This window comes from Xiphophorus couchianus, chromosome 13 (assembly GCF_001444195.1).
Source record: "Xiphophorus couchianus chromosome 13, X_couchianus-1.0, whole genome shotgun sequence".
NCBI classification, from domain to species: Eukaryota; Metazoa; Chordata; class Actinopteri; order Cyprinodontiformes; family Poeciliidae; genus Xiphophorus; species Xiphophorus couchianus.
This window is the reverse complement of record NC_040240.1, coordinates 14,955,109-15,099,287: the sequence shown is the minus strand read 5'-3', so window position 1 is coordinate 15,099,287 and position 144,179 is coordinate 14,955,109. Positions and strand designations below refer to the sequence as shown.

The 144,179-nt window shown below is 37.2% G+C and overlaps 6 protein-coding genes and 1 long non-coding RNA gene across 8 annotated transcripts; 3 read left to right on the top strand and 4 right to left on the bottom strand.

Moving 5' to 3' along the window:
• Positions 1 to 19,208: 19,208 nt before the first annotated feature.
• On the bottom strand, positions 19,209 to 31,346 carry LOC114156597 (TBC1 domain family member 20). Its single transcript, XM_028037121.1, has 10 exons — positions 31,114 to 31,346; positions 30,055 to 30,109; positions 29,615 to 29,745; positions 29,173 to 29,253; positions 27,854 to 28,040; positions 27,668 to 27,769; positions 26,402 to 26,543; positions 24,795 to 24,979; positions 23,423 to 23,532; positions 19,209 to 21,229 (listed from the first exon to the last, which is right to left on the bottom strand). The coding sequence occupies exons 1-10, from the start codon at positions 31,181 to 31,183 to the stop codon at positions 21,063 to 21,065; spliced, it is 1,230 nt and encodes a 409-aa protein (XP_027892922.1). The 5' UTR covers positions 31,184 to 31,346; the 3' UTR covers positions 19,209 to 21,062.
• Positions 31,347 to 33,133: 1,787 nt separating this feature from the next.
• On the top strand, positions 33,134 to 45,996 carry dgat1a (diacylglycerol O-acyltransferase 1a). The gene is made up of 17 exons (XM_028036913.1): positions 33,134 to 33,669; positions 36,700 to 36,787; positions 39,398 to 39,438; positions 40,465 to 40,550; positions 41,789 to 41,841; positions 42,104 to 42,209; positions 42,412 to 42,540; positions 42,833 to 42,907; positions 43,251 to 43,354; positions 43,442 to 43,480; positions 43,799 to 43,840; positions 44,004 to 44,048; positions 44,226 to 44,338; positions 45,131 to 45,196; positions 45,283 to 45,370; positions 45,702 to 45,764; positions 45,850 to 45,996. Exons 1-17 carry the CDS (start codon positions 33,383 to 33,385, stop codon positions 45,994 to 45,996), a joined length of 1,572 nt encoding a protein of 523 aa, XP_027892714.1. The 5' UTR covers positions 33,134 to 33,382.
• Positions 45,997 to 48,477: 2,481 nt separating this feature from the next.
• On the bottom strand, positions 48,478 to 51,780 carry cfap20 (cilia and flagella associated protein 20). Its single transcript, XM_028036914.1, has 6 exons — positions 51,450 to 51,780; positions 49,569 to 49,648; positions 49,206 to 49,317; positions 48,932 to 49,120; positions 48,733 to 48,846; positions 48,478 to 48,607 (listed from the first exon to the last, which is right to left on the bottom strand). The coding sequence occupies exons 1-6, from the start codon at positions 51,531 to 51,533 to the stop codon at positions 48,602 to 48,604; spliced, it is 585 nt and encodes a 194-aa protein (XP_027892715.1). The 5' UTR covers positions 51,534 to 51,780; the 3' UTR covers positions 48,478 to 48,601.
• A 4,843-nt stretch (positions 51,781 to 56,623) lies between these two features.
• LOC114155723 (G-protein coupled receptor 20) lies at positions 56,624 to 62,324 on the top strand. Its single transcript, XM_028035760.1, has 3 exons — positions 56,624 to 57,084; positions 57,219 to 57,351; positions 58,736 to 62,324. The coding sequence occupies exons 1-3, from the start codon at positions 56,843 to 56,845 to the stop codon at positions 59,318 to 59,320; spliced, it is 960 nt and encodes a 319-aa protein (XP_027891561.1). The 5' UTR covers positions 56,624 to 56,842; the 3' UTR covers positions 59,321 to 62,324.
• slc45a4a (solute carrier family 45 member 4a) lies at positions 61,823 to 115,584 on the bottom strand. The gene is made up of 16 exons (XM_028035759.1): positions 115,374 to 115,584; positions 113,623 to 113,706; positions 97,583 to 98,808; positions 76,804 to 76,992; positions 73,843 to 74,022; positions 73,573 to 73,763; positions 73,051 to 73,228; positions 72,497 to 72,958; positions 68,136 to 68,407; positions 67,875 to 68,036; positions 67,066 to 67,165; positions 66,898 to 66,978; positions 66,690 to 66,820; positions 66,219 to 66,287; positions 65,514 to 65,668; positions 61,823 to 65,108 (listed from the first exon to the last, which is right to left on the bottom strand). Exons 3-16 carry the CDS (start codon positions 97,887 to 97,889, stop codon positions 64,928 to 64,930), a joined length of 2,658 nt encoding a protein of 885 aa, XP_027891560.1. The 5' UTR covers positions 97,890 to 98,808; positions 113,623 to 113,706; positions 115,374 to 115,584; the 3' UTR covers positions 61,823 to 64,927.
• Positions 104,784 to 105,509, top strand: LOC114155724 (uncharacterized). The gene is made up of 3 exons (XR_003597810.1): positions 104,784 to 104,875; positions 104,958 to 105,014; positions 105,185 to 105,509. It is a non-coding gene; the product is annotated as an uncharacterized LOC114155724 (long non-coding RNA).
• A 3,071-nt stretch (positions 115,585 to 118,655) lies between the features above and the next one.
• On the bottom strand, positions 118,656 to 143,297 carry dennd3a (DENN/MADD domain containing 3a). Of its 2 annotated transcripts, XM_028036794.1 has the most exons (30): positions 143,092 to 143,295; positions 139,490 to 139,591; positions 139,191 to 139,337; positions 138,987 to 139,122; positions 138,665 to 138,780; positions 138,448 to 138,578; positions 138,145 to 138,256; positions 137,923 to 138,042; positions 137,728 to 137,826; positions 137,517 to 137,636; positions 137,066 to 137,181; positions 136,184 to 136,339; positions 136,001 to 136,097; positions 135,809 to 135,912; positions 134,266 to 134,450; positions 134,034 to 134,193; positions 133,386 to 133,542; positions 132,728 to 132,950; positions 131,211 to 131,290; positions 129,460 to 129,639; positions 129,209 to 129,379; positions 127,580 to 127,709; positions 127,240 to 127,347; positions 124,774 to 124,871; positions 122,922 to 123,076; positions 122,620 to 122,686; positions 122,436 to 122,508; positions 122,230 to 122,339; positions 121,978 to 122,115; positions 118,656 to 120,638 (listed from the first exon to the last, which is right to left on the bottom strand). In XM_028036794.1, the coding sequence occupies exons 2-30, from the start codon at positions 139,568 to 139,570 to the stop codon at positions 120,417 to 120,419; spliced, it is 3,792 nt and encodes a 1,263-aa protein (XP_027892595.1). In that variant the 5' UTR covers positions 139,571 to 139,591; positions 143,092 to 143,295; the 3' UTR covers positions 118,656 to 120,416. The 2 variants fall into 2 exon arrangements, with proteins under 2 accessions (XP_027892595.1, XP_027892596.1); XM_028036795.1 differs by lacking the exons at positions 118,656 to 120,638; positions 121,978 to 122,115; positions 122,230 to 122,339; positions 122,436 to 122,508; positions 122,620 to 122,686 and having other exon boundaries at positions 122,928 to 123,092; positions 143,092 to 143,297.
• Between the last annotated feature and the right edge of the window lie 882 nt (positions 143,298 to 144,179).

Genomic DNA, 144,179 nt, shown 5'->3' with positions numbered 1-144,179 from the left:
TTAGCAGAGGTGTGAAACGGAGAAAATCAGTCCGGGGAGGGAAGAGAAGAGGAATGAAGGCTGTGGAGAAAAAAAGGGAGATGGAGAGGGGGGATAAATGCACAAGATCTGGTAAAAGAGTGGGAGAGTGATATTAAACACGAGGGAGCTAGGCGAGCAAATTCACCTGCCCACTTCCTCTTTTTTCCAGCGTCTGCCTTCCCTCCCCTCCTTCTGTCTTCCTCTATCATGTTTCTTCCCTCGTCTCCTACTCCCCTAATTAGCTCCAAATCCTCTTACATCCTGCGCTCCGCTCATCTTCCTCCTCTTCATCACTGTCTCCCCCCACTCTGACCAAAAAAAAAAAAAAGAAGAGGGAAAAAAAAATCAGGTTGACCTTAATGAACAGATGAAGAGAGGAGGGAAGTGATGCATCGAGGGAGCCCAGGAAGTCTGGATCAGCACTTTTTGGATCAGTGTTTGTTTACTCAGGACTCCCCCATGTGAAGCTGTCAGAACAGTTTTTGCACTTTTGTCTTCTTCTTTTGAAGCAAAACCATTAGGTTTGCAGATCATTTTGAAGTTTTATCCCTCTCTAAATCTCTCTCTGCTTTGTTTAGACGGAGAACAGGAGGGGAGTCGTTACTGTTTGCAGTGAGCGGAGACAGCAGGGACCGGTGGAGTTGGGACTGAGATGACACAAACCAAAACATGAACAACAATTTGAATCATAAAGAAGACGTCTCAGTGTCCCTGTAAGCAGCCAAATATTGGTTCCTTTAGTAAGGATGCATAATTCTTTAGCGCAAAAGCATAATCTTACTCTGAAAAATTGGCAGCTTTTTATTTTTTGACTTCTTTGTCGTCCTCCTCATTGTGTGTGGTGGCAGGATCAATTTGGATCCTCATCCAGCCTTGTTTGTCAAAGTTTCAGCTTTTATAAACTTTTAAAATTATTGATTTGATTGGAAAAGTGGACAAGTTCAGCAGAGCTTAATCCAACATGTTCTCTTGTACCTCCAAATTTTAAAAAATGGGCTTATGTTTCAAGTCACACAGAAAATCATAGTTTATAAATTAAATATTTCTAAACACTCCGATCTACTTAAACAAAATTGTCAAAGAAAGAAAAGATTCAAATAAAGATACCAGTATTTGGGCTAAAAGTGATTTTACTGGTAAAATGTTGTCCAATGCTGGGATTTTTTTTTTTTTTTGTAAAGTCACAAAGTGATTACCATTGAGTCTCCTTTGGGATTTTTTGGTCTAGAATAGTATATTATCAGCTATACTAACCCAATCTGCAGCAAACATTTCAAAAACACAAACTCTTACCAACTACTTTTGGTCTAATTTCTAGAGCAAATATCTTATTACACTTGAATTAAGACAAACTGACTTGAAAGCAATTGTTCAGCAAGATAGTAGAGCTGGTTTTAAGTCAATAATTCCTTATTATTAATGAAAATGTACTTGTTATATTGCCAGATTATTTCACTTATAACAAGACATTTTCCCATGTTATAAGTTAATTTATCTCCCAACGGAACCACTTTTTCATCAATAATAAGAAATTGTTTATTTAAAACAAGCTTCTATATCTTGCTTCAGTTTTTAAGTTTGTCTTATTTCAAGTGTATTAAGATATTTGCAGTAGAAATTAAACCAAAATTACTTGGTAAAATTTTGTGTGTTTGCAGTGAATGTTTTAGTCTAAGATTATTCCTCTGTAGCAGCAAAGGAATTTCTTATGTAGTAATTTGCTAAAAATTTTCCTCATTCAAATATGTCTGTATTTTGTACTTTGGATTTTTGTTGTAATATTGAATAAATAAATTGAACCAGAGTTACCAATAATCCAACGCCCACAAACTTGTAGGTGCTGGTGTTGTTCTGACATACAAAAGAGACTTCCAGCCATTTTGTCTTTTATATTTAAGATCTAATCTCCAATGTGTTTGATTTTATGACAAGTAACAATAGTTCTTATGAAGACTTACATCTTCTGAGTGAAGTTTATTGGGTGTAAATGATTGCACCCTAACTCAATCCCTGACAGTCGACAACCCAACCCTTTCAGAAGTCCTTCACAGGTTATAACAGGTGCAACAAATGCAAGAACAATTGAATAATGACTATAAATGAATTAAACAAAGAAAGAACCATGCAAATGTTTCAAATGTTAACGCTTAACGAATGCACAACCTTGAAATGATCGTCTTTTATACATCCTGCAGTTTATTTAATAATATTATTTACTTCTTACATGTCCAATGTTGGAAAAATGATTATTTTTAGTGCTTAATATAGTTAATCATGCGGCATAGGTAAATGTTATATTCAATACTTTTATTTGAAAACAAGTTTTGTGTGAGCAATCGGGAGGGGGCTGAAGGAGCCGGAATCCAGACAAGCAGGCACCTCTCGTTGTCTGCTTAAGATTACACAAAAGCCATAAAATTAGCATTCCCATGGAAACAGCGCTGGAGTATGGGGGAAGAGACGTCAGAGTTTATCTGCGAAATCTCAACACAGGGACCCCTCCGCCCGAGATCGCCCGTACTTGGCACGGCCCAACGATGAGCAGTCCGCCCTTTTGGCGTGACAGAGACCAGACGGCCCTTCGAGCTGAGCTGTAAATTAGGAGAGTTCCCAAGTTTCTCTGAAGGCCGAACAGGTCTCTAATTGGTCGAACAACAGAACGCCTTCATTGCATATATTAAATAAAAGGAAACACCCACTCAGTATAAAATTTCGTGTAGCGCTAAAAAATACAGAGAGCTTCCATTTTTCAAACAAACTCTCTCCAAAGACGCGTCTTTGCCATTTTTTGTCTGTCTTTGTGTTTGTTCTGTTGATCTGTCTTCTCTGTCTATGTCTGTATGGGGAAATCAATGCATATCTCTGTACCTCTGCAGCTTTGTTAACTGATTCATGCGTTGCTTTGTATGGATTAAACTTTGTGATCTGTGACGTCAATGCGCTTTGTTGTGGTTTCACTTTCTAGCTGCTGCGCTGCTCGTTAAGAGGACCCGGGCCGTTTAAGGAAGAAGGAGCCAAACGTTTGTTCAAAGTTAATTAATACATTTTCTTCCTTTACACCAACCTGTCCAAAACCTTTTTTTTTTTTGATTCTGCAAATCATCCTCTCCTCTGAGTCATACTGTAAGGTGATTTCCCCTCCTAGTTCTGTACATTCTCCATCCTGAGTTAGTCTGCAGTGACCTTACCAAGGCCTGGCCAGGAAGATAAGCCCACACCTTCCTCTCCTGTCCAGCTTTCCCTCTTCCCTCCCTCGCTCATACCTCCTGTTCTTCTCCTCCCTCTGCAGGTTTTTTTTTTCCCTCTCAGCATTTTTGTGTTTAATTTTTCACTTTCTCATCTCATCCCTGTCATGCCTCTATCTCCTGTCACTTGTTCTCCGATGTTTTATCTCTTCACCACCTTCACTCTGTTTGTCTTTTTTTTACAAGTTAACATACAGTGAATCACAGAAAGTGAAAAAACATCCCCGGCGGCTGTTTTTCTTCCCTGGTTTTTGTACGTGTTTGTCCGTCTGAAGGGGGTTTTTGTGCTGACTGGTGAGGGTAAAAGATTCATGACCCAACAAAGTCTGTTAGGGCCACACACACACACACACACATATTCAGAGCCACATATACACATTCATACTCAGTTTTAACAGGTGAATCTGCACATTTTGCCTTCAGTCAAACCCAAATGTAAGAGGAGATTTCAACAAAAAAAAAACTAGAAGCAAAGAGAAACAAGAAACAAGGATGCGATTAGAGACACGAGGCAGAGGAAAGGAAGGTTGTTCACAGAGCAGAAAGGTCTTTGAGCCATTTTACACACCAGGGAATCTTTGGCTGTGATGATGCATCAGAAGAACTAAAGTAGAGGAAGCAGACCAGCAGAAAAAGACTCGGCTCACCTTTCAACTCAAGCCCCTGTAGTGTGCTTTCTTCTGGTTACATCTGGGACGTCCCGTGGTCACTGTTTCAACTGCTTCTGTTAGACAATTTTAGATCACACAGACTTTAAGGCAACGTTGAGGCCAGCAATAGTGGAGATAAACCAACACCAAGCATGAGGTGTTGCATTATCTTTCAAATTACAATGTTCAAGTTTGGTATTGTTTGTTCTGGATGGCGTCTTTTTTTTTTTTTTTCACCTAGAAAACTTTAAGTTGCCGCTCCATTATTTTACCTGAAGATTTTTTACCTGAAATTTCTCATATACATTTTTACCCGGCCATCTTTTCTGACACACCTTGCCAGCGTTTGGTTCTATTCATCTTTTGGATCAAATCTATACAGAATAGTTGCCACTAAGTCCAGTTTACGCTGCATGTATCCAGTGGTTTGTCAGAGGGAAGAAGATATTTGCCCTCATTAGTGATGATGAACAGGAAATAGTACAAGCGGCAGGTCATGGGGTTTATGCACTTTGCAACTTTTGCCGCCTGACTGGTAAAAAAGCAACTTGAGGATTCAGACTTGCTCAAATTAAAACTAATTTTGGTTTTTGTGTCATGATTCCTTCTTCCTGCACTCACAGAGGTGTCCTCACAGTACCTGCACCAGGTTAAAATCATTGTGCAGGACAGCAAACTGAGCATAGCGGAGGAAAAAAACTTCTTTCTACACTGCAGACAAAGAAACTTTCTGTGTGCTACAAGGAATGACCTTCATACACTTGTTGTTTTTTTTATTTTTCACAATCCAGCCATGTTTCTAGACGTCTGGAGGTCTTGGACATTATAGGATGGCTTTAATAAGGTGAGGAGGGAAACCCAACAAGAGTTAATTTGGCGTCCCTCAGAGTTCCAGAATAAGTCTTCTTCTGTTTATTCTATTACTGCAATATCAATATGAAATATGACTTATATTTATGTTGATGACACTTTGCTTTATCTATAAATGAGCCTGTTATAGAACCTTCTGGGATGTTTTAAAGATTTGAAAACTATCCTGTCTTATATTCAAGCGAAACAGAAAGTTATGTTTCACTTAAAATCAGGACTTGTCTTTAACTCACATACATCTACTGTCCAATTCACTTTGCACATGTTACTGGTGTCATGTTGGAGCACTTCCCCCCTTAGCAGGAACACAAATGAAATGTGCATTACTTGTGCACTCAACGACAAGAGTTTCTAACCACTGGACTGCAATAAATCAAAACAACCTTAAGAGATCTAAAAATCTAAACTGAATCCTAAACTCCTTTTTGTGACACCTGTTGAGTATTGTCTCTCTGTGACTTGTCATTCTGGGAAAATTATAGAAATATTGCACATCTGCATCATTACTTGTGTAACAGGATACTTCTGAAGCACCTATGAACGGCAGAAAAAGCTCATTTCAGGGTGAGAAACCAAAGCATTATTTTATCTAAACATATTCAGCTCCCACTCTGTCTCAGTGCTCCTACAGAATCAATAGTCATTACACTCAAAGTGAATTGATCTCTCAGCGCTGTTTGCCGATTCCTCGGACTAAACTAACACCAAATGAATTGCAGGCCCTCCGTATATGAGCAGATATTATCTGGTGAATGAATGTCAAAAGTGTGGCGGTTGGCGGTGGAAGTCAAAGAGGAGTGGAGGCAGCGTGTAATTTGGTCTGCTTCTTTTAAAAACAACACTTTGGTTTCTAAAGACCTATTTGGTTTACCTGATTAGACTCAAAACATGGAGCGTAAAGTGATTTACTCGGTTTTACTGGGGAGTAATGAAGGGATAAGTTGGGAGTAACAGAGGACTAAGGAAGGAAGGAGACAAAGATGAGGTACGAGTTAGTTTGAGAGCATCTATGTTTAATCTTCACTTAATCGTTGGAGGCACCATGAGTATTGAACAGAGTGACTGAAATTGTTTTCCAAAGTTGTTTTTGCCAGTTTATTCATGGCTTCTACTTGTTCGAGTCGAGCTAATTTGTCTGTGAACGTAACACACTTGGATGGGGCTCATAGATGACGGTATTTACTAAAGCTTGAACAGCTAGCTTAGAAACCGAAACCTCACCTCCCCGTCACGTGACGATCCAATTACCGACTTTGCCTTATCTCTCACCATGTGATTACTATCACTGTCATAAACAGCGGTTCCCCTTACACCGGAGCAGCCTTAGAAACGTACAAAGACGAGATGCTAACCAGTTTTTTCATAAATGCTATGCTACATGATGGTGCAGCACTACATCCGTGGTTACTGAGCCGTGTACCTTCTCCATAATGCAATAATTGATATCTTTCTAATCATATTTACTTATAAAGTATATGAATGTTAATCTTCTTTTCTTGTAAAATGTGTTCGCTGTAAATCCGCGATTACACGGTTGGAGGACCGACAGTCATTCGCTGCTATCCACCGTCGCCATCTTCCCTTATTGAAAGTTATACAATAAAATAAAAAGGTTGGTTTACATTATTGTGTGATGAATTTTTTTTTTTAAATCATGTATTTAAAAAAAACAAAATTATTGATCTATACCAATAAATAATACATCTGTGTTGTGGCTGAATTAATAAAGAATCAAATTAAAAGTCTCCTCTGAAGTTCAAACAGAGAGCAGTTTTTAACTTCACCTTAAATATTCAAATGTCTGATTTGTTGTACTATTCCGTCCAAGTTATTTCACTGCATTCCATTTTTTTGTTTGCATATAATCTCATATAATAGATAAGCTATGTAGGAGGAAAACAAATCTTTATAAATTCTCAGCTACTGTAAATCCATCCATTAGATGTGGGACTGGGAATTAACTACACACACGCATGTCTACAACAACAGCACATTTTGTCAGTGTTAATCTAAATCAGCCGTAAATAGAAACATTTAAATAGAAATTTAAGCTGAAAGTCAATTTATACTTTGAGAAGTTATGCTATGACATCAGATGCAAATTGGATTTTAAGTAAATGTCTTTTCCAAAGTTTGGACAGTTCAATCAAACATTCCCACACTTCAGACACTTATTTATAACTTAATCTGTGGTCATGGATATGGCTGTAAGACTTTGGATCTCTCTCACAGACACACTGACATGTCGGTGTAATAGTAACCTCTCTGCTCAGAAAAGAACAAGTTTTGATTTTGGTTACTGTCCTGCTGCTTGTGAAATAAACTGATTTTGTTTTTATTTTATGTCTCTTCGGGTGCTTTGATCTTTTATTACCAAACACATTTCTACCCTTTACAATTTATACCTTCTTGTTATTTGTAGAAAATTTTCTCTTTTTTTGGATTTTTAAAATATGACAGATTAGGAAGTCTGAGTGACCTCCTGCAATAAGACATTATCATTACAAAAATAAACATTTCCTTAGATTACAGAAAAATACTTCAAATCATTACCTGGCAAAGTGGGTACAAGATGTATTTTTGCTGAGAGATATAAACTGATATAAACAAAATGTCCCATGTTAGAAAGCCTCATTTTTAACCCAAAAACATTGCTTACAAATCAAAAACACAAAGGTACAAAATTAATTTTACAGAGGCAAAATGATCCGCATGAATTATTCTGTCCTGTTGTTTTGTTGACAGAGCGGACATGAAAACTTAAAGTGTCAATGCAACTTTGTACTGAATGTTACACTCAGAATAGAATAATTTTAACACAGTAATTCAGTAACATCAGTTTAAAGCACATATTTTTAAATCACAAAGGTCATTTTGTTTACAGCCGTCTCTGAAGTCAAAGAGAGTCAATTTGATGTGACTTTCTTTCCTTTCCCCGCCACTCCTGCATGTGTGTTTATCTGATCATTATAGTGAATATAATCACATTGTAAATGCTGCAAAAAACGAGGGGGGTCACAAGTTCATGACAAGAACACTTGGTTTTTATTCAAAGCTGTCGTTTCTCTTATGTCTTTTCCTGTTGCACCAGAAGCAAAAGAGTATGAAAGTCTGCCTTAGCAAAATCCCCTTAAAATGTGTTAGTTACACATTTCCATGGAGTTTCTTTCTAACCACACACAGACTCTGAGGAAGCATTGATCCACACACTATCAATGCCCAAACATCCAAAGTAAATTCAAGTTCAAGGAAAAGCAGTTCCAGAGGGAAAATCGTCTGGATTTTCTAGTTGAAATTCACCTCTAAATCCCAAGCCTTCTGCTTTTCTTTCTGGGATTGCCCTGTACTTATCGATGGGTATTTTAGTAAAGGTTCAAAAATGAGTAGAAAACAGGCCCAAGGTTTGAAAGACCTTCAGAAAACCAGTTTCAGTATAAAAAAAAATTACAATAAAGTCTGAGACCTTGGAAGTAAAATGTAAATGACATATACCTCAATACTGGCTTATTATTTTTAACTACTTCGAACACACAGCAGGTCATCCTGAGTTGGTCTACAGAAACATTTAGGCAGATAGGAGGTAAAAGAAGATGGTTTTCAGCTAAATCTGTTAGATTTCAGTGAACAACCAATCAGGAGCCAAGTTAACCCTCCACTGCTGTGCATCATGTCAAAGTTGAGTCAAGTAAGAAATGATTCTCAGTAGTGATGTGTCGGTCGCGAACGATCCTGAACTGAATAGGTGGAAATAAATGAGTGACATAAAACGGAGCAAGATTTGGACTCATTTTAATGCTACATCAAGCTCCAGGGCAGAGTGCAGACTGTGCAAAGTCAGCATTTCCTATCGTGCAGGCTCGACAAACAACAGGCACATCCGGACATCACACGCATCGGTATTGCTATAGCATTGTTATGCGGCATTTTTACTCATCATAAGTGCTTAACAATGTCAATAATGAAACAAAATATTATAAAATTAGGTTTAAGCTATTAATTAATTAATAATGTCAAAAATATATATGGGGAGCCGTTTGGGAGCCGAAAGAGCCGGCTCTCCACAGTAAGAAGACCCATTAGAGCCGCATCTCAAAAAGGAGCCGAAAATCCCATCACTAATTCTCAGCCGATTTCTTCATGTCTAAATGGCGATGGCTTTAATGCAGTCTTTCTCAAACTGTGGTCCGCGGGCGCCCCTTGTGGTTCGCGGGGTACTGCATGTAAACGACCGTTTATTTGCCGTGACGTCAGCTCGAAGTGCGACGCTACTGTTAGCTTACTTACTGTAGCCAAAGAATTGTGTTAAAAATAAAGGTGGAAAAGTGGCTTAAAATCGAGTCACTCAAAAGAAAAGCTGCAGATACCAGTGGAAACAAAACAACTCCAGGAATATTAAGTGATCAGAGGAAGTGAAGTCAGAGCTGCTGACGTGTCGTTCACTAGATTCCTCTGAACGGTTAGCGGTAGGAATCGTTCCAGTTAGTCAGAACTGTTCTTTGCTTTTATGATTTTGCTTAGTCAATTAATTAATGATGCTCTGCTTTCAGGTCAGCAGCTGTTGTTATTATTTAATATAAAAATATTAAATTAAATTAAATAAATGCAATTAATAGAAATTTGTTTGTTTTTTTAATATTTAATTATGCAGAACGGTATTTTTCCCCCCTGTTAACTCAAGTCTATTTTACTTCAATTGTGTTTCTAAATCACACAAAGCCCTAAATGTTATTAATGCACACAACAATCGCAGTAAAGAACAACTTTATTTTCTTTACATGGATTTGACATCATTGGAAAGCTTAGACTCCACACTTTCAGAATCTGTAAATAACTCAAAATGCTCAAGAAGATAGTTCTTCATATCGATAGTTCTTTGTCGTGGCACAGCCACATTTACCAAACAGCACCACTCTTCTCATTAGGATGATAGAAAACAACAATACGTGAGTTAAGAGACTAATATTTTCATTTCAGGTTGCATCATATATTAAGATGTGTCATCACGGGGGCAATTTCAGGTTAGGTGGCTGATGACAGTTTATTAAATGTGTTAAGTAGTCCTCAGCCTGAAAAACGTTGAGAAACACCGCTCCTATGTAATTGGACCGACCTTGCTTTTCCTCACACAAACCAACACACACATCAGCCTAACAGATATATTAAAATGTTATAGCAAACAGATCCCGTCAGGGCTCTGAGGATCATTTCTCAGCCCAACATTTAGAGCGGCAGCTTCTTGACATTTACCAACAAATATATTTCTCTCATACACACACACATGCTAACACACACTCTCTCCCTGTGCTTGGTAAACCCGCAACAGCACACACCGAACAAGTGTTGACATTTCCCAGCTCTAAACATTTTTCGGCCGAGCATTTTCAAACGAAGGACACAAGATGGATCCCTGAACATTAAGAGAGATTGATCCTTTCGCTGCCATAAAACTTTTTTTTTTCTTCACATCACACACACTCGACTTAGGCGGATCCGACTGAAGCATTAAATGCATTCGCTGTCTGTTGTTAGCCTCTTCTCTGCACTGCGTGTGTAAATTAGATTATGTGTCCTTGATATAATGGATGGGGACTGAGTAGGCACAGTCCTCTGAGAGCAAGTTTAAAAGATTTACAAGACATCACAACTTGGTTATGACACATCTTAAATTAGTCAGCAGAGGGAAGGGAAGAAACTTTTAACCTAGTGTGGAACTGTGAAATTACTTGGCTGCCATTAAATCCCATCAAACCAGCTGGAAAACAACTTTTGCACAGTAATTATTTTGAACCCTAAGGACGTGCTGTGCCCTTCACACTGTGTTAGTGAAGATCGCTTGTATTTTCACTGTACAATCCGTCATTAACCTTTAACGAATCATGCAAAGTTTTATACATTGTTTAGTTAGAGTGATATTTTTATGGAGTTTTTTTTTTTAATATTCTGTACATATTCTAGATATTTTTGACAGGGGACATATGGGTGGTTGAAAAGGTTTGTATGAGAATAAGATACAAAATATGATATAGTCATATATCATATTTTAGACTATGATATAGTTCTCAGTGGCACAGTGAAAATGTTTGGGGAACGGCACCAACTGGCTGCTAAGAACAGGGAGGCTTGCTTACATGATTTATGTGGATGTTCGCCGTTTTTTAAGCCTAAATCAAAATATGATTTCTAGGATTATGGTTGTTTGTAGGCGAGTTTATCGTGCAAATCATGCAAGAGCTGCCACTGATTCCAACTTTCAACAATTTAATTATGGTAAAGAAAATAACTGTATTCTACATATAAAGGTTTGATCAAAAATCTAGATGTATTCATCTTGGACATGAATGTCATTAATTTTTTACTTTTAACTAACCCAATTGCAAGTATTTTCAAAAATAATAACCAGGTTTATTCTGGGTTTTCTTCAATTCACACAAGACCAAATTAATACTTTTTGGGCTAGTTAACACGTATAACTCCATTAATATTCGATTAAGTGTACTTTTAACATTTTTACATCTAAAACACAATTTTTCTAGCTATTTAGAAGCTTCTGATTGGATATATGACCTCTGATTGGATATATGACCTCTTGTCTTGGTAGAGTTTGTGTTTTTAAGTTTGACCAAAATTTGCAGCTGCCACTTTGGAGAAGCCAAATAACTTTCTGGAAACAATTTTTTTAACGACACAAAGACTGAGAAAATGACGACAAAGATTCAGGAGTGAAACTAAGAAAATCAGGCTAAACATCAAGCAAGATTTTAGAGCTGTATGTTTCATTACAAAGCTGCCAAAAGTAACTAGTTCAGCTGAATCACTAAAAAAACAAATTACTATTACGGTATATTAAATCTGATAGTGAGTGCGTAACTTCTTATTTTTAAGATATAAAGTCAGACACTCCACCAGAACTTATTCTATAGCTACAACAAACTCACTAGGCAATACAATTTTCATATTTCTATAAACAATGGATGAGATTTAGTTCTGAAAATAAACTCCTTTGAGTTATTTTTTTTCATAAAACTACATTCTCTTTCTTGTCGGAGCGCTGACACTGTAGAGATGCCAGAAAGCATTCTTTAATATCAATAAAGCCACTGACGCTCTAAATCTCAAAGGTTCTGCATTCATGCTCCTTCACCTTTGTTTCACCGCTGCAAATAGAAACCAATAAATCGCATTATGAGCATCCAAGAGTTTTAGGTTGTACAGTTAAACTTACAGGGGGAGAAAAGACCCACTGACAAAGTTAGAGTTCCAAACAACACAAGCTACACCCTGAGGAATGAGGTTTTTCTGGAGAATCAGTTCAAATTGATATTTTAATACAGCTCTGAAAAAAAGAAATTAAGAGACCACTGCAAAATAACCAGTTTCTTTTTATTTTAATCTTTATAGGTGTACGTTTGAGTAAAATGCCCATTGTTCTTTCATTCTATGCTGACATTATGTCTCTGAAATTCCAAGCAAAAATGTTTTATTTATTTGGAGAGAATGAGTAATGGTCAAAATAATGAAAAAGATGCAGCGCTTTCAGGGCTCAAATAATGCAAAGAAAACAAGTTTATATTCATTTAGAAACAACAATACTAATGTTTTAACTCAGGAAGAGTTCAGAAATCAGTATTTGGTGGAATAACCTGAAGGTTTTTAATGGGGTTCAGTCCATTTTTTCTGGAGCTGTATGTTCACAACTAAGCATAAGTTACACAAAAAGGTTCTATAGCAATAGTCAACAAAATAAAATCAAGAAAGCAAAGTGTGAAGTTAATAAAAGTGAGTAAATTGAAAGGTGGGACAAGCCATTTAAAGAATATTATAAAACATGAAGAAAAAATAAAGTTGCCCTACAATTCTTTTTTCTTGAATGAATTATTTTATTCATGTTGTCTTTACATTTATTTATCTACTTATTTTACCTGCTCCATTTAATTAATTGGTTCTTCGTTTGCAGCGATGTCACACTTGTTTGTGAAGTGTGACATAAATAAAATTGTGACTGACATTGAAATACAATTTATATATCAACCCATCCGATGAAAACATTGATCATATTAATCTCAAAAGCGTATACACACACAACAGGTTTTTGTAATGGAAAAAAATAAGCCTGCAGTAAATAATTTTCAATGTTTTTCCATCATCAATGTAACATTAATGTTGCACATTATATTATGAAAAAACAACTGCAACAACCAGGTTTCTTGAGTATTCACCCCCTCAAACTAATACTTCAGGAAGCAGCATCTTCTGTGGTTGGAGTTTATCTGCACACAGTTTGCCTTGGGACAATTTGTCATTTGATTGTTTATGATCTGTTTATTGTTGTTTGCTATGTGGCAGCTACTCGAGCATTTTGTTTTCATAGTGTATTTAGATGTTACTGCGTTCCTATGGGCATTGGTTTATCATTAGTAATTAATATCCACCATGATAAAGTGTCTTTTAGTAATGAATCATTTGCTGCCTGCGGCCTGCATTAAAAACTAAGATAGCAGCACTTTGCCATTGATGTATGCTTAGGATGTATTTCTTACGTAGAATAGTAATGCCAAATTTGACTCCTGGATGAATTGCCTTTTAGATGAGTCTAAGTTTAAACCCCTGAGTGTTTCTACCTTTTAGAGCTCCTGGCCAGCTGTTTTATTGGTAACTATAAGTTATAGTTTTCTATTTTTGGAATGCATTTCAGCATTTAAAGTTAACAGGCTCTCCTGATAGGTGACTGCAAGTTCTCTGCGTCTAATCAAGGGTAAAAGCATTACGAAGAATCTTCTGAGTACTTCCTAATTACTCTGGTGTCCACGGAAACAGAGGTGAGGTCAGCAGAGTTTGGGACCAATGGGAAGCGAGGAGCCAAGAGAACGAGAGGTCACGGGTGACGAGCTCACGAGGTCAGTCTCGAGTGTCCGACCAGGCAAAAGGACACACACACACCAAACGTACACACTGATTAATGAGCGAGATGTATTAATAGAGCTGTATGGATCGGGCCTGGTTTGGCCTAATGAGGCCCGCGGGTTATCAGAGATGCACAGAAATATGATACTTTGTTCTGTGTAAGAGGGTTGAAACGGCAGTAAATCACACTTATTGCACATTTGACTTTATTTTCTTTATTTTTAGAACTTATCATATCAGTTTCATATTCCCAGTGTGCTACTTTGATGTTTCTATCTCAGAATATTAACAAAACTTACTTGATATTTATGTTTAAAATTATGTTAATTTTATTAACTATGACTACATTTTTCTGGTAAGTGTTCTCATCAACACAACGGCAAAACACAATAAGTAGCATAAGTGGTGTGAATTGTATTTAAATCATTAGATTTAGCTGTTGTTTTTTTTAAAGACCTGAATTCTGCTTATACTTTGTGTTATATTTGTGGCTATTACAAGCGACCAGTTGTGACAAACAAGTCAGGAAGTGCAAAACAAATCCAAAGTGTTTTTTTATTATTACTTTGAGAAACTGTAAGGTTAGTTTCCATTCATCTACAAATGATACATCTACTGACTCCTAGAAAAGTTGTGATTTAGGTGTTCAAGTTACTTTGTAAATTGCCAATATATTTTCAAAGACGATCATGAAGTGAGTGTCAAAATAAAGTTTAGCATTAATATCTTTAATTTGATTGATTTAGTTTTTCTTAACAGCTCTTGAGCATTTAAGCTTTAAGTACTTTAAATTAGATTATTATCAGGCAAGGGGGTAGGAACAAGTTTATCACTGGGGGGGACACATATCGAAAACCTGACAGATCCGTAAATAGCTTGAGCAGAAATGTCAAACAATGACTCCTTGTAATGCGTAATCTAATGCGTTACTACTTACAATCCAATAATCAGATTAAAGTTACGTATCCCCGTTACTGTGTGTTACTATATTGGTATTTTTTTTAGTAAACATATATTGTCGCTTTCTTCTTTTTCCTTGAGGAGTTACGTTTCATGTGCAGCACCAGCAACACAAACATAAACAATGGAGGGAAAAGAGAGATGCACATTTTCTAGCTGATGGATGAATTTTTCATTGAGTAATCAAGTTACTTTTAAAAGTCACTAAGCCATCCCTGGTAATAAATTAACTACACTATATATCATATGTGTGTAGGCAAATTTGATGGACGATAAATTGTTCCATAAGTTATTGCGATAAACGATAATATTGCTGTTTTGAGACCATTTTTAAGTAATACAAGGGTAATGGCAAAATAATAATGCAAGAACACAATCTGAAAGATCAGTATCATGCGATTAATTGATTTATTGATTACTGTAACAGGCCTGTATGTGTGTTTATCATCGCAAGCTCCAAAAACATTTTCTTCCATTTCATTTTGAACAAAATGGCTTCAGTCTTTCATCAAGCAAAATGACTTCCAGGAAGAACTCTCACTTTATCATTTGCCTCACAATTAGCAAGATAAATACTCTGGCAGCACACACAAGCTAGCTACCAGATTCTGATATATTTTATTGGTCAAAACACATTTGACTGTTGGTCAAAAATGCTAAAGTTGATAAAAGTTGACTGGCAATTGAACCGATTCTGCCTCTTTCTAAAGTAAAAAAGTAGCTGGTAAGATGGGACTCAGCGGTTTTAAACTCAATACAGTAGTTTGACCAACAAAGATAAAATCTAAAAAAATAAGCTTTATTCTTCTTGAATAACTCTCTACATCAGTTTGCCCTACAAATATAACTAAAAATGATGCTTTTCCCATCTAACGGACACGTTAGCTCCTCACTGATAACTTAGTCTCACTTTCCAGCTCTGCATTCAATAACTTTATTTTTCACTTTCCAGTCAAACATGAGCCATGGCTCTCTAAAGGTTCAAAAACAGGAACAGTTGCAAAAAAAAGCCTAAATGTTTTTTTCTCCTGTCATTTCAGCCACAAATTAAAATTAAAATATCTACTGCTGTGTGTTTCTGTCTCTCCCTCACTCTGACTCTCTGCAGCCTGATGTTCCTGCAGGGATTCATGGATTTACAACAGACACTACAGTAATGTACAGGATCAGAATGTGAGTTAACTAAATATAAAAAGTATGTTTTTATCATACAGAATTAGAATTTGAACGGCCGATTTTCAGATGGATACATTATTATACATCTCTACTCTATTTACTGCTCTAATCTCCATTTAGCATCGGTATTGTACATCCTTACAGTTCTGAGATTAAATTAAAATATCCACATCTGCTTTCCTCCCCACTCATCTCCACTTTAGCTCATTAGAAATCCTTGAAGAACTGAGCTTCTTTATATTAAACATTTCCACCAGATGTCTCATTCTCAGCTTGCTCTTATCTCTCCATTCCTAACCTCCTACCTGTCTGTGCTTTACCCCCTGATTGTCTCCCTGGGGGGTCGGATGGACAGACGTACACCATCGTCCCTGCTCCATCTGTGAAAACACGTTTCTGACCTGATTTTGACTAAATCCTTTCTTAAACAAAAAGATAATTGTACAGGAGAAAGTAGAAAAGAAGAAAATAGGCCAAAAAAATGTCAGATTTTGATTCTTATGCTCATAATTAAACAAAGAATCTGCATTTTTATATTCATTAGGCAGAAAACTATACAATATGGAATAATGAACTCCTTAAATCTAAACTGAAAACATACATGTTATTATCATTATTATTATTAACGAGCTTTGAAACTTTACTCCTTCTCCGTATTGGTAAAGAGAATAAGAAAGAAAGCTCACTAATTGCACTAAGTGGCTTCAGGTTCAGCTGGAGGTGACTTTTACTGAGGCTCCTTCACTACAAAGGCTTACCACAAAAACAAGGATCAGATCAGTCATATCTGAACCAGAGTCAGTGCGATTAAGAGCTCTACAACCTGCTGAAGGGCTCAAAAATTACTCCAGTTGTGATTTTGGCTCTGAAAAGCAGCTGCTGTGGTCATTAGCTAAAGCGGTGGCGGTCATGGAGGGAGTAGCTCACTTTGTGGTGCCACAACCTGAGTTAACAGCAACGTGCGTTTGTGCGGAGATGTTAAAAAGACATTAACTGCAATAATGCAACAGAAGAAAACTAAAATAAAACAATCGCAAACTTTTAGTATTGCATCGCCATCAGTTTGCACATCTAAAACCTCATCGGATAAAGAGCAGCTTTAAAGAAAAGTCTAGCTGCAGATTCTTAATTAGAGTTACAGTATGTCTGGACTTCAACTTGGCCATTATAAAAAAGCAGAAACATGCTTGATCTAAATGGTTGCCTCTGACTGTATGCTTAAGGTTGTTATCCTGCTGGAAAGTGATCCCAAACCCAATCTCCAGGCTTTTTCATGCCGACAGATTCTCTCATCTCTGCAGCTCCTCCAGAGTTACCACTGGCTTCTTGGATACTTCCGTTTTCCATAACCTGTTAGTTCATGTCTTGGTAGGTTTGCATTTGTGTCATACTTTATTTTCAGATGGTAGATCAAACAGTGCTCTTAAAAAGGGTGCATTTCAATGCAGAGTGCTTTAAGACATCCAAAAAGAAGAGCAAAAATAAAATTATACCACAAAACAAAATGCAAAAAAGATTAAAAACCTTTCTGAACAAATTTGCCTTCAATTGCTTTAAATGCCTGGTTTGGTGATGGTATGAAGATCAAAAGGAGGCATGGAGGCAGCCACTGCAAAATAAAAACAGCGTTTAAGCGTAGTTCCTGAAACATCCAATAAAAGTTTGTCTGCCACTCACAAAAACTCTTAAAAGTTCAAATACATAAGAAGGTGCAAGGCTGTTAAAAGCCTTAAAACAAACAATAAAAGTTTAAAATCAATTCTAAAACGAACAGGAAGGGCCGTGTAAGGAATATAACACGGGGATAAAGTGTGGAGGATAAAAGACGGGCGGTTGAATTTTGGACAAGGTGAAGGAGTCGATTTAGACTCGACTGGGAAACACCGACATAAAGAGCACACAAACGACTGGGATAATTATTTTCTAATAAGCGAAGTTTGGGATATTATACATCTGGTCAATGTCAATATTTTGGATTTTTAACCACAAATGTGTGCATTACCAAATTTGAATGTAAATTTCTAAAAACAATTCATATTCTTCTGTTAAATTCCTGAGGGAAAGATAATCTAAACATTTCTGGTGACGTTTTGTTGGCTCTGATTCTGTCCTTTATGGTCATTTTTACAGCAGAAAATAAACACTTAAAATTTTAGGTCTGATATGTCAAACACAACAGCTGTAAGTTGGCTGTTTTTATATTCTGGCGATCACAAAGGGCCACAGAGATGTGTTCGCACTGAGCTCGTCACTTTACTTCTCCACTCTTTCTATCTTCATGTTCAGCAGATGCATAATGGAAGAAATTTGATGCCTCTTGTTCAAAGATCCAATTAGACTAGATTTTTTTTTGTAACCAGCATAAGATCATAGACATAAATACCCACAAATCATTTTAGTGCAACAATTAAATTAAATGTTTCATGTGCCTTTAAATATGTATCAGGCCTCCGAGAGCAAAAGAGCTGCAGGAATTTCACTAAAAGCTCGACTACAGCTCTTTATGGCTCCACTTTCAGTTTACAACATGTTATTAAAACTGTATTTGGTTTTATGTTACTACAATGCCTCCTTAATGCGGAGAATGCTTCATTTATTTAATGATCATCACAAAATATAAGCTTAAAAACACACACTTTGAGTTAGTATGCATTGAGCCTTTACAGGGGCTTGGAGGACTGTGGCATTAAGGGAGATAAAAAAAAAATTATCTGAAAGAAATGGATAGAAGAAAACCCTGCAATTTAAATTTAAAAACTACAAATTTGCACCATCATAATTTCTGTTTATAAAAGCAGCGAGTGTTCAGAGGAAAGCCTGAAAACAGGCATTGGTCATCGTCCTTTTCCAACTGCTTTCCCTCAATCTGAACCTGACAGACAGCAAGGAAGGCAGGTGCTAATGTAAGTGTTGTTAGAGTTGATTTTGTTAAAGAAAGAAATGAACAAATAGGTGAGGAGACTGTTTTGAAGTATGCCAACAGCCAGAGGCAGGAATTAAATCCTCATTAGGCGCTGGCAGCATCACAGCTCTGTTCTTCAAGCTACATGCTGTTCATCGTCAACATGGTACAACTCCATCAGATCGTCAATCCTCCATCAGCTGAGGTGGGTTAGATTGTTATTTTAGGATATTGCAAGAATTAACTTTACAAACAGCAGTGTACATTTTCAGTCTTCCTTATGAAGTGCTGCTCGCACACTTTAAAATACCAGTAAATATGCTCTGCCTCCCCTCAGAACCAAGTTTTAGCTTTCAGATTTAACGGCCCCAGCACAAATATCTCACTACATCTCCGAAATCTCCTACAGTAAATAAAAGTGTTTATTCAGTTGCAACTATCTCGCTCCATGCAAGATGCCAAATTAAGACACACACAAGAAAGTTACCCAATTTCACACAAAACATATTTATTTTAAGTAACATCTTCAAACCCGAAAAATCGTGAGTACTAAAAGCCTTCACAAGTCAGTACCAGACTTGATATCACAGAGACATCCCAAAAAGAAAATTTATACGTGCAAAACTTATTATTTAACATGACCAAATATACATCAAAAAGAGGTAACTTATTGGAATATTTTCAATAAAATATATAAAAAAATATAGATTCCTTACAGCCAACAATGAGGGACTGAGTGAACTAAAAAGTTCGACTAAGAAAAGTTGCCTCAGAAGAAAAGAACAAACTAGCCTGTTAATTAATAAAGCTGACATTTTCTCTGTTCTCTCAGACACAAAGTTCAATTACCATCTGATAAACAAGAGTCCTAACTAGCTTTTGGCTCAGCAGAGATGTTGCAATAACACTTTATTGATTTACCGACTATTTCCAGCGATAAAAGCTGGGATTTTGAGTCTCCAGGTTGAATTTCTGAGGGTGGAAACCGGCTGTTGGTGTTCTTCTTTAATTTGGACGGTGCATGGGCGATTTAATAAGCTGCAAAGCAACAGAAATCAACAGGGCGGACCGCCCAATGAGCCATGAGAACATGTGACACATTTATAGATGTGGAGAGGGGTGAGTGTTACATTTACAGCAGCAGCAGCAACTTAGCTACAAGTACAAACCGATAAATATTTCAGAAGAAAAGTTACAGAAAAAGCAAGTGCTGGAAAACACCACAAAGCCCCTGACAGCTGGTCGGAGCTCAAGTGGAAATTTCACTTTCTGTGTTTGATAATAATACATATAAAGCAGTAATGATGCAATCTAGGAATTTTTTTTTTTTTCTTGCGTAAAAATCTTTAAAATCTATAAAATAAAGCACGTTGGGGGAATTCATGCACTGTTGCCGGCCGTTCAGGCTGGAGTTAGGCCCAAACCTGCTAAATATTTTAAGAACACAAAAAACTAGTGGTGTCTTCCCCTTACTCATTCTGCAGCAGTTGGTCTGTGGGAGGGGAAAAACAGCACCAAAATATTGGAAATTTCCTAAAATCTAAAAAAAAAACATTACAATGCACGTGAAAAAGCACGGGTGCCTGAAATCTGTGCCAACCGCGTCTAATGATCATGTTTTTGAGGGTAGGAGGAGGGGGGTGTAACAGCTTGTTTTTGTGTGTTGAGCTCCAGTGTAAATGTTACTCGCTGACACCTGCAGAAGAGCAATTATTACAAGGCTTACAGGCAGGAAAAAAAAAGAAGAAAAAATTCCAGCAGTAACCCTCCTCCTTCACTCATAACTAGAGGCTTTCAGCAGAAAACACCGCTCTTTAATAATTTGTGTTTGTGTGTCGTGGTGCTGGCTTTGGGCACTTTTGGCTTTTTGATATATAAAGCTGAGGATCCAGCAAGCGAAACGAGAGTCTTCACTGAAACAGATGTGACACGCTGAGTTCATCAATGAAATAATCCGCTTCAAAGCAAAAGATAAAAGTGAGGCATACAGAAGCAGCCTTTATCAGCAGGATGTCAGTGTCTTACATGCATTTTCAAACCCTTTTGCAGAACTACAGTATATGATTAGTTTGCATGTTTTTATGCCCACTTTTTCTTACTTAATGCCATTTCCTTCAGTCTATACTCTTGTTTCATGTCTCATCTCTGACTAAATGGATGTAAATTGACCAAAATGTTTGGGATTCTTCACAGAAAAGTGAAAATAACTTTTTTGGCACCAAAATACCTCCTTCTGTAGCAGATTTGATCTCCAAGTCGTCAACGTCAGTCTTTTCGAGGTATTACAGAAGCTTTTGGGTTTGATTAAGGGTTCCTGTCTTGTTCCCATTGGCCTCATCAGAATAGCTGAAGTATCAAGTCGGGTCCCCAGTCCATGGCGGTCTGAGCCACGGCGAACACGGCGGCCCCTAGCGTAGCGGACAGCCCCCACACTGCCATCTTCATCATCCTGTTCCCCTCCCTCCACAGCTGGCCTCGGGCTGCAGGCGCGGAAGCCTCCAGGCCTGGGTGTCAAAAGGTCAGGAGCACAGAACAAGGAGGACGGGGTCAGATGACGAAACATGCAGGGGTCAGGAGGGGTCACAATGTTCAAGGCCAAACCAAAGTAACAGTCCAGGCCACATTTATTGGTGGCCGTGAGTTAAAATCCCTGAAATTAATTCATCTTTTGTGACACCATCATAATCTCACACTGAAGCATTAATTTTATTTTAAAGAGTTTTTTGTTTTTTTGTTGTTATGTATCATGTGACTTTGTTCTTTTTTTATGTCTATGTGAACCACGATTCTGTTAAATATACAAATAAATCATACATGCAGTCAAGGGCCATACAAAAATCATTAAAGGGCCACAGATAGCCACAAAAACTGTTATGACGTTCTTACTCCTAAACGACAGAGACTATTTTTATGTGTTCTGCAGGGTGAGATTATGCTACTGCACAAAAAAAAAAGACTGTTTTACTGAAATCAAAGACCCATTTTTATCCAGAGTTCCAATAAAGGCGGAAAATAATTGTCTATTTTAATTATATGACTGGACTGACAACCATAAAAGAGGATCTTGAGGGTGAAAACAGCAGGAGCAGAGAGAACGGGAGAGAAATTTATTAGTAATTAGTAATAATAAAAAATAAAGCTTCATGTCCTGTGCTCACCCAAAGCCTAAAAACAAAATAAGCACATGAATCTGCAGTTATAATGTTCTTAAATATCATTGAATGACTGATAGCTCAAAAGGGAAACTGGTTCTATGTATGTATTAATTAAAGAATAGTATTTAATTTCCTTTTGTGATTAAAATTTACTTTTGTATTGAATTGAGTTGTATAATATAGTTTTTATTATGTTCACCAGCAGGAACACTTGGATGTATATAAAAGCTATTAATATAAAACAATAATTTTCACATTAAAAATTATGAATTTATTAATTTTGTCACACTAGTTTGGGCATAATGCAGTAAATATAAATAAAAAATTAACTAGTGAAATTTTTTATTTTTCCTACTCTTACTCTAAATGTATTTTTTTGGTTGTTGGATATATGAAATTAAGTTGTTTCCTTTCTATTTTTAAAATATTGTTTATATGCAGACAAATGTTCTATGTGAAACAAAGTTTTGCAATATGAACATAATGCAGAATTAGATTTGTGTCCAGACTTATTTATTTTCTTGTTTATCAAGAACATCTCAAATGTATTACTGATTATCAGTATTAATTTTATAAAACAAGCAAAGATAAATAATGATAATAATAATAAATAATAATAATTATAAATAAATAATAAATAATAATAATAATAATGCAGCTCAAAGACCTGGATAACCTCCATGGAGTTTTATTAAGCCTGTGTTTGTTTTAGCCTTTTGGTACAATTTTCTTTGCAGCTGCATTCCTAACACATATGATTTAGCAAGTTTACCACAAATCATAAAGTCCCATAAAAAATTAAGGTTTTTTTTCTGTCTTGGTGTCACATGTTTGTTTTCTTTAACTTGCTGTGCAACCAAAAAAGATGTTAAGTCTTGCATACTTTAAAGTATTAATATGTTTGATTGAACTGAGTCTGACTTTATCAGGGAGGGTTTGAATAACATTTCCTAAATCTTAAGGTTAAAAAGCACACATGTATTGTTCGCAATCGTGAGATCTACAAGTTGGTTTTCCCTGTTTTTCTGCCTTTTGATTATATTTTGATGAAACTGCAGGGAATTATATTCCTCAGGTTTATAATTAAAGCATTCAGCCTGAAGCTGAAGCCACATCATATTTCCGAGTCTGTGCAAATCACTGACAACATGTCAGATGCCGCTGTTCAGATCTTCACAGAACACAAGGGAGTAATGCATCTCTTTGTTCTGTTCTGGCATATTTAAATCTGCACTTGATTGGTCTGATGGGGGTGCTACAACATTTGTTTACATGTTATTGATTGTGCCAGAGGGGAAAGTGTTTACTGCTGCCTTGTTTTGAAGAATTATATCACTGAGGTGGGAAAACCCCCAAAGCTGGGAGCTCTGGAAGGATTTTCGTGGAGGATTTCATAGATAGTATTCATTTTTCTCAACCTTCAAAGCCTATGCAGCAACAATACATCTTTACCCTGTCTGCATAAAAAAAAATAAAAAAATTTTGAAATGTGAGTGCTCTCTTTGTGAAGAATAGTAATAAGATTATAGTAACTATTTTTACCATGTCTGGAGGTGGTGTAGCCCTGGGCCCTGGTGAGGCGCTGGAGAACAGAGTCTGGCCTCTGGTGGAGGGTGGAGAGATGAAATGCCTGGAAGCTGCTTATGGACAAGCTGATGCAAGAAAACAAGAGAGAAAGAGAGAGAGATGAATGGGAAGGGAGTGTTAGCCATCAATAAGGAAGAAAACTAAAGTCTAGTAACATGAGAAGATGGACTGATGGATAAAGAGATAGATTAAGACAAGCGAGCCAAAGAGGATGAGAGAGTTAGGGAGAATTGCTAACTCAGTGCTTCTTGGTTGTGGAAAGCTAATGTATGTTTTGAGCATTTGTATCTTTCAGCGTGTCTGTCAAGGTCTTGTGTCACTTCCCGCCCTAAACAATGACTTCAGGCGACACTGAAGGATGCTGACACGCAGAAACACGCTCAGAGCTGCACAGAGCGAGGGAGTGAGTGGCCCCGCCCGCATTAAAGGTTTCCCCTTAATAATAGAGAGAGAAAGGCGCTGTGTGGACCAACACCAGGAATTTGTGGCACATCTGGGTGGTGGAGTCAGAATGTGAGTAAGGAGCGCCCCCTTTTGGTTACTGAAAGAGCTGCACCGCACTTTCTACAGTAGAGTAAATTTTGCTGCTCTCCAAAATACGTTTTATATTTACACATAAACCGAAATACACAAATACAGTTTTAAACAGGAGAAACATTTTGATTGAAACATTTTATAATTCATTCAGATTGACAGCCTTATACTTCACCTTTTTAAGTCTAATGTAACAACAAGCATAAAGAGAACGTAAAAATAAAAACGCATATTTATCGGAGCATGCAATCCAAAGAAAGCATTTTCCTTACATTTATTAAAAGGTGAAATCTCAGAATTTACTCCGTTTGTGGCCTGTTTTTTTCTATTATATGTTGTGGAAATTATACAAGTTAATATTTATGGTCAAACCCATACTTGGAGATAAACAATAAACAATGATGATTTGAAGGAAATCTTAAATAACCCGGACAAAAAAATTGATGTATACAGTTCCAAGTTTAGTACAGCGGATGATATGCAAAAGCCAAATTGAGTTAAAGTAAAGTTAAAGAAGTTCGTTAGCATAAAACCTGAGTGGAACACAAATAATTGAAAGTAAATTAACGGATAGAAAACAAAACAGAACCTCCATACAGAGTAATTTCTAGGAGACTTTACTTCTGCGTGTTCCAGTTTAATTAAGCAGCTATTAAACGGTAGCACCCATAAACATGGATCTGACTGTTATTGTTTCTTCTAATAAATATCTTAATCACCAGGGCTAAAGATATGTGCTCTGAGCAGTGTTATCATATTAACGGCTTTAATTTAATTTCCGTCGTCGCCTCACCTCTTGCGAGACTGCAGTGCAGCCCGCTTGGCCAGCAGCGATGGAGGGAACTGTTTGAACAGGTCCTGCGCCTGGCAGATCAGGAGTTCATACGGGAGGTCCTGGGGGATGTGGGAGAGCAGGTGGTGCACCATAGCCATGTCGCACTCGGTTTGCTTCACCTCCTTCTCTCTGTGCAACACAATCTGAAGAAGAGAAATTGAAAACAAGACAAACGTTTAGAAGCATCTAAATTTAATTAGTTTTACTGTAAGTCCACGAGTTTTGGTCTTTTTTGCACTATAAGAGCACAGACAGAGTTTATCCTCTTCAAAAATACTTGTGTTGCATATTTTCCTTAAACTGTCCCTTTTTTGCAATCTGTGCAATTATTTTTCCTTAAAAATATTTTTACTTTAATTTAAATTCTGTGTTGGTGGGTTGATTTCTGCTTGTGAACATTTTTCTCAGGGTGCGTAACAAAAACCAAATTTAAGTTGTTTCATGTGGGAGAAAATATTAACTGCTTTTCATAAAGTACGAATAAATACATTTCTACTTTATGGTCTCACATACTTCAGGGTCCTTCCTCTATTTAGCTCAGAAACAAAGATGAGTAGAGACTGAAACATTCTCAACAGCAACCACTTCTACTCTGAAAAGTTTTTTAAAAAGTATGTTAACAGTAGCAAACTAGCTGTTATAAAAGTAGCTTAGACCAAAGAAGGAGTAAGTTTATACATCTTATTTTCTTAATTATTATGGATCATGTGTGATGAATTGAAAATAAGGCTCACCAGCTAGAAATACTAAAGAGAACAACAGTGATAACAAACAGGAAAGCAGAGTTACAGGTTTAACTAAGAAATGCTCTGGAGAAATCTTTTCTGGAAAATAACTCCTTCCTACTGGAATATTAGACAATATATATGCAGATAGAAAGTAAATCTGCTGTCACACTATTTTTTTTAGATTGCAGTGTATATTTGTGTACCGTACATGGGTCTAAATATGAGAAACAAAGCTCAGTTTCACATAAATAAAGTATGTGTCTTGTTTATGATGCATTCCCATATTCTATTTGCTACCGCATAAGGATAGTTATGTTTGTGTTAATGAATGCCTGACCTTCTAGGAATGAAAGTTTACCACCTGATACATTATTGTTACAAAATACTTCCAGTATTTATGCCCACTAGGATCATATTGGAGCAACTTTGCCCCATTTCAGACTTATTTCAATTCGAGCCTCACGTTGTGATCTGAACTCTTTAGAGGACGAATAAATACATTTCTACTTTATGGTCTCACATACTTCAGGGTCCTTCCTCTATTTAGCTCAGAAACAAAGATAAGTAGATACTGAAACATTCTCAACAGCAACCGTTTCTACTCTGAAAAGTTTTTTAAAAGTATTTTAAAAAACAAACTAACCTTTGCGTAAATTATCTAACACACCAACAGTCCTGCTTTTAACAGAGTGTACAGAGCCTCTATTGAGCAACAAGTTGGAAAAGTCTAAATGTCTGTGTTGTAAAAATAGTCACTTATACGTGATTTTTCTTTCATTTAAAATAAAAGTACCACACTGTCCTTGCAGAGGAGATTGCATGCGAAAGCCGTCTTACCGTAGCAGCAAGGTAGATGGGCATCAGAGGATGGGAGGCCAGGAAGAAGTCGTACAGCCTCAGCGTGTGTCTGAACTCTGACAGGACGTGGCCGTACCACGTGATGAGCCAGGAGAGAGCAAAGATGGTTCCGACCTCCGCTCTGAAACAGAGGCCACATAGAAGAGATGAAGACAAGCTGCTCAACAGCACAGGGAAAGAAAATATATTCATATTTTTTTATAACCAGATTTCACATGTGCTCCAAGCTTTTCTTAAATTTAAGCAAAGATTACTTTCAAAAATAAAGTGATCTTTATCACTTCTCTCAGTTGTAAAATGAAACCTGATTATTTTTGTTGTTTTTAGCTCAGTAACACATTTATAGTGATGATGTAAAAAGTTAAGTGTCAAAAAATACTTTTTGGATTAAAATTAAACATTGAAAGAGAATCCAAACACATTTTCAAATCTACAAAACGGTAGCTATCCATTCAAAAGTCCTGCAAAGACTTTTACTAATTGATACATTTTGGCAAATTTAGAAACTGAAGTTTTTCTAAATTTTCTGAAACCTAAATAAAATGAAGTAGTATATGTGGAAGGTTTTGGTCAATGAAATTGTAAGAATGAGGATGGACAAAAGGCAAGAAGCATGAGCAAAGAACAGCTGGAGAAATGAGATAAAATGGAGGAAAAACACATGAGAAGGCAGGAAGAAAGAAGAGGAAGAATGCACTAAAATCAGTGATCCAAACTTTGAAGTAATCTTTTTTTATTGTCTTGCCTTCTAGTCCAAAGCAATGCCTTCGTTATTTAGCTTTTTTAGTTCGGGTTTGTAAGATGTAAGGTAACTAGCAAATATATAGTCTTTCCAGATACACACAAGCATGCTGATTAAAATACTTCATAACACAAGTCACAAACATGCAAACATTTCTAAAACCTGATCCTGACAAACTTAATAAGCAATGTGCAATAGCTGGCTTTATTCTAATAAGCAATATTGACTGGTTTAATAAACCAAATTATCCAAATATCCTCAGTTTTGTTTATTTTGCATTTTACTATCTATTCAGGGTTTAAAATTAGTTTAATGATGCAAAGACCTCAGTGAGACAAACAGGCCATTAAAACCACAACATTTAACTGAAACTCTCCAAATGAGACCACGACTAATGCATCCTCAATTTTATTTAAAGACTAGCTCTCTGGTTATCTCTAGTGGCAAGTTATTCTAAAACGATCCCAGTTTTTAAGTGATTTACTCTGTCAGTTAATTCATACCTGATCATAAAGTCGTGTAGCTCTGCATCAACTTGTTCCAATATGGGCATAAGATAGTTTAAAATGTGTTTGGTGCTGTCCATGGTCGGATCCATGAAATCCCTACAGAAAGGAGAAAAATTTAAGTTTAATTTAAAAAAATAAAATAAAATCTTTATGTTGCAACGACTGTGAAAGAAGGCTAACCTGAGATGAAAATTGGACAAAGTGTCCAGCATGGCAATGGACATGCGCTCCCCAACCACCAGCAGCAGAGTCACAGCCACGTCATGGTAGCCCTGGTAATAGTGGAGCTGCGGGTTTCGCTTCAGCACCTCCAGGATGATGTCGATCAGCTGCTCCTGCAGAACGGCTCGCTCTGAGGCTGGCATACCTAAAACACCGCACAAGAATGAAGCATTCACTACATACAAACACCAACATTAAGAAAAAAAAAAAACAACCTTTTTTCTGTTTTCATTCAAGTTAAGCATATACCTGGAGACTAAACTGTAATCTTAACATCCAGAGATGATATTAATGCATACAATTCCTTTAATTATTCAAATTAAAGATGAATAAAAACCCAGAGGGAAACAAACAAATAAAAAACTCATTACTGATCAGAAAAACTAAATAAAAGCAGAGTTCCCCCAGTCTGTTATAAGCCTGGTAGGCAACCAAGCTTTACTTGTGCCCCCACCAGGCTTAGCATTGCTTATTTATTTAAGCTTTATTTTAATGTTTGAATTTTTTAAGACATCATAGTAGGTGTTGGATTGGAAGATATTAATCTTCCAATCTTCAAATAACATAATTATCAAGTGACATTTTTACATTTTCTGTCAATTTTAAACATTTTTTAACACAAAAACATGACAGGCCCTATCCGAGCGCCACAACCACCGGGCTTAGCAAGTTTTCTTTAAAAGTAACTCAAATGAGAAATGCATGACAGATTTATTAAATAGAATCCAACATAATTGTTCAAATTGTCTGGAAAAGCTACACGCCAGAAAAGCATTCCTCCACAGTAATGTGATTGATGAGGTCCAAAAGGTACTTTAAGTTCATCAAGTTATTCCACAAGCTGCTGAATCAAGAGGTGGATATTTCTGAACAGTTCTGCACATACTGCTTGAGCGTTTCAAAAAAGTTTGGAATTACCTTTTGTTATTATTGCCTTTAATGATAAATTTAGATTCAGAAAAAAAAATGAGCCGATTCTGAACCTGTATGCTTGTGATATTATCTTTTCCACACCATTTATTTTTTAGGTAAGATGTACACAAACTTTTAAAAATCAGTAAGTTTTTACTCAAAATGTCTCTGAGACGTGTTAATAGAAGACAATCTCTGTCCTCCAAGTCTTCCCATACAACACTTAAACTTTGCTAATTAATTATTTAACTTTATCAGATAACCCTCTGAGTTGCTCTAAGTACAAGGGTGAAGCCTGATAAATGTCACAGTGAATTACAGTCTGCTTCTTTTAGTGGAGGTAACACACACACACATAAAAGCACCTTTAGGAAATCGCTTCATGGACCTTCTGACATCCAGGACAACTTGATTGTAGTCCTTGTGGTTCTCCCTCACTTCTCGACCTGAAGCAGAAAGAAAGATTACATTAACAAAGAACTTTTTAATCTTTTTTTTTTTTTACAAATAGAAATCTGAAAGTCGCAGGTTGCATTTGTGTTCCATGCCACACTTAAGATTTTTAAAAAATACATAAAGCTTTCCTTACACTTTATAAATATGAAATACTTTATGTTGTTGCATCACATTAAATCCAAATAAGTTATTAGTTTTAACAAAACAAAATGTGAAAAAGTTCAATGCCTTTAAGCATGTTTCCAGAGTGCTGCAATGTCAATGATTGTCTATTTTGATTTATGTAGTGATTGTGGAAAAATAAATACAAATATTTGTCATTAAATCTGTTTTTTAGAAAGGTATACTAACCAGGTTTGGGTGGCAGGTTGTACACATTTATGTTCAGTAATTTAGGCCACACTTTTCTCCTTAGCTCATCGGTGAGTAAGCCTCCGTTACCGGCTGCAGCTCTCCTCAGCGCCTCAATGTCCACTGGATCTCTATCAGTTCAGAAGCAAAGAATTATGCAACTCTCTAAAACAAAGTAAGTTTGATTGTAATGAAACAGTGTGAAGCTTTTCTTATTCTTTGTCACATAAAGAAATCTAAAATTCCTAAAATTCAAAGTATTGTACCACATGTGGCTAAATTCTGTAGGATTTTTAAAGGGGGATACAATATGCTATTGCTTAAATAAATTAAGGGACTAGCCATCTTATAATAGTTTTTAATATCAAAACCAAATTACATAGATGATCAGATATTTATGCCTCATGTACATAAATTATATAAAGCAGAACAATTCCAACCTTATCAAAGCCTGATGAATGACGGTCAGCTTATGTTTTCTTCCACCATCCGATTCTGTAAGAAACAGGAAAAAGGTTTAGTGAGAAACCAGCAGAGATGTAATTAGAAAAGCATACATGAAAATAAATAAATAAAACAGCAAACACAGGGTTACAAAATGAAAATTATAAAGCCATATTCGAAAAGCCATTATGAACTTTGACGTTGGAGTTGATTTAAACAAAAACAAAAACAAAACCCTCTTTTGTCTAGGATTTGAATTCTGGGGATCCTCCTGACTAGTTTTATAACTTGGAACTGAATTATTTTTAGATAAACATAAAATGCAAATTAATAATGTTATTTTTTTCCCATTTTTAGCCCCATTTCATTTTTTTTCTCTTTTACAACAAATGGCAATGAACAAAATTCCAAAACCTGTTATGGTACTGTCTTTAACAGTCTACACATTTTGCTATTGTTCAAAAATATTCCTTAAAAAACTATTTATTCTCAGAAATATTAGCCCAAGTTCACCAAGAAATAGCACAAAAAGTGCTTAAAGGGTTTGTTTATAAAATGGCAAAAATAATACCCAACAAAACTATGATGATTTATGTCAGTGGCAAGTAAATTGCAGACAAAGAATCACAATGCCTCAGTTATGTAAGAGCTTTTGTCTGGAGTTCTTGACAATGACACAAATGACAGGTTTGGTTCTGTGAGTAAAATAACTGAAGATGGGAGCTGTAATTTTCCAGGGTTTCTCAGACAACCCAGGATGCCACGCAAGCAGCATTTAGAGTTGCTTTGCTTCTGATTAAATCTCTTGAAGAAACGACTGTAGGTGATTTGTTGCCAGCTAGGAGGAGAAACTCGTCAACTCCAGATCAGTATCCAGCCCCGACTCCCACGGGTTTTAATTATATTATGTAAAATTAGATTTAATTCGAGTATGAGACTTGTCAACTTTCCGATTTACCAAATAATGTTAAATGTTCTGGCAAGTTTTATTAGCAGAAGATTTAACGCCAAGTTTTTATCCATACAATAGCGCTAGCTATTTTTGTTTCACTAACCTCTTGTAACATATCCATTCTCATTGCCCCCAACTGCTCCGATTTGTTTCTTCCTCTTGTGTTTTCTCATCCCATTTAAGTACAAAATGCCGAAAGTCAACTAAAACAATCTACCATGAGGCAGAAAAGGCGAATAAAAACAGTGTCTAAACACAAAAATGAGACCGGCTGTGTTTATATGAACGAAACGGCTCTTGTCAACAGCCTTACTGGCTGATTCAACCTACTTCCGGTCTGCCACACTCTGATTGGACAAAATATTCACGTGACAAGGATATTATTGGCTGACTGCCAAAACGGAAGGTAATCTCACTTGATTGTAGTATTTGTAGTTCTACTGACTGTTCACCCGTTTGAAATACTGAAGGTGACATAGAAACTATCTAGGAACTATTTTATAGTGCTTTAAAGCACTTTGCTGTAAATGTAAATACATTTTATACACCTCAAAGGGAAATCTGGTACCCACAATCTTTCATTTTCTGATAAAATCTTCTATTAGTGAGGGGCACAAACAGTGAATGGATGAATTAGTAAATAAAGCAATAAATGTAATTATTTCCTCTAAGTTGAATATAAACTCATTCATTGATTCGTTTTGAAAATATGACTCTATGCAATTAAATCTTTTCCAAAACAATATAGCTATAATGTGAAAACAAACGAGTCTACAGGAACTCTCAAAGCATTAATGACAATGCCATAAAATCCTGCTAAGTGTACTTGGCTTTCAAGGCACCAGGCAGCTTTTTATGAGAAGCTATCATCAAGCTACACTGGCTTTGCTCATTTATAGTTATATGCTGTTGCAATCTGTTTTACTGTGAAACTAATCCAAAAATGTGGAAACTAATATCAGCTTTTTTGCAAAGGTGCAGCTGGGTTTTCTAGACATTATGTCACCTCAGAAGGGCAGAAATCAAGTTGAAATGTTCTGTAACCAGAGGACTTCACAGTTTATCTTTAGATAAACAATTTAAGTAAGGTTCAGGGGGGTAGACTAATAAGACAGATTGTTATTTGCATTGAGGCAGTGTTTATTTTCTGAGGGTCTCATGGTAAGTCAGGCCCAAGATTTGGATATGAACTCTCTGCCAGTTTGGACTCTAGTGCACTACAAGCTCAAATGGCTAAGAAACTGAAGTGTATTGTGTAAAAAAAAAAATAAACAGGCAAATTTATGGGGTTTGTAGTAATCAATATCATTAGTTCAATTTTTCAGTTCTAGAATTCAATTACGTGTTTTTCTGTCATGCAAACCAAATGGACACTGATGTTGACTGATGATGTTAAACAACAATACTTTGCATATTCTTTTTGAATTTTTTCTTCCAAGAACACACAAAAAACTTAAAGTGTGATAGAAAAAAATACAAACTCTACCACTTTTTCAGTGTGCAGCTTGTCAGAAAAAATATTATTGCTATTATTTCAATGCTTAAATGTATCAGCAATTTAAAGATTCAGCATATTGCTTCTGACTCTTCCCTTCCTCCCTGATGAACTGCATGTTTTCTATGCACATTTCAGTGAGGAAGACCATCCTCTTGTAACCTTAGTTTAGCTTGACTTTTAATCTAAGCTTCCGTTTTCAGGTTTAGCTTATACTAAGCTTTATGTTTAGTTTATGTTGTCTGTGCCTCTAAATAGCCATGGTCCTGAAGATTGTCATTTTATTTCACTGTATGACAATAAATAAATCTGAATCCGCAGTGTTTTTATACAGAAGATCATACAAATATAATTTTGCTTGGTGAAAAATAATTGTACTGTGAACTAAGTTAAAAGTGAGTTAGTGGCATAGACATTTTTAAGACAAAATTGTAATATTCCATTTAAAAAAACAAGCAAAAGAATAGGTTTAAGATTGAGAAAGCAGTCATGATTTGATAAAAGTACTACTAAGTATAACTAAAAGCTTGCTGGTTGTATTTATTGGTTGGGGGAGCGCAAATCTTTCATGTAGATAAGGAAATAACTTGCGAAAGAACGGCTTCAAATGCGGAAGTTGGTCAGCGCGTCAAACCAGAAAGGGGGATGTTTGCTTAATAAACGAAGGTCTGGCAACCGAAAAGAGTCAAATGCACCTTGAGCTTTAGTGGTAGCCTAATAAAGCGCTTTTTTCTTCTTCTACACTATCAGTGACATAGAGCTCCAAGGAGGGAAGTGTTCAGCTGCTGTTTGTTCTGCTGACAAAGAAAAGGAGCGACGACAGTAACGTATTAGCAATGTCTGGTCGATAGAAACTGCGTGACTGAATCCTGCAGAAATGAGCGACACGAAGGGGCCCGCAGCACGCAGGAGGAGGACTACCATCTCCGGCGGTGGAGGAGCTGGCAGCGTGAAACAAGCCAACGGCACCAAGGGGCATGATGCCGGGGGGAAACCTCCACAGTATCCCGCTGGAGTCAAAGCAGCGGCGCCGGAGGTTTCCAAGCAGCACGCCAGTCACAATGGGAATGTGGGCAGAGAAGAGTCGGGGAAAAGGCAGCAGCAGTCCGGTAGCAGTCCGAGGAAGCAAAGCAGCGCGGTGGAAGACATCAGCGGCCGACTCAGGTAATCCTGGGTCTTTTACAAAAACACCATCACGGTCCTACGGTAGGCGACGAAGTAAAACAATAATGTTTAGATCCGTTTTAATTCAATCTGTAAACGTGCTGTACATCATATTAGGTGTAAGTATGCACCTCTGCCTCCTTGGGGATTTGTAGTATTAAGCTAATTTGGGATACATCTCTGGGTGTTTGCAGCCGCCCAATTAATGATTGTTTCTTTTGTAATAAATAAATGCGGCCAATGGTTTCCAACACAGACCCAGTTACAGACCCATCAGACTAATGTTCCCACTCATTCTAGAAATCTAGACTGATATTTAACCTTCCCAGCTCTTCTCTTTTCTTTTTTTCTTGCATTTGACAACATTGCGTACATTTTTGCCACATATCAGAATATGTTGTTTTTATAAATGAAAATCTTGACGTTGTCATCCTTTTTTCATCTGTGTCATTTTCTGTAATTGCAGCCATTACAGCTCCAAGTTTTACAGGTTATGTTTCTACCTGCTTCTCAAGTCTAGGAACTGACATTTTTGCCCACTTTTCTTCACAAGACAGCTGAATCAGATTGAATGATGAGCATCTTGGAAGTACAATTAATTTGGTCTCACCACCACTTCTCAGCTGGACTTAGGCCTAGACATTGATTGGGTCATTCTAACATGCAAATATAATTTGATCTAAGCCACTCTATTGGCTTAGGACTAGGATTGTTGTCCTCCTGGGCTCAGGCATATCAAGAAAATGATATATTTTTTCCTGATATTGTGATGAAATCCCTGTTGAAATGCCCCCATTTCTCTTTGTGAGCTTTAACATCTCAACCCCTAACTGGAATGTGATCACCTGCCCCAGGGTTGCTCATGTTTAGCTTGACTCTGCTCTGTCCATGTTAATGAAAAGCATTCCCACAGAGTGATGCTTCCACCACCATGCTTAACAGTTGAAGTGGTATGTTTAAAGTAATCTGTAGAGTTGCCATCCCTCGGCACAAAGCAGCTTCTTCAAGACGTTTGCTGTATCGCATTGTCTACTTATAGGTTTTCTTCATTAAAAATGTCTTTCCTTTTGCCACTCATATTCGAGTAAATGTGGCCAAACACTTTTGAGATGCTTAGTTGCAAAAATAATTTAAAACCACGTGTCATTTTCACTGAGGTCATAGCTACCAATTCTAATATTCACTAAATTAAATGTCTTTTTCTGTGTACAACACACGACAAATAAAATATGTGCTTTAGTAGTTTTTAATCCAACATGAATTATGAAGAGGCACCAAAGCACTAATATTGATTTATTGTTTGCATGTTTGTCACTTATCTTATTAGAGATGTATCTAAAACTCTAAAATTGATTTTAAGACATGTTTGGACAAGTGAGACAGGACAAGAAATAACCACAACATGGCTAAATAACAATTATGCATTTTCTTTTTCTTTTGTTTTTTTTGCCAATCTCTTTTTAAAAAAGTAATTTTTTATGCTGCATTTAATAATTAAGTGTAAAAAATTTGAGCCTGACTAATAATTTGACCTCATACTAAACGATGTGAACATAAGCATTCTAGTAACACAGGAAACCTTGAAATTAGGTCATTGTCTCACTAGTAATGTGGTTTTAGTGTGTGTGTGAGAGAGAGTCATCATCCTGTGTCATGTGTTTTAATCTTGCTTTCAACCTTTTCACCTTTTCAGTGTGTGAAAGGTTGAACTGAGAAGGTGTGGGAAAAAAGGCACAGCGAGTTTTGTTACCGACTCCTTTCCTTTCAGATGTCTAGTCCTTCTTTCTTCACACCTTTTTTCATTCTTTCTCATGTATAACTGTGGGGAACAAAATCTGACTACTGATGAAAAGCCTAAATTTACTCAATTCTTTTCATGATTGCACCCTTTGACCTACATTTTCACAACTCCTTTACTGCCTGTTGCAGTGGTTGGAACAGATATTGGATTTCGGGATGTTACTCATTCAGGGAAAATTATTGCCTAATCAGGCGGGTACAACATGAATGACTTGCTAAGAGGACAGTAGAGCAGAATCTGTGTTTTTGAAGAAGTTCAAAACAAACATATGGTCTACCTGAGTAAATATTGCATAAAATAAAACACTGGAATACAAGAGTATTTGAAAAAATGCAGAAAATGTATAGAAGAATATGTTGGATACAACACAATGATTTCAATGTTAATTATGTTGAGTCACAAAGGCTACATTCACACTGCAGCCTGAAGTGACCCAGTTCTGATTTTTTTTTTTTTTCCTTTGGCAAAAAATATCGGAATTTTTTTTTGGACAAAATTATTATTATTATTTATCTATTTATTTTTACCGTGGCCGTTCACACTTCCAAATATAAGCGACTTGTATGTGATCTCCAGTGTGAACAGCAAAATGCCTGAAAGTGCCCCGCATGCGCAGTAGAGGGCGCAATAGCGTCACACATAAAGAGCGTGCTCAGTGTTTTGCCAACCGCCATAAAAGTTGTGATCAGTTTTTGCTGAAGTAAACATTGATGCCAACGGTGGAGCATAGCTTACGATTTTGAAGTTGTTGTCCGACTGGAGCCAGTATATTAACAACTTAGTCGTCATTACACTCCGCCATGGTTGTTGTTTTTCTTCCTGCTTGCGCGTATCAGGACGCAGAATAGTGACATTTGTTGAGTATCAATGACGTTCAGGTTGGATTAATGCAACCTGGACATTAGGTCACATTTGATTTGGACACATATCGGATATCCAAGTGACCTGGGTCGCATAAAAAAAAGAAAAAATCCGACCTATGTTGTTCAGACACAAAAAGATCAGATACAGGTCGCATTATGTCAAATCAATTCGGAATTGGATCACTTCGGGCTGCAGTGTGAACGCAGTCAAATTCTGGTGTCTTTCTATTAATCATAATGTTTCCTTTTCTATTTATTTATTGTTGATGAGTAACAAGAAGCTTTGACAGATAATGTAATCACTGGTTATTTAATCATTAAACAAATTCTTTACTCAAAATACTTTATTTCCATTTTGTTTTGCAGCTGCCATGTCCTGCAGGAATCTCTCCTGAGCTCAGCCAGCGGCTACAGCAACTACAGAGGAATCCTAAACTGGTGTGTTGTTATGCTGGTGAGTAAAACTGAGTGGGCATTCAAAGGTGTTTCTTTGTTAGTGATGTGTCCTTGCACCACATGTGGCAATTACAGATGCTGTTTCAAGCGGGTTTATAAACACCGATATTAAAACGAAACAGTGTGTCCAAGGAAAAATACAAGCTGTGTTTAGTGAAAATCAGTGACTATGAGAAAATGTACCGCTCTGACCAATTTGCACTACATGCCAGACAGCATGAAGATGAATTATAAGGAGTTGATGTCATTTCGGTGGCATGTTTGATTGCTTTATTAATGTCAAAGTTGAGTATTTTATCACTCCAAATATTGCACTTGCGTTTGATGCTATTCCAGACAAATTGGCAAGTGCCAGTGTTGTTCAGATGTCATAATTTCACATTTTCTCAACAGACAATGTATTGAGCAGTGGGTGCCGCTGCTGTTACAGTTCATTACGTTATTACATAAGCTCACGTTATGTAATAATAAGGTAATTATTATGCATTATTTTATAAATCCATAACTGTGTCATATTTATACAACTACATACTGAAAACCCCAGTCATGCACAGGGCAAGAGTAAATAATTATTATCCAACTTGTAGTTTTTGGGGTTTTTTAAGCAGATTGATGCTCCTAAATCTTTGGGTTACTAGTATCGCCCAGAGAGGACCACAAGCTGCTTCGAGCCAGTTGTTTCCAAAGTTTGTCTAAAAACCAACCCTAATTTGCACACTGTGACTAAAATAATAATATTTTGAATGTTTATATCTCTGACAACCATGTTTTATGCTGTTTGCTGTCACCACCTGGCTTACCTTACTCATTTTAGAGAGTCTTTGTACAGAGACATACAAGTCAAACTACAGAGGGTTTAACTTGTATGTCTTGTGACTGAGTGTATGTTATTTGTTGGCTAATTTGCTTTTTACTACCATTGGCTATATTCCAATATAGTTGCACCTCTGTCGTCTGCAGAGGTGCAAGTTTCCACAGAGGAAAGATTTGACGTTGTGTATGTTTATCCTTGCCGTCCTTGAGTATAAACATTGGAGAATACCAGAAATTTATGCTTGTCGTTCTGTTGTATTTCTCTGTGATGGCTGGGGAATAATGGAGAATCATTGTGAGAACGCATAGGTTTTTATTTATGAATTGGGACTAAGCCCTGATAAAATGAAAGAAGTGATCAACAGAAAAACCAGGTCAGACCAAAGTAAAACTTCTCTTTTTTTTCTCCTGATCAGACTAAATCTTTGATAATTCAGCCTTTAGAAGCTGAATTGTTTCTCCAAATCATATTTGTATGTCAGTAGGATAAAGTTAATCTAACTCTAGTATCTCCTTCTATTTTTATCCTACCTGCCACTAAAATTCCTACCTGCTTTGTCTCATCATCTAAAGGCACTGAAATATACTTTCTCTCATCAAAATGTGTTGGATTTCTAGTGCAGAAAAAAAGTTTGTCACAAGTATTGCAAAAATTGTGCATAACAACTAATTTAATCAAATTATAAACCTGTGCAATTGATCTGTTTTGCACTTTTTATTAAAAATAAATTGCATATACATTTTTTTTTCACATTTGTGCACTGTGGTATTGGCTTCTTATAGTAATGTTAAACAAGTCTGTCTCACTAAAGTATTATTTAAAAAGTGCAACTCAAAGTAATATGCTTCAAGTATTTCTATTTGTTCATTCTGAGGATTTTAGCTAACAACTAATTAATAAAAAAGCTTCCCTTTGATTTCACTCGTATACCACTTGTAAAAGTGTCTGTATTCCTGCCGTCCACTTATATCAGTCGACCTCCCCTCACTTTCTAACCCCTCTGTGCTTTTGGAGAGTGATGGACACACTGGTACAGCTGAACAGCTAACCCATTTTGCAATCATTTTGCTTCACAAAGGCCAATAATCCCTTCATTCGTGATGAACCTCTTGTTCATCTCGAAGCTTACTAAGGTAAAGGTTAGCAGTGCGGACAAAGAACATTACTGATGTCAAACCATAGAATATTCTCTTTATCATGACTATATCATGCCTCTGATCATGCATTTATTCAGAAACTATCTCTCATAGAAACCGTGACTGATTTAAAAATGGTGTGCATGCATCTTACCCACTGTGTACTTTTTCTGCAAACAGTTTTATATCATAGAAGGTGAAGCTGAACCTTGAACTTAAATGCATAACGATACCATAAAGTGATTTTAGCTAACATAGGGAGCAGCTGCAGGATAAGACATGGCTGCAGGTGGGAAGGCAGCAGGATTTGTTGCCAAGTTTAGGTGTGAAACAAGTGTGATTGATTTTGACAGATGTCACTCAGCCTGTAATCTCTTCCTCTTTGTGTGTTGCTTTATGTTTGGTCTTGTTGAGCTACTTTTCTGTTCTTGCTTAGAACAATATCTGACTCTGTATACAGTGAAAGAAAAACGGGTCAATCTGCAGGCTGATCTGACCAGAGTTACTAGATTCGAAAACAACAATAAGGAGATTTAAAGCTGAGCATTTTTTAAATCGTCTTTGCAAAGTTCAGACTCGATGAATCGCCAGGAGAAATTATTCCTTTTCTTTGACGCTAATTACTTCTTATCTTTTGCTTTTCTATTTTTCCTTGTAGGTGCTCAGTAATGCACGACTCTTCTTGGAGAACATCATCAAGTGAGTGTGCACAAACACAGAAGCCACATATGTGCATATATAGTTATATGTATGCAAACATGTTTCTACTTCCATTTACCTCCAGCGTCCAGTAAATGTCACTCCAACAATTGTAATAAAATAAATTCAACTTACAGAAATTTCAAGATACTCTGAATCACTATACCATCTTAATTAATAATCCATGACTTCATGTTTCCCTGAAATATAAACTTACGGTAATACAGAGACTAACAACTCTTGGTCCATTTTCAAAATGGGAAAGGCAACATAACGTGTTATTAAAGTTTAATTCCTTATAATTGCTCACATCCACAACCAGAGTAGTATTTGTCTTCACCCAGTTCTGCTATTATACTCAGAGTTTCCCCCAGAAAACTTGCACCAGTGGCTGGGTGCTAGGGCAGCCATTCATCCAGCAGCCCGTCGTGTTTTTGAGTTAAAAAAGGTTAGAATTGACAGGAAATTTGAATATATCACTTGATAATTACGTGTTATTGAAAGATTGGAAGATGAACACCAACTATAAGTCTGAAAATATGCAAACATAAAAAAAAAAAAAAAAAAAAACCTAAGCAATGCTAAGCCTGGTGGCCCGCCAGGCTTATAATACACTGGGGGAAGCACTTATACTAATGACAGACTAAATTTAAATGCATGTCACCTGAAATACACTGCTCAAAAAAATAAAGGGAACACTTAAACAGGTGTTTAACACTTAAAGTGTTCCCTTTATTTTTTTGAGCAGTATATTATCGCCTACCAAATGTTGCATTCACACAGTTTTTTGGAATTGAGAAATTTCAAAGATTGGATTTAAGATGATAATTACAAATTGAAATATTGTGCAGGTCTGCTGTGAATTTGAAAGGCATTGAATGTTCACAACAGAGGCACTAAAAGCTGCACATGACTAGAACATCTTCACACAGTCGCATCTCGATCTAATCCACCAATCTTTAGCTTTTGTCACTTTCACTTGATTTAACCACATGGCTGTAAAACGATCCCGTTTTCTTCCTCCAGGTACGGTATCCTAGTAGATCCAATCCAAGTCGTGTCTCTTTTCCTAAAGGACCCCTACAGCTGGCCAGCAGCCTGCCTAATTATTGGTATGAAGCCTCTATTTTATTGATATAATGGTCACAAAAATTACTACATTTTGGTATTTACAGCTGATACAAAGAAGTTTTTTTTAGTCACAGTTACATTTGTAAGTGTTTCAGCTCACATCTGGTATCACAATGTATCTTTGGAGCACATGATCTGAGATGCAAATGAAATGCAAAAAATGCCAGATTTTCTTTTTTTCAGAAAGTTGAAGCGTAATATGTATTTTATTTTTACATATGACAGTAGAAAATAGATTCAGGTTTTATTTTTCATTAGAAGGAAATTAGTGATTTTTTTTGTTTTTGCTGCTGTTCTGATACTATTTATCTCGTTAAGCACACGTTTAAAATTAATCAAAGTTTTTGGAAGTGAGGCCTTTAGGTTGTCCAAATAATCCCTGCTTTTAAACATTATCTGAAAGTAATTTTGTATTTTTTTATTTGTTTTTAACTTTTTCTTTTACAGTTATCAGAGAATAACAATAAAAAAATACAGAATACTAATCAGTATATCTTCTTCTGATGTATTATGTGATGGTGAAATTTTTTTTCTAATGACAATACGGATCAAATCTTATTTAATGCACAAAAATTCAATTAATTTAGTAAGACCTGAAGCCTAAAATGTGTTATTTATAGTAGTAAATGACAACAAATGACATTTGCAGGCACTTTACAAAACAAATTTGTACATTTTATATCCTGAAACATCTAATCCAATCAATCCAGTCATTTAGAGATCTTCAACTTCAGTTTCATTCAGATCAATTTGATCCTACTGATGAAAGAGTATAGTGAGATTCTGTTTATAATGCCAATCGCTAAGTGTATCTATGTAAGAAGATCCCAGCTGGTTGCATAAAGGTGTTGATTTTGCAGCAATCCCTCCTGCTGAGCGACGATGTGACAACAGTGGAGAGAAACATCTGTTTCGACAGGAGGGACCAGTGCTTAGTGTGAGCAGCCGTCTGCCATAACTGAGTGAATCATAAAGTAACTGGCTGTTCCTAAAGTTTTGCTCCCCTGTAAATCCAGCTTAGATTTCAGCTTTTTCCCTCTGACTGAGATCTGTGGATGTTTCTCACTGCTAGTTGTTTTTGTGAGATATTGATTATTGTAAACATAGCTGAAAGAAAAGCTTTACTTTTACATTCCATGCTATAATCAGTGTGTTTTAATAAGTCTTGGTATTTATGTATTGTTGTAACTCATGAAACTGTTCCTCTTGTTTGTTTTAGTGTCCAACCTGTTCATCTTGACAGCCTTGTACGTAGAGAGGCGTCTGGCAATGGTAGGTCCATATAATAATCTACATAGACTTTTTTCATTTAACACACATTTTCATTTAACTCCTTAAACCCGTTTATTGTTTGGTTTGATTGAGTTATTTATAGCCTTTTATGATGCGCTTTATTAGCCCAGCAGTGCTCATATTTATTACTGCTCTGACCTAGATTGCATCGTGTATAACTTCATTTTCACAGTTGATAACTCTTTAATTATTATTGTGATAAACGTAAAAAATGATGCATATTCTCTGTAATATTTTCCAGGGTACGATCTCTGAAACTACTGGAAGGATTCTTTACATTTTCAACCTCACATTCATGTTGACCTTCTCCTCTGCCACGGTCCTCTCTGTGACCTCCATGACCCCAGGTGTGTTTAAATATATGATAAGAAACCGACTCCAACCTTTAATCTTTGGTACTAATGTTTAGCATGTGTGTCATTTTATTTTAAAATTATAGAAGTTATCTTATTTTTCATTTTGACCATCAATATGGCCAAATGGGTCTTTTTTTGTGTACCTGCTTTAATTTTTTCCCCTCTTATTAATGGTTGTGTGCTTGTCTGCCAGTGGGTGGTGTTTTTTCTCTAGGAATCTACACTGTGCTGTTTCTCAAGCTTTACTCTTATCAGGACGCCAACAGGTGGTGCAGAGAGATCAGACAAGCCAAAGCCAAAAGCTTAACCCGATCATATTCATGTAAGTGTATCGGCATTCACTGAGGACTAAATAAACCATCCTGACTGGAAAATTAAGCTAATGTTTCTGTACAGAAACACGTTTGTTTATTTATCAGAGTTTAATTTCGTTAAAGAGCTTTCCTACTAAATGATGGTGCAGAAAAGAGAGAATGAAATAAATAAAAGAAGCAAAATATTACCACTCCATAACCTTTGGTTGTTTGGACTCTACAAATTTACTTCAGACCAATGAGAGTGATAATCCCTGAATTCAGATGTTTACGTCTGTTTTCTCTCCTTCTGTGTTTCAGGTCCAAATGTTCAGCAGTCGAACGGCTCAGCAGTTCATTCTCTGGTCTCCTACCCAGGAAACCTCACACACAGAGGTACCTTTTAATCCATCCAAGCCAGAAACGTATACATGAAACATTTGGCATGTATTTGAAAATTGTTGCCCAAAGACGAACAGTTTTATTAAATTGTTCCAATTTAACATTGATGAGGATTTTTACATTGGCTCCAAAATCAGATGCAGATAGTAATGTTATAAATCAGTTTACTACATTGCATTAGAAAATACTTAATCTGGTTAATATTTGACATCTTTCTGATTTTTAGTCATCCAGAACATGACAATTCTCAGAGTTTAAGTAGAAATCAAGTGGACTTCTTCTTTTGTTTCTGTAGTGTTGGATAACCGGTTGACCTGACTTGTTTATTTGTCTTCAGACATGTACTACTTTGTTTGTGCCCCAACTCTATGCTACCAGCTCAACTTCCCTCGATCTCCACGGATACGTAAACGGTTCCTGATGAGAAGGCTTTTTGAAATGGTGAGAATGAGGTTGTGACATTATAAATCACAGCAGGTGTAGCTGTGTGAAGCAGTCGTTTCACTCATGACTTCTCATCTTTTCCAGCTTTTTCTTATGCAGTTGTTGGTGGGATTGATACAGCAGGTATGATTGAGTTTGACATTAGAGTCACAGCACAAGAATAATACAAATTTACACGTTTAATATGATACCATAACCCTCAGTTGTACATTTTTTATTGAAAACCTTTATTTTTGTTTGCTTTTGTGGTTGACCTGTTCTGTTCAGATTCAAATTGTCATAAATTTAGAGTCAAGACTGCAGTTTGAACCCAAGTTTTACTTTCAATCTGAATAAACCACTTATTACCTTACAAAGAGGCAGTTCTGATCTTTTTTCTATCATACTTATTTATTTACCGACTGAAATTAAACAAAATTAATTAAAATGTGTCTCTTTCAGTGGATGGTTCCCACAATTCAAAATTCTATGAAACCGTTCCGGGTATGTACGCTGGTTATCTACAGACACAATGATTATTATTATTTAAAGGTTTTTGGTTCTTAAAATGTCTTACATTTTAAGAAAATGTTATCTCTTGTATGCAGGATGTAAACAGTGTAATCCCTGATTTTAAGAGTTAATTTTTATTCCTTGCTTGTTGCAGGAAATGGATTTTTCTCGGATGGTGGAGCGATTGCTCAAATTAGCAGTGAGTGTCGGCGCAGAACCTTAAAATTTGTAGATTAATGAATAAATAACAAAATCTAGTATTTAAGCTAAAATATCTTTTAATGCAAGACAACATCCCTGCTTGATATTTTTTCTATTATGATTAGTGTAACGTAACCAACCCAAACATCTTCCTCTCCCTCCTCTCCTCTCTCAGGTCCCCAACCATCTTATATGGCTAATATTCTTTTACTGGTTTTTCCATTCCTCTATGAATTTTGTGGCAGAACTGCTGCAGTTTGGAGACAGGGAGTTCTACAGGGACTGGTGGTGAGTTGAGTTTATGTTCAAGTTTGAGCTGAAAGTGCAAAGGAAAAGTCATGATTTATAAAACCATTAGATGCAAATCAAACACCATAAAAGTTTTTTTTAAATGTTTTTGTGATCGACAACTACAGCAATAAATATATTGTTAGCACCACTAAAATAAAATCTGAGGACCTTCTATTACTGTACATCTTGTAATTCAGAAAGTTGAACATTTCCTAAATTCAACAGAATTCAGAGATTTTATAATGATTATAGTAGTTTTCTTCTTTTAGAAATTAAGAGACGTTTTATTTTTCTACAATGCATCTACATCAAGTTAATATTTTGCAAGTCAGTTAAAAACAGAGATCTGGGTTAGCAAAGTAAAAGTCTGATTTCGCCAACATATAAAATATGCAAACTCATTGGCACCAATCAGACTTTTACTTTGCTAACCCAGATCTCTGTTTTTCTTTTACCTCTTATAACTATTAAAACCTGGTATTTGTAACTGGCTTGCAAAGTATTAGCTTGATGTTGATGCATTGTAGAAAAATAAAACGTCTCTAAATTTCTAAAAGAAGAAAACTACTACAATCGTTATAAAATCCATAAACTCTGCTGAATTTAGGAAATGTTCAACTTTCTGAATTACAAGATGTACAGTAATAGAAGGTAATCAGATTTTATTTCAGTGGTAACAATATTGTTGTAGTTGTCGATCACAAAAACATTTTTAGAAAACTTTTATGGTGTTTGATTCGCATCTAATGGTTTTATAAATCATGACTTTTCCTTTCTGTCCCATTTCAGGAACTCTGAGACCGTCACATATTTCTGGGCTAACTGGAATATCCCCGTTCACAAATGGTGCCTGAGGTGAGGTCAAAACTCCTGGGTATTTAGTTAACGATGTGCTTAATTATTTGGCTAAATTAAATTGTGTGTTTGTGCCTGTTTTACAGACATTTCTATAAGCCGATGCTAAAAAGAGGGACCAACAAGTTTCTGGCTCAAACTGCTGTCTTCTTAGTTTCTGCTTTCTTCCACGAGGTAAGAGACAATTTTTCTATCCTTCAATATTTTTATGTAAATAATTTTTTTCCCCATCAATTTTGATAATCAAAAGCTTTTTTCAGCCAAAAAAAAAAAGTCTGACCAAAATTATTAAAATAACTTCCAAAAGATAAAATTACTGGCTGGAAAGTTTCTGTTATATTGAATATTACTGATTTCAACATTTCTTAGTATTAGGATCCCATCGTATTTCCACATGTTGGTAAAATAATAAATAGATGTAGACTAATTTATTCCATGTTGATGCCTTTAAAAAAGAGTGTATCATTTTTTAAAAACCTGTTTAATCTGGATTCTCTCTTCTCAGTACCTGGTTAGCGTTCCTCTGAAGATGTTCAGACTTTGGGCCTTTATGGGAATGATGGCTCAGGTAAAACACTCAGAATCATTTATTTCTGTTTGTTTGTTGTCATGTCTCTCTGGTTTCCTCTTATTCCAACTTTTCCTACCCGCAGGTTCCTCTGGCTTGGTTTGTGGGTCGCTACCTGAACGGAAACTACGGCAACGCGGCCGTCTGGCTCTCGCTCATCATTGGGCAGCCCATTGCGGTGCTGATGTATTTCCATGACTACTATGTTATTCATCATGGAAGCACTAAATAGCCCAGGGGGGAAAAAAAATTGAGATGAGCCGAAAGGAAAATGTAAAGCGAGTGACTCTCCTGCTTTAATTTTTGCACTTTGAGGGGACAGGACCACAACATGTTGGGAAACAATGTAGGATATTTATATGACAGGAACTTTCACCTTTTGTCAACTTCTAATCAAACTAAACCTCCAGATGCAGCGCCACCATCTGTTCATTTCATCTTTTATGATTTGATCCTGGACTCAAACTGAATCACCTCTTTGATGAATGTCAAAGAAAGGGATTCCCTGTTTTTTTTTTTCCTTTTTTGTTTTGTGTTTTGTTTGAAGCGGGATATTTGCTTCAGATTTTGTAAGCTCCACTAAAGATGTATTTAGTGAGCCTCTTTGTTGAAATCCATATTTTCTAGACTTAAAAAGCACTTCAGCATTTTGAAAGGATGGCGCTCCGCTTGAAAACGTACACTTGTCAGGTGCAATAAATATGAACCACTGCCAGGCAAACGCATCCAGAAGTGAATCTTGCCTCTTTTAAATGAGATTTGCTTCTGTGTAAGTGGCTAAGAAGTCACTCTGTCGTTTTTTTGTTTTTTTTCACTCTTAAAAATTCAGGTGTCCCGGTTTTGAAGTTAACCACAATTTACCTTTAATTACAATAATGTTAATCTTATTTGTGCAATACAGTATTATATATTATTATTATTGTTAAAATTATATTTATACTGATTTATAAGGAAGCAGGCATCCCTTTCCCAGAAGGACTGAATGGACCAAGGACAATAATGTGGAGTAATTTAACCAATCATGACTCTGCATAGTGAACTGATTCATCTGTTTGGTCTGCACAACATTTTAACTGTCAAATGATTTCATGCTTTAAAAAATGTTCTGTTATATTTTGCTGCAGTGACATTTTTTTTCTTGTTTCTATAATTTAAACCAATGACATTTTTTGCACTTTAGAGAGATGCATGCTATTGGGGAAAAAAAGCAATAGATTACTATGAATGTATCGTCTTAAGTTGTATAACTATTACTTTAGAAAAATTGTTAGTTTAAGTTGTATTCTGACATGCTGAAGTTTCCTAATATTATGATAAAAGCAGAAGAGTTCTCACAGTATTTGATCTAATTGCCTTCACAGCCTGACACTGTTGCCTGCAAATATTTTGCAGCAAATTAAAATATCATTTTACATTTGTCTTTCCCACCTACTTTCAGAAAAAAACTACTAGATTTCTCTATCAGAAACAAGTGCCTGCTATAAGTGAATATTTAAATTATAAGTTATGCCAAAACTTTCTGGAGCTGTAATTTAAACAGTGTTTTTTTTGTAACTTATTTGGAAAACAAGATTTGAATTTAATTGTAATACAATAATCCTGTTTTAGGAGTATTGCAATAATATCCTGACTCGCTTTGATCCACTTGTGCCAAATTTGACTAAATGTTGGCAGCAAAGTAAATCAAAAGAAAAAACAGAATCTTTCCAGAGGCACAGATGGCAAAGTTTACGGTCGTTTGGTTTGACTAAAACATACCAGAGGTAATTTTAGTTGAGGAATTTTGAGTTTATATTGACTGAATTATTGGATACAACTTGTAAAATGAATGAATTTCTTAACAGATTTGTTTGTACCGTGTTAAGAAGTCGAGGTAAAACAACTGTTTTGTAAATTGTTTTCTTATCTTTCAGTTGAAAAATCTTTCTGATGTCTGATTAAAGATGGTTTCCATCTGCTCTCGAGTTTCTTTTTTAAAAAAAAAAAAGTTTTTAAACTAATATTAACAGCAACAAGCAGATTGTGCTTTAGGGAAAAAAACAATCTGCCAAATATCAAAATATTTAAAAGTGGAAATTATTTGAAGGTGGAATTTATTATAAAATCCCTATTTTTATATTTTTTTCAATTTTATAGTTGCTGAAACATTTTTAAGGACTAAAAGTAATGGACATGTTTATTTAAATAACATTTGAATGAACAGTATGTTACATAATTTATACGTTTAAATTTGCTAAACTGTTGTGCATTGGTGAAACTTGAATAAATTACATTGATTTCAACATTAAATGGTTTAAATTTTATAAGAATTCCCACATATAATATATGAATAATTTATAGCTATTATAGACAGATGCATTTGTGTTTTAATAGACTTTTTTAAATTTAAACCATAAAACACCATATTTATCACTTGTTCAGAAAGTAAAAGAATAATTAAAAGGTATATTATTTGCAATCATTTAGGAATTGAATAAATGTATGACTTATGTGCCAACCATTATACACACGTTATTGAAATGTTAAAAACTTCATAAATGTTCATAAATCTTTTAGTAATCGCACACAAAACACTTTAAGATCAATTGAGCCACTTCCCTTCCAACATAAACCAGTAGTTGTTGCTCAATATCCGCCTGTATCAGCTTTTTAAGCATTATTACTGTTGTGCTAATCATTACCTAAAAAGAAAAATACACAGAAAGACACCAACTAAAACAAATAGCTCCATAAAAAGCTTTAATACAGACAGGATCACAACAGAGCACTCGGCACACACCGTGTTCCCAAATACATCTAGACGAAATAAATCTCCCCTCCAACAGCTGCAGCAGGCTTTATTGCTGAAACAGAAGGACAAAAAGTGCTTTAAAAAACATCCAGATAAAGAAAAACTCCTTCAAACATTATTTAAACGAATGAAAAATGAATTTAGTGACTAATCAGTCCTCTAGAGGTGTGTGCTCACCTTGGCCTTCTGGTTCTGGACAGGCAGATAGAGTTTAAACTCTGCAGGTAGCTCGTCCTCAGAGTAGAGTCTGTCTGAAAAATAAACCCTCCTGATGCGACAGTTTGCATGAATCTGAGAAGAGAAGGAGTCGAATGTCAGCCAGAGTAAGAAAAGCAACGATAAAGCGTAAAGTGCCAGCAGACGGCGGCGTGCTCGCCTGTACGCGCAGCGTCTCTGTGTAATTGGTCCCGTATGCTCTTCTGGTGAAGTCCGACAGGTTGAACTGAATCTGGTTCCAGCCGTCGTCCAGCCTCATCGGCATGGTGCAGATGAACGGCTTCACCCGCGTTGTGCTCTGATAGTTGCTCGCCCGAAACCGTCGCCTGACGTTTTTATCGTCCAGCACCTGAGAGGATGTGAAAAGACAAGAAGCCGTGAATCTCAGCCGCCGCCGGATGTCAGCAGCACTTGGAGGACCTCTGAATCTGTACCTGGACTTCAAAAGTGAAGTATTTCCTCAGGTTCTTAATAATCATCACCAAAAAGGGAAGCTTGATCCCGAGCGTGTTCTTGGGATCAGCAGGACATGTTATGTAGGTGGTGCTGCATAGAGATCAGCACAGATATTAAAACAAACACATAACTTCTGCTATATTCTAGATTTTTCAACATTTTTAGCACAACGTTGACATTCAGAAAATCAACCACTGAGGTAAACACTGACACCTCAGGGTAGATCAGAATCTCCATTTAAATTTTGGACTGTGGGAACAGATCCCACATTCAGACACCTGGAGTTTGGTTTAAGAACACCAAACTCCAAAAGCACTGGAAAAGCATTTAAACAAACTCACCTGACGTTTGTTCCCTCAATCTCCAGCACGTTTGAATGGATGTCATTGTCAGCGACTCTTTTGATGTGACCGTTTCTCACCTGACGACACAAAGAAGCAGGTTGAACTCTTGCTTTCTGTGGACTGTTTTATCGCTAAAACACTTTTTGGTGTAATTTTGGAGCCTACTGAAGCTTTGTGAAGTGGAAAAAAAAGTTTAAATTGAACTTACACTTGATATTGAGTCTTATACTTTATTTTAATAATCAGTTAAATGTTATACGATGAATATAAAAAACTAAGTAACAGCTGTTGGAGAAACTGACAAGTAAACCTATTATTTAGTTTGGAATCAAAATTACTTCATTACTGTTCAGATCACTTTGAAACAGCCACCTGTTTTCAGAGTTGCTACTGAAAGATTTCATGCAGCAAAAACAGAAAAACAGTCAGGGAAAAAGAAAGCACACCCTCTTTCAATCCTGGGATTTTAGAAACGGTGCTGCACTTAGATGTCGGGCTAGATGGGCTCTTATCAATTATCTACAGGCTAAACTTGAAAAACCTGTATTTCTCCTATTCTACTCAAGGCCCAGGGGCCAAATCTGACCCACCAAAGCTTTTCATGTGGCCCTCTGGACTCCAAATTACATCAATAAGTCCTTCCAGTTTTTTCACAAATCTGCTAAATTTACACAAAATCAACAAATCTCCACATTTTTTTCTGATTTTACTGCAAATTTTCTGAAAATTGGTCAAAAACATTGAGCTTAAGTGACTGCTGCCAAAAGAATCACAAAATTATGGAGGAACAGCTATTTATTGATATTTTAACAGTTTAATTGGTTTAGTCAATATATTCTGGCACAATCAGCCCTTTAAGAACATTCAGATTTTTGATATTGCCCAAAATGAAAATGAATTTGACACCGTTGCTCTGTTCAATAAATGCATCAAACTAGACACTCTCACCACTTTTGATCTAAATAAATCAACTAAGAGCACTTTGATGTACACTTTTAAGTTTATGCTATGATTATTTTATTAACACAGGGACACACAAACATCTACCTCTGCCTGAAAACCTTCAGCTTTTTCTCTGCCTTTGGTGACATAGGCAGAGTGAGAATTAAAAATAAAAATCTGAATCAACTGGTGGGACTTCAAAGAAATGTTCTGTTCTAACGAGGGCATAATAAAAAATTATTATCTGATCTTTACCAGGTTCTAAAATTATTTATATCTATCACAATATGTACAAAACCCTATAAAAACTCCACACTGACATCATTTGTCAAACACAGCATGAATGAAGCAAAACATGAACGCCCCTGGTTGAGAAACTAGTGTTTTTTGTATATGACCGTCTCCATAGCAACGCATCGCAATCCAGCTGAACATAATTGCTGTTTTGTTTTAATGGTTAATTATGACAGTGCGAAATCTGACCATGTATGTTTTTATATAAAGGAGGGAAGATTTTTAAGATTTCTGAGATCAAATCATTATCTTATGTCGTTCCACTTAAAAAAAAATAATAACCTTAAACTGAAGGAGGGTGTAGTTTCTAATTAAAAACAGACACTTAAATCAGATAAACAAATGTTGTCCAAGTTTTGGATTCAGATTTTCATCAAACGTCCCCAGTCACTACTATTTTAATTATTGTAATGCCTGGTTAAGAGTTCAGGAATAACTAATGTAATCAAGCTACTAGCAAAAAACTTCCGCACCAAAACGGTCGCTGTTTAAAGGTATTGAAATTATTACGTCAGGACAAAAGAGCTATCTAAAACAAATTGACAACTTAATAAAAGTAGCACATGATGCCAGGTAGCTTTAGCACTACTTAGCAGATCATGCTACCTTGGGATAAGCTCACACATCCAGATTACTACTTACTTTTTTGTCCCATATTTGAAGCGGTTTGCTTCCGATGCTGTACAATATAGATAAAAACCCGCTTTGAAAGGTGTTCTTGAACATTTTCTACGCCGTTAACACACCCGTTTCCAGCGACGACTTTGTTTACCAGCTTTGCTTCCGGTCCCCAATACAATGTGAACTAAGCTGTTCCGCTCTCAGATAAAACAAATATCGGTGTAACGTAAAATTACACTCGTAAAGGTATTGATTCGATAAAATACGCATATCCCAAAAGAGAAGTGTAAGACAACAAAGGTCCGCTTTTTAAAATTGTTTTGGTGCTGCTAGGGAACATTTCTTTATCGTGTTTAAACGGAGTTTGAAATGTTGACACAGTAACCAAGTCGTCATAGTAACCATAGAAGCGCTTGAGTTGCAGTCTGGGTAGAAACGATACGTCAGCGTGTCCGCCATATTGTGAAGGCAAGTTTGTTTTAAAATCAAGGCAGGGAACATTTCTTTATACCAGAAATAAATTGAAAAGAAAAACAAAATAGATAAACAAATGAATACAATTTATGTATAACGTTATTTTAAGTGCTTTATGGAGGAAATAAAGTAAAGAATTTTATAAATTAAGAATTACAGAACAAAAACTTAAAATGCTAATTAAGGTGAAAGTAATAAAATAAACTTTCACCTTTCTGGGAAAGCTTCAGAAAACTGTAGAGTTTTCAGTCCATATTTTGAAATGACAGGTGGATTCTGCATAGCTTTTTTTCTGGTGTTTGTCAGGTCTCTTGCAGCAGTAGTTTGACTGCTCTGTTTTTCTTTTGTTCACTTTTGTCTTTCCAGAGACTTTTCTTTGTTAATTTTTAAAGAAAAATATTGAAAAATAAAAATGCATTCATCCTACATGACAAACTTACTTTGCTCTTTTGTCTTACAAAAGAGAAAAATTGCTGACATTCATTTCCAAATGCACTTTAACCGGGCCATCTCTATAAATAGATATCTTAAACACAACTCTTAGTTCAACCTCCTAAATTTCACTGAAGTGCCAAGTGGGACATCCTTCCTCTCTGTCTGCAACACCTTAAACATCTGGCAGAGCTCTCGAATATTTGAACATATTTAAAACAAGTCTATCAAGAATTCACTGAGGTTTTTGCAGCGTAACATTGATCACATGTCCCCGATTTGTTTTGAAGAAAGTGAATTCAAACTGCTTGACCAGCACAAAACTATAGCCCCATTTTACTATTTTTCTCCAGACTAAGTTTGATCATTAGCAATTCAAACGGTATCATTAAAGATATATTCTTTAAAACCTGTGATGTCAGTAATGCGTTACTTTAGTGTGAGACTGAGCATGAAAGAGAATTAAACCCAAACATAGTTATTGTTTTAGTATAATGTAGAAAATATGTCACATTAGTTACACACAGAAAATGTACATTTTAACACTATTTGTGGCTTATGATGGTATAAAAATATAATAAATAAGATTTTTGCTTGCTTATATTCTATATTGTTCAATGAACTGAGAGACTTCTATGATTTGTTTCCCCTACCAGTATGGGAAAACCAGTGCTGCCATGACGCTGTGACATCAGGGTAACAGCTGACAGAAAGTTCTTAGGGGGTGTAGCCATCCTGAACTGTTGTCTTGCATGTTAATACACAATTTGATCACTATGTTGTTTTATTCTACCACTGCACATAATCTGTTCAGCTTTACTGCTATTTTAAGTTGATTTTCTTTTCAAAACACATGAGAGAAAATTGAAAAGTGGAAGAAAATTCTGTTTTTATTTTGTAATTTTACAACTTTTTAAAGTAAATGGTTCATAGTTAAATAAGAGACTTGAAAGATAACAGATATGGTTGAAACTAGATGTTTTTATGACAGAAATGTGGACCTGACTTGTGGTTTTGCTGAAGGCCGAGTGTCTCTGTTTCTGTAGAGATCACAGTTGAAGTCGGTAATGATCTGCACAGTTCTGGATTCTGACCAGTAAATAAAGTTTGTTTAGTTCAGAAACATCAAAACGACAAGAAGTTCATGATTTACATTTAAATTAAATCCAAGTTGAACATTTAATTAAGATCTGTTGACTTCTATTTGCAAAAAATAAAAAACCAAATATAAAGAAAAATCTATTTTACAAAACTTTATTGTACATTATTAAATAAGCATATTATTTAAACACATATCAAAAGAAACAGATCTATGGACAGTGAAGAGTTTTAATAAATTAATGGCACACTTAAATAATTATTACATAAGTTATTTATTGTCATTTGACGCTCTTCATGCTCCATAAGCAATTTGGTTTAGGTTTGTGAAACCTATGGAGAAATTTATTTTTCTTAGAAAAGCAAATTAAATCTGTTGTCACCTTAGAGACAAGTACAGAGCGCCATTCAGGCAAGAACCACAGCTGCTGGTGCCATTTTGTTTTCCATGTTGTTAATTTTAAATTTTTCAGACGTACAGTTAGCTCATTTTCTGTCTTCACTTTCACTCCATCAGCTTTGATTTCAGGTTATTCCCACCTCATCAGTGAACGAAACATTCCCCCACTTCCTTCTTTTCCCTTCAGTTTCATAAACGTTTTGACAAACTTCCATATTTTATCCCTTCATCCCTACTTCAGTCTTTTTCACATCACTGTTTCAGATATTCACAAAATGAATTATAAGGAATGAGTGAGCTCATGATGACAGTGAGCTGAAAAAGACTGGTTTAAGGAGAAACATGGACAGAAAGTCCTGGTGAGGAGAATATAAACTGAGGTAAATGGGTCAAGAGGAGGATTGGCGTACTTGGCTGGAAAAAGGAGGAAGTCGCAGTTGGATAAATTCTACAACCCAGATCTTCGTGTCTCTGAACTCTTCCTGTGGCCTCGAAGAAAATAATAAGAAAAAAAGAACGATATGAATAAGATTAGAAAGGTGGGAGGAAGTCGATGTTTGAGGACTTTTGTCGCCCTGCAGCTGCACTGAAGGTATGTTTGAGAAATGATATACTTTGATCACTATGTGATGTTTGTTTTTTCAAACCTTTCCTAATTCCTTTCGTTTTTTTATTATCATTTTAATTTGCAAAAGACTAAAACGTTGCCTCTGTACCTTAATGATAGAAATGTGTTTTAATAAAGGAAGGGTTTTTTTTGTTGTGTTTGTTCATATTTTATCATGCAACAATCTTTACAAATCCCTTCCTGCTTTAGGATTAAATTAAATAGCATATTGATACGTTATTCTGTTAGTTATGGAGATATTCTGTTAGTTGAGTCCAGACGCTCTGCTTTTTAAAAAAAAGATCTTTCTATAATAATGACTTTCTTCTTGCCACTCTTCAATAGAAAAACCGGTCTGTGGAGAGAAAACTATTCTTCCCAGCTCTTTCCAGTTTCAGATGTTGGACTGTGAGATGTTCAAAGCTTGGGATGATGTTTTATAGCCTAACTTTCCCTTATTTGGACTGTAAATGTTTTAATCGAGAAATCTTGTAACTAATTTATTTATGATTGTGTTAACTTTTTCTGTTTTGCTGTGAATGTTCTGTAAACTGTGTGCGGCTGCCAATCTTGGCTAGGATTCTCTTGCAAAGGGAAGTTTCCTGGTGAAATAACGGTTAATAATAATAATAATAATAATGATATCATCCTCAAAACTTTCTTCCTCACCCGTCTGCTGCATTACTTGGTCTTTATGATGCTGATTGAACAATCAACACATTCTAAATTTTAATATGAAGATAATCCGCTGAGTTTAACTTGCAACATTTTGTTAATATTTGGATCTTTCTCATAAGTGGAAGATTTTAGAGCTTCCTGTCTTTTAAACCAGATGTGCTCCATTCATCATACTTTTTGCAAAGAGAACAAATCTGTTTTGTGTGGAGAGGGGTTTAAGCCTGTGAGGATCAGTAATGTGTTAAACATAAGGTCTGGCTCGGTTAAATTTAACCCAGTATGTTTTGTTTAAAGCGAGAGTAGTTCAGGTCGCACAATTCACTTTGTCAAAAGTGTCTCGTTCTTTCGGAGAGCAGAGGAAGATGGATTTCATCCTCTCTCCAGTGTGAGAGGGTGATGTTTATAAGACGAGGGGTTCTAATGTCTGGTCTGGTCTAAATTGAGTCTCTGTGTTTCAGGGCAATAAACCAGTTGAAGAAGTCTTTATTAATTTAAACAGGACAGTTTAAATCTGCTCCCAACACAGAGGTTTGGAAATGGAAACATTAGAAATTTCCGTAAGAACCATAAAACATAAAAATGACACAAAGAACTCATTTATCTGTCACTTTTTGCATGCAAAACAAAATTTGTTTATTATTTCGTTAAATCGACTTGACCGAACAAGGAGCAGAATCTCAGTAGAAACATATAATTCAATACAAACCTTTGGGAAAATGATAAATAAAATAAATCATACAAGCGACTTGAGCATATTTTCATCTTTTATCTCTGAAATTGACCAGGACACTGAAGAACATAAATTAACTGATTTTCCATGGCTAAATACATCAAATAAGAGGCTTTAATTCATAGGCTGCAAGTTTTCCAAAGGTTAAATTTAATAATAGCCATTTTTTATTTTTATATAAGCACTAAAACCTTATATAAAGCAGAGAAATCAGAACAATGCACTAAAATATACTTGTTTTTCTTAGTCACACTGTAAAATGTATTGTAAGTCTTTTGTTGTTGCTGGTATTCATGTCCCTTTTGACACAATAGAAGAAAACGTTCTGTACCTGTTGAAGGTACAGAATAACTTGCTGCATTATTGATTGTCCTCTGAGCTCTCTGAGTTGTGCACAATTTATAAATAAACCTGATTGAGTGATTTTACCTGAAGAGTGCTTGGTAACAGTTTTGTCCACAACAGCTTTGCAAATACTTGATTAATAGACAGGGATGTAAACAAAGCCAGGAGTCATTTTACATGTTGAATTAGTCGGTTTGCAGAATAAATGAGCACATTTGAGAAAAGTTGTTATTAATTTCTGCTTTTATTCAACAGCAACGCTACATGTTCGTCATTTCTGTCCTCCTCTTCTCTCAGTTGTTGATTTTCTTCGTGCCGATGGAGCTCCACCTCGCCAACATCAGCTCCTCCAGGAGCACCGAGGCCCCTCAGCTGCTCCTCACCTCGTCCCAAACTAACTGCAGCCCCTGGGATCCACAGTGGGGGGCGCTGTACCTGCACAAGTTAACACACTTGGATTTGCAGCTGTACCAGTATGAATTCTACTCTGTCTGGGTCTTTCTGATGGTGAGGTGATAAATGAGGCTGTCATCAATCATCTATGATTTTTTTTCCCCCAGTCATTCAGAAACATTCAGAAATAAACCGGATGCAAACATTTAAACCCGAGCCGCGTCTTTCCCTCCTTGCTGCAGGTTTGCAACTGTGCGATGCTGGTGGTTGGTGTCGTCCTCAACAGTCTGGCTCTGTTTGTTTTCTGCCGGATCTCCACTCGCTCCTCGGCCTCTGTGGTTTACACCATAAACCTGGCAGTCGCTGACCTGCTGGTGGCGCTGTCGCTGCCCGCCCGCATCGCCCTGTACCACAGCGGCGGCAGCTGCGTGGCCTGCTCTTACGTCCACACCTTCAGCTACTTTGTCAACATGTACTGCAGCATCCTGTTTCTCACCAGGTAAGGGGACTTTACTAAAACTGAAAGCAAAATGTTCTCTACAATCAGAGTCAAACAACATGCACCATCTATTTAACCTTTCGGAGTAAAGAGATGGGAGTTAAACTAATGAAATGTGATGCTGATCTTCTCAGTATCTGCGTGGACCGATACCTCGCTGTCGTCCACGCCGCCAGCACTCTGCATCGATGGAGGACAACCGGAGCAGCCAAGTGCGTCAGCGCCGGCGTCTGGTTCATAGCAGTTGTGGTGACCTACTCTTTCCAGGTGAAGCTTCACACTTCGCAGTCAGAGACAATAAAAACAGAGCATCATAAGTCGCCATTTCCAAAGTTGACGAATATTTAAGTTGGACACCTGACAGATATCACGATGCAGATCTTATCTACAGCTCTGGAAAAATTAAGAGCCCACTGCACTGAACCCCATTGAAAACCTCCAGGTTAATCCACCAAATATTGATTTCTGAGCTCCTCCTGAGTTAAAACATTAGTGTTGTTGTTTCTAAATGAATATAAACTTGTTTTCTTTGCATTATCTGAGGTCTGAAAGCACTAAATCTGTTTTGTTATTTTGACCATTTCTCATTTTCTGCAAATAAATACAAAATTATTTCTTGGCATTTCAGAGACACGTTGTCAGTAGTTTATAGAATAAAAGAAGAATGTTCATTTTACTCAAACATAAACCTATAAAGAGTAAAATCAGAGATACTGATAATGTTTTTAGTGGTCTCTTAATTATTTTCCAGAGTTGTACATCTCTGTTTAGCAGCTCATAAACCAGCTGTAAACAGAAATGTGCTGATCATTACGTCTGTGTTTATGTGATTACAAAAACCAAAGTTATAGTGTTTCCGGGTTTATTGGGCGACTTTAAGCATAAATATGTAAAAATAGAGTCTAAAATGTAACTTTAAACCAATATCTGAATTCCACAAGTATTTTTATATTTAAATGTTCATACATCACTCCTAATTTTGTAAATCTGTGTAATTTTTTTGCTGAATATTCTATGACTTTTATATTCCCAGTTAACACTATACTGTTTATTATTTTAGCATCACATAGACATAATACAAAACAACCAACACAAATAATTTTGTATGTATTATGCCTCATATGTACAGTGTTCAAGCTAGTATATAATTTAAAAAATAGCAGGCATTATAGAATGGGCCACTTTAGATAAAGGCTAAGAAAGAAGTCGTATGCATTGCAGTGTCTTCAATTAGCAACTGAAAAGCACAAAATATGAGCTCAACTGAACAAACAAAACCTCTGAAAGTGACTTACATATCATTAAGGGTGCATATCTTTTACTTTATTATCCCTGCTGCCTCCAGTTGTGATGTTTAATTTTAATTACCGGTACAACAAAACAGCTCTTTACCAGTGAAAACTGCTTGCAAGTCAGTGACTCTATGCAGTCTGCTGAGTTTCTTTATACAAACATTTGAAACTATGGCACTGTAGGGTCAACTAGAATGTATTTATAACTGAATTGAAATGATATGCAGTATATACAGTATATATTTGCTTTGGTAAAGTGCCTTGAGATGACTTTTGTTGTGAATTGGCACTTTATACATGTAAACAAACTGAATTGAATTGAACAACCTGGCTGAATTTCTCTCTTCTTTTTCCTGCAGACCAGCGCTTTAAATTTCAACTCCTCCTGTGTGAGCCTCCCCACCCACTTCTACCTCACTGTCCTGGAGTTCCTCCTCCCCATGCTGGCTGTGGTGGGGTTCACCGTCCGCGTCGCCTGCTTCCTCTCCTCGCGCCGCGGACTGATTCCTCGGCACAGCAGGGCCAGGAGGAGTCGCGCCGTCCGGCTTTTGGCCACCGTCCTGGTGGTTTTCACCATTTGCTTCACGCCGTTCCACCTCCGCCAGGTGCTGGTCTACTTCCAGGTGAGGCTGGCAGGAGGAAGCGACGGGCAGCGTGGGGCGGGAAACGTGCTGGCCTATCACCTCACGGTGAGCCTGAGCAGCCTCAACAGCTGCCTGGATCCGGTGGTGTACTGCTTTGTGACCGACAGCTTCAGGGGGATGTGGAGGACGAGGAGAAGGACGGCGGCGGAGAGAGACTTGAAGGTTTCAAGCGGCGCAGAAGGGGAGCAGACTTCAGTCAAGAAATGTCCGGGTACGGCCCTGGCGATAGCTCACAGCGTGGCCGCACTCACCCTGAGCAGCACAGTGGCCTCTGCAGCCGACGTGGACCGGTCGGCGTAGAGAGATGGAGCATTCCTCACCAGAACCCGGGGAGAAAAACTCACCCAGACTCAAAGAGAGATCAAGCGGACGTCTTAATCACCATGGTTACATGTTTTTAGGCTCATTCGCCACTAAATGGTGCTTATTCGAGTATCAGCCATTATTTCAAATAAACACCAAAGTTCCCCAGACGTTCACCACATTAAAACAGTACAAATAGAGCATTTTCACGTGTTTAGAGAGCGTCTAATTAGATCAAAGATTACTTTTAAAACAATGTAGGTTATCTTTAAATACCTTAACTGAGGCTGGAGCAGGAGAATAAAGGTTGAAGTTTGAAAGGAAACTCAGAACCCATCTACATTAACTGGCACTAATCCATAAGAAAATCCATCTTTTGTCAAATTAGTAAGAAAAAAAAAACACATGGTAACAATCATAAATATATGCCAAATTAAAATAGATGTAAAAACACACACGAAGTATAAAATTATGGAAATAAAGTAAGAAAAAAATAGTTAATGTTGCTTTTGCTTTTATTTTATTTCAATGCCATCAGAAAAGCTTTTATTGTTTTCAGTTGCTAAAAGTTTACTATAATGTGCACTGATCAGATTTTACTTTTAATTTATTCTTTTTTTGTGTGTGATTTGCTTTGGCACGTTGCTTTTCATGAAACATGCAACAAATAGTATATACTAATAATTTCATTTATTTTAATTGGTTAATCCATTCTGCATTCATTTTAAACAACTAGTAAATGTACCCAATAACAGCCAAAGCTTATTTCCATTGTTTTTCTCCTTACCAGATGATACAGGATGAATTACCTAAAAGTAATTACGGTAATAATTATAATTAACGCCACTCCGGCCTCCAGGCGACCGTGGAAGCTCCAGCGACGCCGCCCGCCAGCCACCGCTGATGCTCTCACGCAGTTCCCGCACCCGTCAGCCAGGCGATACACACTGATGCGATCAGCAGTACTCCCTGATGATGCACCAAAAATCTGGTGCAGATATTCTGTTGTGTTGAGGAGATATAGGTGATAGAAAAACCTAGGGGGTGCAGCGGAGTCAAATTACAGTTCAATGCTATTGGACTCTTTAGAGGTGAACAAAGGTCATACATATCCAGTTTGGTCCAAATCGGATGATCCATGTGTGATTTAGAGACGACCGTATGCATATGACGAGAGATTGCAATTCGCCGTTCGGCCACAGCCAATACGGTTCAGCCAGCATTGACAGAGTTCATCATCATGCCATTTTATGTCAGTTGGCACAGGATTAAACCCAAATGAATCATAGAGTAAAAGTAAGACATACGGTAGAAAAAAACAGATGACTTCCTGTTGGAGGGGGGCAGGGCTAAGGTGATGTCATCAATTGACCATGTGAATGTGATGAGGACTGGTCTGTAGTGAGACATAGCAAGTCTGATGAAGCTCTGACCTTGTATGTGGAACTTATTGCACCTTGATGTTTCATGGCGAATAGTCAAAGTTTGACACTCAGCCACGCCCACATGCTTTGATGTACAAAAAATCCTGATAACTTTTGACCTTCATTGCCTCAAAACTGCTGACTGAGTTTGAAGTCTGTATCTTAAAAGCTGTAGGACGAGTTCAATCAGATGTGGCATCTATAAAAAAGAGGAAATGGCGACTTTGATCCAAAATGGCCGACTTCCTGTTGTGTTTGGACCATGGCTCCAAGAGACTTTTTTATAGGTCCTGACAAGATACAGATGTGTACCAAGTTTCATAATTCTGGGTTAAAGCATGGCTTGGGGCTGATTATTTAAAATATTCTAGGGGGCGCTGTAGAGAAAATAGGCAACACCCACCAACGATTGTTATGGATTCCTGTGGGCTGGTGGATGAGGATCCATCCCAGTGAGTTTGGTGCAGCTCAGCTTGAAACTGTGGAATTTAGAGCCAAACGTATGGCAACGGCGTTATAGGTCACTTCGCCACGCCGCCACGCCCGCCTGCTCCATCAAAACTGGTCAGGGTTGGAATCCACAACACACCAACATATCTTCTGTCTCTTGACACAGTTTCATGTTGATTTGATTAGGGCAAAGGGGTCAGATGGTGACCGTTCACAGTAAAACATGACACTTTCTGTTCTCAGGGGGCGTGGCTTAAGTGATGTCATTATTTGACCATTGGGTGTTGTAGGACACCCGATGATGATCAATCACTGGAAGTTTGGTGCCTCTGTGAGTTTTTGTGTATAATTATCTAAAAGCATAATAAATTAAATATGCTTTTATGTTTTTGTACATTAAGATTATAGTTGTGAATCGAAGCAATAGTCATTGGAGAAAAAGTATTTTGTCCAATTGAATAAAACGTGAAAAGGGCAAGAGAGAAGCAATTGATTATTTACTTAGTTGATTTTAAAGGTGTTTTCCATACAGTGTCTATTCAGAGTGTTACTTTATGGAGGCTCAAGCATATTTATTCAGAGAGAAATATTCAGGCTTTATATAGAAAACAGATCTACTAACAAAAATAATCATCTTTTTTATAGCAACAAAAAAGAATAAACTAAAAAGAGACACATATTTACATCTTTTCAGTGAACAAGGCATAATATATGTATATATTTATTAATTACACGGCATATAACTGCTTTCCCGTTCTTTAAATATCTGTCTTGATTTAATCTCTATTAAAATCAGAGTATAAAGGCATTTTTCTCCTCCGCCGTTAACCACACAAAGCACTCGAGGTACAGCCACACTCTTGAGATTCGACAGGTTGCAGCGACTCGCTGCTCGCTGGAATAACAGAAACAGCTTCACGGAGTCTCCACATTCATGCACCCATCAGGAAAACCAACATAGTGGCCACTGGAAAAGTGCAGAAGCTAAACTTGCGAGTGGCTCAGCCCGAGAAAACAAGTACAACCATTTTTTTTTTTTTTTTACATCAAAACAGAGACCTGTATTTCAGTATTGCAGCGGACGTTTCCAGAGTTAAGTGTAAACCAGGCGTTTGCAAAAAAAAAAACAGAACAAGAACCAAAAACAAACACTGAGATGACGGTTTGTAAAGCCTGTCTTCTGCTTTAAATGTGAACATCACATCCCACACACCCCGACAGACACACTCCAGTTTACCCCTTTAGCGTCCCCCATGACACCAAATAAAATGGCTTTACCTTTGTCTTCTCAACACTAAGTGAAGCTGTCGCTTTAGAGAAGCTAAAGTTTAAAAAATAAATATCCACAGTTAGTTCTGTCTTCTGCAACATAACTCCACTGCATTGTGTTGCTGTTTTTTTTTTTTAAACTTATGTGCAAGTTCTATGCAATATCAGCACGCTCACCCTGACTCGAACATCCGAAACAAGAACGATTTCAGCTGAAATCAGCTCACATTCATTTTAGTCACAAGATGGAATCAAAGGTTAAGAACTCAATCTCCCAGCAGGCCACTGGTGGGGCCGTGCTGGTTGAACATTCATCTAAAAGGCAAAAAACAAACACCTTTCTAACACTTTCTCGCTACAAAGGGAGTAGAAACACTCAACTTGCACTTCAAGTATTTGCGGCCCAGAGCGTCTCATCAAAAAAACAAGAAAACAGGAGCTTCATGTCGAAGGACAATCCCACGTCTGAGCGTCTCGGCTGCTTGAAAAATGACGACAAACGCCGTCTGCCGCTTTGTGCAAAACTGGAAGCGAAAAGGTTACAAGCTTCTTTAGAGTGCAGACCGACTGCAGCACATGCCCATCTCAAAAGTGCATGTTTTCACACATTTCAAGTAAAAAAAAAAAACAAAGACACTGCGTTAAAAATTCTAGGCCCCTGACCAGTTAGGACGACAAAGGAAAAGGGTTTGAGCCATTTGTACAGAGTCACACTTTGGTGTTCTACACGTGCAAATTGCTGCTGTAGCATGCAAATCTCCAGAACCCTGGTGAAGTTGAGTGTCCATGCATTTAATTCAAAATATGGTATTGCCTTTGTGTTTACAGATTCAACTTAAGTAGCGCATCAGGTTATCTGTCATTGTCCCATATCTCCTTTTCTTTTTCCCCATAAGCACAAATACCTCTGCTCACCGAATTTACAGAACCTAGAAAGAGTATTTATACCAATTATACTTTTGTTGGCAATTTCAGGCTACAAAACACTCCAGCCAGAGTTAAACGCATTGATGTTTAAGGTTGTAAAGAGACAAAATGTGGAAAATGTTCAAATACTTTTACAAGGCGTTGTCTATTGTGTACACTGTGCCTGAAAATACAGAAGAAAACTAATCTGGTTTAACTGGTTGAAGTAATATTTTTATTGCTAGTTTCACTTCTTTATCTGCACTCTACTGCTTTTCATACCTGCATGTATTTATGCATACCTGCATAAATACGCACTTCGTAACAAGTGCGTATTTATGTGGGGCATCGCTCATACTACAGCAAGGCTGAGCCCTCTGAGAGGTCCAGGACAGAAACAAGAACCCATTCTTAGTTGAATCAAAATAACCAAAAAGCTTATTCTCCATCCAAATGCTACTACAATTGCCAATATGCTTTTTTAATTCTTAAATTTGACCCATTAACGATGAACAGTAAAAAACTTGATCGTAACCCTCAACACAGATTTATTTTGCACTTCTCTGGTCTCCATCCTGCTGCTTCCTTTCTAAACCTGCAAAAAGTGATTTTAAATAAACCTTTTTTTTTCTTGCTGAACCCTGCAGCCTACTGTAAAAGCTGACTCAAACCAGTTTGCTGGTAAGTTTTTTCTTTTGTCTCTGCTTAATAAACCTGCAGCATGTAGCTTAGCTGTGATAAACCAAAACCTTCTGACTTGTCAGTGGAACAATATTTGGGATTGTAATGCCCAGTAAACTGCATACCTTGCTTTTTCTTTTCTGGAATTATATCAAATAAACTTGCTTTTCCTCAGAGCAGATCATATGATATATCATATTTGCCATGCAAGAAACAGACAGACAAAAATTGCTGCAATGTGGAAGAGAGCAAAAGCAAAACATCTGCAATTGACTTCAGGGGAGAGAGTGATAAATATTCCCCAGGTACCAGGCTTTGAGCTCAGAGGATCAGAAACACCTCTTCCAAAAGTCTTTAGAGTCTTAAAGCTACTGTCGCAGAGCGCCGGAAAAGTCCTGCAAAGCTGAGTGCTTTGTTGTTTTGGTGAACGCAGTGCCTCCGCCGGAGACAAATACATCCATCAGCTTCAGCGAAAGTTCGATCAAGTTGACTCCAGGCTGAGGAAGAACAATGTTCAGCATTTTTTTTTGTAATGATTGCAGCGTTAAGGACTAATGTTCATCAGCAGTGATCAGAGTAAAGGTGTCCGTCTGACCCCAGAAAGAGTTTTTATTAAAGTTTCCTCTCAGAAACCCCTGAGAGACACAAACAGCCTCATCCTGGATGACTCGGATACACCTGAGTGTCGATCCAACTTCTGCCGATTGCTGAAGAAGAACTTGGACCAGTTGATGTGACGCGACACCGGCCTTCACAGCAGATTGAATTATTTAGTGTCTCAAAAAGCAAAAACCCAGAGAAGGACCAAGCTAACATTTTAGTCTCATCCAACGATTCACTTCCGATGGTCAATTTACTCTATTTTGCAAGCCAATCACAGAGCAGACTCATTCTCCACGTGACAGGAAGTGGTGGTGGTGGCCGCCTTTCCCTCCTTGTTGAGCTTCAGGAAGGTAGGTTTCTCTGTCACCACGGTAACGGGGCCTTCGTTGCTGCTTGGGTTTTCCACCGTTGTCAAGGCCTGTTTCTCTGAAGATTTGGTGGAGTCCACTTCCCTAAAAAAAACACAATGACAAGCCGTTTGGATTGTGGGGAAATTATCCTATTTAGTTCCTGGATTAAAGTTTAATGGATGGAAAACCGCCTCAAACATTTGGTTGTTAGGTAGATTTAGGACATTATCCCATTCTAGCTCTTTCAATTTTCTATCTTTACCCCCTGCAGTCTGGGGTCAAGTTTACAATCAAGGTTATGTTGAAGATAAATTTCTTGTCTATTGTCAACAAGAATGGGATATAGGTCACTTTTTAATAAATGGGTAAACTCTAACTAGGTCTTTGTTGTTCATTTTGCAAATAAATTAAAACCAAAATCTCACCTAATTTATTTATTTAGTTTAAAGTACCGCTCTTCAGGTGGACGTTGTCACCTGACCTAAGAGGGAAAAATGTTTCTCTCACCCATTGTTTGGTGTTGGGTAAATGACCAAGAAGCAGGCGGTGAAGAACCCAAGAAGAGAGCCCCCAGAGGCCACCATGGGAATGACAATCACACTGTCCACAGCTTCCACTACTGCGCCCAGAGCTGAGGCCACCAGGATCTGACTGATGTAAGCCTGCAGAAATCACATCAGTATTTTAACATTATAATATAATTCATTTTGACCTGTCATTTACAGCATTCTGCATGATTGCAGCATAATTCACACTCAAAAATATAGAAAAATCCTATCTTAATTAGAGTGCATTTATTGAAAATGGAAAGAAAAGTATATTTAAACAAAAAAACACCAGTGCAACAATTCTTGGTGCACATAACTCCTACAAAATAAAAGTACCTTGAGTATTTTTAAATGTGTATTTTGCTATTTTTTTAGATGGATCAACAGGTCTGGAAAGTTTTATTGGTCGTCCATAACTTACCGTTTCCGTGGGAAAATATTACAGAGGTCTTTTTAGTTCATTTGTACTTTTTTTAATTATTATTATTTCATCATCTTTGAAAGGCAATACGGCTTTGTAAAGTTCAGCAATAACTGCATAAACAAGGTTGTTTGGTTGTTTAGTCCGAATTAATTGGTATATTTCAAAGTAAGGTTTTGTTTTCACTTTGGAAGAACTTAATTACAGTGTTTAATGGAGAATAAATTAATTAGGAACACCCACCTGGCAGGACAAGATGGCGCAGTCGATCCCAAACCCTCGGCGGGAGTTACCAGGACTGTTCTGGATGTACTGCAGGAAGGTAAAGAAAGCCAGTCATTATTTCTGAATAGCAGCTGAGTTAAATGCACAACTGCCTCTCGAGTAAAACTATTCAACTAAATAGGTGAAAATGCTTTACATTTCTTAAAAGATAATAATGCTAATGTGATTCTAAATGAATAAAAAATGCTGTTAAATCAGAGTATATAAAATATTCAAAACGGGATTCCAGCTAATTTGACATCTTAAAAGTGGCAGCCTCCTCTGCTCTTACTAGAGAATTTTGGTTTTTGGGTGAGAAAATATTCATGTATCCATCAAAAAGAAGACAAGAAAGTATGTTTTTATATTCTTCAAGAAGAAATTAAAGTTTCTGAACCAAATAAAGCTGAAAATTTTAGAAAAAAAATGTTAGCATTAAAAACTCCACACCTCTTTCATTTCGTGATATTGTCCCAGCAGCGCGTAGGGGCAGTAGGAGATACTCATACAGATGAGGCCCATGGTGCTGATCATCACCATGGCAACATACACATTAGGGAAGATTGCCATTATAGCAGTTCCTGTTGAATGAGGACAGAAACATTTTACGTTGAGCTAATTCTACCTCATTCTGCTCATCAGCCTCAGTTCGTCTTACCTATTGAGAATCCAAGAGTTCCCATGACGTAGATGACCTTGATGCTCAGGTCAAAGTTGTCCAGATACTTCTGAAGAACAGCTGGAAAGAAACACGAGCAGGCTCAGCCATGTCAAGTGAAAACATACCAGAGCATGTTGAATATTTTAAATACATGCGTGTAGCTACCTGAGCATATAGCAGAAGTCATGGCGTAAATAACCAGCCCCCAGCATCCCATCTGAACCCCTCTGTGGTAATTTTCTAATGAGGTCGAGTTAGCAGGAGCCTGAGAAGAAACAGGAGGAAACGGTGAGTTAAGTGATTTCACTGTGAAATTAAACATGGTTGCTTGGTTTTTGGTTTACATTAACTAAATGGAAATAATAGTTTGGTAACATGGTGTGTTTGCCTCCTTTTAAATAAAACTTTATTGTCTTTCGATCAGTAGTAAACATGAAAAAACAGACATTACAATAATTTTATATTAGGAACTTTCTCTTTAACCTGTTTTACATTTTATATTTTCAAGTCTGCATGCATATACACTTATTTATGGTTATTACTAATATTGCTTTTGTGTAACGTGCTGCAGTATATCCGCTCAGTTCCTCCTAAATATCTTCCCTGGAGAATAAAGAAACTTTGATTTTGACTATATATATGCATATATTTTTATATCAATTTGTTTGCCCTGCTGAGTATATAAGCACAAAATATTTTCTTAATGTTTTTGCATTTCCTTGTTTTTTTTGGACCTATTTGAATCATCTCAAAATAGATGTAATATCTGAACTATATTATGCTGCATTAAATACAGGCAACCTGTTAGATCTTGAATTTGATTACAAAATAATAAAGTTTTTCTTTAACAATCGTCTAATGTACACAAATTATTCTCAAATCTGAAGTTATTCTGACTGCTGTCAACTTCAGGCAATACTTTCTATGAATATCTGCTCCGCCAAACCCCATTGTTTGTTATGCTAGTTCCGTACCGTAGGATTTCCTTCGTAGATGACTTGTCCCATAAAGTCTGTGAAGAACACTGCCTGAGCAATGATGGAGAACCAGGTGAGCAGGTGACAGACGCAGAGTCGCAGCAGCTCTGGAGGCATCTTCAGCATGGACAGCCACAGCAGACGTACGGTCGTCTCAACCTGAGCAACCACACAAAACATCTCCAGTTAGAGGCGCTCGGACGAGGAGCGAATCATCGTCTGGACAAATACAGCCTGATTACAACTCGACGTCCTCACCTCGCCTTCCTCGCTCTCTGTGTCCCCGCTGGAGGAGTTCGTATTCCCGCTGCGGTGTCTGCTCCGCCTCCTGTTCCGCCTCCTGTGTCGGGCCTCCACTTCGTACAGGTCGTTCATGCTGCGAGACGGCTTGATGAGGAGGGCAGCGTTGGCTCGGCGGTAGCGGTAACGGTGGCTCCCCACGCGGCCGTAGTATGAGAAGGTGCAGGACGGCTGGCGGTAGAAGGTGTGATGGCGGCGCGGCTGTCGCATGGGAGCTCCGGTGCTGGCGGCTGGACAAAACGGCAGTTTTATTGAGATAAAATCTAGCTTATAAAAATAAGAAACAATATGTGTAATATCTTACTAAATACAAAGGCACATAACATATTCAGACAATTATTTGTAAAACAGTTTAAAAGCCATATATTATTTTTCTAACACTTTCTAGCTATTCATAATGTTATCACATCAAATCCCCGTGAAATACACTACAGCTCGTGGTTGTAATCTGCTAAAATGTGAAAAGGATGACCTATTATGCTTCAGTGAACACTCTAGGATACGTCTATGGGCAAAGCAAAACATGTTCACTACATTTTTTGCCGAATTGATTCTTAGAAAATGAGATTTTAGTCTGCTCAGTTCTGTCTATCTTGAGCAGTTTTAGGGTTTCTTGTCACTTTAAATCCAAATAAGTTGCTGCTGACCACGCCCCCAACTCAATGTCTGACCACGCCCCCAAGTCAACATTTACACTCACAGGTGAAAATGTCTGCAAACACATGTATATTTACACAACTGTTCATCTTTGAAAAGATTCAGTTTCTGAATAGTAGGTCAACAACAAAACGCTTGTCTTTTCCAGCAGCCATTGTACAGCGAATACAGCAGTAAAACCGGCTGACCGAATGTGTTGGAGCTTCTCTTGGGTTGCTAGGTGATGGGCTGGACTTTGATGGGGTTGCTAGGTAACAGGCTAATATGTGACGCTACATTTGGTAGGTGTTAGAAATGGCTCATCTTCCAGACACAGAACATTTTTTTATCTATTGCCAAAAAATGGCTGGCTGTTTTTTGTTTTTTTTGCGGCGCTAGTGGCTCGTATTTTTTGTACAGTAGGCAGACAGGAAGGAGGGTGAGGAGAGTTTAAATATAAGATCTCTCTGTGCTAAAGCTCTATTAATTAATGATTTCATCACTGAGCATAATATTGATGTTATGTTTCTGACAGAAACATGGTTGAATGATAATAATGAATCGATCGTACTAATTGAATCTGCGCCTCCTAACTACAATTTCTTCAGTGAGAATAGAAAACACAAAAAAGGAGGAGGCGTGGCTTCAATATTTAAGAACACCATAAATTGTTGTAAAATCTCTTTGGGTCACTTCACCTCTTTTGAGTATCTTGGAATTGAGGTTAAAGGCCGCAAACGAACTTTGACTGTAACTCTATACAAAACTCCAACTTTTGTGGAAAATTTCTTTACTGACTTGAATGAACTTCTATCTCTCATATGTATTGATTATGATTGTTTAATAATTGTCGGTGATTTCAACATTCATGTTGACAACCCCCAAGACAGAGGGGCAAAAAAGCTCGCTAATATTTTAGAGGTTTTTGGTCTAACACAACATGTCAAACAAGCAACACACACTAAAGGACACACACTGGACCTGGTTATCAGTAAGGGTGTGAATATTTCCAATGTCTCTGTAACTGATGTCGCCCTGTCGGATCACTTTGCTGTTATCTTTGAAAGTTGTTTATCTTTTAACCCACTTGGACAAACAGCAACCATCACAAAATGTTCTCTCACTGAAAACAAAGCATAAACTTTTAATCAAATCTACTCTTCTTCCTCACCCTTAAGCTGTAATGATGTAGATAAGTTGGTGAATGATTTTCAGTCTAAAGTCTCAGATATTATTGATTCCATTGCCCCAATTAAAATGAAGGTTGTGTCTGGCAGGAAGAAATCTCCATGGAGAAATGCACAAACAGTTAGATCTGCAAGACAACTCTGCCGCAGGGCAGAACGAAAATGGCGTAAAACTCAACTCCACGTTCATTGTGACATTTATAAAGAAAGACTACGTAACTATCATTTAACACTAAAACATGCAAGAGAGGCTTTCTTTGCAGATGTCATAAACAAAAACCTTAACAATGCTCAGGCTTTATTTGCAACAGTTGACAGAATCACAAACCCTCCTGTGACGTTACCGCCTGAATTCCAATGTATTGCCGCCTGCAACCAGTTTTCCAGCTTCTTTTCAGAGAAAATTCAAAAAATCAGAGCATTAATCTGTACATCCGCTATAAAGTCAGTACCAATGCTGTGCCCAAACAAAACAAATACAGGAAAAATGACCCAATTTCAACTACTTAATTATAAAACCTTAGAGGAAATTATAAGTCAACTAAGCTCCAGTTCCTGCTGTCTGGATGTTTTACCCACACATTTCTTTAAGAAAGTCCTGCCTGTTATTGCTACTGATCTGATCCAAATAGTAAACTCATCGCTCTCATCAGGCGTTTTCCCCCAGGCTTTGAAAACAGCAGTAATCAAACCACTTATAAAAAAGAACAATCTGGACAAATCACTAATGCAGAATTACAGGCCGATCTCCAACCTCCCATTCATCAGCAAAGTTATTGAAAAAGCTGTGTGTAAACAATTAACTAGCTTCCTAACGATAACCAACCGCTTTGACTCCTTCCAGTCTGGTTTTCGTGCTCACCACAGCACAGAGACCGCCCTCGTAAAAGTGTTCAATGACATCCATATAAATACGGACTGTGGGAGAACCACAGTGCTGGTTCTGTTGGACCTCAGTGCAGCTTTTGACACTGTTGACCATGACATATTACTGAATCGACTGGAGAGTTGGGTCGGACTCTCTGGTTCAGTGCTTAACGGGTTTGAATCCTACATAAAGAACAGGGATTTCTTTGTTTCAATTGAAAACTTTTCATCAAAGAGGTCAAAGGTCACATGTGCGGTACCCCAAGGTTCAACCCTAGGACCCCTTTTATTCAATATTTATATGCTCCCACTAGCTCAGGTTATAACAGAAATAATATTAGCTACCATAACTATGCAGATGACACACAGCTCTACATTACGATGTCACCAGGTGACTCAGAGCCCATCCAATCACTGAACAGATGCTTAGAACAGATAAATGTGTGGATGTGCCAAAACTTTCTCCAGCTGAACAGAAACAAAACTGAAGTTATTATTTTTGGACCTAAAGAGGAACGATCTAGAGTCAATGCACAGCTTCAGTTATTACAACTGAAAACCAGCGATCAGGCCCGAAACCTGGGAGTAGTGATGGACTCTGACCTGAACCTCCAGAGCCACATAAAGACAGTTACAAAGTCGGCCTTCTATCACCTGAAGAACATTTCCAGGATTAAAGGACTAATGTCTCAGCCAGATCTAGAGAAACTCATCCATGCATTCATCTTCAGTCGTATTGATTATTGCAACAGCGTCTTCACAGGTCTGTCCAACAAATCAATCAAACAGCTGCAGCTGATCCAGAATGCTGCTGCTGGCGTTCTGACTAAAACCAGGAAGATAGAGCACATAACACCAGTTTTAAAGTCCCTCCACTGGCTCCCTGTAGCTCAAAGAATAGACTTTAAAATACTGTTGTTAGTTTATAAATCACTGAACGGCTTAGCACCACAATACATTAAAGATCTGCTGTTGTTGTATGAACCTTCCAGACCTCTCAGGTCTTCCGGTTCTGGTCTGCTCTGCATTCCCAGAACCAGAACCAAACGAGGAGAAGCAGCTTTCAGCATCTATGCACCACAAATTTGGAACAAACTTCCAGAAAACTGTAAAACAGCTGAAACACTGACTTCTTTTAAATCTCAACTAAAAACCCACCTGTTTAGAATTGTATTTGAAATGTAATCAATTACAAATTTATTGATGGAACTTGACTTAATGCTTTGTTTTTGATTCTATGTTGCATTGTGTTTCTGTGTTTGTAATGATGTAAAGCACTTTGAAATGCCTTGCTGCTGAAATGTGCTATACAAATAAAATTTGATTGATTGATTGATTGAGGGTGAGGAGAGAGGGGAAGACATGCGGTAAAGGTTGTCGGGACCGGGAGTCGAACCCGCAACGTCCGCGTCGAGGACTAAGGCCTCCAAACGTGGGGCGTGCTAACCCCCTGCGCCACCACAGCACGCCCCTGTTTGTTTTTTTAAGTGCTTGAGATGTTTTTAGAAACACAAGAGACCAAAATGGAAGTACAAAAACGTTCTGTCGCAAAATGTGAATTTTGCACAATATGTCCCCTATAATTGGTGTGAATACTTCTGCAAGGCGCTGTCGTGTGGAGGTTCTGACCTTTAACCATCCCGGCACGGTGTGCTTGTCCTTTACAGCTCAGCCTGTCTGAACTCCCTGTGTCTGCGTTCGTCACTCTGGCCAACAGTCGCCCATTCAGAGTCCGCTGCTCATTCAGCTGGTTGTTCAGCAGGGCCTCCTGCCCGTCGTCGTTCTCCATCTCCTGCAGGAAAGCTGACAGGCGGGAGATCCTGGGCGTGGGAGTGTGTGTGTGTTGATTGGCGTGGTGGGAGCGAAGCAAGTCTTCGCTGCCCGCGCTGCTGCTGCGCCTGATGCTGGCGAGCCGCGGACTGGAGCTGCTGTGGTCGGGGCTGAAGAAGGACGGGATCCTCGGGGGTGTCCCGTGGTAAGGCGAGAGGCGCTCGGCAAAGATGGATGGCTCCAGGTGGCACAGGAACAGAGCGTCGTGGTCCAGATGGTCGAGGGTGGCGTCCGCCATGGCGAGAACGCTGTCACTTTTACCTGGAAGGATGACAAGAAGGAAATGTGAAAAAAAATAAGATTTTTAGACGACATGCCAATAAGGGGAACCATATCTTCTGGTTTGAACTTACTTCTGACTAGCTCTACTTCCAGAAAGTCCATGTCTCCTTGCTCTGAATGATCGTCACCGTAATCGTAGAAGTCGTAGGTTTCTATCGTATCATCCTCGCCGATCATTTCCAGGTTGGGAGCAAGAAGTCCAGGCCTGCCATTAGCTGACGGCTGCAGGTGGTTGGACTTTGGACTCTCCTGAAATGAGATTAACTCTAAATATACGGCACAAAGTTTGTAAAATTCTCTAATTTCTTTATGTTTTCCTCCAAAGGAAACAGGTTTAGTTGATATTGTTCACTATGCCTTTTCACAAATTATTGCGCAGTGTGTCATTAACAAAAACAAGTAAAGTAAACTCTAACTTTAATAAATAGAAAGAAACAAGTGTTTAAGGAACAACAACTAACTGGAGTGAATGGACAGAAAAGCCTGGAGATCCAAACCTTTTTACAGGCTACCAGATATCTGTTTCCTTGGAAGCGAACTATAAGGAAACAATGGCTGACTCGACTCTTTGGCTCAGTTCTACAGTTCTGTACCTGTTCGAGCCGGTTGCTCTGTGGCGAATATTGCTGTTCCTCAATGCTTAAGAGGTGGAGAATCACTGAGATAGTGAACAGGAAGGCAGTGAAAACGAACAAGATCTGCTCCTGGGACTTAAAGATTGCTCCAAGAAACGTGTGCGTCCAGTCCAAACCTCCAAGAGCGTAGCCGACTGCACCACCGAGGCCTGGAAACATAAAGGTGTTGTGAAATAAGCATCAGGTTTGTTTATATGCAACATCTGAAATGACAGGATTGGCTCTTACCAGCAGAAGCGGCGTGGATGTTGAGCGCCATGTCTTGCTCCTCCGTATCCGCGACATCCAGCAAGTATGCCCTGATTGGTCCCTCTGTGGCGTCTGCACAGAAGTCCAGCACTACGACGCCCAGCACAGTGAGAACGATGCCTATTGGTTGTCTGCCTTCCTCGTCGCCAAGCAACAGACCTGATGGGGCAAAAGAAAGAAAACAGTGAAACGGTGATTAGAAACACATATCAGTAAAGAAAGAACAATGACATGTTGTCTACATTAGCAGCTAAGTGACTCAAGAACAAAAATTAAGATCTTTTTACTCATAACTAAATATCAATAAATTGAACCCTTTCATGCATAGCGGTCACTGCAGTGGACAGCTGTCTAAAAGCCATATTCTTGTCTTTCTTGTGGATTTTTATGTTATAAAGGCACACAGACCACTGAAGTGGACTTTAGTGCATCATACAATACACTGCCAACTAGTGGCCATCTATTGCAAGTGCTAGAAAATCCTTGTTAAATCCAATATGGCAGACAGATGAAAAAGCAACTCAGGAATATCCAGTCCCTCCTTCCACTATAGACGACTCTTGTAGGTTAAAAAACAAATACTGTGACATCAGGTAACCCCTAAAGACCAATACTACTGATGTATTTTCCAAATAAGTACCTTGTATTTGGAGAAAATTACAACTGATCACCTAGAAAAAAATTTCACAAAATTGTTTCCCCACATTTTTTTATGCCTTAAGAAAATCAAAAACATTTTGGAAAAAATCCTGACATAAAGGATCATAATCCATGTATTTTGGAAAAATAGAAAGAAAGTAAATGAATACACAATTAAATGTGGAAATAATTGAACAACTTAATTAAATGTTGAAATCTCTACATAATTTCAGTATGTAGTTTAATTATTTTGTTCCTGTGCAAAATAACATTTCTCTCTCAAATTAAAATGAATTAATACTTTATTAATCCCAAAGGGAAATTATATATAAAATATATAACATAAACATATAAGATAAATATTATTCAATCAATTAATCAGTAACTTATTGAAAAATCACAAAGACAACTACTGCATTCCCTGATATTTGAGTGTCTGTCGACATAAACCAGATAATAATCACAGCTGCACACACACGTGATCAATAACTTATTTGTGACTTAACAGCTGCATGACCTAGGCTAGTACAGAAACAGGTCACATTTCCCATACTGCTTTGCATGTTGTGGGTGACCTCGTCTGTTTTTCCTCTCAAAATACTCACAGGGGGCCCGAGGGAGAAGTTGCATGAATATGTGTGAACAGTGCAGAGTCGGAAGTCTGTACTGTAAGGATGTGAGTGCAAGATACGAGAGGCAGTGTGACGCAGCATGATTTTTCAAACTGGGATCCATTAGGTTCGAGGAAATGAAAGTGTTTGTAGATGGAGCAGCAGAGTGTGCTTCTATGTGTGTGTTTGGGTGAGACAATGGAGCCACAGTGCTCATTAGCCAGGCACCCAGACAGGAAGTGACCCGGTATTGGTGGAGAGAAGGAAGCAAACAGGAACTGTTTCCCTGTGAACTGCTGGCTCCGGTGTTCCCATGTCAACACACACACAAGCACACTCACACGGCCACAGTCATGGACAGGTTACTACGGGTTTTCCCACGTCACCCGCTGCTTTTCACACATTTATATTTATTTACAACCACAGACACACACATTCGCTCTCTTTCGTTTATTTCTCACACATGGTTACTGGTTTTTCCCATGCCAACTTTGCTGATACGGGTCTTTTACAATCAGTTTTTTGCCCCCCTGTTCCCTGCTTTGACCTAAATGGCAACTTTCAGAAAAGAATAAAAGCCAGTAGTAGTAGTAGTAGATTCTGCTGGGTGGAAATGTAAATGAATGAGTGGACACCAAATGCAGAAGACTTAAAGTTTATGTATTACAAAAGTAAAGGACAAAAGCATAAAAAGTTTTTTAAGAGAAAACTAATTTCTATGGGGAACTAAGACATGTTTGTGGTTCATTTAAACTGTAAGTGAGAACAAGACTTTCAACAGATAACAGGAAGGTGACAGGCAGCAATATGAAGAGTTTGTTGGTACCCTTCTGAAAATATCAGATTTAACAATTATAATTGTTATTTCTGCTTGTGAAAAAAAGGTACAATAAAGAATTATTTGTTGCTATTTGGATAAAGTTACTATTTAATTAATTTACTTTGTACTTAAGTCACCAGAAAGAGTACCTATGATTTGGGCACTTAGATTGCATTTTAGGACTCTGGAAAACATTAAACTTTCTTCTATTGAGCATTAGAATATCTAATGAATGCTTCACAACCATTGCTGATAAATCGTATTATAATAAAATGTGCAAAAAGTAAGTTTAAAAATGGCAATCTAATAATAACAATTCTTATGTTTAATTACTATTATTATTTTCAAATATATGTTTCGATTTTAACCCACTTCTCTGATTTTTGTTTCCACAACTTGATCAAAATGAATTAAAGAACCAAATCAAAACAAAAACCTGTAGTCACTAAGAAAATGAGCTGGTTACAGTTTTAAATATTTTTAATAATTTTTTTTATACTATTTACTTTTGATCATTAAAATGTTTTTTTGGGAGGGATCATGCAGTTTGAATTTCCTTAATTTTTGAAAAAAAAAAATTTTTTTTTGTAATCATGTAAAACATTTGAAAAATGACCTGAACGTTTAATATCAAAAGCAACTGTTCATTTAACTTTAAAAACAATAACATAAATATTTGATAATATTAGTGTACAAAAAGTGCATTTATTAGATACTTGCAGGGGTTTAATTTAGCATCCTTTATATATATATATATATATATATATATATATATATATATATATATATATATATATATATATATATATATATATATATATATATAAAGGGAATTCCTCAGTTTTACAACAATAAACACCCTGTGCTCACCTATCAACGACCCGTTCAGAAACAGCGCCACTCCAATCAGGGCTCCTATGCAGAGGGCCAGGATGAACGGCCTCCTCCTGCCCCAGCGCAGAGTGCAGCGGTCGCTGGCCGAACCGATCAGCGGCGTGAACATGAGGCCCAGAACCGGACTGAGGAGCCAGGTCAGACTGTAGTACTGCTCCGGAAGACCTGTAGACGGACAAGCAGACATTCCCCAAGTTAAATCAGACAACGGTTGTTTTTGTTTTCCTGCTTTGACCAGCAGGGGGCAGAAGGCGCTTTTTGTAAAAAAATAAGTGTTGATATTTACATTTTAAAACCAAAAAATAACCAGAAACCAAAGAAATTTTACACTACATGTGACAAGATGAACGTGATTATTCATTGGATGTTAGATGGAAACATTCACAGCAGGCAACATGTGCATCTAATTTACTTAGGATATCAACATTAAAAGTAATTCAATTTAGGAATAAAACTTATATTATACAGATACAATATATTTCAAGAGTTTATTTCTGTTCTACCTCCATTTACAAGACATTATTATGTACTCAGTACCTGGGATTCATACCCAGAACCGCTAAATGCAAGGCAACAAGGCTAACTTTACTGCTCTGCATCCCAACTCTGGGATTTAAAATTTCCTTTGAAATGCAAAATCATTTTGATCTGAAAGCAGTCGTTTTTCTACCACAGATGCTTGTGATGTTGGTTCAGGAGACGTTTAAAACAAGCATTGCAGCAGTTGTGCAGTTGTCTTGGACTCATGTAAAGTCTTGTTAATCTCTTTTGCTTGGGCACATTTTTCTAACACACAACCTCCACTCAACTTTCCATCAAAATGCTTGGGTACAGCACTCCGGTTCTTAACCTTCTGTAGCTGACCTTTCTGTATTTGTATGCCATAACTATCAAGATGCACCTGACTGGCTACAATGTTTAGTGACATGAACAGTAACCTATTTGTTTCTGTTTTGTTAACCTTGTTAACATTTTCGGATTACGCAAAGGCGGAGGATTCATTCCAGACTGAATCAACACAACGAGGGTAAATGAATCAACAAGTTCCAGTAAGATTTTTAAACTCTATCATTAAATAAATCTGAAAAATGTTTTTGTTGTTTTTTTTCCCTCAAATATCACAAATGCAGCCTTTGAAAGAAAAGCATAGGATTGATACTTGATTGTTTATACTTAAACATTTTGTGTATTTTGACTTTGCTTGCTTTTTGTTCCATTTCCTTTAGCTGAATGCCCATAAAATATTAAACAAAAACGCAATGTTTTAGCAACATCAATTTCAAATTTGCTAAAAATCTGAAAATGGTATTGATCAATAATTCTTTTAAAGTTTTCTGGACATTTTTGTTTAGTTGTTGACTTTTTTCACTTATTCTTAGTACAGTACTTCACCACTTTAACTAAAATCTTAGCATGCAAACAGTATCGAATTGGACAAATAAGCATATTTCAGGCTGTGTCAGATTGTTAGTTAACTTTCTTAAATTTCTTATCCATATTGTTAAGAACATACTGCACAAGACGCTGCCATGTTCAGGTGAAAAACAACCAAATTACAAAGCTCAACTTTAGGAGACATTCACAAAGTCTGGAGAAGCTTTAATAAGACGAATCAAACAAATTTGGACTCATCTGCAGTCAAAAACATGGGGATGATTTTCAAACCTTTGCACAGCACTGCACTTGTAACCAATGCTCTTATTTTAGCCAGTTTTAGCCATGACATATGAAATGTCTAAATTTAAATAATGTTGATTGTGTAAAATTCCCAAAGGAAAAGGAGAGTAAATCTGACCTTATTTGTCATCAGTTCTTAAATTATTAATATGATCTAACTTCCCAGCATCAAGCTTAGGCTTTTAAACATAAAGACAGATGAAAATAGCTTTGGCTAAATGGACTGTGTGCTGTAAACATATGGAAAGACACACATGCTGTCAATATCTCTGAATAATAGCAGCAAAGAAACACTTTTGCTAAGCTGCTTCCGAAACCCTCATCTATCATTGGTGATGATAGAAAGACAGGCGATGTTATTTAAGTAGAAGATATCTGCAAGTTAAACAAACCCATTTGTTTTTATAGATATAATTTGGTTTAGCTTGTGTGTTAATATGCTTTTAGCTTATATGTAACTGAAATGGGAAATTAGATTTGTCAATAGAGCTTCCTTTTTACTTTGGGTTACATTTTTTAAATTTATGAGGCTTTTATACTTCTGCTTTTCTAGCTACTTGTGGCAGCTTGCTGTGTTGAAGTGCTAATGCGATCTTATACGTATCGGGGAGAGCAAGTTTAGGTTTAGATTCAGCTGTGCTAGTTTTACCTCATTCCTCTAATTACACACGTTATTTAATACAGCTAAAGCAGGGATGTCAAACTCGTTTTTGTTTTGGGCCAAATCAAGATCATGAATGCTTTTAGAGGGCCAGTTGCACCACAATGTATTGATAAAACCCGTTCACAAACTGGTAAAAAAAAAAAAAATCATAGAATTTTAAAGATTAAATATTATTGAACATCTTTTCAGTCCCTCCAGGATTTTGTGATTCTTTTTGGGATTTTTTGCATTAAAAATCAAAGTGTTTGCGATACTTGTGCTTATTTATGTTGGTAAATGCGACTTTTTAATTACTCGCTGTATAGATCATCAATTACAGCTGAGGCAACTGTTTAGTACAAGTAAGAACATTTTTACAATTTTTGAGAAAAATCTGCAACAAACTCCCCTTCATATAGCACAATTTGTTGATATACAATAATTCTCAAGAAACTGGAGGGACTGATTGATATAATTTGGCATAAACAGATAAAAACTGCATTGATTTGAGTGATAACATAATATTTAAGCACATTTAGTGTTTAGTTTAGAATCTATAGGGCCACATAAAAAGCAGATTTAGCCCACGGGCCTGGAGTTTAACACATGTGAGCTAGATAAAAGATAGTTGTTTAACTGCCATTTTCTTAAACTACCAGAAGGAGGCGCTGTAACCCTGAAGGCCTTCCACTTTTTGAGATAAATAATCTAACGGTAGCTTATTAAAACCATGATGTCACATTTAAAAAGCTAGTGTAACTTACACATAAAATAAAACAGTTTTGCATTTAAAGTCCTGCACAGACAGTTCTGTGAATAGCCAGAATCATGCAGTGGAGAGACATTTTCCCCAATTTAAGATAACACAGGTCATGTTCCCATTGTCTTTTACAAATGTTGACCTCTGCCTTTCTCCTGAGGGCTTTGCAAACTGGACTCAACCTTTGCCGCTTGTAGTGACACAGTCTTGGGAACTCTGTCACCACAGAGTCTCCATCACCTAATAAGGCCGCGCCATTTACAAAGTGTTTCCTGTCGAGGGGCTTGTTTAGACTTTTTATCTCCAGGTTTGTTTCTGTATTTAGCTTAAAAATATACACACACACACAGACACACACATCAACAAAATCAGTGGTCCCATAAAAGTATGGGACAAAACAACAGATAAGAATCGGTTTGTCAACATCAAAACAGGAAAACAGTTTCTAGTAAACAGTTCCCACACAATACAAAAAAAACCTGACAAAATGTAGTAAATAAAGACATGTCTCTGTTCCCAACAATCCGAAAACTCAGTTCCCACACAGTTCTGGTACTGTATGTGCAAACACACACGTGCACCAGGAACAATAGTGAGAGTATCAAGATGCAGGAAGTATTTCAGAAAAAGAAACAAGTACAAAAAAAAAAAAGCAGAGGTCTAGGAGGAAACGGAGAGGAGGAGTGTGAGAAAGGGCTGACATCAAACGGTGCAGAAAAGGGAGGGTGGAGAGAGTCAGGATAAAGGTGAGAAGAGGAGGAAATGCGAAAGACGGAATCGGAAGTATGGAGAGTCTGAATGAAACAGTTTATATGACTCACTGATTGTGAGGAAAATAACAACTGCCTCATCCATCATCAAGCCCTTTTTTAAATTATTATGCACATTTCCTCCATGAACACAGCAAAAATAATGGTGTTCAATGTGCAGCTGTTGGAGTACAAAGCGACCATTCATCAGCATCTGCACAGGTTCTATGTGCTTTTCTTTACGTCTATCCAACACTAAAGGAAAAAAACAAATCAACTGTAACAACCTCCGTTTGTTTTCAAATCTACAACTTGTAGAAAGAGTGTTGTGTTTTTTAGTAGAAGTTCAGATTAGAGTCCCCTCACTGAAGCTCACATGTTACATTATTTTACTTGTATACAAAGGATGTAGCATTAACAACTTAGCTCATGCAACTTATTTTGCATGCATAAAACAGAAGGATGAAAACACACACACACAAAAATAACACATTGATAACAGTTAAGCGCTTTGGCCAGTTGGTCATATTGTTGAACACGTGCGCAGATGTCGCAGTGGCCTGAGGCAGCCACATATCTTACACACGCTTTGTTATTTGGAGGCAGCTTTTTCAGTTGTGTATCGTCTCATATTCTGAATTAAGTTCATTCCAAATTAACTGGAACAAACACTAACACAAATTTTTTACTGGTTTTTTCAGAAGATGGCGATACCGTTCACTTAATCAAACCTTCTGCTTCGTGTGTGGCCTACAGGTCACAACTTAGTTTAATCTGTATATAAATAACACTGGTCAGCAGCCAAAAAAATGTCTGGGGTTTTTCCAATTGTTTTAGGGTAATTTTGGTGTGCTGCATCCAGAAATCACATTGGTTTTGCTCAATTAGGTCAACTTTCTGAACTAAGCTACATATTAGTTTGGGATGCAGACATGATGGCTGATTGTTGTCGGACTCTGACGAGAGATGTACCTGCTGCTGCACATGATGCGGTCAAAGAAATGGAAATTCATGCACTTAATTTTGCACAATGAAGACATAATGTTCAATTTACATGTACTTACCCTTATCAGTGTTTATTACTCAATTTACAGAAATAAATGTTTGTATCATTTAATTCATACACTCTGTTATAAAACAATTTCTTTCCTCCTAAAACCTTTTTTGGATGAAAAATATTAACGGAAACGAACTGATAATCTCACAAAAATGTCATCAATTTAGTCAGAAGATCGAATTTCTCTGAATCAAATCAGAATAAAAACCTAACTTGATTGAGAAAAATGGACGCCATTTTTGGATTTAGCGGAGCAAAAATAGCCCTAATTCAGTTGCAAAAACATAGACAACATCCAAAAAAATTTTTTTATTAAATTCAGAGGTGCAAAAAATACGCATCAGCCTCTGATTTAAGCAAAATTGATCCCGACAAGCCAGTTGAAAACTGAAAACTACAATATTTTTCTGATCAGTAAACACCACGAGAGAGCCAAATGTAAGGCTGGGGATGATTACAGCTGAAAACAAATGATTCCCAGTTAATTACTAATGACAGCTATCAATTATCTCTGCAGGACAACACATTAAGGATGAAATGTCGCGACATTTCTGTCACTTTGATTGTGTGTTTGCAGGGAGAGATGGACTGGAGTTCATGAGCGAATGTGGTCAGTTTTGGGACATTTTTATTGGTGTACAGAATGAGGTAGATTCAGAGAATGACCAGAAAAGAAATTGAGTTATTGACACATCTGAAAAGGAGGACACATCTCTGACAGGAAGAAACAGCAAAACAAAAATAGGGAGTTCGCTCATCATCATCTCTACTGAGAACATCTAAGAAAACTCATTAGATGAGAGGCTTGACTTTTATTTGAAAAGGAGCTAAATATGTATTTATGGTCATTTTAATTGAATGGTGAGCAAATTATAATTATGCATCAAAATGGAAGCATGTAATTTCTTATCCCTCAAGCCAGTCTGAATCAGTGAAATCTCCCTTCTCTAAGCAGGAATCACCACCATCAAACTCAAATTTAGCATCTCTCCTTCTTTCCTTTGTCTCCTCGTTTTCTTCCATACTTTCGCCTCTTCCCTTCCTGCCCGTTCTCCCGTAAACACAAAACAATTCCTTTATATCCTGCGCTGGCGTGAGAAAACTTCAGGGGAAATGACAGCCGTGCCGAAAAGAGCCAGAGAAATGGTGTGAAAGGGAGAGTGGGTCAGAGTTCGTGATGGGAGAAAGTGGGCAGGAAGGAAGGAGGAAAGTGAAAATGAGAGGCGGAGAGGACAAGAAAAAAAGGGAAGGAAGCAGGTATAGTTTTTTGAATAAACACAATGTGAACAGATGGACTAACAGGGCAATAAAATATTGATATTGATGTTGTTTTGTTAGCATCTGAAATGATAGAAGCCATCTTCTTAGTGCTTAAAATTTAAATCAAGCCCAATCATCTTAATATTCATTGTAAATACTGCTGCTTTCTACAGAACTATCAACAATTAGACATTTATAATTCAAAATCTCACTACATATTGTTTAGCAGCATCACTGCATTAATTGATATTAAACTGTAATGAAGACAGTGACAGAAGCCGTAATATCATGACGATGGTCATAACTACTGTTTGTATATTTGTGAACACTGAAAAACCACAAAATCTTATTTATTTTTGGTCTAGTCTCTAGTGCAAATACAAGTACTTGAAATAACACAAAATGAACTTGGAAAAGTAGCTTTCAGCAAGACATGAGCTTATTTTAAGTAAATAATTCCTTAACATTGATGAAAAAGTATTAGTTCTACACTCTGATTATTTTTCTTATAACAGGGAAAAATGTCTTGTTATAAGCGAAATAATCTGCCAGTGGAACTAGCATCTTTTAATCATGATTAAGGAACGATTGCCTCAAAATAAGCTCCTACATCTTGCAGAAATGTTACTTTTAAATTAGTTTTATCTCAGTATCTAAGTGTACTAAGACATTTGCACTAGAAATGAAATACGAATACTAGATTTTGTGCTTTTGCAGCATAGAAATAAACTCACATGAAAAAGGTTTTATGTTAAGCTAAAATTAAGATAAGGGATTTCAATATTTTACAGCTTTTAAACTAATGTTTTGATTTACAGCACTGTTTAGCTTTATACCTATAAAAAAAGATAGTTCAAATTAATTTAAGAACATTTCTGAATGCTGTAACAGTGACTCTTTTCTGCTAGTATACCGACATGTGGCACAGCTGTGGTAAAATCAAAAGAGCATATATTTAAATGTTTTACTCAAAACCCTTTTAAAGAGGTTATATACACGGAAATACTCCCAATCATTTGGAAGAAAGATCAGATAAATAGTGGCGACCAATCAGAAGACGTCGCTCTTTTTCAATGTGGCAAAGCAAAGCAGCATTCTTACTTCAAGTTTAAAAGGAAACACTTTGCAAGTTGGATTTTACAATCCAAGGGAACGTGACAACAAAATTTTGTTTTCGTTTTCCATGTGCTGATTAGATTGCTTCATAAATTAGTTAACACAGTGTTTGCTTTATTCCTAGCAAGGTAAATGGAACCACTGCAGAGGATCTTTCCTGCCAACAGCCAACGCGATCTTCAATATCTCTTTGAAGAATCTAAATTAATGAGTTACATTTAATTTCCCTTTGGGATTAATGAAGCATTTTTGAATTTGATTTTTAATTTGAGAACCAGCCTCTTGTTCCATGCCACTTGCTTCACACAGAGGGACATTCGGCTATTTAGAAACAATTTCTTCCCAGTTGTAGTTTTAGATTTTTCCGTTTGGCACTAGATTAATGCTATGAAGTTTAACCATAAATTGCTTGTGCTATAAACAACCATCCGACATTTCGAAGAGAGACGTGACGAGCCAAACAAGATGGCTGCTAACTCAATATTTGGAAGTGCAGCCAACATGAACTGAACATCTTCGTTCATGTCCTCCGCTGCCGTTGATATTTATTATCAATTTCAAATGTCTGTTGTATTTTTCCCCTTCTATTTTTTTGTATGTATTTATTTTTTTATATAAACTTCTGTTTCTTATTTTCCAATGAGAATACAAATGATTTTTTAGGCACACCACAAATGCAGTACCAAAACATTTTCCTCTTATTTTATCTTGGGTTTCAATTTAAAAGTTACATACATTTCTGTTTATCTGTGGATAAATTAATAATTATTCCAAGTTTGAATAAAAGCTTGCTGAACAATTTTTAAAAGAGAGCAGAGACACTTTATAGGCCTCGTAAATGTTGAGCTAACAGCTTGAAGCACAGCATCGTTCATCCTGCACATCCCGGTAAAACCTTGTGATGTAATGGCACAAAAAAAACAACTGCTAAAAGCAAATTCAAACAACATTTATGATGTCAGGGATTATAAAGTGCAGAAAAAGAAAATGAGAGGAGAGGAGTGAGTCATAGCACTTCCCAGCAGTAAGAGACGGTTATCAATCATGCACTGGGCAAACATACACTCTCTCTTTTTACAGAAACACTTTGCATAAATGAAGACAAATACAACCAGCAGCCAAGGCTATCATTACAGAAGTGCATTACAGAGCAAACCGCTGCATCAATATTTGAATTAATGCTGAAAGAGAAACATTTGATGCGGACAAAAATGCATCACAAGCTAAGAGTTTCTGTTCACTAAGCAAGCTTAGAAATACTAGAGAAACTGCGTAATAGTTGTCCACTGGGAGAGGAGTTGACATTATGAACTAATGTTCATATCACTGTGCAAAGGTGCTAAATCCCTCCTCCCCCACTCCATGTTCTCTTGCCATAAGGTGGCATTCAGATTGGGTGAAGCCAGCTGGTATGCACGCACACACAGCTGCTTCTAGTCTGCAGAGTTATGTAACAGCACTGCAGTAAACTAGCTGCCTCCTGCTGAGACACAGAGACGAGTACGGGAAGAGAGTTAACCACGACAAAATGTTTCAAAATATCTGCACGGATTTCTTCTGTAGGTTAAAACACATATATTGAGTTACTTTTTATATTTAATGCCTGAGCATATGTGACGAACAGCAGGGTTGCTGGTTTCTGGCTGCGACTGACCTACCACCAACAGGAAGCTGCAGCCTTCCAACGAAGAGATCGATGAGGCCAATAGACACAGATCAGTCGGTGGTCTTATGTAACTATGCATACTGTAGGTCATGCAATTAACAACAAACACTTCTGTGCAAATGATAGATGTCAGACATCTTGGCAAAGCTGAACTCTGGATGATATTTTTTCAGGGTTTCATGCTAGAAATTAACAGACTTCATTTCACTGTGATGGATTTGTGGCTGTAATGCATTTTCAAAGTGCAGAACAGGTAGGAAAAAAGCTCAAATGCATCTTGTGAGGAACCTGTTTACTTCATTTATGAAGCTGCAGAATAGGAACTTGACTGTGATGGACAATGTTTTTAGTGTTTCTCCAGTTTACAGTCTTCGTGAAACAAATTCCACTTTGTTCTGAAAACACTCCGACTTTCTTTGACTCAAATTCTTACTAAAATTCTCCCAATTCATGGAGCTCCAACTTCACTATGTTGGCCTCACAGCTTGAAGCTGCTGGTAGCTTCATTTATTCAGGTTTTCCTTTTAGGTAAATTTTTTTTAAAAATAGAACAACAAAGTATGGCGTTTTTGATCATTGATCTTACAAGTTTTGAGTCACTTCTCGTAAATATACAATCACATAAAAACAAAGATGCAATTAAAAATCTTAAGTGACAAGAACATAACTCTTCTTTCAGAAATGTAAAAAAAAAAAAAGTTTACAAATGTTACAGTAGGAAGTAAAAACACATGTTCCAATCAAGTTTCTCTGATTATTCTCAAGTATTTCAGTGAACGTAGCAGGAAAATCGTAATATTTCACATAAGTTTAGGTTTTTTCAATGTAAAAAGTCTCAAGCAGAAAAAATCTCTAGTCAACTTAGACATGCTGTTACAAACAGCATGTCTTCTGTTTAATCATGTGAGTTTCACAGACGTTGCTATTCATTTTTAATCACTTGGACTGCAGTCAGATACAGTGAAACAAATAACTGAATATTATTTAAAGTACTCCTGGATTGGTGGGTTTTCTCCTTCCATTCGACATTGGATTCACTGGCATTTTTTTTATTTCTAAAGGCATTACTAAGAATACTTCCTCCCTACTTGATTTCCCTTTATTTATCAGGAGCCTGCGGGGCTGAATCACCTGCGCTCACAGGACTTATTTTTATTGAGCGTTACAGGAGTCCGCACCGACTCCGGTAAAAAAAAATAAATAAATAGCTTTTCATTTCGCAGCACCACGGGCTTCAGTATGAATTTCATTTAAAAGAGCTGGTCTCATTTTATTCTTTCAAGGGTTTTACAAATGATTTAGCAGAAACAAAGTCTACGTGCCACTGTTTTGAATTTATTGATATTGGAATGTGTTTTTGTAACTAACTGTTTCACTATATTGTTGTCAGAAAACTTTTGCAAAAGAGATTTTTTGCTGCTGCTGGCGGTCTGACTAAAACTAGGAGGATAGAGCACATCACCCCAGTTCTAAAGTTCCTATAATGGCTCCCTGTGGCTCAGAGAATAGACTTTAAAATATTTATGTTAGTATATAAATCACTGAATGGCTTAGCACCACAATACATTACAGATCTGCTGCTGTTGTATCAACCTTCCAGACCTCTCAGGTCTTCTGAACCAAATGAGGAGAAGCGGCATTCAGCTTCTATGCACCACAAATCTGGAACAAACTTCCAGAAAACTGCAAAACTGCTGAAACACTGAATTCCTTAAAATCCAGACTATGAACCCACCTGTTTGGAGTTGCCTTTGAAGCACAATCGATTAACAATTTAAAGATGTGACTTGAGTTAATCAAATGTTTCGATTGTTGATTCTATGTTGCATGACTTTGTGTTTTTATGATGTAAAGCACTTATACTTATACAAATAAAATTTGACTGATTGATTGATTTATTGATCTTAGATCTCAAGGAGTAAATGTGATCGACTCCTCCCAAGGAGTAGATCTAAAGGTTTAAAGGTTTAATGAAAAACAATATTGCTAATACAGTGTAATACCTTTCTAAAAATAATTTTTCCCTTTCAATGAGAACTTTAAAGATGGAAAATGGATAAATCCATCAAACATTTGTCTTCTGACTAGAATGTAATCTCTAAGAGAGAAACCTAGACGTCCCATTTCCTTTGAGAGACTCGCCGGCTCCTCCAGGAGGATCCCAACGTGTTTCAATGTCAGAATGGACAAACAAACAACAAAACACCTCAAATGACTCCGAGGTATCCCCTAGCCAGAACTGATACATATCCCCATCAGAACGATCTGGGTTTCCTGTCAGTGGGACATATGAACCAAGACACCTGCGCTGATGAGGAAGAGGCGCGGTTTTACCCTGAGGAATGACAGAGGTCATCATCGGGCCCCTGACTGGGTTCAGCTGCCCTACAAAGGAAGCTCCTTTCACCCACTTGATTGCAGGATTTGGTTATTTTTGTCATTCTCTATTTCTCACAAACATTTGAGGGAGCTGGAATGTAGATGAGCAAGTAAATCAAGACACTTGCTTTTTAAGCTCGAGTCTTTTTTTTTCCCATAAAGAGGAATGGAACAATGCCCATTAATTTGATTCACATCCAGCTCCAACTTAAAACTAAGACCAACTCTCTAACAAATAGATACTTGCAAATATTACAGCATAGTAAAAGAACAGTTAAAAACATCTTCCAGCTGGCTATTCCTTGCTTTCATTTGGCAGTTCTTTAGATAAGCTGCTTATTTAAACTAGAACAAGCAGTAATAATAAAGCCAGAAGCAGCTTAATAGTCCAATTATCCATTCTGATGTGAGGCTGTTTGTCATATTCAGCAGGGAAAGGGTTAACAGGCCGAAGGTAATCCGTTTACATCTCAACCATTTGCATACTGAGCTTTCTGGAGGTCACATGAGCCTCATTAAACGAAACATTTGGGCTTACGTTGTTGCAAAACACACACTGCACATTCTGTAGGCTACTAAAATGATTCATTTAACAGATATTATTTAATTCACAAAATCTGATAATATTTTGACAATAATGTACAACTGAAATAGGTTTAACCTGTGAGATGAACGTTTGTTACTAAATTCTAAAGCTGCATTTCCTTTGATGATAAAATTGCTTAAATTGGAATTATAGAAATAAATTTGCTTAATGGAATTATGGCAATTTTGTAAACACACATTTATTGTAGTTGTTTAGTCGTATTGAAATTGGTGCAAAACTGCAATGGAGACATTTTTATTTTATTTTTTTTGCATCACGCCAGTTTGTATAAAACAGCAACACGCTTATTTGTAGGCACTGGCCTACTTGGATTCACCAGAGCTCAAAAAGCTTCCCAAGGTTCATCAAAAATCGAATTTGTTATTCAAAAGCATTGAAGCTCTTCTGTGAAACTGCAGACGATTTCTGAACTCTTCCTGAGTGAAAACATTAGTATTGTTGCTTCTAAATGAATATGAACTTGTTTTCTTTGCTTTATTTGAAATCTGAAAGTACTGCATCTTTTTTGACCATTTCTCATTTTCTGCTAATAAATACAATATTTTTGCTTGAAATTTTATAGACATGTTGTCAGTAGGTCATAGAATAACAGAACAATGTTCATTTTACTCAAACATAAACCTATAAAGAGTAAAATCTGAGAAACGGATCATTTTGCAGTGGTCTCTTAGTTTTTTCCTGGGCTGTACAACTTTTGAGTTGATTTTAATTGCATTCTTATTTAATGGATAAATTTTTTTTTACATGATCAGAATGTCAAAAAAAAATTTGCACACATTTGTAATGGAAACGCAGCTGTTGCTGTTCACATGATGCATTTTGTACTTAATCATCCTGTTTGGATAAAACGTAAGTTCTGGTTTTACAGGAACAAAAGCAGCAAAAACAATAATTTTCTGCACATCCTCCCAGGTTTTGTCTGTTGTCATAACCTGGAACCTCTTTTGCTTTTCGTTGACTTCACCTAGTTTGACAGGCAGGGGTGAGAAACAATATGCTGACATACTAACACATAAACACACATGTCCAGTTTAGCATTCCTCACATATTTAAACTAGTTTACCACCTACTTCATGGAAAAAAACATGCGAGTCTTATGAGGGCAGAGAGCATTGTTTTGGCTTTTCAAAAACCCAAACAACCCACAATTAAACTGTACTGCATCCCTGATGAACCTTTTACACAATGCATAGAAACTACCAATTCAGATGTAATAATCTTAAAAGTAGGGCTGGAAAATGAATCGATTTAATCAATTAGTTGAATTTGTTGTTGATTAAGACATTTTTTAATCTTTTTCACCAGTCACATTAATGTCAGCCCACCATCTTGTTTTATCAGCATCTCTTACAGCTTCCATTTATTTGAACTTTGAATTTAGGTCAACCCCTACAAGGGATGGTTGAAATGAAAGGTAATTTATAATTACTTCTAAGAAAAAGAAAGGGAGAGAAAAATAATCTACCTGTAAGCCATATGTGTCAAACTCAAGGCCCGTGGGGCAAATCCGGCCCGCCGTAGCTGTTTATGTGGCTCTCTAGATTCTAGGCTAAACACTAAATGTGCTTAAATATTTTATTATCAATCAATCAATGCAGTTTTTCTATTTACTGCCAAATTATATCAATCAGTCCCTCCAGTTTCTTGAGAATTATTGTGGAAATTCACGCAAAATCAACAAATCTCTGCGCTTTTTTGCATTAATACATAATCGGGAGTTTGTTGCAGATTTTTCTCAAAAATTGTAAAGGTTTTCTTACTTCTTTCTAAATAGCTGCCTTAATTAATGTCAGATTATAGTCCATGATCTATACAGTGGATAATAAAAAGTTGCATTTACCATCATAAATAAGCGCAAATATTCCCAAATTAGTCCCACAAACACTTTGAGTTTTATTGTAAACAAAATCACAAAAAGAATCATGAAATCCTGGAGGGACTGAAAAGATGTTCAATAATATTTAATTTTAAGAATTAATTGATATTATAACAGTTTGTGAACAGGTCTTATCAATACATTCTGGCACAACCGGCCCTTTAAGACCCTTCTTGATCTGGCCCAAAACGAAAATGAGTTTGACGCTCCTGCTGTAAATCAATTTACTTAGAAAATTTGTTGAAGGTTTACCTCATGAGGGTTGCAAAAATCATTTTTTTAACAACCAGAAACTTTTGGGGAATAAAGAAATGATGGAGTTTACACCCATATTTTTAGGATATTTAATAAAAATGTAACTTTTAAAGAATGCTTATTTAGAAAAAAGCTGTGCTGAGTTTACAGGCCCAGGTCTATAGTACCCATTAATCTGGCAGCAATGTGTTATCTCACAGCCTTTTCCTGATTTGCTGTTATTCTGGTCCATGACGCCTGGAAAAGAAGTGCTTCTTCAGGGGGATTGAATCCTCATTGTAGCTGCTTGCAGTTCTAGTTTGCAAACATTTCTTGTTTTAATTACTACTGCTGCAATCCAATGCACGTCAATGCTGCTGACTATGTGAGAAGGTAAACTTACTGGAGTGGACCTACTAATAGAAAGCTTTAAATAACCGCCTGGGTGATAAATTGATCAGCTCCTTTATCTGAGTTGACAGAACTCACGAGATAACCAGGATTGCTGCTAAAAGTGCCTCACAGGTTGCCAAGAACACAATTCACACGGTGAGAAACTTGCTCTCAATCTTTCACTATAAAAATGTTGTTTTTTACATTTTATATCCTCGTTTTTTTCATTTCACTAAAGCAAGAAAAGATGCATTTTTGTAGGTTTGACCACCATCTCCGCTGTCCTTCCACTACGATGAATGATTTGGTCAGATTACGGTGATTAGTCCCTGTGACATCAAGCCAGTCATTTATATAACCCTGTCTCCAAGGTCATCCACTGGATTAAACGGGATCCCTCAAACGGATTAGGTTACCTGGCATGCTAGTATAAACAATGCAAGATCAGGCTGATTTTCCACAATAAAGCAGAACGGTGTGGTGTATTTTGGAAATCTTTAAAAGGGTAACAGCTAGTATGACACACTATATTTTAGCTACTATGATACGTAAGAAACTAGAGGCTGGAATGGGGTCATCTTATAAAAAGAAGTCTGGCATCGCTGCTAATGTGCAGGGGGTGAGTGGTAGAGAAGAGAAAACGCTTGAGATTGTGGCCAAGTAAAGTAAAAGTAAAGTAAACTGGCTGGCACAATGACGATTTGCTAAAGTGATTAAATGACATCAGAGACTAAGCATTAAATGATTAAGTTGAATTCCATTACAGGAGAGAGGGAAACACTTTAATATAATCAGCTGCTCCTTCCAGGCGTACATCCACACTGAGCACAAGGACGTTTCCTGTTGGACTGTAGTAATCTCTTCTGGAAAAGCAAAGAAGGCTAAACATGTTGTGTCTGTCTGCCAGGTCTGCAGTGTTTTGGTTGCGTCACTAAAGCCAAAATTCATCCAAAACAGGTCAGGTAAGAAAGGAAAACATATTTTGAACCAAGTGCTTGGAGGAGAAGAAAAAGCATAAGCATGTTTATAACCCTTTCTATGCAATTTCTTTTTTCTAGAAAAAAAACTTTAGAGCAAATTAAAGTATATATTTTTTTGTTTTTAGTCTTTGAAAGGTAAATTTACTTATACAATGATGCTTCCAGAACCTTTCTGGTAACAAAAGACAAAAGACTGACATAACATCTGTCATGAACATGAAGGAGTATTTATGAATGCTTATGACTGTTGTAATGAAGTGTCATTCAGTAAATAATGACACTTTTAATGCAAAGTTGACACATTTAATAAGCTCTTTGTGCAACTTTTAGTGCACCTTTGCATTAAAAGTGTCATTATTTATCAAATCACATGTCATGACAACAGTTTTTTACATTAAACATTCATGAAGACTCTTTCATGTTCATGTCAGGTGTTGTCATGTTTATGACAGTGTCATGTCAGTCTTATGCACACCCTTCAAATAAAGCGTTACATTTCTTTTTAGTCTTCAACTTTATGGAGGTTTTTCTACTTTCCACATTATTGGTTAGTAAAAAAAAGCTAAAATCATAAGTCAGTCAGCGTTCAACCCTACTTTCTGCGACGTTTCTTTAGATTCAGTCTCATCTCTGAAGCAGATGTTGACACAGTCAACTTCTTTAAAAGTAATTTTAACATTAATATCCTGTCACCGATCATAGTTTTGTCAGTTTTTCCCAATAATTTGTCTTCAGTTGTCCTTCATCAGATGTTTTCTGGACCTCTTTTTGGGTTCTGTGCTCAGGACTCTTATGTAATGACCCATCCTTAAAGGAGCAACGCAGCATACTGTCCCTTTCCATCACCTCCTCCCCATTTGCACCACCGTCTCCCTCTCATCTCACAAGGTAGTCTTCCTACAGACTGTAGTTTAAGTCTGAAGCCTAACACAAATAAATCACAAGTCACTGCAACTAAAATAAAAAACTTTGAAAGTTAAAACACTTAAATTTCTGACATAACTGCACAGATTCAGCTATTTTCTGGTCATATCCAAGTGTCAAGTTATTGGAAGATAATCTAATTCAACCCATTTTTATCTTCCAGTATTTTAGTATGTTGTGTTCCAAGAGCCCAATTTGGAGGAAAAGATGTAAATTATAGAAAAAAAAGTACAAAAAAACCCTGCATTAATATTTGACAGTAAGTGTCAAATATTAAATAAAAACAAATACAATGCAGAAATCAAGGTACGATGGGATACATTTGGAATTAGAAAAACGTTTACCTTGACGCAAAGCTTGTATTGCATCACTTAACACAAACAGCTCATTCTGAAAGGAGCTCATGATTTCAGTATTTGCTTTTTCTCCTAGCTTTGAGGAAAACGGCTGTGTGCATGAATGTGAACAGCAGAGAGCTTCCCACACAGGACCTTGTAGGGTAGAAGCTCCTACTCGTTTCTCTCCCCCATGTAAATAGGGGCTCCTTCATTTAGCTGTGTCTCCTGCACACACTCCGTTCCCCTGACCTTTGTGTTGAGGGGTTACACACACCGACACAAAAGTTTAACTCTGAGTAAACCAACCAACCAGCTCAACATCTACCCAGCTAATTCCAGCAGCTACAGACAGTTTTCAGCACTTACTGATACTTTTATTTTTCTAAAATGCAGGGTTGTGCCTCAACGTAGATTGATTGTTTTAAATTCCTGATCAGAAAATATAAGCGGCTTATAAATGCTTGTGTAGATTTAGAAGCTAAATGCAAAGAAAATAAACATGAAAACACTTCCAAACAAACCCCAATGCTGAACAATATTTTCCCCTCCAAGTGCTTCTGCATTGCTGTAACCTTGTTTGTCCTGTCAGCAGTTTTTCAACTCTGTCACAATGGTCCTGTCACCACTTTACAATAGTGGGTTTGGAGGGGAATATTTTAGTCTTCAAGGGCATTTTTTCCCTCAATTGTGGTTGGTCAACAGAAATAAGCTTGAGGTGACAAGTTACATCAATCTTTAAAAATGCATCCATGATACCAATAAAAAGTAAAATGAAGATGTCAGCGCTGGATAACAATGCATAAGTCAATTTTTATACATTTTCTTCAAACTATCACAAGTCTTAGCTGCACTTTTTAAAATTTATTTTGACGAGAAGTCATCATCTTATCTGCAGGAATCAGCTATCAGAGCAGTCAGTTCTGGACAGGCGTTAGCTGGAGTCCTCCATGACTTGTAGGGTTGCGTGATATTAGGACGTTTAGAGTGTTAATATTTGCAAATATTGCAATGATGACAATATCAGTTGCTATATATATATATATAATTTCTTCTTTCCTCGCTCTCTCATCAGAGACAGTGATCAAGTGGTGGGCAGTAGCATTTAAAATTTCATGTGGCATTTATTGTGACAACCAAAAAACTATTTACAAACTCTTCGATTTCTTTTTTACGAAACGTTTTTAGGAAACTATCAATAATCATATTTTCAAATTGATCATTTATGCTTTCATGTAACCAAAAGTGGACTAGATAGTAAAAAATAAAATTTGTGACAGTGCTGCTAGTTTAAGTATCACTGAATGGCATTTATTATTGTCTTGATGAATCAAAAATATTCATCATAGTGAGAAAATGTTCAAGAGAACAATAAACAATACAATAAGAGCCCGTCGCCATGTGACCATTTGCTGCTGTGAGACTCTCTCTAACTGATTAAATATCACATTAGCATGTGAAATGGAAGTTCATGACACTTCAAGTATATTTGACAAGCATTATTGCACTCCAAGCATTCCTTGCAACAATATTGCAAACACTAATAATGCGATTATAAAGACAATTACTCCCTTATTTTCCAAATGAATTTAAAAACACTGAAATATCCTGAAAACTCAAGCGCAAGAACTCAACAACAAGGCAAGAACTTTCCTACAGTCTGACATAAGCTGAAACAAGCTTCAACAACCCAGTAATTAACATAAATCCTTTGGAGTCTTTAAACTTGACAGTCCTAAACTCTAGGATTAATAACCCATAATGGCAATTACATTAATCTAAAACACAGTGAAATGGGTAGCGGCTGCAGCAGGATGTGCTGCTTGCTAGCAAATGCTCTCCAAAATAAAATGTCAAATGGAATAATAAAAACAGCTCAACTAGTTTTCTTCCTTCAGTGACAAATCTGAGATAGAGTCAAAACTCTGACTCAGATTTGTTTATTTCAGGGGATTAATCGGTACAAGTTGTACCTCACAGCTATTTCAAATTTTACTAAGAAGGGTTCAGACGTGTCCTGATCTGAAAAAATAGGCTAAGGCAGCTAAATCAGGGCTAAAATTAGAACAAAAGCATGCAACTGTCTGAATTCAAGGCAGGCTGGCCTGAAACAGTGTTACACTGATATAAATTAGACAAATTGTTTCAGTTTAATGCCACAAACACAACAGAAATTCCTTTACACATCTCAGGTAATTGTTCTAGAGTGTGGTGGTTTTATGCTTTAAGGAAAGTTGATGGCAACACATAATTCTAGCTTTCAATAACTTTCCTTCACCCTGAACAACATCTAGGCGTGTTGAAGCCTCGTTCTCTCCATCGGCCCACCTTGGTCGGCCAGACAGGCTTCATGGTGGCCTGAGTGACCTCCCTATAAATGGCTTCTTAGTTATGTAAGGTAGGAGGTCAGATGGGGTCACTGAGGGAGGAGAAGGCATTTAGAGAGGGTAGGCACTGGAAGAAAGCAGCAAGAGGGACACACCATCAATTAAAAATCTGATTATGACAGAGTTTCTCACTGATTCGTCACCACTTTTCCACTCTCATATTAATTTGATCAATTTTCATACCAGGTGTGGCTCCAGTGAAGGCTTTGATTTTTTCTGCATTGTTTTAGAGTGCCAAATAAAATATGTATTAATGTAAATTAGGCTTTGTTCCTGAGTAGAAACACACCTTTATTTATGTAAACTGTGAGTCAGAGGACGAGGCAGATAATCCGCAGGAGGAACAAGATCCAAGCAAAGCGGTGGGATAAATGGTTACTTTAGACACCTTGACTTACTTTAAGTAGGCATCAAGAAATAAAACAGCTATGTTTCAACATATCTGGATAATTGTTTCCTATTAGAACCAAGGTAGTGGTCATTTACACACCGAAAATCTTCAAAGCCTTTGTAGCATTTGCACATTCACTTTTACTACCAATTAGTGGTTCCCCCAACAGTTACTTTCTAAAATTCAGCGCAACAAAATAAGGCCTTTCTTTTAAGTCTTTTTCTGTCCAATTTAACCAAGGATACAAAAAACTGTGTTAGTAGACAAAGAAAACCGTCATTCATGCTGATAGACGAGTGGAAAATATGTGAAATAGTTTTTCTTCTGAGTCAGAAGTGTCTGTGATTGTATGATGGCGACTTGTAATCCCTGTTTTAGCTTCTGGAAGATTTAGATGTTTTCCCAACTAAAACCTTAGTCAAGTTACAAACACGACTGAAATCTTTCAAGATGTTGCCTGCTGGCGTAAAATAGACTCAATAGTACAGATGAAATCTATGACGACTATTTTGTTTTAAATATGTAGGTGGCTCCAAAATCAACAATTTGGTTTCTTCCTGCACTAGAGGAAGAAAAGGCTAAGAGATAGCAACAGGGGCACAAAAGGATACAATAGTAACTCTTAGCAAATTTTTCTACCAAATCTGGACAGCATAAATTTTATAATGCTTCATGCTGCCTTTTACATCTTTTATAAACAATTTCTCTTTGGTAAGATTTTGTGACAGTAGATCGTGGGACAGATAATCTGTGAAAAAAAAACAAAAAACAAGCTCCTCTGCAGGTTTATACCTGCAGACATATACCACTCCTGGACAGAAACAACCAATCAGAGCAAGGAGGAGGGTCTTGGCTCTAAAACCAACAGGTGCTTCAATATATAGGGCAGGCCATAGGTTTTCATACATAGGAGAATGTAAAATGTATATTTCTTTTATATTTCAGATACCCAAGAAGATGTGTTTGACAAAAGAGCAAAATATTGAAATCATACTGATGGCTGGATCAGAAAGCAGTTGCATGGTTACATGAAACTTTAACAGAAAACATGGAACGAGCATCACACACGACACTGTGGCAAAACGTATTTGCAAGTTTCAGAAAACTGGAAATCTTGCAGATCAACCGCGAAGTAGTTCAAGACGTGTAGCGATTGCATAGAGTCCCACAAAAATAAAAACGGTTGTCCAATATAAAATGTTTATTTTCTCTATGTATGAAAACTTATGGCCCACCCTGTAGAAATAAGAGCTGAAACAGAATATTTTAGACTGAAAAAGTCTAGAAAGAACAGAAAAAAGCAACAACTCCAGTGACTTACCTATCTGCAGCAGCACAGGTGTCACCAGTGCCGTCTCCATGGCGTAGCAGAACTCTCGGCCAAACATCACTGCGCCGTGCATCACCCATCTCTTCAAGGGAATACCTTCAATGGACGCCTCGCTTGCCGACTCCTCCCCTCCTTTGCCTCCTCCTTCGCCCCCCAATCCATCCGCCTCGCCGCCTGCTCCTGCGTTTTCCTCCTCCGGGCCCGATGCGCTGGATTTCTTGGCGCCGATCCCGCCAACCAGAGACCCGACCTGCATGGTGTCAGCCTCTGTGTTCTGCGGAGGCATGGTGGAGGGCATGCACGCAACAAGAAAACTCCCCTTCTAGCGCAGAAAAGCTATGAATATTTTGCAACTCCTAAAGGTAAACACAAACTTATTGTATCAAGTTTGTTGCAGCTTATTTCAAACTAACAGTACGTTTCTTAAAGCAATTCACTCAAATTTTGTCAAGCTACAAACTGCAACCAGTGGATGTAACAGACTGACCTGTAAGTATTCAACAACAAAATGTTCTAGTTAAAATAAAATGCCTACAAATGTTAAATAACTGGAGAATAAGCTACAATTTCTCAATCTATCAAGAATTTTCTCAGATCTAAAAGAGGAGAAAGCCAAAAAGAAATCCGCAACGACTTGTGCCCCAAACAAATTGTCCTCCCAAAAAAATAAATAAAAAAAATACTGCAACTTCAAATTAAATCCTTCTTGTTTTCCACCCAGTTAAAAGAAATGCAAATCAGCTTTCCGAGGCTTATACAAAATCCCCAAAAAATAAGTGAGCAGTTGTATTTCACTGGAAGAGTGAGTGGTACATTCCAAGAGCGGCTTTGTGCGTTTCCTTCCTTGTGTTGGCTTGAGAGGTGTGTGAGATACTGCTTGAACATTTATTTGGTTTGTTGGTATGCCAGTGTTTGCATGTGTTGTGTGTGAGAGTGCTTGTGAGTGTGTGGATGTGTGTGTGTGTGTGGGTGCATAGGGTATTTATGGCTTTTTTGTCATTGAGGTTTGCAGCTTTGTGTTTCTTTACTGTCTATTACAAGCAGTAAAAATCCATATAGAAGACCATTCGGTGAGCTCCAGAGTCATTTTGTGTCTGGGGGGCTGGATGATGGTGTGGGTGGGGGCGTGCAACAGGCTGCAGGTGGAGGGGGGAGGAGGGCGGGTGGCGATGGCGGGCGGAGCTCCTGTAGAAATCCCCATCGATTGGCTGATTAATCTGGAGAAAGAAACACAAATCAGAACATCAGGATTCAAAATAATGTAATTAAGAAGATTATTTCTTTACGCATGACAATAACAGCTTGGAAATAAAAATAAAAGAAGCGAGGAATACATAGGGCTGTGGAAGAAGTCAATAATATACACAGCGATAGACACGTGATTATATAGTTAGTACATCTGATAGAGTATTCAATATATAGAATATTCACTGAACTCCAGTCCAGAACTGCACAGCATTCTGGGGGATGTAGGCAGAGGAAAGACTTTAGCTAACCTCTCACAACAAGTTAAGAATAGTTGGTGGAATCAACTAACTCACTCACTCACTCTTTGGTTACCTAGCAACAACTGGCTCACTCACTCTTTGGTTACCTAGCAACAACTCGCTGAGTGACTGGCACAGAAGTAGTTTCAGGTTTTGATAGTACGCCTCACAACTGCTCAGAAATAATAATAATAATAAATAAAAAACAGAGCAGAGTGAAAACTAGAAAAAATAGGAAAACTCAAACCACCAGTATGGCATTTCAGATATTTAAAACGAAAAACTAATCAATAATTGCTGATATCAACTGAAGTGAGACGCTTATATTCCTGATACATTTTTCGGCCACATCGTTCAGCCCTAGGTATATACAGTGGGATCCTGGCGTATTCACAGATCAGTGTTCATTTTCCTATGTAACAAAACTTCAAATTATCTGTGGAAAATTTGCTTATTTTTTCAGAGAGCATTTCTAAGATATTTGGAAGAAATCGCAGCTTGGGAACTTTAAATACCTGGATACAGTTCTACTTGACATGCTATTGGTTGGTATTTGATAATCAGCCAATCCAGGAGCAGCATTTATGTTCCCTGTTGCTCATTGGCTGTTCCCTCCAGAGATGAGGAAGATCGTGAACATGAGCTTCTGTGGTAGTGCTAAAACGTTTTCCACTATAATTAGTGAATATTAAGATCTTACCCAACCTCCAAATATGACAACAAGCATCAAGTGGTTAAGCTGGGATTCATAAGATGATCCAAGCAGGGTGGAGATGCAACAAGTATGTCACTGATGAGCCTTTTATTGTCATGTTTACCAAGCTGGGGCAAGCTTCAGGGGCATGTGGAGGCTTTCAAATATTTCCCAGAGCTTTGAATATCTCACAAGAGCACTGTTCAGTCCATCAGCCTTCATCAGAAAACCAGCCAACACACCCATGGTAACTCAGGAGAAGCTGTAGGGATTCACAGTTCAGCCAGGAGAAACTTCACAAATCTGGTTTTTATTGAGGAGTTGCAACATGGAAGATATATAGTTGTAGGTAAATACAGCAATAAGTCTTCATTCTCCTCACGTTTGTTTTTCTCCTGCAAACTTCCATCAGTCTCTGTGACCCAGATTACATTCCAATAAGTCTCTTATGATTATTATTCTTCAATGTTTATTTTTCCATTAGAAGTGTTGAATTGAATGAGTGGGTAAGTGTTGGCATGCTTTTATTGTGAAACTCATCATGTGTGTGTGTGTGTCATTGTAAAATGTGGCCCTGCTGCATTTGAACTTCAACCAGAAGGTGAGCGCGTTTGTCTCCGCATGCAGACCAATTCTCACGAAAAGATAACTTTACAGGATCCAGTGATTTAAAAGAAAACAAATACCAGAAATGAAAGTAAGGTCAGAGTTTGGAGATGGGTGTAGTCAAAAAACAAATTACTTCTCAACATGTTTACAAGTCGCTGCCAATACGGCGGCAATTGGGAAGCTTAAGTGGTAGCTTCGAAACCAGAAAGTTGGGACTCTTTTTCCTTTAATTAGTTGGAAAAATACGTCACACTTATCTGGGAGGGAAAACAAGTTTTTTTGTGTTTTGCAGGAAACGGCTATTACTTTTAACTATCTATAATAAAAGCTAAAACAACTAAAAACATAATACTAGAAGACAACTAGAAGAAGACAAAAGTCTTGAGATATCTTTTGTTCTAATTTATTTGAGTTTTTTCTAACATTTTTATGTATTTACTTTGTTCTTTTTTCAATTCTAAAGCCATTTTAATGCCATTCAACTATTTATGTGCCTATATTCATATTTAATTATGTATTTATTCTCAAATTCTGGATAAATTATATAGAATTTTAATATAATTTTATGTTCATTTATATATTTTTAAATGTTATTTTTGGGGGTTTAATTTTTGCTTAATATGTTATGTTATTCATTGTATACTTTTTTTTTAAAACCACTTTATTGCATAAAATTGTCTGAATTTGATTAAAAATGTAGGATTATTTTTATTTTATGTGTCTAACTTTTATTAATTTAATATTTTATTATGCTGCTCTAGTTCTTTATATTTATTGATTATAAATTTAATTTATTTACTTTGATATTATTTCTTTATGTTGAGAAATATACATTTTAATAACTTACTTAATTTTCAATTTGATTTCATCTGATTTGACAACTGAAAATTAATCTGAAGGCTTTTTTTTTGTTTCATTATTTCTTTTTCTTTTAACACAACATAAAGCAGAGAATGTGATCTGATTTTACCGATTTATGCAGATCTACTTCCAGTCGCCTCTATTATTTCTTTAAGTGCTGGTAACATAAGCTCAGCTTACAAACAATTACAGCTTATACTATTTTGCAGTTAGCTTCAGCAAAATTCAGCCTCACATAAGGAGGTGTAAAGAAGGACAGAAGCAAAAGACTCACAGACGTCAGTAAATTAAAGCTAACTATAAAGAAAAGAGCTGGAGATGAGAGGATATGACCATGACAAATGGTACATGAAGGAGGTGTCTGTAAAGTTCAAGGAGAGGGACAAATTAAGAGCATCGTCTCCTGTGTTTCTCAGATCAGTGCCCGTGCACACAGTCTATTTTAGTGAGTGTTTATTCTTGTGCCAGAGCAGATTACCTGTCACACAAACATGATATCCAGGCAAGCTCAGACTCGCTCACTGCATGTATCGTCTCAGTTTCCACACAATTTCTCTTCTTTGGCTCATTATCTGTCAGCTCTATACACTCAAGAGGCGATTATATGGACTTAAGTTATTAAGAGAAATGATTCTGGGTCTTGCATATTTTTTGGCGAAATCTGTTTAAGTATGTTGTTTGAGAGATTACTTAAAGTCAGAGGAGGTCAAAGTCACAGACGTTGAAAAATAAAACACAGCCAAATTTAAGTTGCAAAATGCTTAATTCATATGATCTGGTACGAACAGGATAAAAAAGTGTACTGGGTTGTCACAAGAAAATGACAGCTCAGTATTTTAAATTAATCTACAGGAAAAACAACTACAGAAGTGGTAAAAATATATTTTATTGAAACAGCTTTGTTAAAAATCAAGCTCTCCACACCTGCATTTTTCTGGGGGAAAATAGAAAAAGATGTTATGTTAAGCTAATAAATTGTTACATTTCCAATTTATTTGGTTTCAATCCAACATACAACAAATGAGACTCAATAGGAAAATGAGCTTTTAAATGGGTGTAACCACCATTCTCCACTTTGCTAATTAACCCATAAGTCCATTTTCTTTTAAGTGTTGCACAGTTTAAGAGAAAATAAAAAAGGCTTTAAAGTGGTATAAGAGTTATTGCCAAGGAGCACTGCTACCACAAAGAAAATAACCAACTTTTAAAATGAAATTAAACTGGTTTAAAAGGTTTGTGCAGTAATATGAGTGGCCAACATAACTGATTTGACATGTTACAATAATACACTAAGTGCTAATGGTCTAACAGACTGTGGAAATGACATCCTGATTTATTTTAAACAAATGTCTTGCTTATTATTCAGCACATGTTAAAATATTAATCTTTATCTGCTTTTAAGAATCACCAAATATTAAATTATCCCCGATTAATCTTTTACTGAGTGCAGATCCTCAAAATAAATCAGAGTATCACAACTAAAAAAAAACAACTAGATACAGTACAGGCTCTACTTGCATACATTTACACTGGAAAATGCAAAGTTGTTTTCGACAACTCCGTCTGCTAAAGAGGAATGTTGGATTGATTTAAAATGCAACCAAGCAAGACAGGAAGCAGAAAAACACTTAGAGAAATCAATCCATCCAGAAAAACAAACATTTAATTAGGAAAGATTCTTTCTAAACACAAGTTACTGCTTAGCAAAACACATTCATATTTTATTCATTTGAATATTATTGAAAAGCTCAGTAACTGAATTCACCAAGTGAAATATGTTCTGTTTTCAAGTCTTTCTATTTGTAAATTCACAATAAGAAGACCAGACATGCCAGGTCTAAAGCTAAGGAGAGCTATATAGCAGGGTTAAGGAAAGGCTACGGCACGACTGCAAACCTAAATTGATCCACTATCCATGGAGAGCATTAACCACAGAAGCAGACAAGCATAGGAGCGGCAGTATGATGCTGTGGAGCTGCCGATGGGATCATTGATGAAGATAAACACAGAAAACCCTGGAAGGAAACTAAACAGTGAAAGTACCGCACAAGACTTGCAGCTGTGACTACAACGGGTGATTCTATAAACTTTTGTCATAGTAGAAAAAAGTTTTTTTTAAAAATAAAAATCATGCGACATTTACCTCTACTTCATTATGCATAAAAATTACAGTAAGATATCTTTACATTTTTGGTTGCAACGTGACAGAAAGTGGAAAACATCACAGGGTTTGAAGACAATGCCTGGTTGTCTGCACCTCCAACTTTGTGCATCTGTATAAGTGAAGTGTGTTTCTGGGAACTCTGCCACCCGACTCTCTCAAAACCGTCTATTTGTAGGTGACATGAATTTTGGTGTTGAGGCACGTGAGAGCACCACAAACAGCACAGCCCTGACCCAAATGGAGCAGCATATAGATTACAGGGCAGAAAGCCTCGGGATCAGGTTCACATGTTGCTACAACAATGTTTACGAGGGTCTCTTTGTTAAAAAGTATTGCTTTAGGATGCATTCATCATGAAGCACGCATGGCTTAGTGCTACACGGAGGGAAGTTTAAGATAATCTGCAGGTGATGACATCCACAGGAAAGTAACCACATTCCCAGCTTCGGGAAACAGATGGCAAGGATAAGAGAGTGAGAGAAATGGACGTTGGGAGAGTTAAACAACAGACTGGATGTGTTGCAGAAAGTGCTGAACTGCTGCAGTGCAGAACTGCACGAGAAGGAGGGGAGGGGGCACATGTGCATCAACGTGCAGCAGCAGCATCAATGACAAATCGTCTCCTAATAACGCAAAGCTAGAATCGCTACACCAGCTTTTATGAATACGATGTAATGTGGACACAGAAACAATAAAACGTTTTTGTCGTCACATCAACAACCTCACAAACTGGTCTGCAGAGCCAAGCTGCTGTCGAAGTCCAATTTTCAGTCCTCTTTATGACAAGTTGAAGGCTCAGTTTTCTGCAAAATAAGCAGAACTGATCCAACATTTGTCAAACTTTGAATTAAGACTCAGCACTAATGCTCATTAAATAGTAAAATGAAGCAACTGCTGCATTTCTTTGTTTGGCTCACAGTAGTTTAGCCAAGAAACAACACGTGGTTTAACCTTTTTGCTCGTTTTGATCCCAGCATGTCCAAAACATAAATAAATAGCAATGGCTACTGAAGAAATGAGTCAGAGATTCGTATGGCATGATGACTTTCAGTAAAAATATTACATTTCATTCTGCCAACTTACAAAAAAATTATAACATGAGTCATGACCTAATTTTAGTTTATTCAAATAAGAAAAGTGCCAATTACACATTGGAGTCCAGCCTATTCACAGTTCAGTGTCGGCGGACTTTGATAATGTAACCAGGATAATTTTTCTATATTAGATGTAGTTTAGATATTTTATTTTCTATTTTGTTAAATCTAATTTTATTTTTTATTTAAAGATCTAATTTAAAAAATCCTCCTTTGTTTTATTTTTTCGACACTAACCGGGCGAGAGCAGGGTTGTTCTCGCGAGGGTTCAACGTCATGTGACAGCTGCACGTCAGTGCTAAATTGACAGCCACTGCTTATATTGCTGCTAAATCGCACCTTGGGTAGCAGACGCTGTGGGACTTTGACGTGCAGGTAGGCTTGGGTGTTGTTCCCAAAGCGGTTTTGCTTTTGAATGTCGATTATACATCAATCGTATACCTCTGTTAAATTACAGACATATGGTCGCTCATCTGAACGCTGAAACGATCTCTGTTTGTCAAAAGAGGAACTGGTAATTGTTGCTCGGGAGCTAGAATGCTAGCGCTAGCCTCCCAGCCTGTGATTACACACCTACATAAAAAAACACATTTGGATTGAAATTGCATGTAATTATGTAGGCACAGATTCGATTATTAAGAAATGCATGTACATGTATATTGATTGTCGGGCCTGTTTTCGCAGGCCAGGTGTGTTCCAGATCCCACCCCCGCTCGGAGTAACTGAAGGATCTGGGACACATTAAGAATTGTCTGGTTTTTGTATACTGACCGGACTGGCGAGCTAACCATAGCGGATTCAGAAAGTCACCCATAATCTGAGGAAACATCTCCAAACCGGAAGGGAAATTCAACCAACCACTTCACAGCTGGAACTAAATGACTATTTTTGTTTTTCCCTTCCGTCACCGACAGAGACTTCCTTGGTTTAAGGAACTGGACTTTAAAGCTGTGAAACAATTTGTATATATTGTAAATATAAATACACCTCATTGATTTTGCACTCTCCAGTTGTATGTGTCTTGCAATTTGCCACTACCTCCAGTAGACGAACCTGGAACCTAGTTTTTCACTTAGAGTGACGTTGATTTGGGTTTTTTGATAATCTTAAAATGTAACTCGGGTTACAATAACTTCAAATTATTTGTGGAAAATCTTTGTTTGCATGAAGCATAACTAACAAATTTTAAAAATGCAACTTGGGAAGCTGAAATAGTCAGTGCAATACTACTTGACGTGCTATTGGCTGGTGTTTTTCAAACCAGCCAATCCAGAAACGCCACTAATTTTCCTTGCTGCTGATTGGCTATAAACCCCCAAGTAGGGCTGAAACTATTCCTTAAATGATTCGAGTACCTCGATTTTTTTAATTCCTTGAGGAAAATTTACCTGCCTCGAAGCTTCGTTAATTTATGTTTTATTATTTAGCGCACCGTGTTCCGGTCGGGTCAATATTTGCGTTGCGTGGAGCTCTGACTTCCGCCTCTGAGTTATTGACAAAAGCTAAGTGTTAGCATAGACATTTTTTTTACCATTTTTTATAAGCGTATTTGTGAGCCTGCCTCTTTATTATTAAATTGAATATAATTTCAGATTTCTGTATAACTTTTCTTCAGGTTAACCTAGAAAGTGAGCTATTATTGTTACAGGTTAGTTTTCTAAACTGCAAAAAGGTAACTGTTCGAGATGCTCAAAAATAAAAGATTGGACTGATATTGATATCCGATAGTAACACTGGTGTTATGCCAGATTTATCAATATTTTATTTTGTAATTTTTTTATCCAATTACTCGATTAATTGTAAGAATAATCGATAGATTACTCGATTACTAAAATATTTGTTTACAACAGCCCTACCCCCAAGAGCAGGAGACTGTTTATACTAGCTGTTCTTGTTAGTGCCAAGATGGAAAAAGCAAATGTCTACATCAATACAAACACAGTACCATTCGTTGTGACATTTGTAATGACGCCGTAAAATGTCTGGAACTTTTCAGGGTCACCAACATGGGAAGAAATCTGTAATCGCTCACTGGTCATCTCTTGTCTCATTTCACAAAATAAAAAAGGGAGAAACTTTATGCACATTCACAAAGATTAAACTTAGATCAATATCAAAACTAGAAAGGAAACAGCAATATCTTGTGCACTTCCTAACTCATAAAAGCTACTTGATACTTTAAAATATACAGGAAAAGTTACCCCAACATGAGCAGAAACTGACAGGAGCAGCCATTCTAGTGAATATTTTCAGCCCTGCTAGTTATTAAGCAGGCTAGTTAGTACCCTGGTTGGCCTACATACCTACTGTAATCAGTCCACAGCCAGATTAGTTAGCATCACACAGACAGCATGCTAACCCACATACATTTTGTTATGCATGTGACAACTTCTCTCCAACATTTCCATGAGCTCCTCCAGGTTTCAGATGACAGTCAGGATGTGTTTACAGCAGCGCACACTGATGAGTTTTTGAAACAGCAAACGCATTATATTCTGATGTTTATGTATTTCTTATACACTATCAGTGTGCTGCAGACAGTTTGAGGACACTGACCGACCTCACACACAAACTGTTATTTTAATCTAGGGGGCCCGTTTATCCGTCTAGACTCTGAATGTCAACGTGGCGTCGAGAATCCCATGAATTTAGCGCCGTTTTTATGTAATCCACTGAACCAAAAAGCCTTTGCTTGACAAGCTGAACGCGAACAGATGACCCCCACCTTTGTGTAAAAGTCGCCGTAACTCCAGCAGGTCTGGATGTTTCAAAGAGCGGGGGGTCAGATGAGCCTTGGCCTACTTTTGCCTCCTCCAGTGTCGGCCTCAGCTCAGAATCGTACATGCTGTAAATAAGCGCGTCAAACATCAGCCGTGCCCCTTTCTGACTTCAAGACCTCTCACCCTACGCTGCATGACTGCAACCTCCACCTGCACCTTCACCCCCAGGTGGGGGCTGCTTGTGTGTGTGTGGATGCCCTCCCCCTCCAGACTGAGGTTTTCAGCCAAACAGGACATTAAATTAAAAAAACAGACATGCAATATGAAGCAGATCAATTTGCTACCTTTATTTATTTATTTATTTTTTTTGCCGTTTCATCTTTTTGAGATGCAGCCACTGTCTGCCACACTCCCCTGCTGTGTCTTTTAAAGAAAAACATGCCTCGGAGTGACTGAAAAAAAAACTCCTCTGCTCCACCCAAGAGCCTGCAGACTGACAGGAGATAAGCACAACAGGTTTTCCTCTCATAATCGACATTATTTCACACCAGCTACTTTTCGCAGAGAAAAGCGGAGCGACAACGGCATACGGAGACGTGTTCTGAGTGGCGCTAAACCGACCGAAGGTGGCAAGTTTTAGACCCTGCCCACTCATCTGGTGGAATATTCCACTGAACAGCACACGGATCTGCAGTCTTACTCATTCCTGCAGGCTTGCTTGATGCTGACAAAAACAAAAAGCCAAATAAAATCAACAGTATCAAACTCACTGACCTGCACACATTTACTCAGATGAACAGCAAACTGACAACACAACACAAGCTAGTTAGCCAACAAAGGTTGTTATTTTAATAGTACAGACATATATGAACACATTCTTGCTAAAGGATAGACGTTGTTGTTCTTTAATTTTCTTGTTTTTCTTTTGTTTCATTTCCCTAAACAGCAGCCAAGAATAAAATATTTTCATTCCTTGTTTGTATACAAATATTACCTGATCAACAGATTTGGAAATATGCTTCGTCCCAACTGTGAGACAGGCAGCATGCTAAATATAAATCTCAATATTTGTTTATTACATTATATGTAATTTTTATATTATCTCACTGACTATTTTAGTCTTATACAATGTCAGACTAAAATAGTTTGGGCGCTCCTAAATAGTTAGGAGGACCCGAATTACCGTATTTCAATTTTCTAAATGTCAGAACAAAAGGAGAGAAACGTTTTTGAAACTTCTCCTAAATTCAGGCATCTGCATACATTCTCTCAGTGTTTGGTAGATATATGAATTGAATAAAAGCTTTTCTGTTTCCTTTTCACTTCAGTTTTCTGGAATTTCTAGCTCATTCCTCCAGACAGAACCAGTAACTGAGTCCGGTTTCTCTCGCCCTCACACAGCCTTTCAGCTTTTCTCAAAAATATTCCGTAGCATTTGCAAACTTTAATCTGACTTTTTGTTAGTTATGGAGATATTTCTTCTTCCTCACTGACTGGCCTTGTTACACTGTGGATGACGACATTGACCAGCTTCATGCAGCATTTTTGCATCATCTTTTCCTTTGCTCTGCAGGAGATATCAACATTTCACACCATAGTTGTCCATCTACTTAAGCACTGAACATTAAAAACATAATGTTCATAAATTTTTTAAATAATTTCCCCATGCACAAGGAAGCATAATTTTCAAAGTGCCGCCTTTAAATACAACCACGTGTGTCCCAATTTAATTCAAATAAATTAATCAGATGTTTTAGGCCTGTAAGCATTTCTAAATTGCTTAAAGCCCTAGTAATCTTAGCATACTTTATCTGACATTTAGCAAATGGAAATGTTTTTTTAATTCCTGACATAAAACAGGAGGAGTTTAGTCTGATTTAATGTCAGGCAGTAAGAAAACAATGTTTTTGTTCTTTTTATACAGTTTATAAACATCTGGTTTAGCCCTATATCTAATCAGAAAAAACATATTTAGTAAGTCATTTCAGTTTGTTTCAGCACTCTATAATAAATACATTTTATTGTAAATGGCTGCAAAACTCTATAGAAAGAGCTATGAAGTTGTAATTTATCGCTTCGCAGTTCGTGTTCATCCAACATGATTTTGTGCAACTATGAAATCCATCACTGACACGGATTAAATTTAAGTTGAGGAAGCATAAGAAAGAACGTTCTGTTAAAGAAAACTCCTGAGAGAAAACCAAGTGAGAGAACGGCTATCACTCAGAGTGTCTCATTACAGTGTTAATGACATTACTGGCACTCGGCCAGGTATCTTCTCTCCTCGTTTTTTTTCCCAAGACAACAGAGCAGCTCTCTCTCTCTCTCTCTCTCTCTTGCTTTCACAGAGAGCAGGCCCATTCAGACGGTGTCGTCTGTAGAAACTCTGTTCACATGCAGAACGCAAACAATCAGCGCACTGTTTGGTTTTTAAGCGAAAACTCTCATATTCTCAAAATTGGAAGCGTGCTCTCCTTGTTTTTGTAACTGTGAACAATCCAAATCAAACGTGCTGTTTTACAAATACAAAGTATGAAAACATTCCAGGTGAGGCCATTTTTGGGTGACAGATTTGTGTGTCAAAAACGTGCAAAGGTGAAAGAAAAACATCCACGATATCAAAGGTAAGCACAAGTTGAACAGCACTATCAAGCAAACAACTGACTTGAACGTGTGGGGAAAAATGTCTCTATATCTCACACAACATATGGCAACTGTTGAAAAGGTAAACTTTAACTGTGACAGCAAACACTGGAGAGATAAGTGTAAGCGGAGGGTGTGGTGTGTGTGCTTCACCCTAAATTAACTAAAATGAGCCAAGAAGCATCACACTAACACACACACACACGCTGCCAGACATCTCTGGCATCCAGACAGGTTTCTTTGTAGCCATTTCATCAGAAAGTGGGCTTCACTTAGTCATTAGATGAATATCTTTTGAGGACGAGTCACTGAAAATTATATTGGAAACGACCCAATAGGACGGAGACAAAACGACTTTGAAGAAAGTTTGAGGAGAGAAACTTTAGATTTGATAATAAACGCAGAGACAGCAATACATTTATACCTGGCTGCAGAGCCGAACAAAAAGCAGTCACGCATGAGCTTTTTATCTTGTTTGTCCCTGCTTTGCCTTTGGCATTGGAGGAAAATGGACTAATAATAAAAGTATCTTCGACTTTCATCATTTCTGCTCCCCTTTAATTGTTCGGTTTTGTAATTCTAGGAGTTGCCAGTTGTGTTTTCACCAATTCTGGAAAAACAAATACAAATGCAAACTTTTTAAAAGTATGATACCGTCGCACAATGACATTATTTAATTATCTTTGCAAACAATGGCTTCAGCTTATAGATGCAAATGGAAGGTAAATCCTACCATATTGAGACATTTTAACACTGATCTTATGCTGTGAATTCACATAAATGTAAAAGGTTATTTTAGCTTTGCGAGTAAACACATTGTGACAGCGGCTTAAAGTTTTCACAAACTATCCAAATGCTAAATCCATTCTCCTGCTGTTTTTGCCTGAATTTTCTCCAGCAAAACAAACAAGAAAACAATAACTTCTCAAAGAAATGCATGTAAAGTTTACGATGACGCAGCATCGTGGGAAAACCATGATCATGTGGTGTCTGGTGTTTTTCAGCAAAACTTTGGGGTTCACATCTTACCTTCTGTCTAATTTTTCAATATTTAGCACATTTGATTGTTTTTATTTGTCGTTTGCTGAGATTTTGGGAGCAGAAGGTTTTTGGCCATAGTGGTAAATATCCCCACTTACACTTGATTTTATAAATGACAGAACAACATCTGTGCTTTAAGTGCAATACGTACCGCACCTTTAACATACTGAATGCCTCCATTTACGTGCATTAAAACAGAACACTTTAATCAAAAGAGAGAACTTTAAATCCAACTCAAAGTATCAAACAACAAGACAACCTCAAGAAGTCTGAAATCATAAGATCAAAACTGCTGAGATAACTGAAGTAACTGATTCAACAACAATTATTAAAGATGAAAACCTAAACTGTGTCACTTTGACAACAGAAATGTAGCAAGAAGTTGCCTGTAAGTCATGAGGTTAAAAGACTTAGAACAAAACAAAGCATTAGAAAAAACTGTTAGATGCTTGATGAATGAGAACAGAAGATAAATAAGGAAAAAAGTCATGAGGAGCTCAAGAAAAAACAGAAAATTAACTCACAATGAAGAGAGAAGGGGAAGTTAACCAAGCGAAACATCTTTATAACTACAGTGTGTGTAGGCGTGTGTGTGTAGCAGATCTAGTGAGATAAGGAGGTTACTGACGGCCCTGCTGTAAGTGAGAAAAATCAGCCACTGGCTCATAATGTGACAACTCATTTCTCCCCCTCCTGTTTCTTCAGATCTGAGCTCCAGAACCACACAGGAGAGGGGATGGGGTTTATGTACACAAAGGATCAGAGCTCCGGATTAAAAACAAAAAACAGAACAAAACTGATCCCGTGTCCGAGTGCGTTGGACAGAGAAAGACAAAAAAATAATTAATTAAAAATGGCTGGAAAAAAGGAAGCGAAGACTAAAACCTCAAATTACATCTGAACATGGGGTCATATGAACGAACCACATTTGATTCTAATCACCGACTTCCTGCATTTGTTTTCCATTGCAACTGAAATTATTTCACCTCGTTAGCAAGAAATTATCGGTGCAAAAAAAATCTTCGCTATATGCCATTACCAGAGTCTGCAGTTCTTTTATGAGATAATAGAAAAGAGTCCGACGTTTACTCCAGCTCTGCCCCTAAACCAGCTGTTGAAACACACTGGCAGTAAAAACACAGGAGCAACACCCATCGCTTTTATTTATGCAAAGCCGTTTTAAAACTACAGCCGGCAAGCCACATCTGTAAAGCAGCTGATTGTAGGCTAGGCGCCAGAGCAGATGATCCAATAAAACGAAATCTTGTAAAACTACTGTAACTCTAATGCTTTTTTTGGAGACCCGTTTTAAAATTAAGAGATCTGGTTATTTCCAAATTGTTTTGAATGCATCATTATTTTCCTGAACCTTAGACTGTTGGTTGTCTAAGTCACTGATTTTTACTCAAGGTCAAACTGTGAGAATGTCAGGCCCAAGCAAGTTAGGGCAACACTTGAGTCAATGCAATGGTAGCTCGTCTTAAAGAGCATTTTGTTTTTTGTGCGAGGGGAAAAACAACAATTATATCTACTTTTTAGAAAATGAGTGGTGATATTTTGATATTTACACTCAGTAAAACATTAAATAAAAGCTCTTTCTAAGTCAAAAACCAATGATCTTTATTTTATCTAAAAAAAAAAAAAAACTTTAGAATTTCTCAAAAGCAATGTTTATTATTTTAACCCTTTGTCATTGTCTGCATAACTTTGGATTTAATGTAGTCGAGTTGTTTGAAACCACAACAACAAAAATGCAAGCACAGATAATGCTGTACATGAAACATTACCACATAAAAGTTCTTTACCAGATAAAAATTTTCCCATCACAGCACATGTCGGATTTTTAGGAACCCGACAGCTGACTAAGCTTTCAGCAAGACCCAAAACTTTTCACGTGATGCAGAAACAGCGAGTGCAATGACCCCGACTGCAGTGTTGAGACAGTTCAGTATGAATCATATATTCTGAACAGGTCTTTGTAAACTCAAAAACACACCACAAAGCCTTGTGTTTCTCTTCTGAAATATCTGGGTTTGTCTGTTGAGTGAATCTGAAATGACATGTAAATTAGGGATTCATAAGTCTGGCTAATATGGCATGAGATGAAAAGAAGTCAACTAATCTATAAGCTCGGCTTTATTTATGCAAATATACCCTGGTCCTGCATCTTCACTGTCCAATATTGATTTGTCTGACTTATAAAGGTCAGTGTGTGTGTCCGCATTACATACACACCTATTGTGTGCTCATGTGACATTCATATAGCTTGTGACTACATGCGTCTGCGTGCATCTTATGAGTTGGTAATAACCTGATGCTGACGCAGCAGCCGTCAACAGTCAGCAAAGACCTCATCAAGAGGAAGTCGACTGCTTTCACTTCAGCATAAGCCGGCTGCTCGCCAACACACACACACACACACACACACACACACACACACACACACAAAGCAAAACCTAAAGTGCAACGCAAACAAAACGAAAAGAAGAGCCTGACAGATTTGGAAGGAAGGAGTTTCCTCAGAGGTAGCGTGATTTTTGTTTTTTCTGCAAGACTAGTCAGGTGATTCCAAAACCAAGGTTATGACCCAATGCAAGGAAGCACTTCTGCACTGCTGTTCTGCTTTACAAAACTGACTTGTAATCCAACAGAATAATAGAAGTAGATCATATTTACTTTATGAGTCAAGTGTCTGTTAATCATCCAGAAGAGACTCACCAAAAGGCATCGAAAGCTTCATAAATGTCCCCGAGACGTTGTTCCTTTGGTCCTGGCTGTGGATGTCAAACCGGGCAGTCGATCCTGAACCAAGAACAAAAACAGACAGAGACACAAAAACAGAGGTGAGACTTAACAAATCAGCACACAGAGTGTACAGAGCAGCACTATTTCAGCTTTTACTGCACATTAAACCAATGCAGCAGCAAACACAACAAACACACACACACACACACACTCTCTCCCTGTGGGGAAAACTCACGCAAAAGAAATCATTTGTGTTTTGCATCTCCTGTTCCTCGCTGCAGGATTTGGATTCAGATTCGTTATGCACGAGGCATCTTGCATAAAGTTTTGCTGCACAAACTTTCGAAGCATCTTAAGTTGTCATTTCAGACAAAACAACAGAAAGTTGAGCATAAATGTTACTAGGAATAGAAAATGAAACCTGGATCATTTTTCAAAGTAAAATTCAGAAAAGCGTGCCGTGCTTTTGTATTCAAGGGAAGAATAAGAGGCTATGTATGACATGGTTCCCTATGGTAAAACACGGTGTTGGCAGCATCATGCAGCAGGGACAAGCTGTTCAGAGTTGATGGGAAGGTGGATGGAGTTTAAACACAGGCTGATCCTGGGAGAAAACGTGTTAGAAAATAGTTATAGAGTGGAGAGTCGCTTTCCAACAGCACAGCAACCCCAAACACGCAGCCAGAGACATGATGGAACGATTTAAATTAAAGCATATCTGACTGTTGCACTGGCTTAGTCAAAGTCCAGAACTAAATCCAACTTAGAATATGCAACCAGACTTGGAAATTGGTGTTTTACAGACTCTCAATTCAACTTGTTTTGTAAATACGATGGGTATCTAGATTAAAGATGTTGGTAGAGACGGACGCCAAAAGATTCCCAGAAGAAAACACAGATATCATGTTTCTTCAACTTTACAATAATGCATTTGGTGTATCACATAAAATAATACATTAAGGTTAGTGTTTGGAAAGAGACAAATACAACAAACAGAAAGGGTTACGAATACTTTGCGAGGCACAATTTGCTTAAAAGTTTTGGAATATATCTAATAGAAAGTACAACAAACGTCAACACAACGAGGGAGCAGCATGTTCTTATAATAAAAGGTTCTCTTATGACTAGAGGAAAACAGACTGAAAGTGATCCTTATTACAGACTGCTGAGCCAAATTCAAAATCTGAAGGACAGAGTTTCAGCAAAAGTGTCCAAAAAGTGTTTGTCTTCTCAGATCTTGACAGATAAAAATTACATCTAGTCATGTGGGAAATCACACCTTTAAAGCAAATATAGACACGAATCTTAATCTTCACTCTGTGTTCAACCGTTTCTTCCTGGTTAATAACAAAAGAAGCTGCAGTGAATTAAACGAAACATTTGCACAAACTGCAACAACAATCATTGCTAATCTCAAATTCTAATAATGCACATTTCCTAATGAGCGCAGGAGAAATGTATGCAACCTGATACATCCTGTAAAGTAATGGAAATGCCTCTCTTCTTCTTCTTCCTCCTCCTTTTCAGCAGCAACCTGAGATGCTGAGTATCCTGGTTCTCAGAGCCACCAGCAGCACCAGCAGCTGCAGCTGCTGGTGCTGCTGGTGCTGCTGGTGGTGGGGGACGGCAAAATCCGTCCCCCACCACTGTTGTTGTTGCTGCTGCTGCTGCTGTTGTTGTTGTTGTTGTTGTTGCTGTTGTTTTTTACCGGACCCTGCACTCACCTCGCCGGGTCGTTGACAGCCAGTCGGCTCAGTGTTTGTGTCCTCCGGGAGGCCGGACAGTCGCTGCTCTGGCTCTGCGGCAGAATGCTGCTGCTTCACAGGCTGTCCACTGCTCCCACGACTGAAGCCAGGGCTTTAAATGCGCCTTTAAAGGAATAACTGTCGGAAGACGAGACGCAGCGCCTGGCTTCCGTCGACGACACGGCTTGTTTTGCATAAGGAGGCGGGGCTTCAATGAGTGATGTCATCTGGACGTATCGCATTGTCATACTGAGTGACGGTATATTTATTTATTTGATACATGATTATAAATAACATTAAATATGAACCGTTTATAAATATAATCTAAAAGCTTATAATGACATTGTTTAAAATTTCTATAATAAAATATTCCACAAAACGAAAGAAAGAAAGTAGTGACAAAAAGAAATAAAACAAAAAAACATAAACATTTTAAACTGATTTGACATTTTAATTTTGTTTATAAAGGAAAACGTCATTGAGAAAAATTATTATGATTTTACAGCATAAATGATCCTGTCATTTGTTTTTCTATGGATGTGGTGACACATTGTTTATTTTTCTGCATTAACTCTAACCCAGTCATCTTCACACTATTCAGCTGCAATATGATAAGTTTATTTCCTGTTACAGAAGGTGTCACCCATCGACATTACCTCAAACTGAATGAAATAAAAACAGACATTTGAATGTTCAAACATTATCTCAACATCAAAAACAATCTCTTTAGAATTAAAGTACATAGAGAGTTTAATCTTAATTACAGTTTTAAGCTAATTAGATTTTCTAAGAGCTTCTAAGTGTTAATTTATAACTGTCTGTGTCCCAAAGTAATGTCTGACAGGACACAGAAGTCCTTTTTCTTTTTGCCACTGAGCACCAGGCTGAATGAGAACCTGCATTTATCTTTCACCACAAACAGGAAGTAAATAGTTAGAGAGGTAAAAGAAACCCCTCAACGGAGAAATGTAGCACAGAGTGGCTCCTTAGGGCCACTAAAAGTCTTCATAGCAATCATTGAATGCTGTAAACATGCTCACTGTGTTTTGAGGGTATGCCAGGAAAAACCCTTTTGGTTCTGCAGCTACAAAAGTACAACTTGCTATACTTACAGAAAGTTTAAATGTGGTCAAATATGTCTAAAGGTAAGGTTTTTGGTACCCTTACATGGTTTTGGCTTGAAACATAGGATGAAAAAGTGCATGCATAGTGTCGAATCTGTCATGCTGTGGACCTGTTCATCCTACAAAAGCTTCTGAGAATCTTTTTAGGATCTGTTTATTATACCAAGAGATGTCAAATAAAAATCTGATGGGCACTGATAAAAATCTGAATTTGGGTCATCATTAGATCTGTAAAAAGGATAATGATGATTCTCCAGACACAAACCAAACATGGTTTGTTTGACTTCAATGGTTTTTTTCAGCCCAAAGACCTAAATCATATAGAAATCAGGAGGACCCAAGAACCCAAGAGGAACTGAAGAGGCCATATGAGAGGAATCAGAGCCCTAAGAGTAAACGTAACCCATATTGTACATAATTTATCTATGTTTTTGTTTTAGTGCACTTCTTTTCTAAAAAGAAAATTAAATGTCACTTTATATATACATATAATAAATATGTTTATTTATTTATCATAAATAAAGATAAAACAAATAAGAACAAAATTATAACCCACAAAAAATAACATACAGACTTTAATAAAAATAAAATCAAATAATATCCACCATTTTTGTCCTGATTTTCCAACTTTGGGTAAAAACTCTGAGTTTCTTATGTCTTAGCTGCATAAAAGTGACTGAAAAAAGAAAAACTACAAAGATCTTCTCTCTTGGTATGCACCAAACTTGTGAAATGTCTTAAAAGGAAACAAAAAGTATTCATATGAACAAGGAGGAATAAAATTATATAACTTTCTATATATATATATAATTAATAAAAAATAAACCAATGAAAATGAAATTATACATTCAAAAAAAATCTTGCCTGAATAAATGTAGTGAAATAAAATGTCCAATTTTCAGTGTGAGATAATGCTTCTACCATGCACGTCTTTATCAGTGTTACCAAGAAATGCGTCAGCTTTTGTAAATTGAAGCAACAAATTCACGACAAAGAGCAGCTGCGACTTGAAGCCGTAAAGAACAGCGTCTCTGGCAGAACAGCATAAGGTTTTGAGCCAAGCTAGTTCCCTAATCTGTGTATATTTTGGGCCTGCTTACACCTGGAACTCCCTTTTACCGAGTAAAGATTTATGGATTAGAGAAAGTGATTAAAAACTCAGCAGGAGACACAAAAAGCATCCTATCCCCAACTATCGCCGAGGAACAAGTCGAGCTGCATGCTGGGAGATTAACAGCTGCTTATGGCTTTATGTTACCAAACAATGTCCAGCACAGTCACACAAAGTGTAGACTATTGTAAAGGCCAGAGTCCTGCAGGGGAAAAATACCTCCACCAGCCCCACGGGGGATCGGCAGCCATGCAGGGATTTAGTGTTTTGCTCAAGGACACTCGAGCAGGGCGGGATTTGTCTATTCGACTTTGTTTTGTCTTCCACCGTGCAGACTGCAGCAGGGAGCTGAGCAGCTCATTTTCTTCCTGGAGGGCAGTTCTTTGAATTAGAGAAACTGGCATCATGTGTAAAGTCAATGAAAAATGAGCAAACTAACACAAAAACATGTCATCTACTCTAAGTAGGTTTATGTGGATGATTTGAAGCTGTTGATACGGTTTGTGACATCATGGTAATCATGTTTATTTGACTTTGTAGAAATGCTTGCAGACTCAATAGATGACCGATTTTTCTGCAGGTCTGAAGCTACGAAATGTTGGACCAATTTCGTTCCTTTTTGGTAAAACTGCGCCCTCTACTGATAACTATTAGAAAGTGCATATCAGGCACTGGACAGAAGGATATTCTCCCATACCTTGAATAAATATACCAAATTTTCACAGTACAGCTGTAAACAAAAGTGTCTAAAATAATCAATCAACTGCTATTTAATATATAAAATTTACAATGATTCCTTCTGCCACTAAAATAATGTAAGCGACCATTTTGATTATTGATAGAGCTGGTTAAACAATCACACCGACTACATTGATCAAAATTTCACACTTTTCCCATTTTGATCCCATTTATGGTTATTTGTGTAATCTATTTAAAACCAAGGTTATTTTTGGTGAACATTACAGCTATTTCTCTTGGCATTTTATATGCTTCCAAAAATTTTAAGACACTTGGAAAAAGTATTTGTTAATAACAAATCTCTTTTTACTGTTTTTGACACAGATCAACAAACTAAGTTTAATATCAAACAGGGATAATATCAATACTAATAATCAGTTTTTGCCACTATGTGCCCCCATAAACCTAATAAATACTCCACTTGATACTATACAATAACTGGAATATCACTAGTGGTATTTTGTCCCACTCTTCTTTGTAAAAATATTTTAATTTAGCAACAATGGAGGATTTCTTTAAGACAGAAAGCTGCATGTTTAAGGTGATTCAACAGCATAACAGCTGAATTTAAGACCAGACATTGACTAAACCCCTCAAAAACTGTATTCATTTTGTGTTTTTAGTCTGTTAGAGGTGGACCTCCGGTATATTTTCTTACTGTCCTGTTTCATAAATCAAGTTATCTTGATTTTAAGGTCAGAAGTTATTAATGAGTTTTTCTTCTTAAGGGTTTTATGATTGAGCTAAAAATCCCAATTTTATCAAATCCTGTTTCTGACATGCTGTTACTTATATGTCCCAAAAGGACAAAAATCTTACAAAATATTTTGTAAAAATGAGGTTAATAATAATAAAAAGCATTAAATGTTTTGTTTTAAAAAGTATTTTTACTATTGGTTAAAAACTTGTAAGAATAGTTTTGGCCACAACATTTTCCAATTATGTCTTTAAAAAGTAAATGAAAATAGAAATGCATATAAATAGAACTCAAATTAGATACAGCAGATAAATAAAAAATAATGAATGGTAAAATATATGAATCTGGGGGAGATTAAACAGCTAATACGAGAAAACAAATCATCTCCAACAATTGAAGCATTTTACAGGCATGTTATAAACATCTGACTGTTAAATATGTGAACAGTTTGACCTTTTCTGGTCATTTTAACTACAAACTAAATAGAACACAGGGTATAAAATGTATTTCAGAAAAATAAATAAATAAAAAAAATGAGGAAAAAAAGCTGCGTGCTTTAGTTATTAATATTTTGCCACATTACAACCACAAACAATGTACTTCATTTTGTTTTATTGGACAAATACAAAGTAATAGATAGTTGTGAAGTGAAATAACTTTTTCCTTTACACGTCTGCATGGAAATCTGTTACATGAAAAAATGTTTTCATTCGAGCAGGACAGTTATGGTAATCCATAAAACAAAACCCCAATAAAACCCATCAATGTTTGTGGCTGTAACGTGGCAGAATGAGAAACGGCTGAATACTTTTCTAAGGCTCTGCGGTTGGAGTAAGCACAGGTTCTCAAGATGCTCTGATGTATTCGCCGACTCCAGTTCCCATCACCATGCATCCTCGTGTTAAAGCACCGCTGTAGATGCTTTCCCACAGTGCTGCTGAAATCTCTAACCTCTTCTGTATTTTCATGGTATTTTGACTCCTTGGAACTGCAGATTTGTACGTCAAGCACACAGCATGAGGTGAAGCTAACGCACATAATGTTCTCAGATTGCACACGGCCTTACACAATAGACACATATGTAGAATCTAAAGTGAGACACTTTGGAGTAAAAACCATCAGCACACACTGTGTTTTTCAGTCGTTCATCTTTGCTAAAAACTTAAAGTGTCAGTTGTGTTAGTATTGCTAACGTAAGTCTTAGAAAAAGGTTTAAACTTGCTGAATTCACATGTAATTCCTTCATTTATTTATCGGTCTTTATTGGGCTTCCCTTCATTTTTCTGTATTTTTTTTAACCTTCATTGTTCACGAGAAGTTCCATTTAAGTTTTAGCAGCGCTTCGAACAGAGCTAACATTTGCTTGAGTCCAGTCCTGGATCCTCCACCTTCCAGATGGCGACTTTCCCGTCATGTTTGGCGGCTCCGCTGAGGACGTAGCGGTCCTCAGCCGAGCAGAGCGCCGTCACCTTGTCGATGTGGCCGTGGAGCTCCTTCAGAACCTCGTAGCGCTCCGTGTCCAGGATGTAAATCTTCCCCTTGGTAGAACCACGGCCCATACCCCCGATCCATACCTGGTCAGAGAGACAGAGAGAAAGAGCAGGTTACACTTTCCCCGTCCCAAATCACTGAAATATTATGCTGCTTCGAAATTATTTAATCAACTCATTGACCAGACTGGAATAGCTTTATTTGTAAATTTGGCTGAAGTGTTGTTTTGTTAGGCCACAAACTTCTACTAAACAGATTTGATATGATAAGATTCAGTGGTGAACTGGTTTAGAAATTATTTAGCTGACAGGACTCTTACTGAAGAAACTACATCACCTCCACTTACAATACCAAACGGTGTTCCTCCAGGATCTATGTTACACCCTTCTTCATTTTCTATTTTGGGTGAAACTACTATCATATACTGATGACACTAATTTATATAGCAGTGTCCTTTTTAACCCTTTTAGTTCTTGGATCTGCACACACAACTCTAACTGACACACTTATAGTCCAAAAAACTCATCCAAAACACTCCTAATGAAATCCAAAATGTCACTGGGCTCCGTTCTCTTGGCCTCTCCAAAACTCTCTCCAGAGCCTCTCGCCTGGAGAGAGCCTGGAGCCAGAAAAAAAATAGCATAGAGCACACAGGAAATGAGTAACTTCAACAGGATGGAAGAAAATAAAACGGTTTCATTGGATCTGGGGTTTGTTTTTTAAAAATTTTTTTACTGACCTCACGAGGAGAGCCAGTGCAATAGTATTGCTTAGTTTAAAAACTTCCTTTACAAGCTTACATTTTAATCACATAATCTGCATAAGGAGAAAATAAGAAATATTTTGGATGATTCAGACAATCTAAGGCCTTTAAGGTTGCTATGACAAAACAAGTCATAGCTTTTTCAAAAAACTTTTTCATTGGTTGTTTTAGAATTGCGGTGCATTTGAAGAAATCGGAAAAATTGGTGTCATATTGTATTCAAGCACTTCCTGGTTACAAAACGTTCACCGAATGAGCAGCAAATGTGAAAAACGCGCACAAAATAATGGCGGAAATGATTGATCATAAATCTGGCTTTATTTGGAAGTATATAAAAAACTAAATCAATATAAAAAAACTTTTGTATTTTCCAAACTACAGAGCGCACCTTACTGTAAGACGTATCTACAAAGTAAAAAAAAACCAAAACAAAACTGGAAACGTACATATGTAAGCCGCACTGGGCTAAAAGCCTCTGGTATCAAAGTGTGGGGAAACAGTAGCGACTTATAGTCCTAAAAATACGGTATTTTTATAAAGCTTGAGGTCCGTGCTGTCCAACCGACAGAGCGGGCATTGACCTTAGAGGGTTAATTTATGCTGTAGAGATAGATGCTTTTTTATTACCTTTGTCACAATATGTGTGTTTGTGAATTAACCTGGTTTTTGACTTGAATCATGCAGTAGCATCCAGTGCAGTCCTGCAGCATCACGCGGTTGATAGGTCTGCTCGCGTTTTTAACGTGCCAAATATACACCTCTGCAGAGTCGACACACACACTCCAAAGCTCCTCGCTCTAATAGAAACACAGGAAAACACAGGGAGGAGGACGTCCAACATTTACACTCTTAAAATACACAAACACAGTAATAATAATAATAATAATAATAACAGACAGTCTGTGTGCTACCTCAGGTATCAGCAGAGCAGAGCTAAACGTGACTCTCTGTTGTTCGGGGAGATTTATATGTTGTTTTAATGTACCGTTCCTCCAGACCTCCATTATACCGTCCCTAGCGCCTTGAGAAAGGGAGAGAGAAAATACACAGTCAGTAATTTAGAAAAGAAGCCCATTCATGCTTCATTTGTCTTGCTTTATTGAGAAAAGAAACTCACAACACCAGAGAACTCCACCACAGCTGTAGACTGACTGCAGGCGATTGCAGGAGAGACGAAAATGTCTCTTCACCTACAAGCAGAGACGAGTAAATCCACAACATGTGGTGAAGTCAACCTGGGAAATATTTATTCATCCAGATTTTGACTGAGATGGGAAGCAACCGGCTGATTTTCCACTCACCTGTAGAGTCGAGACTTCCCACGCCATGATGGTTCCCTCCGCACTGCAGGAGTACGCCACCTTGTGGCTGAAGATTACAGCACACATTTCAAACATATATCCAGGATGCGTTTTTACAGAACTAACTGAACATGTGCATGTTTTAGAGAAATGTATGTTAGTAAATTAAATTTCAACATCTAGGATTAGAACAATCAAACTATCAGCCTCTGATGATGCCCTGGTGATAAATAATCAGTGATACATTTCAAAAGTAGAGAACTAGAAAAAAAAATATTTAGAAGTTATAAATAAGGTGTTACCAGTATTTTTCGTTGTCCAGTGCAAGTCCTGTGACCTCTGCCCTGTGTTCAGTCAGCTGCCTATTACAGACCATGGACACCACACTGATGATGTAGATGACACAGTCCTCAGAACCCATCCAGACCTGGTCTCTGTCAACTCCCAGCATGCAGTTCTGAAAACACACAAACCTACATGATAAGCTTCAGGATTAATATAATTATTTATTTATTTCATTCAGTCAAAAAATATTTACTGTTTTAATACTGTCAGATTAATTGTAATAATATTCAATCTATTAAAGAAATTTGCAAGTTTTATGCAAATGTTTTATAACAAAATAACAAAAACAGAGTCAACATTTTAAAAAGTTAAGGAAAGCTCATTCACACAAGTACATATATTCTCCACTAGGTGGCATGAGAATTTAAAAAAACCATACACCTCGGTTTAATTGTTTTTTTTCAAAGAGACAGAGGTAGAATATTAACAAAGTCCTAAGGAGATACATCTCTCTGTTTCTGGTGAATGTTTACCTAACAATGTTAACATGCAAGTTACTGCAAGCAGAAAAAGAAAATGAAAGAAAAAAGGAAAAAAGGCAGAGGGGAAAAACTGCTTCATCTGTATCTGATTTCAGTGGCATGTGTGATGGATAACAGCTGAACCTGTCTGGCTCTGGAGTCAAATATTTTTGATTACCAGCAAACTGAAGCCTTCTTTTTTTTACTGGTCTCACTCATCACTGGTTTTCCTAAGGCTACACAGCAGTTCAGTCCCAGTTCTATGAGTTCCTCTTTGCATTGTGATTGGAATTGCTCCTACTTTCACTAACGATTATACCTCTGAAGATGATAGTTCCCTATCAATTCAGTTTGCTTATAATTCATTGGATAGTTCTTAATCCAATTTCAGCAATTTCCTTAGATATTTTCTTTGCTTGATGCATACCAATCTTCCCAAAATAGATTAACATCTTCTTTACGACCACAACTTCCGTCTAATAAATCAGAACTTCTTCCCTGAAACAGTTGGGATTAAACAAGTGGTTTTATTGCATACAATGATTCCATCATAAAAATAGAATGGCATCATTTGAATGACCTGCAGAGTCCTGACAGTGATTCTTGTCCAAAATTAGTGTCTGATCCCACTGATGAGCTTTTGAAAGACTGGCCAAATATGTCCACAAACACTCCTAAACATTCTGAAAAAGTTTTCCCAGATGAGTTTAAGCTGCTGCATCTGCAAAGTGAGTCCCAGCATCACATAAAACCGATGGATTAAAAATGGGATGTCACTCCACTTTACATGTCTGTGAGGGCAGATGAGACAACACTGCGGTAATATAGTGTAGCACGGATGATAATCTGTTTCTTTAGTTTGGTTTTATATACAGTAGTACCAAATCAGGTATAAAAAGCTTGGAATAATTACTCAAACATTTAATCCCAACAAATCCATATCCTGACTTTGAAACAAGATTTTATTGAGAATGACTACATTCTCAAATAAAGAGTAGAGGATACAGTAGTACAACCCCATTTTATTTTATGTAATGAACATTTATATTTAAAAAAACAACAACAAAAAAACCACACACATATAGATAATTTGAAATTGGCAGCTGTAGTCAGAATACATTTAAAATGTTACACTGTTAAGCAGAGTCAAAAGGTGTGTCTGTCCCAAACATCAGCACTGAAAAACAATATCCGCTATGACTAAAGACAGCTTACACGCTTTGACAGAAAACAGTGGGTGTGATTTCTTTTGTTTTTAAGAAGCTTTTCTGTAAAAAGAAAAAAAAAAACTGTCAACTGGAAAATCACCAGAAGTTTTAATAACCAGCATGCTGCTGGTTTCTCTTACCAGTCTTGCATTTCCAACTTGGCAGGTTTGTATGAGGGACCAGCTGGATGCATCATAGACCATCACCTTCCCTCCACCCACAGACACCCATAACTGACCTGAAACACACACAAGCAGCATTTATCAGTTATTTTTTGATAAAAAAATAAATAAATAAAAAACTTTCACCAAAGACACTTATTAGAAACTTTACTTTCTGACCAGAAGATGCACAGAGTTATAAAACCCAAACACAAATGAGGTAAAGATGTTTCCTGCAACTGCACCAGATTCTATTTAGGTGTGACCATTATATAGTTTGAGTCAAAACCCTTCATGCTCTGCAGTATTCTTGAGCAGACTGACTCCACCCTGGCTTGATCTAACGGTCACATTTTTTCCTACATATTCACTGTTGCTGGAAAAAAAAGAAAGAAAGAGAGAGAGAGCAACATCCTGCGTTTCATAAGGGGAGCAGAGAGAGAAACGTACACACTGAAAGAAGGGAGTGGTGAGGAATGAGGGGGTGAGAAAACTGGTCTTGGGCCAGAAACTCAATTCAGTGACCTATATTCAAGCGGGAGAGGCTAACTCAGGGAGACAGACGTGAATAGCTAGATGTGTTCTTTTCAGCAAAGAGAAGGCTGCCACAGAGGGGCTGTGTTTGTCATTCACATGAGTGTATTTGAGTTGGTGGTAGGTCCGTTACCAGCTTGCTTCTGAGTGGCCCCAGATGGCTGCAAACTAAAGGCCACAGCTTTTGTTGTTCGTTTTTAGCCTTCCTCAACCGTATAGCAACAGTGCACCACCCACAAAGACAACAACAAAAAAGGTCACAAGTCATGTTTAATGGTCAACAGAGGTTTAGATTGACCAGTAAAGGTTTACCAGAAGAATAGGTTTCTAAACATCTGCACAAAAATGCCAGAGGAGCACGCAAACAAACCAGAAGTGATGAAAAAGCAACAATGATCTAAAATCAGCTGAAATGTGAAGCGTTGTAAGACAGACACAGAGGTCAAGTTCCAGAATAAAAAAGCTGGAAAAACGGAACAGCTGCCAAGAATCTAGTAAAATCTTTAAAAATAATCAGAAAAACCTCATAAGTTTGAGTTTCTAAGCTAATGTTGCTACAAGACACTTAACATTTTTTGTTTCTTTAAGACATTATGAGTCTGAGCGCACATCCAGCAGACGAGGGGTTCCTCAGGGCTCCGTTCTTGGGACACTTTTCTGTGTTACGACACATGCTGGCCACACACATTTAAATATTTTCTTGTTAACAAATGAGTCTCTGTCAATTATTACCTTAATAGTAATATAATATATAGATATGTGGGAATTTTCTTTAATGTAAATAATTGTCTGTATGCTCCTCATTTCCCAAATACTTTTAGGAAACAAGACACACAAAAACTACTGCTTACTCCTACTTGTAAAATATTTTTCCTAGTTTATATCATTATCTGTTCATATGTTTCAGCTTGTATTTTTAGTTATTTTTAGTTTAATGAGTGTTCTTTTAATAGATTTATTGTGTTAATATATTTTTCTCTGAATTACCTGGTGTGAATAGTGTTAGCAATAGCCCAACAATGTCTAATAATTTCCCCCTGTTTTCCTCTGTCTAAAAATGAATCTGAAATAACTCATTTCAATGTCACTCTCAGGCTTGCAGAGCTTCCTGCTGGTCTGCAAAGGAAGACATTTATATTTAGTTTGCAGTGGAGTCAAAAAAAACTCCAAGGTGAGTTTAGAGCAGCAATTCTCAAATGGCCCATTACCTTTTATGGGTTTTTTTTTAGATTAGACTCTGATTCAAATGGCGGAATCACCACCTCTGCATCCCAAAGTTATGGAAAAACATATAGACCTTTTAATTTAAATCAGTTGTGATGGATCAGGGAAACATGAAGAACATGCAGGGAAGAGGCTCATGAGGATTGCGACTTAAAAATGTGTGTGTTAAGAAACATACTCAAACATTTATGGGCTGAAATATAGTCTTGTCCAAAAACTTTAGCTTAAATTGACAATAACTAAGTACTTTTGAAAAGCTCTTAAATGGAAGTTTCCTTTAAATTCAGTATTTTCACAATATTCAATGAATTTGACAAATTTCTTTCAGTTTAGCACTTTCCCGAAAAGGGAGACCGGATGAGGAGGAAGTGCTGCTGGAAAATTTAATGTGCACATACAGTACACGCTTTTCCCGTTAATGTAAGAGCTGATTGTAAACCAAAGGTTAACTGCATAATCAGTAATTGTTAATTGTGTCAGTCAGTGGGGGTGGGTGCCACAATGCAATGTAGAATTACAAAACACTTCTACTGCTGAAAAACAACCAATCAAAAGCCAGACTTCGTTGTGGACCAATCAGATACCAGAGGAACCTGACACCTGTCACCACAGTGTCAACAGGAATGCTGTAGCGACTGCTCAGTTACAGGATTTGTTCAGGAGGTGTGCGTGTGTGCGTGTGTGTACCTGGAGTGTACAACAACACATCTACAGCCTGGGGTACGGCAAATTCCACTGACGGGTTTATTTTATGCTTCAGCGTCTCTGAAGTTGTGCTGGGAACCATCATCTGAGCTGGAGACGCATAAAACAGAAGTAATTAACCTTTTATGGGATGACTACATGGTGATGCAACAGGAAGCTCTTCCATGCACCAATTTCTCTTCCAAAAAAAAACTTTCAGATGACGCATTACGTGATAAAGCTTCTATGAGCAGAAGGTTTAGCAAAAAAGATTTTAAAAAATGCAATAATAATAAAACAAAAGCAAACACAGTAGCGGGGGATGGAGAAAGAGTTATCTCACCTTCTAGACTCATGCGGTCAAAGTAAGCGAGTTTAGAAGCAGCATAGATGGCTTTACTGCTCTGAAGGCTGCCCACTACAGCATCCATCAACAGGGCATTGGTCAAAGCCTGTTGCATATATTGTGGATCCTGGAGACAAAGATATTTTAGATGTAATGAGTAAGAATAAACAAACAAACAAACAAAAAAAACTTAATTTACCTGCTGTTTGTACATATTTAAGAAGAAAGAATGAAACTAAACAATTAAAAACTTGACTTCACAATGTTTTAAAAAAATGTATGATTGAATATTGCAATATGTTTTATTACTATTGACCCACATTTTTCACATTTTTTCTTTAAACCACACAATGTCCCCGCCACCTTCTGCATGCTTTCACATCTCAGCTATTGTCATCCATGTCAAATGTAAACAGCAAGAGCGGTGAGCATGCAAACTGTGAATGCATGGCACTTGAAACATAAGAGTGAACTAAATAAATCCATTTTGAGATTGCACACATTTATATGGCAACTATGACTGTAACTTAGTATATTGCACAGCTCTAAATGATAGTACACAATTCGCTAATAGTTTATTTTTCCTTTTTAGTTTTTTCAACTTAAAAAAGAAATTGTTGTTTACAACATCAGATCTCTGCTATCTGGGATTCTAGTTATTAATGTTTGGATATTAAAATTGGCCAAACAAAACGGCAACTCCTGTTTGCCAAGATTAATTTAAGACATCGGGATACATTTTAAATTGTGACAAAAGTGGGTTGTACACCAACTTTAATCCATATTAAGCTCACTTCTCAGAATATGTAATTCAGAATATATGATGTAATATAGTTTTGGTTTAAGAAATTATGTATAAAATATGTTTTGCCAACTCATTTAAATTTCTATCACACTGTTGTGTGAGAGATTCAGAGATGCAAGGATATATGCTACATTTGACAAATACTGCTCCAGCTTTGCCACAATCTAAATTTATCAAGGCTACTTTTAATCAGCCCTTACATAAGCATTGTTTGTTATAGGCCACTCTGGTGCATCCAAGTGAAAATTCTCACCTAAAAGTATAATACTTAGAAATACAACTTACACTCCCTTGTCTAAGTTGTGCAAAACTTTTCTAATACTGACTTTTTTTGTTAAATTATTTCTAATTGTCTAATGTCTTTTGTTGGCTGATTAGTTACAAGAGTTTTTTAATTAGTGCTGCTTGTAAAACATAAAAACACTGTCATGTGTATTAATGATCACCTTGCTGACTGCACAGTACTAATAAGAAGAACTGAGATTTTTCAATTCAGGTGGAGAGTTAACAGACGAAAGAAAATGAAAATGTGTGTTTCAGCTACAATGTCCAGTTTCAAAAAGGAAAACCTCCTCCTACTACAGCGCGCATATTTTTGGTCATCTGCGCCTGACAGAATTTCAGCCACGCCCACACAGGTCACTGCAGTTCATGTGTGTGTACATGTGCACACACACTGAGATAAAAAACAAGATAGTAAAGGTGACAAATAACTCAATAATTGATCTTGATAGGGTGTTGCATTGCCCACTTTCATTCTTCTACAGAGTTTTGTAATATTGCCAGTTACACTTACCCACCCTCCTAGATCAAAGCTTTACCTTGTGTCGGTCAGCTATTGATCGTCCTGCCCACATCTCCTTGACCATCAGATTCCACAGCTCAGTTTCCGTTTTCAGGTTCGCCTCGAATGTCTCCTTCCTTCCATGAACCCGGATCTTCAGGCTGGGGATGCGTAGAACCAGGAAGGGAGCAGAGGACACCCTCACTTCCTGTCAACGAAGAATTGCTGTCATCTTTTTAAATTCTTACTTACTGGCTCGTGTTGTTTATTCTCAGTTTTTCCTCTCACCTCTAAATCTCGATATTGTGCCACCTCCACGTATCCCGGTCGTCCGTCGGTCAGCAAGAAAAGCCGCCGCTGAGTCATGGCGATCTTCCCCACACCACGACTTGTTTTGACGGAGGATGACAGCTTGAAGACACATTCGGTAGCATCAATGTGCTCCAGCACAGATGCTGGCAGACACACCTTAAAAACAAATAAATAAAAAAAAATTATACAGTCATTACATACAGGAGAAAAAAAGGCAAAGAAAATCCATCACCAAATTTTTCTAATCAAGTCTTTAAAAAAAATTGACAAATGACAAATTCTGTTTCACTGAAACTATTGACCCTTTTGTTTTATTGGGATTTCAAACAATAAACCAACAAAGTGATGAATAACTGTGGAAGAGAAGAAAAATGACAGTTGCAATTGGTTGCACTATATGTTTGGGAATATATATATCCATGCCGCTGTTTTCAGATTTGCATTTTTAGAAAAATTATTAAGCCGTATATCCTTTACAACTATGCCCCACCTCGTGTTGGTATTTCAGAAAAAATGAAATAAAGCTTGTGGTTACAATGTGACAGAATGTACAAGAAAAGAGCATGTGGTGTAAATATCTACACAGGAACCTGCAATCGCCAATGTAATATTTAAAAGAAAAGTCTTCAAAGAGATTTTATACAAGTTCTCAGAGACTACTAGAAATATCTAATGAACTCAAACACTCAATATTTTCTATTTTGCTTTTTTAAAGTGATAAACGAGGGAAAATATTAATCTAATCATCCATCTAATTGTCAAATTGCACACGAAGGATCTAGAACTTATATAAAACAAATGGGCAAACATTATTTTCACATGTAAATAGAACATTTGCATTCATTTAGGGAAAAATCTGGCCATATTTATTAACCTTTATGCAAACTGATGTTGTTCCTCCATGACTCGAGCTATTAGGGACATGAAAATAGCATGAAATAAATACCATCTGATAAAAGCTGTATAATGCAAGAGTAAAATAAGGGAGACGAAGCAACCTGCTGTCTGCATTGCCAGTTTCATATGTTGAGCATTCTGCACTAGAAGTTAAAGCACTTTTCATTTATTCAATCAAAAACTTAACTGCGAATCAATCAATCAGTAAATAATTTATGTACCACGAGCAATGATTAAGCAATCTGATCCTACTTCAGTCAATGCTTCTCATCTTGTAACAAATCAGTAAAATGGATGAAACATCCTGCTGTCTTTAACAATTTGCAGCCATGCGTCACAAATATCTCCATCTTCTATTCATTTGGAAACATCACCGCCAACCTGATTCCTCCCTGATAAAGACAGACATTGTTCTCTAAAATATTTTGAGTGTCTCACTCTTGCTTGTACCTAGAGGTCACTGTCAGGCGGCATGTTTCTCTATCTCTGAAATCATTTCTGTGTTTGCTGTTTTAGCGTCTGCAGACAAGAACAAACACTACGTGACGGAAAAATAGGAGCGGGCTGCTCGCGTCAGCTGGACTTGATGGGCATGTTTGTATGTATTTAGTGAATGCAGAGCAGAAAGAAAGCAGAGACCTCATGCAGAACAAGTGAAAAATAAATTGCTTGGGAATTTCTCCAGCGTCGGTCTACTAACATTTACTCACACATTATAAAAAACAAAAAAAACCACACACATTTCCGTAATTGACAAATTAAAATATTTTCTACAAAGTTCTCTCCTGTTGCAGGTATGGATATCAACACATTTAATTTTTGGTACACACCTCTTGAGCCTCGGCCTCAGTGTCCTTCCAGATGGTGTAAAACACTCTGAATAAGTCTGGACCAACCTGCTTCTGGTGACCTGCAGTGTACACACACACACACACACGCACGCCCCCCCACACACACACAAAAAATTACAACAAAATTCAACAAAATGGTTGAATACTGAGCTGAGCCACATTTTGTTTTTCTTAAATCTGCCGACAGAGCAGTCTTGTTTGAAGAGCTCTGTTGCACACAAACATGCCCAACCATCTGGTTGGAGGCTAAGATACGTTTTTCTTTCTCTATTAGGCTGTTTGATGTGCCAGCAAGCCTGCAGAGTGAGCAGCTGGAGCCGGCCTTCAGCACCACATCAACACAGCAGCTGTGTGTGCTCTCATCCACCGAGACACAACCATGTAATTTTTAGCCATATGGGATAAGTCAAGTAAACTTAATTTAATCCTGTACATCCTTTGCTGAGTTAAAAGTACTAATTAAGCAGCTTAGTGCCACCACTTAAATGCAGACAGCATGGGATCACTGATGATGCAAACTGAGAATCTGACAACTTTCAGATTTTTAAAGACATCGTCACCCTTTAATTTTTACCTTACGTCCCTACTACCTACTTCCATAGATGTCTGAGAGTGTTTCCAAACATTCCAATAATAAAAAAAACTTGATTATCTATGAAATGTGAGGTTAAAAATAGAGAGCAGAGAAAAAAGGTTGGATTGCATGTCTGGAAAACTCCACCATAAATTAATTTTTTTTAAGCACACTTTTCTTGTTTTTCACAACTTTGCAAATACATTGTGAAGAAAATGGTGTGCATTTTATGACGAGACAGGATTGCCCAAGCAACTGACAGATACATTAATCTTGGTAATATAATTTGTTACAAACAGCAACAATATGAATACTAAATTAATACGTTTGATTGCATAATTAGAAAAGTAAGTTTCACATCAACAAACTACCTTCACCCAAGGAAAAAAACCTTAAACAGAAATACATTAGCAAACATGACAACCAATGAGATAGAAAGGAGAGCAGCTCTCACTCTAATCCGTCATCTTTCTTTCACTGGATTGAAAGACATAATCAAGAACTTCAATGTTGGAAAAAATCTTAAATATTCTAAGATAAAGCAGAGCTACATTCAAGTGTTATTCAAGTTAGTCCCATGTGGAAACATTTGAAGAACGTGTAAAACATGCACACAAATGCTAAAGTAGAACAAAGCTTATCTAAGGCCTCAGTTTAATCTGAAAATGTATGTGACAAACTCTTCAGACGGGGCAAGTCAATCATTAACCCAAGAAATAAATGTTTGCCTGAAAAAGCGGAAGAAAGGGCACAGCAGAAAGATTCCTGCAAACAATAGTTAAAAGCAAGTAGTCCAAAATCTTGGAGTTTATTAAACAACCATAAACGAAAGTACAAACTAGCAATAAACAATGTGTCCCTCATTAACTGTAATCAAGCCAAACACACATGTAAAAAAGTACAGTAAAAATTTCCTCCTTACCTACGGTTAGAGCATCAAACAGTCTGTGAATGGTTCCTTGGTCTTTTACGATGCCAGACTCCTGGACACATTTCACAAACTCCTCCAAGTGCATGTATTTTTTTGGCAGCTGGAAACGCTTTACTGCTGCGTCTTCCTGTCCTGTGCCCTGGGTCGCACGCTCCCGTTCCTGTTCCCTCTTCAGCCGACTGATTAGGCGTTTGATCTCTGGCCTTCTGTCCACCTGCAAAGACAATTTTGATATTCAATACTGAGGTGTTGCTGTCCACGTCACTGTTAGCCACTGGTAATACAATACAATGAAATAAGCCCATTCCAAAACTTTTTGTCTAATTTGGTGCATTACAAGCACAAACCTCAATGCTTTTTACTTAAATATTATGCGATAGAGGGAAAAGGAAAAAGGTGGATTATTTTTAAAAGACATTTAAATATATAAATCACAAACAACTGGTGTAGATTTGTTATTTACACCCCTTTTAGTTCTCCTTAATAATTATGTTCTACCTTGTGTTTATCTATCACACATGTTGGTGTAATGTGATTAAAAATGGGCAGGAATGTATGTGTAATGTACATGTCGCATTTATACCTCAGCAGTAGTTTTAGTTTCTAGATTCAATAATAAAAAAAAAAAGTGGAGTTGGTCTGAACTGACCTGTACCCGCTCAACATCTAGCAGGGAGTCTATTACAGAGTTAACCATCTGTGAAGGGAAGATTTCAGCGTCGGTCTTATAAAGACTATGAAAATCCTCTAATGCATCCAGACGCCTGTTGGACACAGTGTTCACCAAACCCCGGAGGTAATGGTATCTGCACACAGAAGAACAGACTGGATAAGCTACACACAAACTGTAACAGGATTTAATTGATCATCTAGCGCCCTTTAGGAAATCTACTAAGGGGCTCTGAAATCTTGAAAAGCAGCTAATTAATTCACAATGCCTGAAATGCAAACAAAAACAAAGACCATGAGGACATAATGATAAAATCTTCATGACTCATGAGCTATAACCTGTTCTTCAAGAAGCAGACTTTGTACTAAATAAAGATACAGAGGGAAATCCAGCAGAAATGCGAATCTGGCTTTTTTTATTTCTTTAAGGACTCTAGCAGTCAGAAGCTGGGGCAGGAATGAGCTAACCAGAAAGATTACATAATCAAAGGGGTTATTGCCGCATTTTATTTGCATTACTTCAGTGCTGAATCATATGATTGTTCTTCAGTTAGTGTCAGCAAAAAATTATATTTGAACAATCTGGTCAGGTGAAACTATAAACCCTCTCCATCATTTCGGCAGATACCTGGCCAGCAGCGCAGATTCATCAGGTGGTGTCGCACTAATAGCCTTCCCCAGTGAGGCTACCATGTCAGAGTAATAGTTCTGAACATAATGATAGGCTAATGGTGGCGGGAACTCTGGGAGACGGAACACCTTCAGAGGTTTCTGAAGAAACTTCAACCCTAGAGAGAAAAATATGTATTCAGGAATGAGATCATATTCAAATGATTCTCAGTTCAGTCACCAGTACTGACCACTATCGGGACCAATCTTCCGAATGGAGAATAGTCTGTTTGCGTTCAACGTGACTGATTCATTAATGGGTTGGTCGAGATTCGGCAGACTGGCTCCCAGCCGCTTGCTCAGTTTGCGATCAGGGCCAGCTCTGGACAGCTCAGACATCGGAGGGCGGCGTGGAGATTCTGTCATTGCACGATTCCTGCAAAGAACACAGTCGGGAAGAGGATTTTGTTTGACAGTGAGAGAAAGTAGTTTGACCAAGCTTCAGAAACTTTAGGTACAAATATTTAAACCATGACTGTGCCACATCAAATGTCACTCAAGAAAGCCAGTGCTCAGTAGGAAAAAGGGATTGTGTAATCTCCCAATATGCTTGGCAATGGCAAATCATCACCAATGTCAGCTATAAAACTCAGAATTGGGATAGTTTTGGTGTTGGGATTCTTTGGGATTTTAGGGTCCAAACTCATGTAGAAGAAAATTAAGATGAAACAGAGAAATCAGCTGGTGACCAGAAACATGTTTGGCCCCTAACTGGTTACCAGCCATTCAGAAACTAAAAAGCAATCGTTTTCCACTCACTGAGCACAGAACACCAGAGGATTAACAGGTCACAACAACACCAACACCAACCTTTGTATGAATTTTATTACTAAATTAAGAAAAAGTGAAAATGATTTTACAAATCAGTCAGGTACTTAAAATGAAGTCGGAGGTATGGTTTCTTTAGCCCTCTAGAGAGCGAGATTTCCAATGGAAAACAGGAAGGCTCAAAAGAGAACAGCCAAGTTGCTCTGTCTTATTTATTTTACATAATTTTTCATCCTCGATCTATTAAAATGTTGGATTTGGAAAAGTTGGCAGCATTTCAGAGATCACAAAGTTGAGGAGACAACAGGGGTGTCGAACTCCAGTCCGCAAGGGCCGCAGTCCTGCAACTTTTAGACGTGCCTCTGCTGCACCACACCTGAATATAATAATTAGGTCATTAGCAAGGCTCTGGAGAACTGATCTACACAAGGAGGAGGTAATTAAGCCATTTCATTCCAGTATTTTGTACCTGTGGCACATCCAAAAACTGCAGGACAGCAGCCCTCGAGGACTGGAGTTTGACACCTGTGATCTACAATCTCGAGTAAATCCACACAGAGCCTGATGTTTTGTAACGTTAATCGTGACAATAAAAAAAAGCTAGACAGTTTAACGTGTGAACTTTACAAGTATATTTTTTGCTTCAGAATATTAGTACTATCTTCTTCTTCTTTGACTTATAATATATCAATAAATGACTACTTTACACAGTTGGGCAAGAAAAAAAATATTAAAATGTTCTTTTTTTATTGTATTAAAGAAATATAAATCAGTCAATGTAAATCTTAAACTTTTCATCTTTTAGTTAGAGAAGGGACAAGAGGTGTAATAACTGATATTTATAGTAACTGAACGGGATTGAAAACACACATAACAAAAAAAAAATATTCCCAGAAATTGTGTTAAATAAAGTAATCAGCACTTTTATCACTGCCCCTCAGCAGTGACATCATGCCAGCGTCATACCGGTGTGCATGGCTTCGTGTCATCTGCTCCATGCGGCTGAAGGAATCTCTTTTCCGGTTTAGCCTGTCCCGCAGGAATGAGTGAAAGATGTGCGTCTCCAACACCTGAGAACAATTCCAGCAGAGTCAGTCACAGTCTCAGGTCTGTGTGTGACAGAGAGTACATCTTAGTTTAACAATGGTCGACAATTACCTTTCTGTAAAACAGCTGGTCGTCTGGCTCCCTTGTTCTAAGAAACTCCTCACTATTAAAAACTCTGTGTTCATGGTTTAAGAAGTCCTGGACCCCTCTGATATAAAAACACAAGGTGCCAGAGAGTAAGACTTTCTGATTTTTTAACCTGTTCAGTATTTTTATCTTTCGGTGGATCCTGACCTGAAGATGTTGACCACTAGTTCCAGGGCGATGTTTTGGATCTGGGAGTTGAGTTTCTGCTGCCAGCCTCTACGCTGGGAGCGAAGGGTGTTAACATCTGTGCCTGTTCCAAGGTGGCACAGCTCCAAATCGTACTGAAGCTGTAAGCTCTCTGCCCTGGAGAACCCAAAGCACAAACAAATTTAGTCTAATATGAGGATTATATCCACCATCGACTCTTCTAATTTAAAAGTCTTCAGGATGTAACCTCGACTTAAACTCTGATTCAGATTTGACTTCTGTTATTAAACTATTTTTAGCAAAAGTAACTTCTGACTAAAGAACTATGAGCACATGATGAAGTACCAGTAAACTGGCCTATAAAATAACAGGTTTGGGAGCATCTCAGTCATACAATAGATTAGCAAAGCAAAGACAAACTAAATGTTCTTTATGATGTGCATAATTTTCAAAACCTGACCTTCAAACCTTTAGGGAAATATTTTGCTCATTTAGTTTCCAAATGCTCAGACAGCAGTTTAACGATGGTATACTGACACACTTTCTACCTAGCTTGAATTTTGTCCTCATTACAAACACAAACTGCGGATCTAGAGTCTTTTGAGTTATGTTTCTACCAGCTGTGCACATCCAGAAGCTGAAACTTTTTGTTGATTCATCTTCATAAAAACATCTCAGGCTATGTCAGCTGGGTGAAAAGCATCTGCGAACACCGGCTTCCAAGTCCCGGCACATATTGTCAACTGGATTTAAGCCTAAACTTTGACTAGGTCATTCTAACCCATGTAAAAATGTAAAACATTTACGCAAATAAATTTCATTCAATAACTAAATAAAACAGCACTACAGCAATACTTTTCGATTGGGGTTCATGTGCGTTACCTTGAAATAAAGCACTCTGCTGCAGCCAGAGGTAATGCAGGAAGATCGACAGCTTCAGACCACGATGTCTGAATAAAGCCATCATCCACATTCACAAGGATTAGGTCCTCTGTCTCCTAAATCCAGAGATAAACACATGTAAAACATAGCACAGTTTAACAGAGAAAGGCTCAGTCTGCAGAAAAGAAAGCTTCTGTGAAAATGTGAGCTGAGCTTCAATAAGACAATGAATAAAGATGAAGACAGCTGAGTACAAGCAGCCATTGTTGAACTCCATATATGAGTTTAATAAGGACAAATCAGACACTATACTAATTATAAAACCTCACATTTTTTGTGAGATGCGGATAGAACCAAGAATTCTTTAGTTTGCATCTGTGGTTTTAATTTAACTTATTTAGTAAATTACTGGTAAGCAAAATTTAAGCAATAAACTGTGGTGTGTACTTACAGCAGCAATCTCTTCAAAGTGATTAATGTGACAACCCATCAGGAAAGCGGTCGGCGCCATAAGAAAGTCCAGCATTCCTCGGGCCAAGACAGGAACGTAGGGCTGTTGCCAGGACAGCGGCTAAGAGCAAGAAGCAGGAAGAGATAAACTAAAGGATATTGTTTTTAACTCTTTTTTTGATTAATATAATAATAAAAAAAAAAACACTAACCTGCAGGTACAGCAACAAACTCTCCGCCACCAGAGTCAGTCTGGCCCAGTCTGAGGAGAAAAAGACAATCCTCTGCTCTTGCAGAAGGCAGGAAAGCACCTGGAAGACGCAGCAATGGGAAAACTTAGTCTGTTCTAGAATAGCATTTTTACAGACTTCATGTTCTCCTGTGTGCTGTGTCTGTGAAATAACCACCTGGAGCAGAGCTGTGTGAGTGAAACAGAGAAGAGGAAGGTGAAGGTTGATGTCCACAAGGGGACTGTCCGGATCGTCTCTGGACGGGAGAACCACTTGAAGGGGACGAAGACTGAAAGACTGACAAACACATTTTAATGTTTAGATCTATTATAATGTGGTGTAGAACGAAAGTAGAATTTAGTACAGAAGATGCACAGAAAGGCAGGAATATATTCTGACCACATGCAGCTGTCCAGGAGGTGGTAGGGGAACGAGGGACAGCTTGGCTGAAAACTCCCTGATTGTTTCTTCAAGATCAGCTTGTCTCGCAGTACGTAACTGGACCAGCAGACTGGCAATGATGAGAAAGAAGTATTATTACAAATAATAGATAATTAGAGATATACTAAGTTGTTAAGGGTTGATGTTATATATTTTCTTTAGCATCTTATACTAGCTATTGGAGAGAGTTCCATTAGATCTGACATAATTATTTTCAGTTAAATCATGATCAAAAGCAATATATTTACAAAATTATGTTACCATGACAAGCAGTCTTTCAGAGCATTGTAGTAGGGAACCTTTGAAATGATGCACACAGCAAAAGGAGCAAACAGACGACACTTAGGTGCATTCCATCTGTGGCCATTTTGGAAGACACTTTCCTGAATAGACTGTTAAGGTAAAAGAGGATCAGAAATAAAACTCAGAATTTATCATATTCAATGTTTTACTGATCAAGCTCCATGTGTGTTAGTACCTGCACAGCTCTGTAGTATTGGACAACAACTCCATGGCTTCTATTACCAAACAGGTCGGTAAAAACCAAGAAATGATAAGTGTCATCTTTCTGCTCACTGGCTAGTTGAAGACCATCTAATCAAAAAACAAGAGGTACCAAATAAAATACAAACACTGATAATCTAAGCTGTAAGAGGTATTAAAAAAACAATTAAAAGTGAACACAGCTGGTGCACAAACAAGCTGCATTAGATATGACCCAAATATTTGACGACAAAGAGCACTAAATTTTGCTTCTGTATATAAATTAGTATATAAATGCTTTTGAATGAAAGCGGTACCAGGGAAACAGAGCTGAGGCAAAGCGATGAGGTCCAGATCCTTCGGAACACTGATGTCCTCCGTTGTCGGCGATGCTTCGCGACGACTGCTTGAATCTCCATTGGACACGCCCTCCGCAGCACGATCTCGCCTCTTCTGCAGGTTACAGAAGAGGCTCGAATTATTTCTATTTCATTTTTAATAAATTAGTTAATGAAGCAAACCTTTTTAATGAAACTTCTTCTCCTCTGCACACGGCTGAAAGCTGGACCAATGACGTGGTTCGAGTTGGCCTCTATGGAAACAAACGGCGGAGCATGGACCTGCAGTACCTCAGGATCCAGCAGGGGGAGCTCACTTGACTTTGTGCGCTGGAAGGGATTGCAAAATCGTTTTACTTGTCGTAGATGTATGATAAGGATAAGTCATTATGTTTTTATAAACAAAAACGTAATGATGCAGTTTGGAAATCCAAAAAAACTGATAAAATTTTTCATCTCACTTCATTTTTGTGCATACATACTTGCTGTAACTCTCGAAGCTTATCGCTGGGAGCTCCTACCACTACACAGGCCTCCAGGAGCCCAGATGGGAGCTCCGCCATCACATCAGAGTTCACACACTCCTAGAAACACACACACACACAGCACACTTACATACACTTGGAGACATTTTGATGAGAATGCATCACTAATAATGTAATATTTTTGCATTGCTTGAATACAAATTGTCCTTGAAAATCTGCATGACATGTTAATCCAGAGTTATTTTAAAATAGAACACAGATAAAATATCCTGCATCTGTTTTCATATTTGTTATGAAAACAGTTTTGAAATCGATAGCTCACCTTTTACATTGTGACAAACCAAACAGAAGAAGGTAAAGCTGCCGTGATGGCTAATAGATCACTCTTAATAAAAAATAAGACTCCTTCAAAGACTTCTACATAAGACAAAAACAGCTGCACTGACTAATATTTGCAAAACATAACACGCATCTATTAAAAACTGTCAACACCGTTTTTCTCATGAATTACATGCAGCATTGCGTCCACAGAGCAGATGTGTCACAGGGTTACCCACTGGTGCATTAAACCAAGTGTCTCATCAGAGGAATCGAAACCACAAACGCTACCAAATTACCGTAACTGAACCTCTTTTACAGGAGTTTTTAAATTCTCTGGCACTTGTGTTCTTTTCATATGGGTCATATTTAACATCACTGGTAACATAAATCATCCTTGACACTCCTTGTAAAAGAAACCATTTATATTTTATAGCAGTATAATAAGCTTTTTAATAGAAGAATTTACGATTGGTTTTGTTACTGTAGGACCATTACAATCAAAGGTTTTGTTGTCCCTGTTCTTCCTAAACACACAAGAATGACCAATTTTGAGCATTCTTTAAAAAACTGCAGATTTTTATTCAAAGCATGGACGATGCCTAGCACAGCGTCCAAGGTTTTTGGAAAATAAAATTGTCCATACCATAACAGATCTTCTATCACATTAAACATTGGGAATGAGGTCCTTTTTCAAAGCTTCATTCTTGCTTTAACACTAAATCCACATGAAAACATCTTTGCCTCATCTAATGAACGTCTAAATTCTGATGAAGTTAAAATTCCAATAGAATTTATCCAAATCCACGTTTATGTCCATGTCAGGAAGATGAACATGGTTTCTTTCCAGGCCTTGTTTGTCACAGTTCCAGTTGTTTTATACTTTTACATTTTTGCTCCAAATGTTGAAAGTTCACTTTAAGTCAGTCAAGACCATGGACAAGATTGCCTTACTTCAACTAGAATTTCTTGTGTCTTCCCCCATTTTGAAGCTAAGAGGCCTCTGCGTAAAATGCTATTTATACCCCACTAGAAGATGAAGTCATGAGTTATTTATTAAAGATTCTAGAGACTCGGACCAACTGGGCAAACACTTTCAAATAATAATTTCACTTCAACATACCTTAGACATGAAATGTTCTAACTGACCTCAATAAATTCTGAAAATACTTATTCAAAGAAAAATAAATGTATTTTGTGTGATTTAGGGTGTGAGGGGGAAATGGTTTGTTTAAATGTATGAAAGTATTTGCAGGAAGTAGAAAGTAGGAAGTAGGAAAAGTAAACTGATAACATGTTGGTACAAAACGGGGCTATGAATTGGTAAAAGGGCATACTGACCTGGAGGCACCTTTACTATGACAGTGACACACCTTTTGAGGCTTTTCAAGAATGTATTGGTCATTTAGTTGATGAAAATCTTCATTACTAATGTTCATTAAATTTTTCATATTTACTGTGATTTGTTGTGATGTTTCTCCTTTTCAAATTTCTCTATTTAAGAAAAACATGCTTGTTTTACATTAGATCTTAGTGCAACTAGCAAAAAGGAACAAATTATACATTATAAAAATGCTACAATTACTTTTATTTTCCAAGAAATGAGATGGGTGCCATTAAAAGCTTTAGGGGTTATTTTATGTTCCTTCACAAAGGATTTTTTTTTTACAACCACTAAATAAATGTTTTGAATTAAAAGTGGGACTTTTCTAAAAATGCCAGCCATGATGGTGTAATAGCAAAAAATTCAAGCTTTATTTGCAGGTTTTTACCATCTTCCAGGATGCGAAAATGATGTGAAAAGCACCATTTTTAAATGCAGAAAAACATATCCTGCAAGTCTGCTAGCATACCACAGGTCATCTGTGAACATCTGACATGCATTAGCTGCAACTAAAGGCTGAAACTGAGAAGTTTAATATATTAGCCTTCTTTCCGTTGTATTAAAAATTCCTTCTCTCGAATCTTTTATTCATGTCTTGCTGGTTTTCCTTTAGGTTTCTACTTGTATTTTTCTTCCTAAAGCCAATCACTTCATTTCTATCATTATTCTTATTTCAACATACTGTCTGTTTCACCTTTGTCATGCATACCCTCTTTAAGTCTTCGGGTCATTCCGGCCTCTGACTAACAACCCTGCTGTGTCATGGAAAAGAAACATCACTTAAGTCATTTATAGGCCTGAAACCCCCTCATTAAGTAAACTTTGAAAGTTGCAATAGTGGCAATGATTATTTGCACATTGAAATAATTTCCCTATACAGGTAAAGGAAGTTTACTAATGAAAACATAAAGGGGGAACTTTAAAGAAAGGCAGACTGAGCACTTGCACAGTAAAGAAACTGCATTTTTCCTCAATCAACATGCTTGCACTGAGCACAAACTGATAAACAATACCTGGGACTTGAATTTGGTGTTTACCTTTGAGAGGCAACTCTACACTGTTCAAGTCGTTCAACAAGTTCTACCTCCTATCTGTCAGAGACCAGTGACAAAGGTATATATTGCATTTTTTTCCCCTTTTTGGTTTATAAGCAAACTTGAAAAATAAACACTGGTTGAACAATAGACTGCCTTTTTGACAGTCTGATAAAAGTCACATAATGAGTTTTTTCTAAGTTTTCTGATCCTCAGGAGAGTTAACAACTTGTCCCAAAAACTGGTATCACATTTCCCCCCCGCGTTTTTACAGCAATAATTTTTGTAAATAAAAACAATAACACTTGAATATATTGAACAGTTAGTTTCCTTACTTTTTTAAATGATAAAAGTGTCCAACTCTGAATTTATAAGCGACCTCATAACTTCCTGACACACAGGAATAAGGTGACCTCTTAAAAACGAGTACATGCCCTTTTAGTAGACACTAGACAAAGCTTTAATAGATTTTTACTGGCTAATAAGGGAAAACTAACTTCATGATGTCTCCTAGTGACTAACGCGAAGGAGAAGTACCAGAAAAGGGCTTATTTATATGTTTAGGTTTCAAAACAATGTCCTTTAAAAAAACAAAACGTGCATATTATAAAAGCAGAAACTCCCTTTGGCCTCTCTAGTTCTCTGTATTGTTTGAGAAACATATGGCTCCATTAGCCAAATCGTTTAACTAAAATACAATTTTCAAACAAACAAAACAAATTAAACCAGAAAGCACCAACAGGTTAACAGTTTTCTGCAATTACCCCACCTAAACAATTATCACTGTATGAACTATGAGAAAATAAAAGCGAGACGTGAGTTAAGACAGACCAAGTCATATTGAAAAAAAAAAAGTGACAGACCTTATATTACTCGGTCATTTCCACTGGGTTCGGTTCCGACATTCGGTTAGCTCGCCAACACAGCCATTGTTCGCGGTCACAAAGCCGTTTAAAAACGCCACAAACTTTACTGTACGCAGTGATTCAAAATTCACAGACACTCACACTGGTTTACAGCTGATCTGTTAAACTTGGCAGCGACACGACCCTGCTGGTTTCCTGTGCTCTGTCAAAATAAAAGCTTGGCTCCGAGTAAGAGAGATGACTTTATACGTTTTGAAATGTCGCCACCTACTGCATTTTTAAGGTACTGCATGTTTATTATTTAAGCTCATTCAAACTTCTACTGTATATGTGCTACATAGTAGCTTCAATTTTGTTCTAGTTTTTTCCGGTTTACTTTAGTTAGGGAGGTAAGTTATTGCCATTTGGTTTACTTACTTTAAATAGGTTAGTTCGGTTAATATTTTTAAAAAATTGTTTTCTTTGTTGTTTTAAGCTAATTCCAAAGTTACACCCTGCTACATATGTTACAGTACATTGGTTTAAAATTTACAACAAACTAATACATTCTGGTGGGGAAATTCTTCCTCTTTGAACATTTTTTTTGTGGTTAGACCTACGTACACTCAAAGTATACCAATTTCAATATATGTATCTGTGATAACATCAAATTGCCACCAGATGTCGCCGTAGATCCTTTTGATAAAAAGAATCACTGAAGAAGGATCTGCTTTGGACTAACAAAATGAAGCTTCATTTAAAATTCTGAAGATTTAATAATAATTTTTAAATAAAATTCTTTAAACCTCCCAACTTCTACACCTTGTTGTTAATTATTACTTTTCAAGTATTGGCTTTTCATTGTATTAAAAAGAGCTTTTATTTTACTAATTTATGTCACAGCAGCACAGTTTTGGAAATAGATTAGGCCACCTAGGATTTAATAAGGTGAGTTCCAAATTTTAAACACTTGAACCAAAGTGGCCTTTTCTGGTTTCAGGCAAATGTTGCACTTTTAACTTATGCATATTCATAATTCAATAACTTCTTTCTGCATTTTTATAACTTAACCTACATGTACATTAAGAATGGAAAAAGGTTGTTTA

What these genes read in the sequence shown, in the direction of transcription:
- dennd3a (XM_028036794.1), bottom strand. Translation starts at nt 139,570, where the DNA reads ATGGCGGAGCTCCCATCTGGGCTCCTGGAGGCCTGTGTAGTGGTAGGA. An exon ending in GAAGAAGTTTCATTAAAAAG is followed by an intron (nt 139,123 to 139,190) that starts GTTTGCTTCATT and finishes TGTAACCTGCAG; the next exon opens with AAGAGGCGAGATCGTGCTGC. An exon ending in GGGAAGTCTCGACTCTACAG is followed by an intron (nt 122,509 to 122,619) that starts GTGAGTGGAAAA and finishes CTCTGCTTGTAG; the next exon opens with GTGAAGAGACATTTTCGTCT.
- LOC114155723 (XM_028035760.1), top strand. Translation starts at nt 56,843, where the DNA reads ATGCTGGTGGTTGGTGTCGTCCTCAACAGTCTGGCTCTGTTTGTTTTC. An exon ending in AGCATCCTGTTTCTCACCAG is followed by an intron (nt 57,085 to 57,218) that starts GTAAGGGGACTT and finishes TGATCTTCTCAG; the next exon opens with TATCTGCGTGGACCGATACC. An exon ending in TGGTGACCTACTCTTTCCAG is followed by an intron (nt 57,352 to 58,735) that starts GTGAAGCTTCAC and finishes TTTTTCCTGCAG; the next exon opens with ACCAGCGCTTTAAATTTCAA.
- dgat1a (XM_028036913.1), top strand. Translation starts at nt 33,383, where the DNA reads ATGAGCGACACGAAGGGGCCCGCAGCACGCAGGAGGAGGACTACCATC. An exon ending in AGCAGCCTGCCTAATTATTG is followed by an intron (nt 40,551 to 41,788) that starts GTATGAAGCCTC and finishes TGTTTGTTTTAG; the next exon opens with TGTCCAACCTGTTCATCTTG. An exon ending in TGTGACCTCCATGACCCCAG is followed by an intron (nt 42,210 to 42,411) that starts GTGTGTTTAAAT and finishes CTTGTCTGCCAG; the next exon opens with TGGGTGGTGTTTTTTCTCTA.
- LOC114156597 (XM_028037121.1), bottom strand. Translation starts at nt 31,183, where the DNA reads ATGAGAAAACACAAGAGGAAGAAACAAATCGGAGCAGTTGGGGGCAAT. An exon ending in CTACACGACTTTATGATCAG is followed by an intron (nt 26,544 to 27,667) that starts GTATGAATTAAC and finishes CCTCTGTTTCAG; the next exon opens with AGCGGAGGTCGGAACCATCT. An exon ending in GCACTGCAGTCTCGCAAGAG is followed by an intron (nt 23,533 to 24,794) that starts GTGAGGCGACGA and finishes TTCTTGCATCAG; the next exon opens with CTTGTCCATAAGCAGCTTCC.
- slc45a4a (XM_028035759.1), bottom strand. Translation starts at nt 97,889, where the DNA reads ATGCCCTCCACCATGCCTCCGCAGAACACAGAGGCTGACACCATGCAG. An exon ending in CAGAGAGCGAGGAAGGCGAG is followed by an intron (nt 68,037 to 68,135) that starts GTGAGGACGTCG and finishes GTGGTTGCTCAG; the next exon opens with GTTGAGACGACCGTACGTCT. An exon ending in GCGCCATCTTGTCCTGCCAG is followed by an intron (nt 65,669 to 66,218) that starts GTGGGTGTTCCT and finishes TGATTTCTGCAG; the next exon opens with GCTTACATCAGTCAGATCCT.
- cfap20 (XM_028036914.1), bottom strand. Translation starts at nt 51,533, where the DNA reads ATGTTCAAGAACACCTTTCAAAGCGGGTTTTTATCTATATTGTACAGC. An exon ending in ATTGAGGGAACAAACGTCAG is followed by an intron (nt 49,318 to 49,568) that starts GTGAGTTTGTTT and finishes ATCTCTATGCAG; the next exon opens with CACCACCTACATAACATGTC. An exon ending in ACTTCACTTTTGAAGTCCAG is followed by an intron (nt 49,121 to 49,205) that starts GTACAGATTCAG and finishes ACATCCTCTCAG; the next exon opens with GTGCTGGACGATAAAAACGT.